Genomic DNA, 115,193 nt, shown 5'->3' with positions numbered 1-115,193 from the left:
CATCCATCCATCATATATCTGCAAGCAGTGCTCTTACCTGGTGTGTGTGTGTAAATGTGCCACATTGCCCCAGGGTATGCCATATGCTGCATACTCTGTACTCAAGAACAATGAATTGCCTAAAGCGTGATGTAAAAACCTCCCACAGGTCTCGTTTCTTCTTCCAGCCAATTCGGGCACTGCTAAACCAGATTTATGTTTTTAGTTACACTTTTAAAATGCCTCATTAGTGTCGACACATAAATGTATAGTAATAATGTCATCGAATGGGCAGAAGCGTGTCTGGGAGTGCAGTTTTTCCTTCACTGTCCTTGAACAGACTATTGGCACAGAGGAACCTGTAAATCGTGACTTTTTCCTTCTGTACTTTGGCACCGACCCGAGCCGAATGGACTGCATGAATGTCTGCTGAGACTGTGCTGAATGCCGTTGCAATACTGAGTACATAGACGTGAGAAACGATGGTGATTCAACAGATAAAAATGCAAGAAGTGCGTGATGATTGTCATAGCGACGACAACATTTTAGACTCAGAATAGAGATATTGGTTTCATTTAGGGGTGTCACAATATGTGTTGGTTTTGACAATAACTGTGATATAAAAAAACATGATTATTACATAACATTTTGTTATTTTTGTTAAAGGGATAGTTTACCCAAACATGAACATTCTTTCATCATTTCCTCACACTCATGTCATTCCAAAGCTCTTTGCCGTTCTATCTTTTTTGCAGAACATAACATTTTCAAACATTTTGAAAAAACGTAGATCCCCTTTGACTTCTATTGTATGGACACAAAATCATTTGGCAGAAATATCTTCTTTTGTGTTCCAGAACTAAGAGTCATATACAGGTTTTGAACTACATGAGCGTGAATAAATGATGACAAAATTGCTATTTTCATTTGAACTATCCTTTTACTAATAACGTTACAGCTATACAATCTTTTCATTTTTGGGTGAACTACTTTTTAATGCTGTGGTCTAAGCACAAAGGCAGTGGTTATTATGTTGATGAGAATGCTGATAGAGGATGAGGGGTGTATGATTTAAATCTGGTCATGGACTGGGGCCCACGTTTGGCACTAATCCTCTTGCGAGCAGAATTATAAGGTGCGGGATTAGAGAGATTTTTCCTTTCATATGTGAGACATCCACTCTTTAAAATGACGGCCCAGCAGCAGGTCAAACCAACTGGCCGTGATGGCAGGGTGAGGGGGATGTGTTGGACCACAGGGCGGGGCAACAAGAATAGCAGCATTAGAGGAAACATGAGTATTAGGTCAGAGGGAATCTCACTCGCCCTGCATCAAATAAATACTACATGACTGCACTCATCATAGCAAGTTCAGAATGTTTAATGCAATCGAACAACGGCGGTACCCATTGACTTGCATTGGTTTTGTGTCCATACAATAGAAGTAAATGGTTACTGCCGTTGTTCAGTTACCAACATTCTTCAAAATATCTTCTTTTGTAAGCTGCAGAAGAAAGAAAGTCATACTGAATTGAAATGACAAGAGGGTCAGTAAATGATGACAGAATATACATTTTTTGGGTGAACTATCCCTTTAAGAATTATCACCTGGTGTAAATGTTTCATTTCCCAGACAGTCACTCCGAGGTCCTGCATTGTGCAGTTTCATCGTGGTTATAGTTTTTATAGTCTTTAAGTAACCTCTTGGCTCAGAAACAACACTGCTTGTCAAACCCAAAGGAATGATGAACCAGGATTGGCCAAATGCAGTATATTCTACGATGCATTGGCCTCCAGCATTTGAATTTCACTTCTTTGGAAGTGCAAATCACTCTTAGTTTCTCTGCTGAGTCAATAAAGTGCCAAACCTCAGAAGCTGATTACAATTTCCATCTGCGTGACAATGAAAAACAGCGACTTGCGGTTCTTGACTCGTGATTGGCTGCCGCCAGCATTACTCAAACCACCCTTCCTCCCCTCTCTGTGGACTGATGGGATACGTAGTTTGGCTTGGGTGACTCGAGCATGGATGGCAGTTTGGTAAAAGCGTTGCTTTTAACAAAACCTCATCAACAAACTAGTGGACCGGCCACCTGTCAGCAAACTCATGATCATCATTAAACATTGAGGGAGAGACAGTGACAGCCCACTCGCCCCCCTCAGACATAAATCAGGGTGGGAAATGTGGTAAGCTCTTTTCTGAAGCTCTCTTCTTCTCTGGAGAATCCAGCAATTAAACCACCAATAAACACTGGTTATTTACTGCCTGTTTGAGAGCATGGTGGTAAGTTTCCCTGTAATGTGGGGGCATTCATTTTCATTCGTACAGTTTGTAAAGGAAACAAAAGTCACAGTTTTTTTGAAGACCCCATAATAAAAATTGGATATAGTGTATATATATATATATATTTACATACAAGTATGTATGTACTACATAGTATGTATACTATGTGTGTGTGTGTGTGTATATAGTATACAAGCCATATATATATATATATATACTGTATATAGTTTTACAAGCCAAATTTGTAGGAAACATAAACAGTACCTGGCAACCCACAGAGAGGCCAGGTGCACCCAGGCCCCGTGTGGGGGTGGATTATCTTTTCAAACAACTGAATAGAGGCAGGACTGCTGAATAAACAAACCGCAGACATGATATTTCGTTCGCCTTTGCTCTCTTCCGAGGCAGGCAGCAGATAAGGACTGGATATTCACTTTTAGGGCACTTCACTGTGCAAACAGCATACTGAGATGAAACACTTGTCAGGGACTTGTTGAGAGGTGCACATCTCTATGTCAGCTTGCAGAATGCATTTTATGCTCAACATTCACTACCCGGCCCCACCTTCCTTGTTTCTCTAATATTGCCATTTTATTACAATACAGTCATTATGTTGCCCATATGTAGGTCCAGATGGAACAGCACACGCGCTGATTTTGGAGGTAAAATGCTGTAATTAAACATGTTCGGATTGTACTGAGAGCACTAAATGGTAGCTAAAAGTCATTAATAAATAAGCCAAGGTATGAAATATTCGTAAATAATGGAATCAGTGCAATGGTAAGAGCCGGTACAGTCCCAAAAATGTTTTGGGACCCATATGTCCTATATTATGCTGGAAAAGGGTATTTAAAGGGATAGTGCACATAAAAATGAAAATTCTTCCATCATTTACTCACTCTCATGTCATTCCAAACCTGTATGACTTTTTTTCTCCAGAACACAAAAGATATTTTGAAGAACGCCTGTAACCAAACAACATTGACCCCCGTTGTCTTCAATTGTATGCATACAAAACCCCGAGACATTTCTCAAAATATCTTCTTTTGTGTTCCACAGGTTTTGAATGACACGAGGGTGAATAAATGATGACAGAATTTCTATTTTTGGGTGAAATATCCCTTTAACATGTTTTCCAAATGTCACCATTAAACCATAACATTGCTATTTGTTCACCATTCGCCAAGCATGTGCAGAATGAAAAGAAGAGCTGTTCAGATCATCCATCTTGATTATTATAAACATCACCTAAAGTCTGGTAACTTAAACTAATGAGATATCAGGATTCAGGCATTTAGGGAAGTCTGAAGTCTTGTTTCATTTACACCTTTGGTGTCTTGGTCGGACCACCTAACAGAAAGGGCAGGTTGGTCTCTTTGAGTGATTGCGTGACAGGGCGACCGTGACTCAGATTGGAGAGGAGTTGATGTATGGAGCTGGTCTGGGCTTACCTGGAGGACGTCTGGACTAAATGGAAGGGGTCACACACATCACATTAGCTCATCAATCAGACGTCTGTAGTCATGACACCTTTGACACAGAAGCAAGAAATAATGTCAGTACAATAAATCTTTCCACAACATTATACCTTTTAAAATCATATAGGCATCTTAAATGAATGTCTCTATAAAATGTTTTTTTTAATATTATTATTCTAATTAAAATTGCATTTTAACTCATTCTTTTCCAAACTTACCTACATCTTTGATTTTCAAATTTAAAGAGAAAGTGTATAATACACAATACATTATAAAATAAAACTTGGTGTCCAAACAGTTCCGGCTAATGCAATTTGTTCAGTCGTGCCACAGGTGAGTCCACCCTCACTAAAATGATTCTAGTAGTATGTTTTGGGACAAAAGCACAAACTAAGATGCCAAAGAAAATATTAATTCAAACAATACTCCAAGAACCACCAAACATCATATTCGGTTTTGCTCCTGTACATCTTAATTCATGCACATCTTTCGTCTTTTGTTGGCATCTCTATACATTTACATGAAAAAATGTTAACAAGTCAAACCTAAATGAAAAATATAGAACAAAACTTACCTGTTGCCAATATTTTTATAACCGAAGATATTCCTCTTTGTATTGAGGGGTTCTGGTTCAACTGTATGATGCAGAAAGAGGTGGGGTGTGGAGATAGAGAGAAAGTGAGGGTGTTGGGGGGATGGCCGTGGAGTTCCTTGATGCAGTCTGTGCAAGGACTGAATGCTAATCAGACGGAGGCCTTTCCCCACACTTACAGCAGTGCCCATATGTCATGTCAGCCCCTGCAATGATGCACACACACACATACACGCTGCAAATCTCTGCCTCGCTCACCATCCACAGCCCCTCCTGTTGCATGGCATTAATAACACAAACGTTTACTTTCTTCATGGAGTAAATAACACAGACAGATAAATAGTATATGTATATTTTTATATGCAAACTATATCTTGTATATTGATTATGTTTATAGGTTTTATTCGGAGAAACAGAAACCCCCTGAGGAACATATTGATTACTGGTCATTAACAATGCAGTAGATCTGTGGGGAGATGTTATAAATGATCATTTGAGGTGTAAATCATACTCGCATGACTAAAACCTTTTCTGAATGGTGAAAGCGCAGGTTGCAGCTAAGAGCTTATTAATTCAACAAAATTGGTGTGGCAGAACATAAGCTTAAACTGGCGAATGTCAAAAAGGATGCAAAACTAAAGATTGTGATTTGCAGCAAGCAAACAAACAAAAGACATGAGAAATATGTTGTTGTTGATGTTATTATATTTTGCAGTCTTCAGAGGAAAACCTTGTGTGGTTTTACAGAGCTGTGTTTTGCTTTGATACCAATGTTATGCCATTTAAATAACCTGGTACATGAATAGGTTATGGGGATGTAAACGCTAAGAAAACCTTGGATAACATGTCGACCCTTTCCGTCATTTTCTCAATATTAATCAATAGCTCCCCCTACCGGTCAGTTCACTCACGTAAACTTTACAATGCAAACGTGGACACAGTCTTGGTATGAGGCAAGTAAATATTCAGAGGATGGTTTGATGATTGGTGTTCACTCTTACTGGTTGCAGGAGCACACCTGGAGTTTATCTTGCCACAATAGCCCATGGCTTATAGAAATAATTTGCCCAGAAATATCTTAAAATAAATCAGTGCCATTGTTTTGTCTCAAGATGCACACCAGTAATGTATTATTCTAAGGCATTTTTATAAAAGCGACATAAATATCTTAATTTAACTACTAAACCGCATGTTTCTGAAACCGGGCCAATAGGCCTATGTGTGACCCAGTCTGTGAAAACCAAGCCAAAATCTCAAAATCTAATTATGGGATTACTATTAATTTCACTATGATTTTTAAAATATAATATAATATTGGTTCTTTAGTTCATTGCTGGGGCAACATTTCTCATTTTTAGATTTTTTTAAACAGTGTTTAAACTGACATTTTATTTCTTTCAACTGACAGAAAAGTTTAAATACTTTTATTAATAATTGAAATTATGTGGAGGATTGATAGTTTTGAGCATTTATAGTTCCCAGCAATATCCCATATTCATTTTCTTAATTAAGTGTTATTTTAATGTTTTTTTTTTAAATCATCAAGATTAAGAAAAGTATTTACAGGGTCGTAGTGGTCACGTAAGTGGTTTCATGTTGCGTTATGTTTCACAGCCACGTGCTTCGAACATTCTTATAAAAAAATACATCATTAAAAAACCCTCAACTTTGATGTTAAAAAACCTGCCACGAGCGGAGCCGTTGTAATAGTTTGACTGTCCACAAGGGGTCAACCGAATTCACTTTATAATCGTTTAAAACATTAACAAAAGTTGTCGTTCAGAAAAAGTAATTTCATAGACAAAAATCACTTGTCATTCTTTAATAACTAGTCATTAAACCATATATATATATTAAAAAAACGACAAGTATATTTGTCAAACTATCTGTCTTAAATTGTATTACACCAAATTAAATCTAAACACGGTAACTCCTACTTATGTAAAGAGAAAACAACGCGAACAAAAAATGATTCAAGCGTGTTAAATAAATACACAATAATGTGACAGACGGCGTGTTAAAACACCTCATACTTTCAACTACTGCTCCCGAGGGACTGCTGGTCCCGCCCTATGAAGCATGCTCACTGTGAACGGGGACACATAGAAGAATAGAAGCTGCTACAGCGTAACAAGTGGTTGGTCTCGTTACATTCAGAGAGATTTACTAAAATCGCTAAAATTACCACAGGATAGAAGTTGAAACATCGTCACAATCGGCTGTTTTGTGACATTTTACAGCACTTTACATCCGCTGTAGTTTGAATTAAGAAGTTGCAACAAGCGGTTTGTTTCGTGGCGTCCGTGTACTTAACAGCGCGTGGAAGAAGTGCACATCCATACAAGTAGTGGAAAAGAAGGGGCAACTCGGAGTGTTTGCGGTTTGCAGCCAAAGAGTCACACGGAGAGGATCCTGGATGTGTTTTCTGGTCGTTTAAAGGGAATGAGAGAGAGAGAGCAGAGCACGCTTTGAGCACGGCAGCGTTTAAGGTAAAAAATCTTGTTTTAAATTATGTAACTGTAATTCGACGTGACGTCGAGTTTTGGGTCTAAATATGTCTTGTAGTGTTTTACCTCAGTATTTGCAAAATGTAGAGGACAAAACCGGTTTCAGTTTACTTGAATACCTTTTTAGGTATTTACAGGGTCGTACAGGTCACGTAATTGGTTTTGTGTTGTGTTCTGTTTTGATTTGTTGTGTCTCTTTGGTCAGTTGCAACATTTTGGTTCATTTTTAATCTGGCAAATGTCAGTTTGTTTAATTACTAGACAAATAGATAAAACTACACCCGTAAAGTTAAGCAAACCGTTTTATCCTGTACAATTTTAGGTGACAGGTGTCTTTAGTATAATCAAGCTTTGATGTTGTTCAGGATTCGCCCCACCCAATTTACTGTATGCCCCCAACCCTTCAAAACCTCAAAGTCTGACCATACAAGTGATCTTATATACATTTCTGTAATATAGTATTCCCATTTAACCTCCTGGTGTATTTCCTCTTCAAATCATTTGTTTCCAAAGCATGCAACATAACTGTTTACAAATTTGCATGCTGGGCATGGTACCTTGTTGCCAGATGTTTCTTTATCAAATTGTACTTAGGACCTGCATGTATATGTACAAAAATGCAATGTATTAAGAGGAATAACTCTTTAGTTGTTAATGTGCTAGTGATCCCTTCTGATCAGTTTGAAGCCAAAACTGTGAAAGCGTCAGTATCACATGGGTAGTCGATGGGTCGTAAACATGCATTTTGTTATTATAAATATGTTTTCATGTTTTGGCGTTCCCCAGACTACACAGCTTCGAGTTTGTTGTTCTTGCATCTGGAAGCTTTGGAATTCCAAGGGTGTGTTTTTGCATTGGTTTACTCCCATTCCTGCCTCTGTTGGTCATTTAAAAGCTCTTTTGCTCTTTTGGAATCGCCTTTGACACTCATGATTTTTGCTGGCACACAGTCTCCCAGATCTAAAGCGTAAATGACACTTGTTCAAAAAAAAACAACGCTCCTAAGATATTAGCCATCTTAGTGAATGACACGTGAAAATGCAGAATTTAGCAAAAATCATAGTTTCTATTGTTAATCCAATTTTTGGGGTTGGTGTAGTTGTGAAACAGTCAGCTGAGGTTTCTGATGAAGCTACTGCCAAACGAAATCCAAGAGTGTTCGTCTGCAACCCATTATGGGCGAATACACTTTTAGCTTCTTTTTGGTTGGTGTTTCCTTTAAAGCACAGTCTTGAGTAGACAAGAATTAGGTCTATTATCGTTGTGCTTGCCATTGACCATATGATCAAAAGGATACATTTGCATAATGATTATAAGAGAGCTCTTTTTTCCCCTAAAATATTATTGAGGATATTGAGTTAACACTTTGATTCTGCATGCTTTAAGCTCATGGAATGACATGCAATGTATGTTGTTGCAGCTGCTTATGTTGGGTGTCTAACCGAAATCTACTAAGGAAACAGAAATGGCGATTGCATTCAAAGACAGATAAAAGTCAGATGCCTGTCCTATCATTCTGGAATCCTGCAAATCAAATGTTTTACGAATTGTATTTGGACAAAACATGTCAGGATAATCCCATTCATTAGCTCAAGTACTTAAAAAGCTTTTATAGATGCTCCGAGAACCCAGAAAGCCCTTGCTATAGATGCTGTTAGGCGTTGATGTTTTGCAGAAGCGTTTGGTATCGTGTTTATGAGCAATATGTTGATAGATGTGTAACATAAACTTGCAACAGCTGTTTGTTGACTTCTCCATATACTCCGCTCCGCTGTCCCCAGTCAATCTTCGGTGTATTCTTTGTTTTCGAGCGCTTGCTGACTCCCAAAATGCTTTCCTGGTTTAATCGTGTGTCTCTCTTAGCAATGAATATCACATGACTCTCTTTTTTTAAACACAGACAGGCAGACCTAAACCTACAGTCCAGTTCTCTGATTCAGCGCATACTTGAGGATCATCCAGCCTGCAAAACTGTGCTGGTTTGAGGAACTTTCATACAACAGCAACATTCTCACGAACAGTTTTGGTTTTCTAGAAGCGGAGCGTTACGTTGTTTCTTTGTCCCACGTATAATACACTGTTGCACTTTGAGCATTGCAGAACATCACATGAAGTTTTCACAGTCAGCAGAATGTTCTGGTAGTTTGTTTGTGCAGAGAAGCCCTCGGTGGGATCGCATCACATTTCTCTTGCCGTGCCGTGTAAGACCACATGAATGTTTTTAAGTGTTTTGTCTGTTAGCGGCCCCGTTCCCTCAAAGTTGACCGTGCAGTGGTACGTTTCATGTTTCGAGAACAAAATATACTTGCTTTTACTCCATTTTCTGTTATTGAACTAGTTACGTAACTAGCTTTTTAAAGATGCTTGCGAACCTTTCCAGGGAAGTTCTTGCCACAGTTCTCTACTTGAGGAAGTTTAAACAAGAGAGTTGTTATGCTTCACGGAAGGCATTATGTAATTTTTACAGTGCAGAAAAACTAGTAAGTTGTCTGTTGTATCCAAAGATCGAAAGCGTCGCTTTAATAGCGTAAATTTGTCTGTGCATGAAAGACAGAGTTTCTTTGAGACAGCACGTGTGTGTGTGTCTTTGTTGTTGTACACCTGCCAAGAGGCCTGGCTCTCCCCTTTCTCCCGTGACATCATACCTTTTATCTTTGATCAACCCTGGGTTTGTCAGTGATCTGTGACTTCAACCGAGCACCTGACACACACACACGCTTACACTATAACTACTGTTTTAAAGATCCAATCAGTTCCCACTAGATAAACGTTTTTTTTTTTCCATGTCAAATAGACGTTAAATCTGAAATGCCTATTAATCAACTGGTGCTTTAGGAACTATCTTAGCCCCGCCTTACACTCCACACCTTTGTCTTTCAGGTGTTGCCAGCTATTCTTTGGAACAGTAGTCCTTAGGTGTCTGAAGTGAAACTGGGTCATCAGCTGTGTTTGGATATGACCGTCTGTAACCTCTTAGAACAGGTCGGACTCAGTGTTCCTCATGCACACATATAGCTCTTTGTAGGAGTGCACGTGTGCCGCTTTAATGGCGATCTGCGTCTGGACAGTTTCCTGTGTGCGCTCGGCGGCCCGTTCGCTGTTGCTCCTGCTACTTTCTGGCTCATTTGGAAAGTCAGTTCTGATGACTGGAGAGATATTTATTGCATATGAAAGGCAGGGACGGTTAATGTTACCGTCGTGGCGATATGCAAATCAACACTGTTGGTTTGCTTTTTATCATTTTATCAGTAGAACAAGTAGCATTTTCAATAGTCAGTTTAGCTGTTTTTTATCCTTTTCGCTGGTGATTAATGCGGTGCGCAGCTTTGTTAAGAACGTTCAGATTGTCGGGCTGTTTATCTATTTTCTTTGTTTAATGTCATCAGACCCAGGCCCCAGACTTTTTGACTGAAAGATTTTAACGAGGAAAAGATGAAAAAAAATCCATCCACTGATTTAACATTGTCCTCAGCTTAGTGGAATGTTCACTAAGCATTTGGGAATTCTTACTATTAACATGAAATAACTGTATTTGGTTTATGGGTGTGGGGTTTGGATCTGGGAAGATTTTATCTTTCTTATCTTGCAGAATATGTGTTGAAAATTGCTTTAATGAGGCCTATTTTATGGTCCCCTTGACTCACAAGGCAACAGGCCACTTCCTTCTGGGAAGACAAAATATGCATTTATGGCCTTTGGTCATTCTTGCTCGCAAAGACTATGTACATGCATTAATCTTTTAGTTTTCATTTTATTTTATTTTATTCTTCTGCAGAACACAAAAGAAGATATTTTGAAGAATTTTGGTAACCAAACAACATTGTCCCGCATTGATTTCCATTGTATGGACACAAAACCATTTTCTTAAAACATCTTCTTTTGCCTTCCACTGAAGAAAGTGTCATATACAGGTTTTAAATAACATGAGGATCAATGAATGATGACAGATTTTTTCTTTAATTTTTTGAACGTTTTTCCTTTTAATACAAGTTTCCCATGCCCTCCTAATGTCCCTTCTAATTACCATCCAAAATTGTGATGTCTCTGTTGGGGTTTCTTTCGCTTTTACCGGTGAATATCATGCATTGTCTCTTGTTGTGTAAAGCTGTCCAGTCAAATATAAAATTAGTTCACTCACTGGGACATCACACAATGCAGTTCAGGTTTAGAAACCTGCCTCCATATAACTGATGGACGAATATTGTCATGGGTGGACTTTGCTTAGCTTCATATTACAGCTTTAATATTACCCTCATGTCACTAAGATTAACATGACCCTGCTCAGATTCTTAAAATTCTGCTGCCCGAGTCATTTCAAGAATGACTGACTCACTTTTGCAGAATCTCTAGCGTGTCTGGGACAATGGGTGTGTGAATCCATAGAATGTCAGGTCAAAAAACATCTTTTTAAATTAATAAATATATTTATTTAAGAAATACCTAAACTGTTCATAGCATGAGAATATTGATATGCAACGCATTCCTTAAAATAATATTTTTGTTGTTCGCCCACCCTTAGTCAATGCAGTTGAGTGATAAAGCAGACATTTGCATTGGTTACTTCATGGAACATGGCTTTTAAAGGAACATTTCACCCAAAAATGAAAATTCTGTCTTCATTTATTCACCCTCGAGTTATTCCAAATCTATATACATTTCTTTGTCAAACACAAAAGAAGATATTTTGAAGAATGTAGGAAAGCAAACAGTTCTGGGGCACTTTTGACTACCATTGTCATTTTTCCTACTATGGTAGTCAATCAAGAACTGTTTGGTTACAAGCATTCTTCCAAATATCTTTCTCTGTGTTCATCAGAACAAATACATTTTATACAGATTTGGAACAACTCGAGGGTGAGTAATTGATAACAGAATTTTTATTTTTGGGTGAACTGTCCCCTTAACATCCCTCTCGTGGACCCATCCTGTCAGGAGTTTGTCGAATAAAGCTCTTTTGGCCTTGAACTAATTCGATCTGGTCGAGCTCTGGAGTTAAAGCACAACAAATCAGTGTCTGTTCCTAATAAATTGTAAGTAATCCTTCAACCCATCATTAAGCTAAAATGTTCCACCAGCACGCAGTCCAGTAAACACAAGACAACTTCAAGACGGTTTCCCAAGTTTTATATTACTTCTGTTCATAATATATCATTTTGTCTTGTTACATTTTTGTCATATTGAGATGATCATGGCATAGTTATAAACAGACTTGTTTTCTTTTAGTCTTTTAGTAGTTTTCTTTTAAAGGAACAGTACACCTAGAATTCTATCATGGTTTATTCGCCATCATGATGTATTACACCTGGATATTGTTATTTTTTCTTGTCATGTTTGATTCTTGATGGATGTGAAAAATAACTGCATGATGATTCTTAAATTCTCATTTTATGTTCCACAGACACAAATAACAGCATAGGGACCTAGAGGACGTTTTCATGTTAATGTGGACACCCGGGAGAAAAGCACTGGAATGCTTCTTTAAAAGCCACGAGCACCAGACAAGAATGCTGCGGTAGTTCGATATAATTGTTTGCAGCTCTGTCCTAAAAGTTGCCAGATTGTGAGCAAACATGCTCCGGCATAAAGCACTGCACCCTTTATTTCTATTGGGCAAGATTTGTGGCACCTTACAAAGTCACCCATGACAGTTTTTCAGCAATTGTATTGACTGCCACTTTGGTTTCTATACAAATACAAATAATAACACCGCAGTGTGATTTAAAATCTTTCATGTCTTGTGTGTTACTGTAGTTCACTGACCCCGCTAGTTTTGCTAGGTATTGCTGGTGTGGTGTTATTGTGTGGCTTGTTTAGCGACAATGACACGCTAAGCCCCATCTCTCCATACGCTCACCTTGTGAACTCATCGCATTGTTGCACCTTCGCGGTTTGTAATTGGCTGACAGTTGTTGCTACACAATGGCTCTTTCTCCATTGCAGAGTAGCTCCATTTGCCTAGCTCACTGCGGCTTGCACTTATCTTTCTTTTCTGTTTATTTCTCGTCTCTCGCAGCCGTAGACATTTCCAAGAGTCGAATGTCTACCTTCTGCATGGTTATTTGGTAAATCAGCGTGTAATAGAAGTATGCTTGACATTTCCTCTCATGGTAGCCTGAACCCATGGTAACGCATTCCTTTAAAGGTTTACCTGTTTGTCAGAGTTTGTGGCTGCTACGCGAAGTCCCGTGTTGGAATGGAGAACGTCTAAAAGACAGTTGTCAAGGGAGACCGTTGAATGCATTCAGACTGAAAGAGTTTGTCAGACTCACTATATATCAAGCTAATGAGAGCTGGACTTGGAGAGGTGGAAGCACGGCCTTAGTCTGAGCTCTGTGCTCTGGCTTTCTCTGTTTAAAGATAGATGATGGATAAACAGTCACTCAGTCTCACTTCTACAGGGATGGGAAAAGTTAACATGTTCGGTCTCTCATTTGGCATCAGTTACAGTTTTGATTATGCTGTATTTTCATTTTACTTTTTAAATACAAATGTGTTTTTAAATCTAGATTTTTCAGGATACCTATTGCATGCTAACTAGTGTCAATCATACTTTTAAAGTTTCATGTTTTGACACGAGGGCGTTTGATGTGTGAGTTTATATGGTAAAGTGGCATATTTGAATGTGTTTCACTGGAAAAGATAGAAATGATCAAAATATTGCAAATAACAATATGCATACTGCAATAGTTTGCAATAACAAAGTGATTTTAGTACTTCGAAAAGTTATGTGTAGTCAAAGGTTCAGGTTTTAGGTTCATGCAGATAGATGATATTTAAAGGGATAGTTCACCCCAAAATAAAAATAATCATTTATTCACCCTGCTGTTATTACAAAACTATTTGGCTTTCTTTCTTCTGCAGAACACAAAATAAGATATTTTGACAAATGTCTCCTGTGGGTTTGTGTCCATATAATGGAAGTCAAAGGGGGCAAAAGTTGTTAGCTTACCAACGTTCTTCGAAATATCTTCTTTTGTGTACTGCAGAAGAAAGAATGACATGGGGTTTAATTATGTATTAATATAATTTAAATTATTTGAACAAACATTAAGCATTAACGCATTATCATTCTGTATATCAAATAATATGCATTATTTAGCAAGTTATCGCATAACGCATTTTTCTTCAGTTTCGTGAAGCGCTAATCGGAATGTAGTGTGATATCTTACAGCAGTGGCTGTGTTTCTATAAACACGAAGAGAAATATGCATACATTTTTATAAGCGCTGACAGCTATTTGCCGCTTTTTGGGGCTGGGATGAAAGACAGGGGCCGAAGACCTGCTAAATAAAATGTTAGACGTACTGTAAATATGAGTTGCAGTTTTGTTAAATGAGGTTAACCATCTACATACAACCACAGCCCTCCAGTCGTCTGTTCTCCATTTCGACTCGCTGATCTCCATCTCCTCTCTCTGGAGGGGGTTTGTGTTCGGTGGGAGGCCTGTCGCTCTTGCGCTGACCCATGCAGAGGGAGCCGTAAAACAATCTACCGGTTAAACTTCAAACTTTGTCAGATGACCCTTCCCCCAGCACATACACGCTCACACATGCCATAACTTATGACCCTTTAACCCGAGAAATCCAGTCATTTACTTCTTTGTGTTTATCTCTTCCTTTGCCTTTGCCAGAAAGTAGAAACCATCATATTTTCCAGCTGGACTGGCCAGTGTTCTGCTAATTCTTGGGAACGTCTCGTCGTCCTCTTGTTACACAGAAGTGTGGTGTTGGCTTACGGGCTGTCTCGCTCTTGCCGATGTGCCCGATCTGGTTTTGTTTGTACGTTGGCATGGAGACTGCACGACAGCTGACTGTGGGGAGTCCAGGATGTGCAATTTTATGTATATTATAGGAATGTTACGTAATACTTGCTGTTATGTAAAATTTGGTGATGTAACATTGTTATTCAGGCAAAATCAGAAAAGGTCATCCTTTGCGATGTGTGTCTTTTAGAAATTATTCACAATTTGTTGTCGGTTTATGTTGTAGCGATATGTGCATGTACTGTCTGCATGTTTAGTTCCAGTCTTTCTTGTTTTCAAATCCCATCTGTCTTATTCCTAATAGTCTTCCAGTCTTCCACATATGTTCTGTCAATAGAAGTAGTAAAAAAACTACAGGGTATTTCTATATTTTTAGAAGTCGACGGTTTGTTGCTAGAACATCTAGTGTTTAGCTATTGTAAAAAATCTGGCTATGTTAATCCCTCTTTCTATTAAATTTACCTGAAAGTGCAGCAGGGCGTTTCTGCATTATTAGAGGTCACACCTGGTTTCTGGAACCGTAAATTCATCAGTTCAAAGGAGTGTTGTGTCATGTTCATCTTGGAAATCGGCGACATTAAACTTTGTAGCTGTTTATTCTTTGGCATCAGATCCAGTAACTTGTGTTCCTGCAAATACCTTCTTTAAAGGGGACAGCTCACCCAAAAATAAAAATTCTTTCATTATTTACTCACCCTTGAGTTCCAAATCTGTATAAATGTCTTTGTTCTGATTAACAGAGAAAGATATTTGGAAGAATGCTTGTAACCAAACAGTTCTTGATTGACTACCATAGTAGGAAAATTTCAATGGTTTCAAAAGTGCACCATAACTATTTGCTTTCCTACATTCTTCAAAATATCTTCTTTTGTGTTCAATGGTAACCTCATTTAAATGGTGGTTAAGGTTACTCTTGCCTCACCGCTACAAGTATCTGTGATGTTAATGGCTTCACTATGGTCCCTTTTTGTGTCTGCAAAGTAAAGACCTTTGTGGAAAAGGTGAAGGTTAAAAGTTACGTAAACAGTTGCATTTGACTGCCATGTGTGTGCCTTTCGATGCATGACACGGATTGTTATTCCACCATGTTCCGTTTTGTTTTCTGTATTATGTTCTGTGTGTGTGTGAATGGAGAAAAGCTTGACTTGTTTGCACTACAAAGCTTGTCCAAATTTCCCAAGGGGACGTTCCACTGGGAGAGCAACACATGCTACATCCTGTTCGTGTCACAGGGGCAAGAGAGCCCTTTCGAACGCCCAACCCCCTACAAGCATGCCATTTCGCCAGGGTACCGCAAATGAACGCAAGGTCCTGTTGCATTTTATTGTTCATGCATTCCTGCAGCATGACTCTGGCATGCACATTTAAACCGCATGCCATCGAGCTGCTCGTTTCTGTCTCTAGAGCCAGTGTTGCGTGCTGTGGCTATTTGATTCAAAATCCTATGTCCAGATTGTAATAATAACATATTTCTCAGTAATTTAAAACAAACATAATGCTTCCTTTTTTATTTAAAATAGTCCGTACGCAACCAATAGGATCGCAATACTTTATTTTCCTTCTTAAAACGGAAAGAAAACAAATATTTGTTTCACACGTTAGGTGTTGACCTAACCTGACATGACGAATGAGACGCTGACTAATTCACCTTATCCTGTAATCCTATTGAAAGCTGTGGCTCATTCATGCTACTGGTCTCACATACAGAAAACGTCCACGCTTATCACGGCACAAAAAGAACAGGAAGAACCCTTTGTATTTGTCTGTTTACACACAGTTTCCACACAGTTTTGTCCTCCACTGCCAAATCGTACGTGAAGGCATTCAAGCTTTATTGAGTTTCAGAGAGTCCACAGTTCTAAAAAGATGGGGATGCTGGATTTTGAGTGCCCGGCCGTGTTGACTTAGACTAAACAAATAGGTGTCTGGGCCTGGCTGCTGGGTGAGGCCTACTTGCTGGGGGCTGACTGAAGAATTGTCTTCATATGAGAGATGAACAAGGGCTTATGACATGCACGTTTTTGTTTGTTGACAGGAAATTATGAGTGCTTATGGGTATGCCAAACCAAGTACTTTTGAGTTATACACCTGCTGTGAATATTTTAAGCATCTTGTTGAGGTTTGATCATGTGACTGGAGTGTATTTGTTTAGCGAGAGCTGAAACTGGTGTACAAATTAAATTGAACTAGAAGAACTTGATCATTGATTTTTTAAATTCAATTGATTTTTTGACTTCAAAACCTTCATTTTAATAGTTAATATTTGTAGTGCCTCGACTTAGTTTCATTTGTTGCTAGTGCAACATGTTTATTTTCGTTTACTTGAAGTTTTTGAAATAATATTTAGACCTATCATTTATTTGATTTCAATGAACAAATAATATACATGTATTACTGTCCCTGTCTTGCATTATAATGAAGGTTGGTTGCACTATGAGGTGTCTCAAATACTGATTCCAAATATATTTGAGCAGTGTTTAGTCTTGTCTATTGTTCTGGATATAGTGTGTGGGCTTAGCTCTGGGGGATGAAATCAATGGTTATAATTAGAACCAGCTGATTATCCCTGAACCCCATCCTGTTGAGCTTCAACAGTAGCCCTTTTATTTAGCTAACCGAACTAGAGATCCCGTCTGAGGAGGCCGTGACCCGTCTTATAATGTCCAGCCCCGTCCCCACCCTGCCACCGACCCTCACTCACACTCGCTGTCAATCTGCCATGTTTCAGATTCCCACTTCCTGTCTACCCCCACACCACCCCTGTATAGGATAGTGGGGATTTTTGTAGAAGTTTATGGCTTCTCAAAAAGCCCAAATGTGCTGCTTAAATTTCAGCGGTGCCAGAACGCAGGCCAAGGCACACAAACAACTGCCTTTTCTCAAGCCTCCAGACATGAATCTTTGAGGGTAACCACTGGCTTGCTGACTCTGCTGTGTGCTGGTGCAGCGGGCCCATCCGTGAGGCCTCATATCAAAGCAGTTTCTTAAGCTCAGAGCTTTACGCTGCCTAAAAACCTCAATGTTCTGTCTGGCGGTCCACAGTGCCCCCCCGTCTGGGTGAGTTGTTTCCCCCCTCCCTCTCTCTCCGTCTTTGTAGCTTATTAGTTGGGGTGGGATTTTGGGCAGGGGGTTCTTGGTGAATCAGCATGCATCCCTGAGTGGAAAAAGCAGCAGGTGGGATGTCTGATCTCAGTCAGAGGACAAGGGGAGGTCGGGGGGTTTCGGCACGGTCGGGGGGTTTCGGCACGGTCTGGGAACGCCGCCTGCACGGGAGCAGTAGAGGGGTTCAAGTTAAGTCGCCTGGCAGCGTTTTGCAGAATTGGGGATTAGTTAATTGTCCGGTCTATATCTTCTTATCTCTCTTTCAGAACCCAGTGAACTGCATGTTTGATTTTACTTACAACTTTTAAAGAATTAATTCAAGAATAGCCAACGTGTGCTAGCACAACTATCCAGGATGTCATATTTCCTAAAGCTTCCTCAAAAAAACCAGTAGCGTTATTCTCAGCCAGCATCAAGTTTCTGCTTTTTAAGGAGAACTGAAATTTAGTAACTGTACCTTTACACAAGGTACAGTTTGCTTGCTTGTTAAAGCCTACGATTGTGTGTGCGTGCGTGCGTGCGTGCGTGTGTGTGTTTGCGGTTCCGAGTTATGAGCAGGACCACAGATACCACAAGGACCTTCTAAAGGCTAATACCTCACCAGGGGCAGATAACGGAACAATAGCTGGGGGCGGTTTATCGTCTTCGGTGAACAGAATGGGTGGGGGCGGTGTTGACACGCCAATGTCACTTGTTTCCTAGCCATCACATTAAACTGATTTTGTGTTGGTTGAATTTTCGTCAAACAACTGAGATTTGGGTGGTGTCTAAAGGTTTGAGTGTTGTGGGTGAACGGCTGTGGTTTTGTCTCATGCCTGGGTAACACGTTACACCCTCTTGCAGCTTACAGGTGGGCAGCAAGCTTTGTGGCCAGCCGCAAGATTCCAAAGTGTGGCATGTTCACTGCAGGAAGCAAAAACCGTCTGTTTCTTTACTATTATACACGCTTGTATGCTAAATAGTAATTCGAGAAAAGGATAAAGCTAGAGTTTTATCATTGCAGTTTTGTTCTAACTTGCATGTTCAAAATCAAAGAAATGCTGTAATGGATTTCCTGTTATGCAATAGCAGAAGTAAACATCTTTACAGAAAGAACAGGAGGGGTGAGGGCGAGCATTATGAAAGTAACAAAGCTAATGTTCTGCTAATGGTTTCAGGTTTGTCTGCTATTTCTTTCACAGATGGACAACATTGAGCTATAAATGCATACCAACTTTCTGTAACTTCTCGTTGCTAACATGTTTTTTCTTTTCCACAGTGGCCAGTGCCATGAAACTGAATCCACAGCAAGCTCCGTTGTATGTAAGTATACGTTATAATTCAGATCTCATTTCTCTTTAGAGCTGTTCACCCATTAATCGCATCCAGAATAAATGTTTGCGTTTATAATATGTAACTGTGCATGTTAATGTTGTATGTATAAACACATGCACATACTGTACATGCATATATTTAAGAAACATATATTAAATATAAAAATGATTTAAATTATATATATATAAATATAAATATATACATGTAATTATTTCCTAAATATATACATGTATGTGTACATGTATATGTTTATAAATACAAAATAAATGGGCACAGTGCACATACATATATTATGTAAACGCACTTTTTTATTCTGGATGTGATTAATCCTTGAACTGCCCTATTTCTTTTCTTTTATTTCGTGTCTTGTTAAGTCTACGAGATCTTTTGACAAGACATTGAAGTTGTTTCAGCCCTGTTCGCATACTTGTTGGCCTGTGTCAGCTTGTTCTTGTCTTTGGTCAGGGGGGGTGGATGCTGGGTAATTATGTTTCTCTTTTGTGTATGTACCGAGCTCTCTTTAATTAGATTTGCTTAAACACGAGAAGCCCATGTTTGTCACCAAAATGTATGATTGTGCCACCACAACATTTTCAGAACATGAGTTTACCATAACAAGCCGCACCGTGCGACTTATTCAGGTTGTCGGTTATCCACGGTAACATAAGCATCCTGTCACGAATGTGACGTCATTGACAGTGGCGATCAAAATCGATATAAATGCGTGTGTCACAGAGAAAACTTTTTTTTTAGTTATTTTTAAAAATGTTATAATAAACAGTAAAGGCATATATTCTGTCCAATTAATCCGCATAATGAACTTTAAAGACACAGAGCAGCACATATGCAGCAATGGTTAGCCATATTTGAAGCGCACAGCTGTTCTTCATTTTTGACCTTGGTGCATTTGGCGTGTGTTCCTGTGTGCATAAGCCTGTGTGTGGTTACAGCTTTAGTCCTCCGCTGCTGCACGTGTGGTTTTTTCCATGTTTAGCAGTTGCACCCTGCAGGTGTCTGGCTTGATCAAGCCTTGTGCTGTTTCTTCTCAGTTGAAAGTCATGCGTGAGTATTGACAAGTTTGGATGTGCTATTTCTATCAGGGCTGCACAATGTTGAAGAAAAACGTGATGCACGATGACTTGCAAAATAATGCGATGTGCAAGATGCATTAATTTAGAATATATGAATTATTATTATTATATAATCATCAACATACATGGTTCATATTCTTTTTGGGAAAGGCAGCATCGCTTTCTCAATCTCGCCGATATCTGCATCAATCTTGAACTTGTGCATAACTTCTTAAAATGTAAATGATTCAGACCATTGCGATATGCATGTTTGCGATATTTTAATCATTTCGATATATTTTGCAGCCCTAATTTTATTTATTTACTTATGTTAATGTACATGTAAAGCTTGGAAACAAGGTCAAAAGAAGTAGATCACTTTTTTCACTTTTATTTTAGGGAAGCAATTGAGTTTTATGAAGTAGCTTTATAATATGTCATTTCTTTGTTGTGTCATTCTTTGTTGCATTTATTTTTATTGCACCCAAAATCATATTACATCCTTTTCCCTTCTTTTGGTAATACTGGCATGTTTAAATTTTATACCTAGAAACTTTATTTGCAGCCCTCTTCCTAGTACCTGGCATGCACAAGGTCTGATTACAATGACTAAAGCTGATATAAATTTTTTTGTTGTAGCTATATTTTTAAAAGCTGCAGCTTGAAAGAGATTCATGAACTAGCAGGTGCAGGTACAGCGTGGTTGCTTTAAGAACTGAGAAAATTGAATAAGGGTTAGTTAGGCCTGTTCACCAGATGACACAGGCTAATTTGCTCTTCCTGATTATAAACAGAGGAAAAGGTTATGGGTTTCGAATGCAGCACGGCTTGAAGTTTGTCTGCACAAAGCAATGGTCTAAAATTGTTCTGCTGAATTTGAGCTAAATGTAAAAGAAGCACGGTGGTCTGCACACCGAGGCAGCTTGTTGAGTGTTTGTTGAAAGCACAGGGTGACAAGGCCAGGCACTCCTTCTTTGGCACGCCGACTTGCAAGATCCTGATATGGAACAACAGACAACCGAAGTATCAACAATACTTCTTGAACCGTCATGAGACCCCTTTAGGTTCCAAAAATGCTTACTTAAAAATGAGACCAAAACTTAACTACACGAAAAGTACACAAATTAGATTCTGTTTATTTTAAAATTCACCTAAAAATGAGAATTCAGTCATCATTTATTAGCCCTCATGTCATTTCAAACCTGTATGACTTCTGCAGAACACACAAGTAGATATTTTTAAGAATATTAATAACCAGACCACATAGGTCCTCATTGACTTCCATTGTATGGACACAAAACAATGAGACATTTCTCAAAATATCTTCTTTTGTGTTCCACAGAAGAAAGAGTCATATACGGGTTGTAAACCACATGAGGGAGAACTATGATAAACTCACATTTTTGGTTACAATTTGTTTGATTGAAGGTTGGATAATCTAAACACTTGCAGCAAGTTCACATTCTTCTGATTCAAATCATTCTGGCAAACTATCATTCGTAAACACAGAGGATTTGGTACCTTTGTGCAGACTGCGTGCAAAAGTTACCGGGTTTACAGGCTTTACCGGTGTTACATTTTTATGACAACTCCGTTGAAAAAAATCTATTTAATCTCACACAGACATGGACAGTGGTTCTATCATGTTAGTCTTATCTTATGTGAGTCAAGTCAACTTTATTTATATTGCGCTTTTTACAATTTTCATTGTTACAAAGTAGCTGTACATGAAACATATTGACTATAAGCAAAACATAAAGTTATACAAGTAAAAACAACAAAAGTGAACACACACAGAAAACAGACACGCACACAGGTTCATACACACGTCAGGCCAACAGTGCAAAACAGTATGTAAACGGTGATGAGGAACCCAAAACTCCAATGGAGAAAAGAAACCTCTGAAGAACCCAGGCCCAACCAGGGGATTCCAGTTCCCCTCTGGCAAAACTGCAGCATCTCTACAAGCTCGACAGTGCTTGCACAACTAGGCTAAATAAAAAAGAAAATAAACATAGTAAAAAAGGTAGATAAAAGATTTAATATTATCATTAATAATCTAATAGCAGTTGACATTTTTGTAGCGAGGACTTGACGGGTCGCCGCTTCCCTCTTTCAGCTCTACCACCAAGTCTGGGCATGGACTACATCCTGCTCGTTGTGGAAGCCTTGGAACAATGAGAAAAGACAGCTGAGAGTAGAGTACTGTTCTACACTCTTTGATGCAGCGAGTACATCAGTTGTTATGGGAAGGGTTCCTGGTTCCGGTTGATGTAACTAATGCAGCCTAAACCCTCAGAGGATTTATATTATGGAAGTGTAGTGTATGCAAGGTTAAAAAGATGCGTCTGCACAGTGCAGGGAAGACTATTCCAAAGTATAGGCGCTAGATAGGAAAAGTATCTACCAATGGCACTTGATTTTGAAATTTTAGGTATTACCAACTGACCGGAGCCCTGAGAACGTAGTGAACGTGAAGGACTGTAGTACAAGAGAAGCTCACTCAGGTATTGAGGAGCTAAACCGTGTAGGGCTTTATAGGTAATCAGTAAGATTTTAAAGTTAATGCGTTGCTTAATAGGTAACCAGTGCAATGTCGATAGAAACGGGCTAATATGCTCATACTTTTTAGTTTGTGTACAACTCGAGCTAATGCGTTTTGAACTAGCTGGAGTTTTTGTAATGGGCCCAAAGGACAGCCACCTAATAGTAAGTTACAATAATCTAGTCTTGACATCATGAACGCATGAAAGAGCTTCTCTGCATCTGCTAGTGACAGCATATGATGTAGTTTAGTTATATTCTTAAAATGGAAAAACGCGGTTTTACAGGTGTTGGTGACATGGCTTTCAAATGACAGATTACTATCGAATAAAACGGCAAGTCCTGTGAATTAAACTATACTCACTGGATATAACCAGGGTGATGAATGATCATGCTGCATATGAATGTCACAGGGAGTCTACGGGGTGGTCTTTGTTCACTTTGTTTATGCTTTTGCCTTTGGCACTTTTCCTGCTCTGGCACCTGCTCTCCATATTGGGCTTCCGCGGTCTAAAAGCGTCCCACCACAGGCTTGCGTGTTAGCTATTTAACTGAAAGATATTTACAAGGAGATGTTTCTGAAGCGCTCACATGGCTTTTAATACATAGGAAGGGCTCAAGCTGTGTTTACTGATAGTCTCATTCATAGCCTCTGACAAAGTGTTGGAAAGTCATGGCTTGGGTGCCATTATTGCGACGTAGCGGTCAGATTCCTACGCTTTTTGCACGTCGCTCAGATCAAAGGGGTCACCGTAAATGCTTCTCATGCAATTTGTCAGTCATACGACCTGCCTATAAAAAGCTTCACCCGTACCCTGGGAATCAACCGATAGGAAAACAGGCCTGGTTGTGGCGAAGCGGAATAAAGATTTCTAAAAGATGCATCTTCACATGCTTTTCTGTTTGTCATGGTGAAGTCAGAAATGTGTTTTATGAATTTTAATTTTAAAACAAATTAAAGGTCCAGTGTATGACAATTAGTGGCATCTAGTGGCGAGGTTGTGAATTGCAACCACTGGCTTACTCCACCCCTTTTCGAAGCCCTACGGTGGCTGACACAGAACTAAGATGTCGTCACGTTTTAGCTTTTTAGCCGAAGGAGATAGCGTATTTACGAAACGAGCAGTTTGTCCGCTGTAGAAACAACATGGCGAATTCCATGTCAGGGGACCCACGGTGTATGTAGATAGAAATAGCTCATTCTAAGTTAATGAAAACATAACTCTTCATTATGTAAGATCTTTATTATGTGTATTATTTTGCATTTCTGTCAATAGATCCTCTAAATAATTACACACTGGACCTTAGTTAAAATTAGTATTAGCCCTAGAAATATAAGATGAAACTTATCTTCGGTCTAAAGTTGTCTAGAGCCACCAGGCGTTACTCTCACGATGAGCATTCGGCTCTGACCACTGCGGCAATGGCCGCCATCAGCCAAAAAAAGCAGCTGACTGGCATTTGGCAAGGGTGGCGTGCAGCTCCAGCGGCCCGGCCAATGAAAACAGCCTCCGCTGTGATGTCACGCTCCGCAGGCACTGCATGTCAGGCGAAACTTTGCGGGCTAGCATAGTAGCTAGGTAAATACAGTGTGGGAAGGCCTAGTTTATTACTTTTGGTTTTAGATAGTGTAAACAGTTGTTCTACATAGATGGCCCTGTCACACTCTCAGTATATCAGATTTTAGGGTTTCTGAAAGCTACTTTGCCATTCTTTCTTTGTACTTCCTGTCTCTCTCCATCTGTCTCTGGCTCTCTCGTTCACACACATCCTATAAATAAGTGAGGTAATATAAGACGGAAGGGAGACTGTCTTGTTGTCATGCCTGGCAATTGCTGCTGGTATTAAATGTCGGGTGACAGTGTATTACGAACTATTACAACAGCTATATCTGAACAGCTTGTGCAGACAGCCTGATAGTGTTAAAGGGATAGTTCCCCCACGAAATGGAAATTCTGTCGTCATTTATTCACCCTCAAGTCGTTTCAGACATGTATGGCTTTCTTTCTTTTGCAGAACACAGAAGATATTTTGAAGAATGTTGATAACAGAAAACAGTTGGTGCCCATTTACTTACATTGGATTTATGCCCATACAATAGAGGTGAATGGGGAACAATGGTTTATGTTTACCAACATTATTCAATGGACTTAAAGTCATACAGGTTTATTTTCATCTTGGTGTGAACTATCCGCTTAACTTTGTACTTTTGTGTTTTGTATCTTTGCAGTATCTGCATTTATTTTATATCTATATTATATAACACACACGCACACACACACACGCACACACACGCTTTGGTTGACTATCCCCGTGGGGACAGTCCATAGGCGTAATGTTTTTATACTGTACAAACTGTATATTCTATCCCCTATCCCTAACCCTATCCCTAAACCTAAAGATCATAGAACACTTTTTGCATTTTTAGATTTGTAAAAAATATTGTTCTGTACAATTTATTAGCTTTTTTGCCCCTGGGGACCTCAATTTTGGTCCCCACGGTGACACGAGTCCCCATGTGTTGGTGTGTATTCAGGTTTAGGTCCCCACCGGGATATACAAACATGAACACACACACACACACACTTTGTGAGCTTTTACAGTCATACAGTTATAATTATAAGGGTGGGGAAAGACTAATGACTGTTTATTCCAGCATTTTGTCATATATATAAGCTACTGTCCTGTCCCACTTGCTTTGTAGTGGAACACAAGCGTTTTTTTAATGGACAGGTGCTGATACTTTACGTTTGTGTTCACGGCACACAATGATCCTCTAATGATGATGTATAGGAGTTGATGACCCGTGTTGTGTAATTTTCTGCACCCATGAGGATTAAATGCTATTTTAGGACTGCTTTTAGTCTTTCAAGTGGGAAAATGCTACATTTCTGTCCTTTGCTTTCCTACTAGTTTGAAGTGGATTTTTCTCCTGCAAAACAAAAGGATGCCTTTTTAATCTAATAGTTATAACATAATAAGAGTTCAATGTTGAGAGCAAGATTTCTGATTTCCTTCAAGACGTTTATGGAACATTTATGGGGCAGACATCATCTTCGATATAATGAGGTTTTACTCATTAAAAGAGCAATGTGGAGATTTTAGCAACATCTAGCAGTGAGGTTGTGAATTGCAACCAACGGCTCACTCCACCCAGAGCCATTAAGAGTTCTGCCAACTCCGTTGACTTCAATGGAACAGTTTTTTCACAGCAATGGAGGCTCTCGATAGTTCCCGGAAGTTACTAGTTACGCATGGAGCTGCGACTAAACAGACCAACAGAGGTAAACTTCTAACCCATTTAAAGACGAAACCCATTTAATGAATAAAAAATGAAATAAAGCATTTAAAGAGAAAACATAACTTCCTGGAACTATCTGAAGGCTCCATGAATCACGTGACGCTCCAGCGTTTTGGACTTCCATTGGCAGAACTCTCTCTCTCAATGGCTCTGACTCCACCGCTCACCCCTCCAATTCGAAGCACTACGGTGGCTGTCACAGGACAAAGAGGTTGTCACATTTTCTTTGCTAAAGGAGATACGTATTTACGAAATGCGCTCTGTAGAGAAGTTTGTCCATTTAGGGCTACTGAAGAAACAACATGGTGAATTCCAAAAGGGGATCCGCGGTGTATGTAGATAGAAATAGCTCATTCTAAGGTAATAAAAACATAACGCTTCATTATGTAAGGTCTTTATACACCTCTGAAGACATAGTTATGTATATTATGTTGCATTTCTGTCAATAGATTCTCCTAAATATTATACACAGCACCTTTAAAAAAGGAAGTTTTATGTAGTAATACGTCAAAACATGAAGTGAAACTGTGCCCCTGTATATTACAATTTTCGACAAACTTTTTTAAAAATGTTGTACCTAATCTCTCTCTCACTTGTTTAGGGCGAGTGTCTGCTGACGGTCCAGCTCTGTGAGGAAGAGTGTGTCGAGAACGAAGAGGATGTAGAGTTTTATCTTTTGTTTGCTGGCACCACCCAACGGCACGTTTCCAGCACTTTGAAAATCAGCCATGTCACGCTGCAGGCCGTGTGTCCAGGTCAGCGGTCTCAACGCAAACGTGCACACACACAAACGCACACACTGCAGAATCTTTTCGAGCATAAACTTGCTGGTTTTACAAATCCTGTATATTTCATCGGTTCCTGTTAATTGTTAGCTGCTTCACGGTAACAGATGCTTATTACCTGCAAAGATCGACTCATTTACATTCCAGTCATGCCAGGCCTAGTCCACATATTGCTTGGCACGTCGTTCTTGCCCAATTATTCATCCACGAAATTGTTCCGGTTACCACAGGTCAGCCTCTGTTTGGCTGGACTCTGGGGTTTGTGCTCTTCTAAAAGTCCCAGTGCTGCTTTTAAAGGTTTATATGCTCACACTTCTGTCACAAAACTGCATGCGTCGTAGCTCCTAATGAACACATTCTGGCTTAATGTGTTAATAGGTGAGGGAAAATTTGGCATGGATATAAAATATTTGCTAAAGCAAACATCCCTGTTACTATAGCTTATTCTTGGGTGTTAAACTTTGGTGATCCCACATACGTCTGTGCTGTAGACATAAATAATGAAATGTGGGACTTATTTTATTTTCAAGATTTATTTTCAAGGCATGGACTTTTTTGTATACTTTAGCTATAAAACCCTAAAACACAATAGCCCTCTCATCTGCTATTTATTCGGGATATGAAAAAGCGAATACATTTTACTCGTGGCCCCCGTAAGGTCCCACACAAGGCCGCTGTGGATGTAACGTTATGGAATCCTTCACAGACGTTTGGCACCGGTTTTGTAATCACTACTTCAGCTGTGCACTTAAAGGCTTTTCGGCATTGCATTAAGAGCATATGAAGAATGGTCTGCTATCATCTGCCTCAGGTGCACCGCTGTTGGCCTGCCAGGGCACACATTTAGCCCCCTCTCTCTCTGCTGGAGGTCCACTCTGCTTTGGTTTATTTCAAAACATTCGGTTGTTAAGACGTACTTATCTGCAAAAATGGTGCAATCCCTTTGAACCCAAATGGATGTCTTGCTGAGATGTTTTGGTCATACAAAGGGGGCATGGATGTGATTCCACATCTTGTTTTTTTGCAGAAATCGCACAAACACACATACACACTTGCCCTTGCAATGCGTTGTAGCATTGACGTCTCATGACTGTAGTGAAACAAGACAGACCTCCCTCTTAGTCATTGAAATAAATGTTGTTAATTCAAGAACGTTTCTGGGTAGTTATATTTGTATACTTGACAGATAGTTTCTTTTTAGATTGTGGATGTGCGGCTGCCAAAGTCTTTTATAAAGCAAGATCTATTGTTTTAAATGTGAAGCTGTTTCAAAGACCCTCCCTGTTTGATATCAGAAAACTGACCATTAAAAAGACAGTTGATGTTTATGTTGTAATTGATTTATTGTTAATAAAGGCTTGCTTGTTTTTGTTTGATGAATGCTCCAAAATAAGATTTTGGTGGGTGGTAAAAAAGATAAATTAGTTGACTGCACCAATAGCGGCTACATTTTAGGAAGAGCTTAAAGCTGCAATTCGTAAAAAAATTTTTGTTAACGACAAACAAAATATGTTAATGTATAAGTGTAAGTGTTTTCTCAGTTATTCCAATTGAACAGTAAGCTGTTTCATAATGATTAATATTTTTATATAAAATCATACGGTACAGTTTCACTTGACGAAAAATAGGTATGTAACATATAAGTAACTCGCAATTTTATGTTTCAAACAGGGAGTGGCGATAGAGAGACAAAAGTTACCCATCGCAGCTTTTAAGATTTCTAAAGCGTTTCACAAAAATGTGGATATATGGTACTAAAAGTTATCACGCACACTAAATACTACATACCCCTATCCTACAGCTCATGATTGCAGCGAAACCGTGCGGGTTACGCTGTGCCAGGCTCGGCCGGGGGGCTCAGTTGATCCCGTGGCTGAGGAACGCTTCCAGTTCGTGCAGGACCTCGCCCTGGATATGGCCCAGTTTCTGGTAAACACGGCTGGGAAGAGCGAGGGGGCGTTACTTCTGGACGAGTGTCAGACACCCCTGAAGGAGTGCGAGAGGTTGGATGATACTCTAGCCCTTGCTCTTAAGCATCTGCCCCTACCGCCAGGCTGGAGCGTCCTGGGCACAGACTTTCCCATAGAAACTAGTTTGGGAATGGGTGAGTTGGCATTCATTCATTTTTGCAATATGAATTCTGTTTTTGAAGTTCACTTTAAATTGTAAATGTCTGTTTTGGATGTTACTTCTCTGTTACAAAAGTCTCTGTTGTTGTGATCAACATGGGTAGTTTGGAAACGCTGTTCAGGTGCCACACAGAAAGACTTGCAAATTCTTTATGTAAAGTTTTTTTGCCTTTTTTCATTTTTCATTGTTTGCACGGTTAAGAAAGGTGAGGTGTACCCCAAGGTCTTTGGGTCACTTTGTTTCTGTACTCGTACAGTAAAGTTAAATCTCACACCGTGGGCTTTGTGTCTTCAGCACAAGGCCTTTAGCATGGTTATGTGGGTTGGTTCAGACTGTTAGTCCATTCTAACCTTGTTTTCCTCCTCCTTGTTGTCCTATCGGGCCGGGAACGCTATTTCAGATAATCTTAAAGCAAACATTCCCACCCTAATAAAGTGCTCTTTTTGGCACAGAGCATTTTTACTCAGACTGTTAAATTGGCCCTTGGAGTCGTTTCAAAGTTGACAGCAGATGCCTATGATAAATGCCATGAACACTGGTTGTCACTGACTCGTGATTTGTGTTTCATTGGGATTTTGCAGCAAGGTTCTTGTTAAGAGTTCGTTTTTTTATTTTTGCTATGTCACACTATAGGTGTGTACAGTATATGTATGTATGTGTATATACTGTACATGTGTACAGTATATACATAGACATCTTATTGGATGGAGCAAAACTTAGAGGATGTGCATAACAATACAGTCATTGTGGCCATTTAGTTGCCTGGTAAGCAGACAGGAAGTGAAACTAGTGTTCTGTCAAGTGAAATGATCATAATTAACCTAAGCAAATAATTGAAAATACATCAGCTGATTGTGGCAGTATACAATCATATAGTGCCGTGGGGAGAATTCTGGTCCCTTAAGACCGTGGCGGAAGTCTTTGCATGGCCACATCCTCCCCAGCTGCCATCCGCTGGACAGATATACAAGCTTGTGTATGTTAAGTGTGCTTGAGAGTGTGTGTTGATCCGGCCGATCTGCCACTTTGATGAGAACCACAGCACAGCAAGGAATCATTCATCAGAGCAGCTGATGCGACAGAAGAATGGACCACGTGTCCTATTTCCTATTGTCTTTTAAGCTAAATGTGCCATCCGGGTCCACGTAGGAGGACGGTTAGTTGCGCAGGCGTGGCAAGAACCGGACCATGAGCGGTGAGAGATAAGAGCTAACAAAGGCTCAACAGGCATTGACATCATAATAAGCACAGACTTATCTCTTATAAACAGCCTTGATTTTAAATAACTCGTTCAGTAAAGCATCTAAAAGCTTTGTTCTCTTTTCATGCCGAGTTCAGCACACCGAAATAGCTCCGAGATCACAATAGAGAGTTTTATCTGGTACCTGAGCACATGTTGGTAGCGTTTTGTTTTTCCTGCAGATTAAGATCAAGTTAAAGTAGACCTTTTAGTTTTACATTCCAATCCAAAGTTGTTCTGTATATTTTCATGGTTTGAAAGTGATTGTGGCTCTTTAAAAGAGTGACCAGATCTTGTGTTTCAGTAAAACTGAATTCCTAGCTGACATTTTTGTCTTTCGGGAAGGCCTCGATGTGTAATGAGTCCGGCATTTGTTGCAGCTGGCGCTGAGCTCCCGGACCAACCCTGAAACCGGAGCAGCCCGCGGGCATCTCGCCCAGTGCATCAGTTGGCATTTGCTGGCAACAGTCTTGGCTAAGTGAAATTAAACAGGGCATTAAGTAAAAAAACTTAACTTATAAAGACGCTTTCCACTGCATGAATCTCCAAGACACCACGGAAGATTCCAGCTGGGAATATGCTGGTATTCAGACACGTGGCATGCATTGCAAAACGGTGGAAAAGGTGATGTACCAGGGTATCTTCTTTATAGTAACTATTTAAACTACCTTTATATAACTAATCTATAAATGAACAAGTTTTGGTTAATGTCTGATATTGTGACACTCCTAATGTGTTATACATCTTTGGTGTATAGATATAAATGAATGTATCAAAGGTCAAATTTGGTTACTTGTCACACCACCCTTTTCAATGCAGTGTCTTGTCCGTGTCTGAAATCCTGCCTGTTGTGTCTCGAAGCGTCTGACTGTTTAGTGATCCCGATCTGCTGTCCCATGCTGTGCCAGGTTACACCCCACCAAAGTTCTCCTTTTTTCTTCTCGCTCCGGGCTTCAAATTGGTTGTCAGGTCCTCAGTGGGCCGATAAAACGAGGGCAGTCTCATTCTCAGCCTCTCATTAACCAGCAAGAACAATCCTGCCTCTGTCTCTGTTGCTTTCACGGGGCGCCTCAGTCAAGCTTCCAGAACTTTCTAAAACGGCACGCCGTAATCGCTGTATTTGTGATAAATGCGTTCGAATATGTTTGCGTCTTTCACTCAGTAGCTTTTCGGTCGTCATTGTAAATTATCTACTGAAATGATATTTGCACAAGTTGGTCTTGAGATTCTTTTAACAGGGGTCAAGAGAATTTGGGGGCGGGTATAGTTGGAATGGCTCTCTGTTATTGGTCCATGAGTTGCAGGGGGTGGGAATTTATCTCTGAAGTCCCTATGGAGCAGTGAGTGTGGCACTTTTTAGCAGCGTTTTATCATCATTGCTTATGGAGATTGTTGTTTTTAAAAACACTTCTGTATTAGGGAAGGAGGTTTGTAAGAGCATTACAAATGATGAATTTGTCTTCAGAGGCTTAACTAAACTCCGTTTTCTTCGATAGAACCTGGACCACAAGACACACTTTTGCACTTTGCTGCGAAACGCGGGCTGCGCAAGGTAGCGATCTTTCTTCTCCAGCAACCAGGGGGAAGAGAGGCTCTCCGACTCGCCAACAAACAGGGTCGTACGCCGGCCAGGGTCGCCCAGAAGAGAGGCCACAAACAACTCCAAAAACTGCTCACAGAGTAAGTGCCAAATATCCACAACGCGAACAAACGCACGTTTACAATGACATTCTTAAATGTAGCATCATAAACATTTATCGTCTTCATAATGCAAATGGTCACGGTTTAAAATATTGAAATTTTTACTTCTTAAAAGATTAATGCCATCAAGTGGACGGTTGTTAAAAACAGACTATACCAAACATAACACTGTGACGGGCGTTCTGACCTTTGAAATCTCTTAGACAAATAGAGCTTGGTGAATTTATTGCTGTCTAACTAGATCACAAATGATATTGCTGATTTATTTGCATATTCATCTTTACGAACATTAATGAATTAGATTATTTGAATGTCATCTTTATCGTGAGAATGGGGTGATATTTTGTGGGATGTTGAAATGTGTGTGTGTGTGTGTGTGTGCGTGTGTGTGTGTGTGTCGGGGGGGTTGGTAGGGGTAGATAAGAGTACAGCACAAGGACGAGCCATATGGCTGTGAGCTCTTTGTAAACAGTTAAAGCCCCAATAGCTTTTCCAATCTTACTTTCAAAGCGAGCATTCGTGATCTGAAAAACCAGTTTCAAAGCAAAATCCTGTCTTAAGATTTGCTCTGAAAAATGGCTTTACCTGTGTGTGCACGTGTGTTGTTTACCTTCATCAGCTTCTTCCGGCTCTCATAGTCTGTGCCTGGGATCCCTGCATGGGACAGGTTGCAAAGATTTTTGACACCACAAAGGCACTGTGACAACATTTATAATGTATTATGTATACATGCTTTATAGAAAATCACAGTTTTATTACATTTCGCTATGTTGTATACATTTGGCACTCTTGCAATTGCAAGGTAGACATGATGAAGAGCGTTTGAAAAAGAATAACTCAATCAGCTCTCCATTGTTTAAGAGTCCGTCTTTTTATTGCATCTACCAACTTGCTAATGCTGAGAATTTCACCCAGGGTCGTGAGGCCTGCAAGCTTCTCCTTTTTACTCTGCACTCTTTAGTTTCCTCTTAGTGATGTCACAGGGTTGCTATGGATACCTTAGATACAGAGCAGGTGAAAACAGTCCTCGCTCACCCGTGTGTCGAGCCACCCACCTATATACACACACACACACACACACACACACACACACACACACACACACACACACACACATTTTCCTTTACGAAAGCTTTGTGGGTATTTATTTTTGACATGAGCTGACATGACTTGTATAAAAGGAAGCGCTAAGGTAAGCATAACTAGAGTGTTTTTGACACTTGGAATGCCACAATAAAACCAAGGTACATATATCAAAATACTATGGTATTAGTATCAATTATGTTCACTGTACAAATGTAGTACTTTTGCCTTTAAATGAAATCATGCTTCATTTATCTTCCCCGTGTGAGGAAGAGAAAGCAGAACACATTTTACACTATTGAAAGTGAGTATATTTATTTAATTGTTCTGTCTGAAGGAACAATGAAATTCCTGTTCTCTGAGCTCATCGCAATGTCACGGATGTAAACCTGTTTTAAGATCAGCCGTTGTTTATTGAATGAACAAGTGTTTTTTTCACGCTCTGAATTATCTTTGTACGATGGGTCAACACGGATCAGGATTTGGTATTAATTCACGTCCTCTGTAGGTGTGCTGGGTGTGGCCATGCTGATACAGTGCCTCAAGACTGGGCGTTCTCTCAAGTTTGCTATGTTTGTGTTTGGCAGGGTTGAGAACTTGCCAGAGCTGGAGACGAAAGCGTCCAAGTGGCGTTACCCGGGAGGGAGAGTGCTGCTACACCACCCGAAGGTAAACACCTACACCCTGACACTGGAGGACGTGCCAGGTAGTCCTCCGCCTAACCTTCGGCATGATGTGGAGGAGCTCCAACATCTTATTCGGTCACATCAGAAGGTGAGTCACTGCTGAGTGTTTGGGTGTCTGTGGCAGTTGGTTTGTCTATGGCTGCTGTTTTGATTCTCCAAATTCACCCAAAAAAATCATTTTTTTGAATTTATGCACTCATGTTAATCCAAGCTTTTATTGACCGAGTTACTTCTGTTGAACTCAAAGAGATAAGAAAGATGTTATTTGCATACAATAAAATTGATGACCATAACTGTCAGTGGTTTCTGTTTTTATTGTATGAAAAAGCACAACTTTTATGCTAATTGTCTCCATTAGTATTTCAGAAAGTTGTTATTTGGTTTGGAACTACTTGAGGATGAGTAAATGAGGACAGTGTTTTCATTATTGGATAAACCCCAATGACACTTCCAGTTTTGTGTGATCAGCGGGTATGTTTGCTTTTGAGCTAAGACTCTGCAGGAGGTCGCTATCTGTGACTACAGGAAGTGACTAAAAGCAGATCACAGACTGTTTCTTCTCTCTCTCGCTCCCTCTGTACACACACCCTTGTTCGCTCGATCTGGGTGAATGTTTAATGTCAGTTTTAATGAGGGCTATATGAGGCACGCTGCTTTATTTAATAGCCATGTTTGATCTTTGTTTATTCAGGAAGATTCTCTGGTACAGCCTAAGCCTGCGCTGCTGATTCTTGACAGAGGTTCAAGTCGTAGGACAGAGACTGTTGACTGCTTCAACTCGCTAGACTCTGAACATCAAGAACCTAGTGCAGAACAAGAAACTTGCAAAGCGCTTCTGAACAATCTGGCGGATGGACTGTGCCCTTTTCAGAATGGCACCGGAGATCATGGCCAATCACGAGACAAGGAGGTGGAACCTGACACACCAGCTGTAGGGGATACCGGGAAGGTGTCAGATAAGTGTGCAGAGTGGCGGGCAGAAGCTGATTCTGTGGGTTTCAGTGCCCCTTCCTGTGGAAACCAGGGAGAGGAAGCTGATACAGAGCTCGGCGTAATCAGTGCCAAGCAGGGCGTTGATAAAGGGAACCAAGAGCCCGAAGCTTACCAGAGGAGTTCAGAGACCGACTCTAGCACACAATCTGGCAACCTTGAGTCCTTAGACATGGGCCACGCACAGTCTCAGGATCACAGTTCCCTACCTACGGAAGCTAGTCAGTCCTTACAAAGAGAGGATGGGAGTTTAGATGTTTGTTGGAGAGGGGACTTACCAGAGGAAAAGGAAGGGGAGACAAAGAGCAGCAGCCAGGAAACAGTCTCAAACTCTTTAGCACTTTCTTCCCATGATCCAGAGGAAAATGGTCAGCGTAACGACAAGATCGAGCCTAAACCGGCTGCCAAGGGTTCTTCAGAAAACGGTGAACCTACCTTAATCTCAATTCAGATAAATTCTGACTTTAACTCATTGGTTCAAAACAATAAAAGTGGTGTTGCCGATCCAGTCGATTGCCCAGAGACAGGAAATTGGAACGAACACACCAAAGGCAACTCTGACTCAGTTTCTGGTTTGGTCGCGGATGACGTTAGCATAAAGCAGAACTCTGGATTTAGCATTTCAGAAGTTGATTCTTCGGAGCCAATCAGTCTGCGGCCAAACATGGCACCAGGACCTACTCACAAGGGTGGGCGAGGACTTACGCCTGTTCCTGAGACTTTATCTCTTGAAGGACCATCTGAGGAGCCTTCGGACCACTCTCACGCATCATCTTCAGAAACCACATCAGAATGTCTGGAGACGTTATTGGACAACTTGGAATGTGAAATCAAAACAAAAGCAGGGGGATATGATGGCATCGCTAAGGAAGCATTCCTGTCTGAAGAAATTAAAAAAGTAACTCCTAAAGAAAGACCACAATCTGAACCCTCTGATGAAGCTAGCCGTCTACCCGTTGACTCTGAAACCTTTATCACAACTGATATTCAACAGGGTGCGTCCACAGTATTGTCCACAGAACCTTCTGACGTAATAATAGGAACGACATTAAGAGATAAAGAGGAATTGAAAACAAATGTTGAGCTGAACTCTTTGTCAAAAGAGGTTGAACAGATTCTAGAGGAGCCATCTGGAGATGACACAAATTTAAATGAGATTCATGAGCTGTCAGTTACAGGTCCTGAACTTTCTGCGTTGAATATTGAACAAGAAGAAATGAAGAAACATCAGGAGGAACTTCTAGAGGAAAAGGAAATGGTCTCCACTTCACAGGAAACAATCGGCGATCTTCCTGATCGCTTGGAAACAGCACACGTCAGTGACACCGAATGCAAGGCACACGTCCAGCTTCCAGATCCTTCCTTGGAGGGCGTGAATACAATATCAGATCTTACTGTTGGTGTGAATGACCTAGTTCAAGGTTTAATGGAAAGCGCACACAACCAACCTTCCCAAACCGACGGGGTAGAAATCTCTTATGTGACTTCTGATGGATGCATCGACTTGGCCACCATTTCAAACGAGACGGCTTTCACTGAAGACAGTGCGGATTCTTCTACGGATGCTGTAAGTGATGTAGTTGTGGGGTTGGAGAACGGCTCCACATCTGACCTACACAATCCCTCTTCCTTAACAGCTGAGCTGACTTCCCCTTTGGATATTATTAGTGAATTACATCAGGATTTAGAACACACTTCCTCAGTGGATACAGATATTAGTTTGTCTACAGAACCGCGACCTTCCGATACGACCGAGAGCGTGAGTGGATTACATCAAGATAATATTAAGTGTTTGATGGAGCAGAACGAAACCGCGGAGCAGCATGCGGAGGAACCACATGCAATTGCAGGTAAGGCATATTTGGTTGCATTTCATCTTGGATCATTTTCTGATGTTAGTTATGATTTTTTAGTACTCAGGATTATGTAAATCATTTTAATTCATCTGGTGCTTTGAAGTATTCAAAATCGTAATATTTGAATTAAAAATGTTTATTAAGCACTCTTTATCTTGCTGAAAGCTTTTTGGATCTTTCTGTTACTGTTAATCTGATTCACTTTTTACGTTGTTTTTAACTTATCTTTTCATACACATGGGTGATTCTATAATTGGAGATACATTTTGCATTTCATAAAGTGAAACACTGTCAGACACTACCCTGTCTCTCTCCCTCTTTCCTACATGCGTATCTGTCAATTCTTTTGCACGTCTACCTTGGTAACAGTGTTGAATGTAACAGAACTGACAATTTCAAGCTTTTTAGCCAAAAACTCCACTTGCTAGCATAAATGCTTTGAACACATGGTGTTACTCAAATCATGGTTAAAATAAACGAAATGACCCACAGTGCGGTCAGTGATCAATTCTGTTTTACCTTTGCAAATAAGGTAACAGTGTTGATGTATTAGGCAACAATAAAATCACGATTTTCACCTACATAAGACACTTTATAAAAGAAATATATTAATGTCATGGCCTGAAACATCTTCTGATTATGTGAAGTAACAAATAAAAAATCACCACCCAGACAAAACAAAAACCTGACAAAAAACGACTTCGGACACAAAATGTACCTGCAATTATAGAATCACCCATATACTCTTGTGCATATGTACGAAAAATGTTTGCTATGCGAATTATGTTCTGCGAACAATGTAGAGTCATTAGGTGAATGTTCAGTTTTTGTCTAATGTTATTTTTAGCTAAGGTCACACAAAGCTCTGTGTGCTTTGAGACTTAACACAAAACTGGTATTGACCTCTTAAAAGAAGGAAAAGTCGCTTTCGTCACTTAGGTAAAAGTGTTAATAGGCAGTGTTTGCAAATGGGAATCTTTATTTGTGGTGCACTGTATCCTGGCAACCCAGTGATCTCACCTCTACCTTACATCACAGTATGAAAACAGCTGATAGACTATACATTTGTTTTCCCTAAGTGGTAGACGCCCAGCTCTTTTCCACATGGATGAGAATTTTGCATTGTTCTACTAATAGCGGCTTACCGTATGTGTTATTTATATCACAGTAATGGAGCTGCTGACCTCAGTCGAAAAGAAGAAATATGTCATTTCCTGTTCTCAATATCAATTGCTATTGGGTTGAAAACTTAACAGAGTGATGGAGGTTAACTGTCGTATGATTTGTTTAATCGTCTGTGAATACTTGAGTCAGCAGTTAAGTTAATGAGTTACTGCAACGGCAAATAGATTTTTGGAAGTTTTGATAAAAGTAATGTGATTGAATTTCCATTTGGTTGCTTCTACAGAGATAAAAATCTAGCCACAGTGTTTACACCTTTGTATTACAAAGGTATAGGGAAAAAAGCATAAATAAATGCTTCAGCAATATTTTAGTTACAAATTGCATTTTTACAAATGATGAAAAAACAAAAAGTTAGTTACAATTTTAAAATGTCTTCTGCATTAACAACAGATGGCACTTTAGCAAAAGACGCAGTGGACGGACACCAAGACTCCTCAGCAGATGTCGAAAATTCTGAAGTGGTGAGTAGTTTTTGGCTGTTATCCTCAAACTGCCCCTCTAGTACGTAAATAAATCATAAACATTTCAGACCTCTCTGGATGATTCACTCAGCGTCTGCCTCCAGCCACCCAGATTTCTCAGTAGCTAGGAAGGTAGTGGTTTCCCGAAAGGCTCAGCTGAGTAGAAATTGAAAGATGGTTTCTACCTGACCTTCTGTCGTAAATCTGATTTCTCAGCCTGGCCGGTGCAAACGCTTTAGCTCTCTGACGCAGGTTTGAGTTGGAACTGCTGAACTGTGTCTTGCGGGGTCGAACTGTTAGCTATGGGAATACTGCCATCCTGCAGCTCACATTCGGTTTGTGTGTCTGTGTGTGTGTGTGCTGTCCTTTTCTCATGAAGGAAAGAATAGGTGACATCATCTCCCTAACCGTTTTCCCAGTTGTGTGTCAGTGGGATGATACCAGTGGTGGGAAAACTGTGAGTGCGGAAGGAAAGGAATGGAATGATAGCACTGGAGTTTATATGGGACACCAGGAGTGCTAAAGTAAGATATCAATCTTAGCTGATAAATAAGTTCTCCTGAATTTTCTAAACGTTAGTTCGTCTGTTCTTAATCTTTCGTATTGTTTTCTTTCTGTAGTCGTCAGGTTGGTTTTGAAGCCCCTGAAATGATCGTATTATTGTTCAGGGCGTTAGGGATGGGCAGATTGGATTCTGTTGAATCGGCATCAAACGCAAGGGAAACATGTACACGTCATTGCTAGCATGTCACGGCTGGCATCATCTTTGTTTTGGATATGGCATAGTGGAGCTATGATTGTAAATGATACTGTAGTTTAGCCCAAAATTATGTTTGTCATCATTTACTCATCCTCATGTCATTTTAAACCTGTATGAGTTTCTTTCTTCTGCAGAACACAAAAGAAGATATTTTGAAGAATGTTGGTAGCCAAACAACACTGGCCACCACCGACTTCCATTATATGGACACAAAACACTAAGACATTTCTCATTCAGGTCATACAAGTTATGAATGACATGAGGGTTAATAAATGATGACACAATTTTTATTTCTGGGTAAACTATCCCTTTAAGTGAGAACTTGAGTGTTTTTTTGTAGATATTTCTTTGACTCGTGACTCGGCTATATAAAAAAAAAAACATAAATAAAAAATGTTCCTTTTCACCAACTATTTCATCATTTATACGTCCTGCTAACCTCTCTTATCAACTTAGATTCTTCTGTCTAGATTGCCTTTGAAAACAGGCTACTTTTACACTTATCTGCCGTCTGGCATGCAGACTTGGATCGCATCACGAGGCCGTGTATCTACATTGTCAGCATTTGAAAGAAATTACACTCGGGAACGTTCTATCTGAAGAGCCTCTTGAGATAAGAGCAGGGGCCGCATTCACAGAGCATCCGGGCTTTGACTAACACTGCTGAATTTACTCTGGACAAACATTGGTCAAGATCATCGCAAAACCTAACTGACCCCTCAAAAAAGCCTCGATTGAGCCTCCTGATGTCACTGCCATGAATGACTTGAGACTCAAAAAGCTTTTTGATCACAAGCTTGCTAAGACTGTATATCTTGTGATGTTCAACAGCTAAAATCAACCAATTTGTGCTATGACATTTACAGTATAAGCAGTCATTTACATATGCACATACACATTGGCAGACAATTTTATCCAAATTAACTTTGCTTTCACTAAAGTAGGAGTGCTAGTCTAGGGATAAGAATATCACAGAGACGGGCTCTTTTGAGCCAGGAAGTAACCACCCAGAACACCCTAGCCTAGCAACCACCCAGAACACCCTAGCCTAGCAACCACCTATAACGCCCTAGCTACGGCATAACAATCTTTTGCTACCACCCATAATACCCACCCATTAAAACAGCAATGGGCAAACGTTACGTTTTAGATACAATATATGAATCTATATTTTTGTTTTGCTTTTAATTGTCTTACAAACGTGGCATGATTGTTTTAAATGATTTTCGCAGTTCACAGTTTACATTCTAAATGCTTCTTCTGTAATTCATTAATGTCTTCCTTCAACTCCAGTTTGTTCTGTGGATTGAATACGTGATTGATTTGTGTTGCTCTTTGATTCACAGGGGCTCATTCCTCACATGTTTGTTACCTCTGGAGTTGCTTAAGTTATTTGTCTGAGGGGAAATATTAGCACCTTGAACAGCGACAGTAAAACAGAATTATAGCGGTGTAAAATCTGTCAGCCTTGTCATGCCATTAAGTTCACTGAAAATACGTTTCTCAGCATTTAGTTAGAATATCGCTCATTCAAACATGAACAACATTATATTACGTTTTGACCATAGCTGTGAATTTTAAGGCACGAGATGGGAATCGAACTTGGGTCACCGCATACTTGCTATATGTCAGCGCACCAACCACCAGGCTATTGGCACCGACAAATGTAAACATTTTATGTTAAAGGACTCATTAAATGAGCAAGTTGATATGATTTATTAGGGTCTTCATGAAATGTCTGGAGCATATTTTGCTTAAAAACACTTAATGGCTGTGTAAACAAAACCCGTTACACACACAACGTGAGAGCATAACTAGGTTGCTGTGACAGATTTTTCAGCCTATAAGGACGAATGATTTGAGACGTTTAAAACGAAACTAACCGCAGTGTTCGCCACTGTTGACTAGCAAAACAAACAGCTTGCCACAGCTAAACATGTTAACGCACATAATGTATTAACATACTTTACATACAGCTAAACTCCAAGTGCCCATTTGCCAAATAACATATAAATACAGAGTAAGTTTAACACTGACTTTTAATGTTCTATTTAGCCCGTGACTGACTTAGCTCCCTTCGCTATCATATGCTAGCGTTATCCTCCTATATATAAGGTACATGTACGTCAATTCAGACTGTTGATAAATATGACTTACATCGGCAGCTTTGTCTCGTTCAGTCGGTCTCGATCCCTCTTGAGGAACAACTTTGAAGCTAATCCTGCTTGTACTGTCCCAGGTTGATAAAGCACTCCGGGTTGAAGTGACTCGCGCAAACAAGCAGGTTTTTACTTATGGTTTCTGATGGATTTCCACTAAAAATAAAATAAATCCACTCCTGTCCCTTCCGAGGTTAGGACTCTGTGCAGCGACTACATTGCATGTTGTCCACGAACTTTAGCCATGGCGTCACGTACACCGCTTGTGGAAACAACAATGGTGGCAGTGCCGTGGTTGGAATTGTGTAGATTAAGGGTAATATTATAATAAGAGCCTGCGTCTACATCACATCAGGAACGAAATCTGAACGGTTCAATTTTTCACATGCTTGCAGAGAATGGCTTACCAAAACAAAGTTACCGGGACCTTGTTTTTCACGTTTTCTGGATTGCAAGATTCACCGGGGACCCGATTATAGCACTTAAACACAGAAAAAATGTGACTTTCATCCAATGGGTGCTTTAAGGCTTCTGTACGTTTTCTTGGGTGGTGTATGGAAATGAAAAATAAGGCAACACGATTATTTAGACTTATAATTTTTGCTTAAACAAATGTTTTGTTATATTTGTATTTAAAATGTAATTTTTTTTGTTACATACTCAGCAAGGATTTAACCTACCAGTTCGACATGACACAGCTTACCCCCAACATGGGGTAGATATTTTCTGCGATAGAGATGCTTTGTTCATTTCTGTTCATTTCTGCTTAGTTTCTTGCTGCTTGTTTGTGTTGCGTCTCGAGCTCTCTGGCTCCCTCTTGTGCGAGGATGTAACATAACTTCTTCCAGATGTGCACAGAGCTGTCCATTATGTGTTCGAGAGAGAAACAAGGACGAAAAGCAGAGACTGTGGTCTCCACACAGAAAACTGACATGAAAACTGTAGTCATTCAATGCTGGTGCACTGTGGGAACCTCATTAAAATGTTCACTAAATTCTAACTCTTGAAACTATTAAACCACACAAGTTTCTCTATGCATACTGACCAACATGCAAACATGAATCTGTGGTTTGTCAGAATAAAGGGATGATTTACCTCTTAAGGGCTGGTATGTAAAGCATAATGGAATAGTGTGATATTGACAAAAAGCCAAAGGGCCTGTATTGTTGTGGGAGAATTGAGGACACTAGTGAGGCTGGTCTACATCCCCTCACGCACACTCCTTCCATTCACGGATCTGTTTGATAGCTCCACCCGCTGATGGAAATATATTTTGTTTTGTTCTAGTTGATTCACGCCCTCCGAGTCACACTCTCCCTGTTTTTCTTCTGCGGTCTTTGAGTCTCTGTTCATGATTTCCTTTATTACCGCTTTGGTCAAAAGGTTAAAACCTCACCCAAAAATAAAAAGTTTTGTCTTCACTTTGTCTTGAGAGTAGATGCTGGTCACTGTTTTCATTATCGCATTAGAAAAGAACTACTTTTGATGTCATTGATGCCATATGGAAAAACACAAGTGAGCAGAATTTCGGATCTCTTTAAATGAACAGATTCTTGTATGAAACTCAAGAGTAATGTGCGTCAAGATCCCTTGTTTCTGCTTTCCTCTCCTTTACTGGATAATGATGCGTACACATGCAAACACAAAACACTCCGCTTTTATTGCGGCTGAACAAAGAAAGAGCTGCAGGTTTATATGTATTTCTGTTCCTCCTATTGTGCAAGGAAAGTCCTAATGCCAAAAATGAGTAATGTATTTACAGACTTTAACTGGAGGGTTTTTGTATGGGCATGTGTGTTTATTTGTGTTTTTGTGCAAAATTATATACATACCCACACAGTGCATCCCTTTCATTTTATGGCGAGTAGAAAACTCCCCAAGAAACTCCCAGAAAAACAATACAATTCTGCATGCATGCGTTGGGTCGATACATTTAACCTCATGTCAGTCTTGCATGACTTTGTTTCTTCTGCAGAACACAAAAGAAGATATTTTGGACCCCACTGACTTCCATTGTATGGACACAAACTTACTCAACATTTCTCAAAAAACCTCTTTCGTGTTCAACAGAAGAAAGAGTCATCATGAGAATAAATAAATTATGACAGCATTTTTATTTTGGGGTGAACTCTCGCTTTAACGTAGCAATGATTCCTGGTGTTTAGTAGCAACGTTAAAACTTAAACAAGTTTCCATTTGTTTTATGATGATGTGCTATTGTCACCTCTTCCCCATGAAACGCAGTCGTTTTTTCTACTCAAAGCGAGCCCATGCGAATTTGGCAGGGTTTGCTTTCTTTTCCAGAGGTTTGAGCCCAGTTCCTTGCATCGGCTCAATTGCGTTAAACCCCAGTGAATCCCTGCAGCCTTGCGTCATTCTCGTTGTTTGAAACGGTTGCCATGGCTCCAGTTGTTGACGGTTCTGTGCATATGCAATCCCTTGTGTCCAGTGTTACACGGCGCATTAGTTAAAAGCCATTTACCGCCCCTTCAGTGTAGATCAAGTGTGTGTTATCCTGTTAGCTTGACTAAATCGTTTTGATAGCTCTTGCTTTGATGAAAAGCCTTATCTCACCGGTGTGACAGCAGAAACAAAGCTGGGCGGAGTCTGGAAACCTCTTCCTATTGTTCTCCAAACAGTTTAGACGGCGAGATCAGAACAGAAGCCTGTCAGAAAATCTATGTTTTATCAGTAAATGTGTGTGAAGACCTTTTCCTGACTTGTGTTTTAAATCTGTTGGGTTATCTGAAGAGCAGACTGCCAACACTGTCATTTCGCAGGTGATGAGATCAGATCCGTTTGTTCAGGAAGAACAGTCAATACCTTGTCTACGATCTACATTGCTTGCCTAAGTATTAGTTTTAGCATCATAGAAGCTGTAATCTGATTGGTCGGCTCACAATTTATAGAATAGTTCACCTTTGTCATTTCAAACCTGTATGAATTTCTTCTGCAGAACACAGAAGATATTTTGAAGAATGTTGGTAACAGAACATCAGGGGTACCCTTTGACTTGCATTGGTCTTGTGTCCATACAATACAAGTCAATGGGTACATTGTCATACAGGTTTGGAATAACAAGGACAGAATTTTATTTTTGCGTGAACTGTCCCTTTAAGTCATGTTATGTTTATTGACTTTTTTTATGACAGACATACGATGTTACAATAATGATACAGGTTACAGATTTTCACTGCCATATTTTGACTATAAAAGGAAAATACAGGACTGTGCTTAGCATGTGACGACTCTGGAAAAACATGCATCCAATCTGACACCTTTTCGCAATCTTATTTCTAAAAATCACACTAGAATTGTATTTCACACAAAATATGTCATTTAGATTGCATTAGTAAAAATTACCTGTTTGTCATATAAGATTTTTGTCGCCTGTCTGAAAAAATCCGAACAATTTGGAAAAATGGGATTTGCGTGAAAAGCATTCTGTAAATTTGAGAAGGACGGAAACGTCGGGACGACCGAAAGAGGACGGAGAAAGGAAAAGATCGATCGTGATTGGATGAGACCTTTCATGAAAGAAGAAAACGGGGAAAGCCTGTAACAAAAAGAGGCAGGGAGTCGAGACGAAGTAAGGGAGAGTGGGAAGGAAACGGAGGAAAAGAGAGAGAGAGCGATAGAGGGGGGAGGAAAGCAGTGTGTGAAAGAGAGGGAGGGGGAATGTGAATGGGCTGGTTCACGGTGCAGATGTGCAGAGAGTTGCTCATTTTTCCCTATACGCTTGACGGAGAACGCGGAGTCTCGGCTTCATGTTGGAATACAGCGGCGGTTTCTTCTTCTCGTTCACGTTTCACCTCCGGGCAAGATGTACGAGCGTCACCGGCGAAGGTATAGCCTTTGTGCGAAGGGAGAGAGAGCCGTGGACGTGGTTTTGATAAAGGTGGGTTTAAGAAAAGTACCACATTGTATTTAACTCCTAATTTTGGTTTGAAAGTCAATGTTTAATTGTCTTTAAGGCGTTTAAGAGCTGTCGCTCTTTATTGTGTCACGGCACGCTGGTATATTTTGTTGATTGTCTAGTTGACAGTTGCGTGCGCCGTCACATTGCATCGATTAGGGTTGGCTGCGAGTGTTGTCGGGATGCCAAAGGTGTCTTGCGTTAAGTGGAAGGGGCGTGTATGAGAGCGCGTGTTCTCAGGCCGGATCCAGAGCTTTGCCTGGGTGGAGTTCGGTTTTGGATGTGGAACAATGAGGCCTGCTTTCCAAGTTTTTGGCCACTGCTTTGGTTCTTAGGTTTGGCGTTTGGCTGCAGACACGCTGGAGATTAAAGTTGCAGATGGTTGTGCATTTTACTGATGTTGTGTTTTGTGTCTGTTAAGTTAGCACACACCATTTGATACATCGGTTGGATTTGGGGATTGTCAGTTCACAGTGCCTAAAATTGAGATTTATTCTGCGCTTTGGTGTAAAACAGGTGGTCATATGTGCTTGCGTGCTGGGATTTACATTGTTGGGACAAAACCAACATTTCGATTTAAAGTAATGATTTATAAATGTGGTAAACAGTAAACGTATCGCTGCTGTCCTTCTGAAACCTCGTATCTTTATATTTCAGGATTTCTATGTTTTGCCATAAATCACTATTATTAGTCACCCTATATGTTTGTCACTGGGCTGTGCAGACATCTAACCAGTAAAAAACTGTAAAAAAGTACAGTGTTTTTTCCATTTCTTGAAAAACACACAATTTGGACATACAAGGTTTCAGAAGGACAGCAATAAATGATTTATAGGGTTGTTCTACAGTCTGTAGCTTCATAATAATAATAACAGCAACCAATAGCATGGCCTTATTTAGAGATCTATGTAAACACGTGTGTTTGGCTGTGAGCGTATGGGAACAGTATGGACGCGAGCTGGAATGTCATCAGTAGGCTGAAGGATGTATATTTAGTGGCTGGTCTGGTACTGTATCAGTGAAGGTCACAGCCAGACACATAAAGGCCCTTCCACATTCTGACCCCTCGATTAAAGACTCTTGATAAGTAGACCTGCCTCAGCGGCTGTTTTTATCCACACACACTTTTTCTACCTCTCTCTGCTCTATATCATCTGACATGAGCTGGCATCAGGTCCAAGAATCATGAGCGAAGACGAAGACATTTAAAACTGGTTATATGATGTATGTTTAGTTTTGAATCTTCATACACTGTCAGAAAAAAAAATGGTCGGAAGCTGTCACATGGGGCGGTAGTACTCTTTCAAAAAGTACACCTTTGCACCTAAAAGTGGTACCTTTAAGGTATGTATTTGTACTTAAATGGTACATACCGTCCCATTGAGAGCTTGGATAAATTATTTGACCAATATCGTTATTTTTGTATTTTCAGTACTTGTTGCATGTTTTACATTTATTTGTGCACAACATTTATAAACACAAAAACATACACAATCATGTTTATATATAATTAGGAAATATTTAGATTATTATGATTAGTATTTATTTATATTTACCAGTAATTGACTGTATATATATATATATGCTCCAAAGTTGCACGATAATTTATCGCGATACCACAAAATCCTATTGAAATCAAGCTGGCTGCGATATGCAATGTGTCGATTTTTTTTTTAATGCGTAGCTTGTCTGTGAAGCACGGCTCTGGGATCAGTAGGAAATGCTGCTCGATCTAAAAGCAGTGCGAGTTTGAGTCGCTTATAATGTGCATTTGAAAAAGCAACACCAGTCAAACATGATAATTATAAATATACTTTATTATCATAAAAATACCTGATGAGGCTTGATGAACAGTGATAAAAAACATCATTTCCTAGATTCTAGAACGTGTTATGGTCTTCTTCTGCAGTGCGTATTTGGAGTTTCCGCACGAGAGCGCCCTCTGGCTTTCGGATGCAGCAGCATTTTCCCGTACTTCACTCAAAAGCTGTGCGTAAATCACGTGATATTTATTGTCGGTTTATCGCGACAGCCCTAATATGTTCAAATATATGCATGTACGTGTTTATAAATTCAAAATTAACATGCACAGTACACAGACAAATATTATGTAAACACAAACTTTTATTCTGGATGCGATTAATCATGTGATGGCCCTACAAATTTTTTTGTTATTGCAACTGAGCTAGTCACGCTACTATTAAACATCACTTATTTTAGTTCTTTTAGTCTGTTAGTTCTCAGACATCATAAAGAACTTTTCTGCTCCGACTTGTAAGTCTCTGTGTTTTCTTTACCTTAAATCAACAGCATGCGTGTTCATATTCTGCAAGGTGATGTAATGACACAGTCCGTGTTAACCTGCTGTGGCATGAAATGAAGAGGGACTGTTAAAACGCTCTGAAGGTGAAAAACGGAGACGCAGGTGCTAGTTCAGGCCTGAGTGCAGATTGAGAAAGACAGGTCGTACACGCCCGTCTGGAGAAGCACCCAGGGGAGCACTTTTAAACCGACGCGTGGAAAACACGCGCCTTTGTTGTAGCATATTCCTTTCAACCAGGACCCGCTTATATTGATTGAGAAGCCAAATGGCTACTTAACACCCCGTTAAATCACTGCACAGATGTTCTTACCCCAAACCACCTGCATGAAATCAGAAAGGTTGTTTCTATTACGTTGAGGTACTGTGTGTGTGAATAGGTTTTGAGGGTATTTTGTGTGCGTGCGTGCGTGCGTGTTTGTCTCCTGGTACCCAAATCCATGTCCAGCTTTTCCTTTCTCAACAACTCATAAGTTATATCTATGGAATGCGTCCAGAATGTCCAGCTTCAACCGCCGTCTGTGGACAGTCTCACTCCACACTCAGTGGATTACTGCTGTGTTTCATAAGCCGTTCGGAAGTTCTGTCATCCCTAAATATAGCCCATCTCACCAGCCGCCCTTTCCATGATTAGACCACGGATTTGTTTGGATTTCAGCTGCGTCAGAGCCGGGGCACTCGAAAGGCAACGTTTCACTCCCTTTCCCTAAAAACACACCTTCCATAGACTCTTAAACTGGTAAGCCTTAGCAACCACATACTGCCATGGCAACCGCCCGCAACATCCAAGCCACTCGTCATTTTTTGAGAATATGCAAAAATGATGTTTCTTCCCACTGTTGTCCCATTCTGGACTTCTGGACTCTTTTCCCAAGGAAGTGTTTGTTTGGAAATGGCCAGTTCCTGTATGACATGGGTTCCCATAGGAAGTCAATACTGACTGAACCAGAGGTCGCATGTCAGCATAGGTCACATGTAGGACGGGATATATTTTAATGTGTGCATATTTCCTTCGCTGTCTTTTTTTATCTCGCTCTCTTTTAGGCAGTGGATGTGCTGGACAAAAAGTGCTGTGGTGGTCCTGTTATGGCCTCATTTGCTCACCAGCAGTGTTGTAAAGACGATTAAAGCACACGCCTGTGGGAAATGTATGGCGGATTTTTACAGCCTACGTTAACACACACAGAATGATTTCATTGTGGTCATTTCTTTCCTTTTCTTCGCTGAGACAGAACACATACACTGTATCACACACTAGGTCTCATTCAGAAACAATGCATACGCATGCAGTTGTGCGTAAAACCAGCGTGCAAGCCGTTTCATGCTAAAATCATTATACATCAGTACGTACACAAGAGGTCCTGGTTTATAAATGCCTCATAAACAAAAAAAATACCAACATTTCTGTAAAACGCCATTTTTATTTTTAATAACTGTATTCATTTTGATGTCACATTAGCAAGAAAGCCATAAGCATTGTAAGCAAATCCAGTGTTAAACACGCCTGTCTTTGCACGTTTGATAAGGCCACTCGATGACATCATCTCATATCTACATTGTTGGGCCATAAATCATCTCTGGCAATGAGCTCTTTGTCCCAGCGGCTGCTGAAAGCCCCATTGTGTCCCGCTGCACACAAACACACCCCGAAAGATCTGTTTCATCTAAAACCGTTTTCTTGACCTCATGGGTTTTACTGTATATACTGTAAATATTAGATGAGGTTTTTAGCCAATTTAAACTTTTTTATGTACATCTCATTTGACTTTAACGGCCTTAAATACCAAAACTATCCATTCATTATTAAAAGTAACATATTGGTCAGCTGCTAGTCGGAAACTTTGCTTGTTTGTTTGATGCGGATTTACTGTATTGTTAAAACAGATGCTAATCCAGTGAGACGCATATTAAGAAAAAAATCAAGGTGGGCTGTTGTCCATCTGTAGCATGTTTCCGAATGTTATTGCTCTCTGTGGAGTCGGTGTGATGTGTTACGGCTTTCCATTACTGCAGATCGGGACTCATTCACTAATTGGCTGAAGTAGTGTCTGGTTAGAATTGTGTGTGTGTGTGTGTGTGTCTGCAATCTCCATTACTGCTATTTCCAAGCAGTAAAATGGCACAAAATATGTAAAGAGCCTTATAGCCTTGAACTGTAGAATTGGTCTTAAATGCATTTTAAGTGTTTGGAAAATGTGCTTTTTTAAACCAATGTAGGACTCGGTTATGTTTTATATTATTGCAGATTTGTTACTCTGCCTGTAAAAACCCAGCTCTTTTTTTTGCTGTTTTCTACATAAAATCGTTCAAATTAATGTAATGAACATTCTGTGAAGATATCATATTAATATCTTTGATATTGACTATTTATAATAAAATAATGTTTAGTAAGCCAACCTCCTATTTTCTGTGCAGTATAGTAAAACATAGTTATATAATTAATTAAATTTTATATAATTAATATAATATTAATTTTATTATTCAAAATCAATCATTTCAATATGATAAATATTTGAGTACTGTATCTAGAAATCTATATCTATAATTTATATAAAAGCACACATTTTTTTGGCTATTACTACTTTGATGCTCAAAATCTCGTAATTAGATCATCAAAATGTAGCATGGATTTCACAGACAGGGTCACATTTTGTAAATTTTGTCATGGATTAGTCACAAATGAGACAAGTATTGTCATACGGTGTGAATATAGTTGTTGAATATAGTATGTGACACGTAATTCGTGTGAATAGCACGGCTCGCGTAAATTCTCTGGGTTTCTGTATTTTCACTCTCACTCTGTGTGGGCAAATCTTAACAAAGTTTGAGTCATTATTGATTTAAAAATAGAAGAAATGATGAGAATGTATATTAAATCTTCGTTTACTCTTGTGGAAGTGACTTATTACAACAATTTACTCCAGACTTTGTCTTTGAATGAGCGGGAGAGCAAATTAAAAGTCGATCATTCACAATATAGGTTGAAGGATTGAGGACAGTATGCATGTGTATGATTTTGTTTGAGCTTCTTTGCCATATTGGGGTTGATGTGTTGGTCTGGGATCAGAAAGCATTGCACGACCCAGCTGGTGTGAGTCTCACGGCAGTGCCTGGATTCTGTCAAAACCCATAACTGCATAACCGTCATGAACAACAAGCACACGACATTGAAACGCTGCAGGCCTTAATCTCACCTTTTGATGCCTCGTCTGCATTAAAGAGTAACATTATTAGCGAGATCATTGAATTATTACTGAAAGGAAGTCCGGAATGTCAAAACCAATCACAACCAAATATCATCAAACATATCAGACACCAATCCTTTATTTATTTGATCCCTTGAATTTTGAATTTGAACTGAATTTCTTGTGCCTGTCTCGGAGTTAAAAGGCCACAGCTGTTGATGGCTCTATTGAAAGAGCCCACGCCTCTCTCGCCTGCCACACTAGACCAGTGTCCATCCACCAGTGTCCGAACAAAGGACGCCTGTGATGAGGAGTCTCACACACGTGCATGCAAGCAACAGCTTCACACCGAGCGTGGGAGTTTAGCGTGTGTCACATGCTCTTGACGGGCGGCGGGTGGGCGTAATCGTAGATCAGAGGAGTTGATGATGGTTGTGCAGATGAGCTGCACAGGAAGCAATATGAGGTTCTGCTTCCGCCATTTTTTATCGTTCTGTCCTCTTTATCTTTTTTACTTTTCACAGATGCACAAACGCAAGAAGAACCCATTTTCAAATCAACAAAATCCTGTACTGTGGTTCATAGAAATGGGTTGCAGTGTATATGGTGTGAACAGACTATAAGGACGATAAAATATTAAAAGACTTTGTCTGCCTGGTTCTCTCTGGTCTGGTCACAGCTGCTCTGAGTTGAACGTTAGTGGGCCGTGATGTTTAAAAGTGGGTCACATTCCTCGCCTGGCCCCACACATGCACCCAGAAAACCTTCCTGCCCCAAATCAAAGCATTGAAATTTTCCGAACACGCTCTTGTCCTTGCTAAAGTTTCCATTCGGAAGCTTAAGAAAGGGGCATTTTTCATCGACAAAATAAAGCTTGTGGTCAAAGGAAAATGCTTTTTACCTCCAACCATAGACATGCATTTCCTGGGTTCGAGGTAGGAGAGGAAATCATCTTTCACCCGATGTGTCCGAGCGTCCTGCTGCCATAGGCTTTAAACGGATTAAGAAATCAGAAATATAAATGAGCAGAAAATCTCTTGAATTAGTTCAGTGGTTCCCAAACTCGCCCATTATCCAACAAGGAGCTTTTTCAGGTCTTGAGCACGCTAGTACTTAGCTGAGGATCTGAATCAGGTGTGTTTGGTTAAAGAGTCATCCAGAATGTGGGAAACACTGATCTGGGGCATGCTAATATGTCAAATCATTTTAAGATTTGTGATCTAGACACCTGAATGTGAAAATGCACACAAACTGGTTTTGGGCTAATGCTTTGTCATGTTCTTCAAGTGTTTTCTTGTTTGTTTGTTTATTTGTTTAAGTTAAGATTTTTCTCAACTTAAACTTTGTGTCGTTTTATTTTCTTATTGCAGATTCACAGAGAGACGGAGACATTTTTTTCAGTTGATTCGAGTCGAGTCGCTGGAGTGCAGGAGACCAAAACCAGTTCAGGTAAATACTTAATTCTTAAACGTAAGTTATTGCAGGGCAAAAAATAAATAAACGTTTAGATTGAAATTGTAATAATTGACCGCATAAAAACAGCAAAAAGTAATGTTTTTAACAGCAAAATGTAATGTTTTTAACAGCAAAAATGTAATGTTTTTTTTGCAGATAAAGCTGCAATGTGTAACTTTTGGTAAACAAAAATCAGTTATTGAACAAGTACATAAAAACGGATCTTTGCCGATTTGCAGTAGTAAACGTATGATTGTTTAAACGTACAAGATTAATAGGTTAGTTTTGCGAATGCTACAAATCTACTGAAGATTACAAAAGTGCAGAAGTGTCAGCTAAATTGTTTTGAATAAAAATGTACACATTTGTATTAACCATTCATACATTTCAGTTCAGATCAGTCGCTGTACTGTATGCTGCTCCGTACGTTTCCTTTCTTTAAAAAGAAAGGATGCTGTCTTATTTTTGTGTCTGCACACCAGTCTAAATAGTGCCCGCGTTGTGTCACATGGGAAACTACTCAAAAGACTAAATGGATGTCTTCCTGTCAATACAAAAGCTTGCTCTGGTCAATAAGATCATCTCGATGACATCAGCATCCTGTCTGAAGGGATTACAGGCCGAGATGCAACACTGAGCTCATATGAGTCACTTCAGACTCACTCACTGTATATTGATTCACTTCAAATGACTGCACTTCAGTCATGTCAGTTTTATTTACAGTTTATGATGCTTTCACGGTGCACATTTAACGTAAAATATTGAATTATGGTCTGTTAAACCTTCTGCCTTACAAACAAAACAATAATAAACATATAATTTGTTTAGAATTATTATAACTTCAGTAAACAAAAAGAAAGTCGTCATCTGTATATTTCAAAGACCTCATTTCTGATTTGACCTTTTCCTCTCTTTCCCAGAATTCCCCCCTTCGACTCCCTCACCGGAGAGGGTGCGACACACAGAATCAGCGAGCACCATGCGAGGGTCTGCCAGCGATGGCGACTCTCTCCTCAGCCAAGATTTGGGCGAGGACAGCGTTTTTAACAACAAGGTGGGTCTAGAAAGCTCGTGTTCGGGCGTGCTGTTTTTGCCGATGTCATCCAATTCTCTGTTTGCTTTTGACAGGGTGTTGCTATTTTGTTTCTACGAGGCATCCCTTGACTGTGCCTCATTGTGTCCGTCTGCCAGATATAGCGGTTATGCTATGCGTCTCAGTTTCAGTGGTAATTTTCTGTACGTTTATCTCAGCTTCGCTTCACTGACATCACATCATGTGACGCAAGCAGAGCGGTGGGCTAGGGCTGCAATTATGACCTCGTCGTCTCATGCGAGCTCCCCTGCCTATTTTCCCGCCTCTTCTCGAGTCAGGGTGGCGTTGACTCACGAGGCAGAGTTTCCTTGTGGTTTTCTCCCGCCTTGCAAACTAATACTGGGAATACTGAAGGGATTCCTTGTGTCAATTAAGACGTTAAGCGATCACAGGCTCTGATACTCTAGTGTGCCCAAAAATGTTCATTATTTATTTACCCACCCTCATGTCATTCCAAACCTGTATGAGTTTCTTTCTTCTGCAGGACACAGAAGAAGATATTTTGAGGTATGTTGGTACCAAACAACATTATCCCCCATTGACTTTCATTGTATGAACACAAAACCACAGAGACATTTCTCAAAATATCTTCTTTTGTGTTCTGCAGAAAAAAGAAAGCCATACAGCTTATGAACGACATGAGTGAAAATTATTTCTTAAATTGTTGCAACGTGCTTCATTCCATTTGTGGTGGTAATGTTAATTTTTTAGCTACAAAACATTATTTAATACCGAATGACCTCACCATATTTTATTTACCGAAACACATGACTGTCGTTCGTACACTTCTGAATTTTTTTTGGATTAAAGAACTCTTAACCTGAGCTTGAGCATTTTTTGTCCCATAGCTGAGCCTCATAAAGTCAAGTATTACGGTCATCGTAACGTAGCTGTTAGCTCACCACACCCCTCGCCTGGCTGCGGTCTCCGCATGTGAGAAAAATAATGAGCTGCTGTGAATGGAAATGATTTTGTGTGTTATGTAAGGTTTACAAGGATGGAAAGAACTTTGATTCCATGGGGCTTGTCTGTCCTGCTGGCTCAAAGAATATGAGTGTGCTTGTGTCTGTTACAGACGTAAAAGTGGTACAGTATGTCATCAGCGCTCGTTTCATTTGCTTCGTACGGCTTAGAAAATTCACATTCACCTGTCCAAACTACACGTGACAACGGAAGTGGCAATAATTCGCAATGTTATTCAGTATTTGTATGTTAGAAGTAGTTTAGTGTTACGTAAGGCTGGGTGGCTCTTTTTATGTTTGAATCTCATTGGTCCAAACTCTTGCATCAAGATTGTTCTGATTGGCTGGTTTTTGTCACTTGTTCATAATGTGTCACAGCATTTGCCTCAAAACAACAATGCACTGGGTTGCCAGAAAAATAAAGCAAAATAACTGTTTTTACACGTAAAATTATTCATGTTTTTACTGTATTTCAAAAATATGTGGAAAAAAGGGTAAAAAAACCTGTAAAGTAATAACTATACAGTGAAAATCTGAATAACATAAAATCTGTAAAATTACGTTTTTACATTATAGTCGTGAATTTTTATTATAATACGTCAATTTGTATAAAGCATTTTACATTATATCTGAAAATGTTTAAAAACGTCAAATAGTCAAATTACTTTTAACGGTTATTGAAAAGGTTTAAAAATGTAATTTGTCAATTACGCTTTTACTTATACGTGAAAATCTTAAAACAGTTCATAATTGTCATTACGCTTTACCTTATGAATTTTAAAACGCAAATATTGTAAAGTAACGCTTTTACACTTATCGTGAAAAAGTTAAATAAGTCAATGTCAATTACGCTTTTTCATTATACGTGGAGAAAAGTAGAATTAACACGTCCAATTTGTCAATTACGCTTTTAATTTAGCTTCGAAAAAGTTAAAAAGCAGTCAAATCTATGTAAAATTACGCTTTTTACATTAACGTGAAAATGTTTAAAAACATCAAATTGTCAAATTACGCTTTTAAATTATCGTGAAATGGTTTAATAAAACAAATTATGTCAAATATTACGTTTTTAACATTATACGTGAAAATGTTAAAAACAGTCAAATTGTAATTCGCTTTTTCTTTACGTGAAAATTTTAAACAGTCATATATGTCAAATTAAGCTTTTACATTATACGATGAAAAGATGTTTAAAAACAGTCAATTGTAAATAGTTTTTAATTAATCGAAAAGTTTAAAAACAGTCAAAATATGTCAATTACGCTTTTTAATCTATAGCGTGAAAGTGTTTAAAACTATATATAATTAGCGTTTTTACTTATATCGTGAAAATTTTAAAAACATCAAATATATATAGTTTTACTTTATACGATGAAAAATTGTTTAGAAAACGCAATATTTGTGCAAATTACGTTTTTACTTTATAGTAATATATTTATAAAACAGTCAAATTGTCAAATTACTTTTTACTTGATACTAAAATGTAAAAACAGTCAAATATGTAACTTACGGCTTTTCATTATATCTGAAAATTAAAACGAAATTATGTATTTTTTAATTAGAACTGAAAAATCTGTAAAAAAATTACAGTAACATTTGGCTAAATGACTTTTTTACAGTGTTGTTAAATGTAATTTTACAGCATTTGGCATGTTTACCATTTGTATTTCAGCAGGAGAGCAAGCCTGTCAAGGTTTATTCAAAACATACTTTTTGTAAAACCAAAGCATACCGTGTCTAATACTTTCTCAAGGTTTTCTCTCTCTCTCTCGCTCTCTCTCTCTCTCTCTCTCGCTCTCTCTCTCTCTCTCCGCACCGAAGAGCGAGGACAGCATCACCATCACAAGTGGCGTATCCATGTCCTACTCCTCCTCCACCGACGACACCTCCAGCTTAGGCACCCCCAGCACGATCCCTCAATCCAGCACGGAGACGCCTGGATCCAACCCCTTGCTGCCCGAATCCCCCAGAGCTTCACCCGTCTCGGGGGAAACTGAGGAGGAGGAGAGAAAGGACCGCCTGACCGAAGTCCCAGAGCGTTCGGCTATTTTACGCACCTCCATGCGCTCCCTCTCTCCCTTCCGCAGGCACAGTTGGGGCCCGGGGAAAAACTCAGTGGGAGAGATGGAGATGAGTCAACGCAGGTATGGATCTCCAACAAAGAAAAATTAATTTGGTCTTATTTAGGGGTGAATTGACCATTCAAAAATTTAGAAATTCTTCATGGAATTCATCAAGCCGTCTGTCATCACAAAAGGGTTTAAGGGATTGAGTTTGGTGTTAGCAGGATCGTTCACTGTGTGTGTTTTAGTTTGTGTGTGTTTTTAAAGGGGAATCCCAGTGCTTCTTCCTTTGAGGGTTTTGTAAGCAGCTGCTCTGTCTTTTCTGTGAGAAAGAGCTGAATTTAGGTCACACAAAACAGAGATAAACTCACACAGCTGACCTCTAATACTCTTTCCTCAAGACCGAATATGCCAAAAACTTTTCACATAGTCCCGCCTCGATGCATTGATGACACACCCACATCTGTCAATCATCCTATCAGCTCTTCATTTTTATGTAGTGTCATTGCGTCTTTCCATTCATCCTCTCCTCTCATCATCTCCATCCATCCTTTTTTTCCAGTACGGCACGAAGTGAGGTGGAGCGCAGATCCGCGGGCCATAGGAGAAGGTACCATCATCCATCTTCGTTCTTTCCATTCAGGGACCCCTAAAACTGGAGGGCAGACTGTTGTCAAAGCGCTCGTGGAAAAAGTTTTAAATGTTACGATGTGACCTGAGCACCATATGCTGTGGAAAAGCCCTCTGTAAAAACGTCAGAATGCCAGGCAGTAAAAGATTACGTTGAAACATTTCCCGTAAATCGGTCCCAGCCCGAATATAGTTTTAATGGGGTGACGCACAGTGCAGATACAGTATATGTATTATTTATATTCTGTAGGACTTAAAGGAATAGTTCGCTTTAGAATGAAAATGTTATGCTTCTTTACTCACCCTCAAGTCATCCAAGAAGTCCATGTCTTTGTCTTCTGTAGAAACTAATCCAAGGTTGTTGAGGAAAACATTTCCAGATCTTCCTCCATATAACCTTGGATTAGTTTCTACAGAAGACATAAAGACATGGACGTCTTGGATGACATGAGGGTGAGTAAAAAAGCATAACATTTTAATTCTAAAGCTATTCCTTTTAATACAATACAGATTGATTTAAAGGAGCTTTACAGTAATAAACAAAAAACAGTCAATATTTCAATAATTTTCAAGTGAAATGTGATGTGATTCCAGCTGCATGAACAACTCAACAAGACTTTCAAGCAGCCCACTAACTAATCCAGTCTGAAACCACATAGTTTTTGTACATCCCTTATACTAACAACATTATTTCTTTTTTCTATCCATCCATCCATGTTCTTCCACTCACCATGAAGCATGAGCTGGTGTCCGTCAGTCGTCCTGCGTTCAGAGGGTGACGAAATAAACAGCAGAAGGTAAAAAGGACAAAGAGGAACTGTCAGAAAAACACAGAAATGGTTGTGAAATGACGCCGTGTAAATTGCATTGTGTGAACTCAGACGTGTGTTGTGAAAAAACTGTGACTAATGTCTATATGTGCAATGCATGCTGCATTGTGTGTGCGTGCATTACTCTACTTCCTGTCTATGGTTTAGTCCTGTCACTTTGTGAGAGTGTTTGTGGTCTCAGATGTTTGTCCAGCAGTCACTTCCTTTGACTTTATTGTCTCCGAGAGAGCTTCACCGGCCAGTAATGTATGCGCTTAAACGGGACTAAATTAAGTACATTACCAGATGATAACCGCTGTAAACAATGACTAACATTTTTATCTGGATCTCAGAACCTGATGAGAGGTGAGAGCTGATGGTTTTCTTTTCCTGTTAGAGCAGAAATCGCAGAAGAACCTGACGAGAACTCACTCGTCGCAGTCTAGATTCTTGATTGAAATGTCAAATATATTTTCCATTTAGTTGTTCATTTAGCCACTGTTAAAAAGCCACACATTGAATGCGTGTTAACGTTATTAGTTAACAAATAATCAACTAAGAAGCATCTTTAAACAAATTTCTCAAAACTAACTTTGACAAAGTTAACAGGGATATATCAGAGTAACCACACAGATATTACATTATAAACATCCACCGAGTGCAATATAGTATATAATTTAAGGCTAACAAACTTGCTTTTGTTAAAAAGGCAAAAGTTTAAATATTCCCTTATTTTTGATTTGCTTTGGATAAAAGCCTCTGTTTTAATAAATGTAAATGTAAATATACACTTGATATTTTGCTGTGAAATTCATACATTTAAGTGTCTTATCTGCCTTTGCAACCACTGTGAAACATAATTTTTTGCAGTCATTGCGAACCAGTGATTTTAGAAGAATGAGTTTGCTTTTAAGGGTTTCAAGAGATGGCAATATAGCATGAGTTTGATGCATCTGTTAGCTGGCCAAGTTATTTTATCTGAACTCATCATTTGCTAATAGACTTATGCTTGTCTTTTATTTTATTCTTTGTGTTGAGTGTACGTAAGCACTGAAGCCAAAAAATAGATTTTAGTACTATGAAAATATTTATCTTTTATGTTTTTCCATTATGATTTTCTTTTTTGCGCAGTTACAGCCTGGAAGGTCTCTCAGCTGACAAGGAAGGAAGGAAAAGCACAATCCAGCCTGTCCAGGAACCGAGCTGTCCATCAAAACTAGACCGAGAGGAGAGAGGCTCGCTCGTGTCTCTTACTGAAGAAGAGCAGGAGTCTGACATGGGCGACTGCAGCAGTTTGGACGGTCAGGTAAGATCTGATTGGATGAGCCACATATATGCACACCTGTGACATCAACTCAACCTGTTCAGTGTCCGCTGATCATTTAATAAATTGTTTACTGCTTTCAGAAGTCTATCCAGTCTGGACAGAGATTCGTCACACCTCCTCTACATCCGATTCTCACCAAATCCGTCTCCATGTTGGCCATCAGTCAAAAAGACCTGGATGGTGAGTTTATGTTAGTATTGTTTTAGTATCAAACTCTGAGCTCTGCATCATCGCTGTGGGTCGAGTAGCACAACGATTATATAAGCAACCCCCCCGGATGTGATGTTGCAGACTTCAAACTGACTTTTCTCCACTAGTTTCTTTGCTTCTTCCTCGGTTTTGTTTTGAGGTATCACGAGGATTAAAACTTTGGTTTCATGTCGATCACTCACTTCCTGTTACCCATACCACCACATCTAACACACGATTGGCCACACTGGGATCTCAGCTGTGCAAAATATTTCGTAAACCTAAATCGACTGGGATTATTGGTGTTCTTTTTTCAACTCATCTGAAGTGGAACTCCCATGATTCCCTTTTCCACTTCACTCCAGTGACACTTTAAGGGAGTGGGCATTTACTCAGGTGTGCACTTCTTGGCACCCTATTTTATTGTAACGCCTGCTTTGATCTTTTTTTGCCCATGTCATAACGGAACCCGCCAGCGAATGGACGGCCGCGACCTAAGCGACGAATCTCCTTCTCCTTCAGCATCTCGCCTTTGCTCCCCAAATCTAAAACTGTCTTTTCTATTGGCTCTTCATCCAGTGATGATGAGGATACAGTCAGTAAGTAAAAGAAATCCCACAATGCCTGGCGTGGACCCTGCCCGACACCTACTTAATGTGAATTGTGTACCCTCCCTCCCTTGTGTCACTAAGTTATTGATAAACCCAGTCCAAAGAAACTTAATGAAACGTCCCATGTGTTGTGACATTGACAACAATGTTGAAAGACTTGATTGGAAAAACTTGCATAATTTGCAGTGATTTATATAATAGGATATTAAAATGGGAGATACATGGTTAATGATAATTGGTTTGTGAAATGCTCAAAGCAATAACTTAGATGAACTTTGTTTGTGTATTGCATGTTTTCTTGCTTATGCATTTGTTATTCCACAATTACTTGTTTGGTTGCTTTGAACTTCTATATAAAGTCTAAGTCCCAGACATGTTCCACACAAGTACATAAAAGCATTTTACGTGACGATGTGTTTTGAAATTTACCTCGCGCACCATCTGAAGTAAATTGAGATATTAGATCAACGTTTCTTCAGGTCTTTTGGAACTTATTCTGTCAAGACTTTAACACGTCTGTTTAGAAATTCTAATGCGTGTAAGATGACAAAAAGGAATAAAACATGAAACAGCGATTTTATAATCTTTCCATTCTAAAAACTAGAAATGTAATTACATTTTTAAGCCGGCCTATACGTAATCTTTTACTATTTTCCCTGACGTAAAGTTTTTGTGGTTGAATATCAGTGTATATATTTTTATGTCTTTTTTGTATGATTATGTTATAAATGTGCCATTTTGCTTCACATATGTCCTTTCGTTGTTCTCTGCAGGGCAGCACATCAGAATATTGTCACGCGATTAAACTTGTGTCATATGTTCAAGCTCAAAACTCCAGATGCACGCTGTACGATTCTGGCTATGATTTTGCGCATTTAGAGAGTAAAATTTAGTGATGAATCCCGGTGTCCGTGGAAGTCAGGCAGTGTCGGAAATGTTGTGCTCTTGTCGACTGTCAACTCTTGTCAACTGCTTCTATAATAATGTATATTTTGCAGTTTGACAAATGACTGTTGATGTCATAGTCAAACTAGCAACAGGCCTAAATGACCATAAAATCGTACAGAGTGTAACCAGCTTTATGTTTGTTGTTCTTTTGTAGATTGTAACGGTTATAACTCCATTGTAGGCCTACTGTTGGTTAAACCCAAATTTTCTTTTGTCTTTTCAGGATTGAGCTCTTTCACAGGCACATCAGGATCATTAGAATACAGGTACGACCCCTGCATTAGCTATTCAGCTTTAAGGCATGCTAACATGCTAAAACAAATGATCTCTTCAGAAAGCTATTTTAATAGACCATGGGTATTCTTCTGACATGACGTGTGTTCCAAAAATGAGAAATGAAATCAAAAGAAGAGTTAATTGTAAGTATTGGCTATGCAATATTGAACATTATACCATGGTCTGTTTAAATACTCGATTCTGATTGGCTGGAAGGTGTGCATTAAAACAGATTTCCTACATGCATTCTAAAAAAAACAATTTATTAGGGCTGTCAAACGATTAATCGCGATTAATCGCATCCGGAATAAAAGTTTGTGTTTACATAATATATGTCTGTGTAGTGTTCATATTAATTTTGACTTATTAAACACTAAGAAAAATATACAATATTCTTTTTTATAAACGTTTATTAATAATTTCATTTATTGGTAAATATAAATAAATACATCTAAATATATATACATGTATGTTTATGTTTTTGTGTTAATAAGTACAAAATTAATATGCACAAAACACAGACATATATTATGTAAAAAAAAAAAACATTTATTCTGGATGCGATTAATCACGATTAATCGTTTGACATCCCTACAATTTATGATTTTCCATGACAGTTGGGATACTATGATACTGCCTACATAGGAAGCAGACAACAAGATAGCACACTAGGTCTTGGAACAGAGCCTGTGTCTTCAATTCTAATTGTAATTGTTTTAAAAAAATCCTTCTTTGTTGTTTAATTTTCTCTCTTTTAGTATTTCCGAGGAGGATCCGGGTCCGTTACGGAGCGACAATGAAGGCAAAGCTGGAGGAACCAAAGTCAGCAGGACCTTCAGTTACCTTAGGAGCAAAATGAGCAAAAAGAACAAGGTGAGTGTTTCATGATCTCCATCTCACATGCTTATATTAAACACTCGCTCATGCAAAGTAAACAGATTTTAACTGTGCTATTTATAGTAGAACCATGAGGGCCTTCTTGCTTTTGTGGTAAGATGCCTAATACAGACATGTATCAGATGTTTTTAAAACAGTATGCATGTTAAAGTGCAATGATGCTACAGGTTCGTAACACATGACACTTGGTGCAAAGACTGTATCACAGGTTGCATGTAAATATTTATTTTTGACGAATTGATTTTTTGTAAAGTATATTTGGCGAAGGTTTGACGTATAAAATTATTTTGGTAAAAAAAGGCAGGCAATTTTGAAGAGAAAAAAAGAAACAAACACCCCAACGCCAAAGAAACATTTCTGCTTTTTAGCCGCGCCCGCAAAATAACAAACGCTATGCTCCCTATTGCTGATTGGGAGACTGAGATGTTCGCATTCGATCCACTTAGTGTTTTCTCTTTACAGTCAGTACTATGTATATGCAAACACTTATTTTTTTCCAACACACACAGAACAGACGTCTATCAAATATAGCGTTTCTAAGAAATCGCTTATACCTCCTTTAACCCGTGAAGCCTTGCATAACTGCAAATGTGGAAGTTTTTGGTTTTAGCTTGAAGGATGTCATTGTAACTTAATACGAATTTCTAGTTGAAGGTTCCTGGAGATGATGATATTGTTGATCGTGTGAAAACCTCCGTACGCTCTGAGGTCGCTCAAATCATCTGCTCTTCCGCTGCACAACTTGCTCTTGCACATGCAACTTTGTGCCCGGCGGTTCTGTCATGCTCGGGCTCACAGTAGGGAAGTTCAACAGGATGTAGAAACAAGATGCGGTCTCAGTTTCTACCTCTCTGTTTAAATATACTCTTTCATACACAAAGCTGCAGTTCTGTGAAAAGAAACCTGTGTTAAAATCAATGACCTCATAGAGTGGATTCAGAGAACTGACGGCTGATAAATACATGACATACATGTCCACATCGTACCAGCTGGCTAACCATATTTGGGTTAAGATTAAAAAGGTCGCCTTGGGCCTGTAGGTGCCGTGTTGGTTAATAGTTCAGTGACGGCTCACAGGAAGTCTGTGTTAATTGTTTGATGCCTTGGGTCACATGACCACCACATGTATCCGAATCATTTTCAAAAGCCATCGATTGCCGTTTTCGCTCCGGATGAAATCATGTAAACTATGCGATACAATTCACTCTGGTTTGTGTATCAGGGAGGGACTGCGTTAAAAGGAAGTTGCGCTGTGTCTTTAATCTGAGCGAAGACGCCGCAAAAGTAATTTCCTCTGAATGTCTTAGACAGTTGCCATCATCTGAAGTTGCATGTGTCTGTAGAGGGACACGGCCACATCTAGTTTACCTTCAGACCAGTGACCGCAAGCCTGTCTTCCTGCGTCTGGGATGTCTATGTTGTCTCGTAGGTTTTTACCGCAGGGTCGGTCTCTGAAGATAAAAAATGTTGCGGGGCAGCTTGAGGTACGTTTTAGAATTTCAGGGGGAAGATACTGTATGTTACATGTAAAGATGTTACCGTGCTTTTTTTCTTTATTATTTCTTTAATGTGTTTGCGGTTACGTTTTTTAGAATGTGTTCTTAAAGGATTTTAAATGGATTTTTGGACAACACATATGAATACTTTTTCGGTTTCCGTTTTAGTTTATTCAACTTTTTAAGATAATTTTATTGTTCAGTTGCTGTTTATGCATTTTTGGGTATGCTTAACCTATTTGGGCAGAGCACCTTGACCCTTGTCTTCTTCAGTGATGAAAATAGTTCAGTACGTGAGTTCAGTATTTAGCAGGCAATGGATACTAAAAGTTAAAATGTTTAATTCTTTTAAATGAATACTGCTGATATTCATTTGTTGTCTTATGTTTGGATGTCATTATATTGTTGGTATTACAGTATATTGGTTGGTGTCTGAGTAAATCGAACAGGGTTTTGTAATTGGGATGATGTGTTTAATGCACCACAGTCAGTGATTCTCACATGCGTGTAATGGAGAGGGCAGCATCATGTGCCGTTCACACTTCAAAGGAATGTGTCAACAAAACAAAGACAGACAGACAGACAGACAGATTAATAATTTAATAGGATAGATGGGATAGATCAGCAGCAGCTAAGCCAATGAAAACCTTGAGATTTACATATTACAGTATCTGTATTTGTGATGACAAAACAGCACCCAACATGCCATTAAACAACAGTACTACAAGTGATGTAAAATGAAAATAAAATGAGAATAAAATATATATATATATATATATGCAGCCGCAGAAAAAAAATTATTTTCAGTTTTTCTGAATTTTCTATTTATAGGTATGTGTTTGGGTAAAATTATCATTTTTGTTTAATTCTGTCAACTACTAACAATATTTCTCCCACATTTCAAATAAAAAAGAATAATAAGAGATAAAAGATGTTTCTATTTGCACTTATTTGCAGAAATGAAAACTGGAGAAACAGGTTAAAATATAGAAAAGATTTTTTCACACCTCAAATACTGCAAAGAAAACTAGTTTATATTCACTTTTAAGCAATACAACAGTTATATTTGTACATACATTTAGGAAAAGTTCATTAATTATTTTTATATGCGATAACCAAGTTTTTATTGTCTTTTGTCATGCTGTCAGTCTTTCACATTGCTGTTGGAAGACTATGTCCCTCCTGAGGTTTGGTTTTGTTGACATTTACAGACGCTGGACTACAATGACCCCACAATATATCATAAAACGAATATAAAAATGATTAAAGAATACTACATGCATATAAAAGTAAGAAAAAAGAATTGAACGGATAGACGGACGCTTAGAACAGTTTCAACACTACATTTTGGGTGGGTAGAGATGATAGATAACGCTTCAGACGTGAGGGATGTTGAGATATTTTGGCGATGGGAATATGAATGAAGATATTGATTGCGCTGGAGTTGATGAGTTTTCTCGTGATGGATGCAGCTCTGCTCTGCTGACGCCGTTACATTTATGATGGATGTGACCCGCTCTCTTTTAATCTCACATCTGGGCCGAGACCCGACTGTAATCAGGAGTCTAATGCACGGCTCTGGCTGTCTGCCAGCTACTGCATCTCATACTGAAAACACAACACGTCTGTACATGCCAGAGAGAGAGGGTGAGTGATTTATTCACAGCTTTTATCTTCCTTTTTGCAGAAGGAGGAGAAGGAGAAGAGTAAGGAGCGAGAGAGGGATGCCAAAGACAAAGAGAGGAGAGCCTCAAATGGACATCTGTTTACTGCGGTCATGACAGTACCCACAATTACCTGCCACCAGTGCAACAAACCAATCAACACTAAAGATGCTTTCCTCTGCACCAGTAAGACCTACTACACTTTATTTTACATGTCTTTTCTATTTTCTCTGATTTATTCTTTTTTTATTTTCCAACATTGCATGACTTAATGCATAAAATCTCGAATCTTTTGCATTGCTATCACACGCCAGCTAGGGGAACGCATTTATTTCTATACATCACTTTACAATTATATACTTCTACTCTTTATTTGTTCTCTTCTGTTCTGTGCCCTTTTTTCTATTTACAGTAGTGGGAAAAGTGATGTTGGAGGCGGAGCATATTTGAGCATTATTTGCTTTTAAAGTCCCCTCATGTTCAATTAAACCCTCAAATTATGAGATGTATGATACAAAATGCCCAAAACACTAATTTATTGGACTAAGATTATTTGGCAAAAAGGCTATCTAAAGGATGTCAGGGAATATTGGTTTATTCAAATATACAAAAAATGCATAGAAAAACAAAATAAAGCATACATATTATCAGTTGTCAATATTAATATGATGTGCATACACAAATTTGAATGCATCTTTGAAAATATATTTGAATAAAGAACAACGACATCAATTTTACAAAGTTGGACATCACTTTTGGCCATTACTGAAGTATACTCACTCTTCTATTCTATATCTTAGAATATGTTCATTTGCAAAAACAGGTAACTCTCTTGACATTTTTTTCAAAAATCATGTTTTTTATTATTATGTTTTTATTGTGTTAGTTAACTGTATTTTTGAGCGATTATTACTTAATTAAAACAACCAAGCTGCAGTTTGATTGATATTACTTAGAATGCACAATAAAAAATGATTTTTGAACATTAAAAAAAAAATTAGCACTTCACGTATTGACTTATGCTACTAATATATTTAATAGACTCCTTTATTATTCTAAACCCTTTTCTGCTTTATGCTCTCTTCCTTTGTTTTGCCATAGACCGTTCTTTTTTCAGAACTTCCTCCTTTACGCTCACGCACACATGCTCAGGTTAAATTTACTGCTGTGAAAGTGTTTTTTGCAGAAGGTTGCGTTGCGAGAGCTTCACACGGGAAGTGAATTAAATAAGTTTATGACATGGAGAAAATGCCAACAGACTAAAAAAAAGAAGCCCAACTTCATCAGGCTGTTAACAATAAGCTCATGATTTACCCTGTGATTTTTAGTCCCTTGTGCCATTGTTTCTATAGAGACGGTGTTTTTGATGGGTGGAGATTTCTATAAATGTTCATCTTAGTGTGAGTGCTTTTTGAAGGAAATGAAGAAGAAAGTTGGAGTGGTTTAATCATCGTGGCTATCTGCCCAGTCGGGTCTTACACGGAGTTGCATCACTCCACCCGCACGCAGCTGCCGAAGTTCAGCGCTGTACTGAGAAAAGCCAGTGTGCTGGAACATCCTGTTAGCACACAGCAGTCATAACACTCTCTCTCTCTCTCGGTTTATTGCTCGCTCAGAGGATGTGCTGGTAGCCTACCATTTCCTTTCTTTTTCCCCCAAAAGCGACTAATGCTTAAGTCACAGTTTTTTGTCTGATAAGATCTTTGTTTTGTTTTTTTCAGACTAAATAGACTGACTTACCGTACAGCCGAACGCACACACTCACAAAGTATACTGCTTTCAACTCGTACGCAGACACACGGGTATTGAAGCATGCGCGTTGCAACATATTGCAATACCTCTCCGGGCCTACAGGGGTCAGGTTTTCTTCTACTACCTTGAATCGATGCTCCCAGGACACTGTTGCCACCTGGGGGTTAAACTAATTACTGCAATAAATGGAATGCGCGACCTGCGCCTACTTTGTGCGCGAGGTAACAAAATTCCAGTGGTACGCGTACAGTACGTGAGTACTATTCTGATGGCAAAATTTGCGTCACGCGCACTATACGCTTTCCCTCACGGACGCGTTAAAAGGGAACTATACTTCAGCCTTAACTTTAAATCATGGTAACGTTAGGATTTTGGTTGTACCGCCCACTTCTACTCAAGCCCCGCCCTGCATTATTTCCAGGCCGAGTAGTCAGAAATGTGTGTGGTGTTTGCTGGAGAAAAGCTGCGGTATGTGTAGGAGTGTGGAAACTTGGGTACTTGTGGGGAAAGATCTTAATCTCTATGCCTCAAATGATGTAGGGTGCGTGCTGTGGGTGTAGCCGTCACGCCCTTCATACCATCACGCCTTACGGTCCAGGGTGTAAGATGCTGGCTATGTACAAACATAAAACCCATTTGTTATGAAATGAGAGACAGTGACAATTGTTGCATTGTATAGACCCTCCGGTGAGATGGTGTGTTGGTGGTCTATCAGAGGTTTTGTGTGTGTGTTTTTTCCCAAGACTTGAATAAAGCTTTGCAGATACACGCCTGTTATTGTTGCGTATGGTTTAGCTTTTATAAGGTTGTATGCCTCTGTTGGGTGTGTCTGAGTGTGATGTAGTTTAGTGGTCATAAGGTGCAAAGTACATTTCTTGAAAAACGTAAAAGAACATCAGTGCAGTTTTTTTAATGTTCACAGTAACGTTACAGAAACGTGATATTGAATGTGGGAATCGGTCAATTTAAAATAGCTATGTGTATCAGATGAATGGCACATACGGCCTGATTTTACGATAATTCTAGAATGTACTAGGTGGCTATTTTATATTTGTATGAATATTGTATTTGTATGATTTAAATCCACCACTCGCATGAAAGCAGATTGTTCTAAAACATACTAATACAATTGTATGAAGTTATACCAGTTAGCCACTTTGTAATTACTTAAAATTGCCATGAGATTGAGTTGGCAGTGTGTGTGCTTGTTAATCTGGTGTTAAACATCAGCTGTTTGGCTTTGAGCTGAGGTGGAGTCATGCAGGAAAAGACTCATCTCATGCGCTCCTTCCAGAAGAGCAATGCATGAAATAAGCACGTGTTTGTGTAGTTAGCCTTGACGTTGTGTTAAGTTTAATATTGCACTAAACTGACGGATAAAGTTCAATCTTTACTGACTGAAGCCTTCATTTTGTTTGTTTTCAGCTTGCAACGCACAAGTTCACAAGGGTTGCCGAGAGAGTCTTCCTGTTTGTGCCAAGGTGAAAATGAAGGTAATTCTCTAGCTTGTTTATTTGTGCTCCTATGACTGTCATACATTAGGACTTTTATGCCTGTGTTTCATGTTTTTGTTTGTTATATGCCATGTATTATTGTCATGACCAAAACTCCAGTTTTCAAAACAAAGACCAAAAATAGAGTAAACTATTAAATGTGCTATTAAAATGTTTCTTCCAGCAGCAAAAACAACAATCCGTTCCAGATTGTGCCTCAATGCCCAGCGTCACCCTAAGAAGTAAAAGTAAACACAACATCCGACTACCTGTCTTGATCATTTCTCATAATTCATTTGCATATTTGAAAGTTATAGTTTGATATTCATTCTTGACATTCATCTTTGCAGCCATCCCTGCACGGGAACGCCCGTGGTCCACCATATCATTTCTAGACGACCAGCCCGCCCCACTCGCACCGCCTCGAAAAGGCCCAAGCAGTATAATGTCTTTCAACAGCATCCCGCTTTCAAAGAGCATGTCCATAAACAACATCGCAGGGTAACATACACACGACTCTTTTATTACTGCTTGATCTGATCTTATCTTTTTTTGTAACATTTGTGATGATGGATGGATGGATTGATTTTAATAAAGATATCAGAATGATATTTTTTCCCAGAATGTTTTTGTATATGATTTTATGTATAAATCACACTTACAGTAAATCACAAAAAATTACTTACACACATTCACATAAAGGGTCATATAGACCCCAGTTTGATTTGTATTACATGGGTCAGGGTTGTATTACATTTTAACGTTAAATGAAATGATATGTTCTCTACTCTGTTTGTTTTGAATGTTTAGACAAATGGAAGATCCTCCTCTAAAGAGTCTGAAGTTTCTGTCACAGTCTACAGACTCTCTCCATAAGACCAGTAAAGTAACAGAGTCCACAGAATCTCTTACTGATGAGGGTAAGACTCCTCAACTCATCATTACCAAACCAGAAAAGATATCATTCATTGATTCAATCAAATTAGTATTTTTTCTGGCATGTTTATGAAAAGAAACAAGAAGCTGCGTTCTGATTGGTTTATATATGGCACAGGTACAGAGATGATGGATAATCATTTAATGGGGGAATTTGAGGCCGATGTCAAAGATCTGGAGGCCGATTCTTGGAGCTTTATGATGGACAAGAAGTATCTGAAACAACTTAAGAAGGACGTCATCAAGAGACAAGATGTCATCTACGGTAAGCAGAGAGCTTCCTAAATGAACGTCCACAGGATGCATTTCTGCTTTTACTTTTTGTTTCAACACATTTCATTTTTTATTATCCAGAGCTCATCCAGACAGAAATGCACCATGTCAGAACCCTGAAGATCATGGCTGATGTTTACAGTAAAGGCTTACAGAGAGAAGTTCAGCTGGAGGTCCAGACGGTAGAGAAGATGTTCCCCATGCTGGAGGATCTTCTGGACTTGCACACACAGTTCTTCACGCACTTGGTCGAGAAGAAGAAAGAGGCGGCGTCGGAAAGCAAAGAAGAGGGACGCTTTGTTATCAGAAATATTGGTGACATGCTGGTCTCTCAGGTGAGAGAAACCACAGACTTGTGGAAGAACGTCAGCAGAACGCTTGTGGATTTGAAGAGATGCCTACACTTGTAACGTCAGGAATCGAAATAATATACAATTCTTGTTCCTCCCTAGTTCTCGGGTTCCAACGCTGAGAGAATGAAGAGGGTTTACGGAAAGTTTTGCAGTCGACACAATGAAGCCGTGAACTTCTACAAAGAGCTACACACCAAAGACAAGCGCTTTCAAGCTTTCATCAGGGTAGACATCTCGGATTTTCAGTTTCCACCCTTTTAGTGCTTTTCTTGGCTGCGTAGAACATCTAAACGACAAGTTTTAGCATAACCTACAGTGTTAGTTTTTGACTTTGTTGCAGTGCCGTTGATTCAGCATTCCTCCTTGTGAAGAGCAGACTCGGAAATGGAAACGGTCCCGTGTTTCACATCTGTTTCTGTTTTGCAGAAAAAGATGAGCAGCCCTGTTGTCCGAAGGCTAAGCATTCCTGAGTGTATATTGTTAGTCACACAACGAATCACAAAGTACCCGGTGTTACTCCAGAGGATACTGCAACACACGAAAGGTGAGATGCTGTGTGTGAACAAACTCTTAAAAGGGTCGTATGACACGGATAAAACGACGTATTTGAATGTTTTCATTAAAGCTCCACATCGTTTTCTAAAAATGGTATTTTGCTCCAGAAAATGAAGAGGACCACGCAGATGTAACCCAAGGTCTCAAGTTGGTAAAGGAGGTGATCGCCACAGTGGACAACAAGGTGAATGACCATGAGAAGAAAAAGAGGTTAAAGGAAGTGTACAGCAGGACGGACAGTAAATCCATCATGAGGATGAAGAGCGGACAGATGTTTGCCAGAGAGGATCTGTTACGTGGGCAGAAACTGATTCACGACGGGCCGCTGCAGCTGAAGAACACGGCTGGCAGACTGAAGGGTGAGAACCGCCTCTGCGTGTTGATTGGAATTTGAATACTTCATCTTCGGAATAAGAATTATTATGTAAAGTGTAAAATACAGTACACAGATAAACATGACCTTCTGTCGCCACGGCAACACGCACATATTTCATTTATCTGATCTGTGTTCTTCCAGATGTCCAGGCCTTGCTGCTGAGGGACGTGATCGTGTTCCTGCAGGAGAAAGATCAGAAATACATCTTCGCCTCCCTGGTATGTTTATCATTACACCCTGACCCATGACGTCCAGGACAGAGTTTTTCAATAATACATGTTTACTTAACACAGTGTTGTTTAGACATTGGAATCCAGTGTGGTGTAGTGTCTCTGGCAGTCTTCGGTGCTGGTTTTAATAGTTCAATAGTTCACATTGGCAAATTTTAGACCATTGGCATAGGTCGGTCAGTGCCAGTTTTATGCCAAATATTTTAGTGGCCAATCGGATTTGGGTTTTCCTTCTGAGGTCACAGAGTTTTTCTCTTAACCCCACTAGTGACCTCTTTTTTTTTTTGTCGCTTTCCTCTCATTCCCACATCTCCCTCTTGTCTCTCAGGACCAGCGCTCCACTGTCATTTCGCTGCAGAAACTCATATTGAGGGAAGTTGCCAATGAGGAGAAGGGACTGTTTCTGATCACGGCGGGCATTGAGAAACCTGAGATGGTAGAGGTGTACGCAAGCTCAAAGGAAGAGAGGAACACATGGATGCAGCTCATACAGGAGGTCATGCAGTCAATGTGAGTCTTGGAGACCCATCCTTATTTCCTGACAAACAGGAATTTGTTTTCTGTAGTTTGCCACGATCTAATATTAGCTTATATGCTTACCAGTCAAACGATCAGAAACTATTATTAATAATAATAATTAATTATTATTAACAATAGCTTATTAATAATTATTGTTTTATAATGATCAGTTATCAATTATTAATGATGTATTTTATAGATTATTATTATTATCATCAATACTTCATTTATATTATTAATATTATTGGTACTGTTCATATTATTAAATAATAAAATAATAATAAAGTAGTAAATAATACAAATGTGTAATTATATAATAAATGAAATAAAAACATTATATAATAATTAATAATAAAAAGTAATTGTGTTGTTTATATTACTACTACTAGTGCTACTACTACTACTACTACGAATAATAATAATAATGGTATAAAATTAATTGTTAATAATAAATAAATTTGTTAATAATAATAATAATAATAATAATATTGATACTATTTATATTATAAATAATAAAAGTAATTGTGATATGTTTATACTACTACTACTACTACTACTAATAATAATAATAATAATTATTATTATTATGTCTACTTTTGCTTTACTTTACTATCTGATCCAACTCATCCAAATTAAGGTGATAAAAAAAACTATGCTTTTCTCTAAACGACAAATGCTATTGAAAACAGATCATAAATCATAAACAGTCATGGTTTGTGAGAGCTGGTAGTGTCTCTTTACAGACTCTCCATTTCCTCCAGGGAGAGGGATGATGAAGAAGGTGTGCCCAGCGAGAATGAAGAAGACAGAAGACTTCAGGAGATCAGAGTCAAGGAGTTGAAAGGTAAATCAAATGTATACTTTTTCTCAAAATGATCTTTAATCGTTGAAAAACAGGGTGTCTGGGTTCAAATGTAATGCACTTTCTCTACAGATCAGCTGCATAAGAGAGATGAACAGATCTTGTCTTTCCTGGAGGAGAAAGTGAAGTTGTTCAGGGACATGTGCGATTGCGGCGTATCGGATGAGACTGGCTCCAGCCTCCGCAGCAGAATGTTCTTCAGGGCCACGCCCGATGACATCACCAAAGGGGAGCCAATCATGAAGGATGCTTTAAAGGAAGGTGAGGCAGCTAGTGAAGCGTGAATACATGGAAGTTATGAATGTTTGGTTTTAAATCGATGAACTCTAGGAGGTTAGCAACATGTTGCATCAGATTTAAAGCCTGTGCTAAATGAGTTACGCATGCTTTGCTATACAGAAACACATTAAATATGTGAGTCATGTACTTTTGAAGCTCAACTGGTTGACCTTTGGTTTACCAGCGGAAAGGTAGTGGCTTTAATCGCACATACTGATCAATTTATAGCTCGAATGCACTCTGAGTCACTTTTGATAAAAGTGTCTAAAAAGGCTAAAAATGTAGACATTGCAAGATCATTTAATTTTTTTTAAATAACGAAAATTAAGTAAATAGTAAAATACGCTCTTTTTTTAAACGTATGACTAAAAAACATAATGCACTTAACATCTGTGCAGTAATCTTATTTCCAAACTATAAAAATGATGCAATGGTTTTCTGAAATAGCATTGTAGGTTACAGAGAGGAGGAAATGTCTTGAAAGTGCTGAGACGACACATTTGATTTGGATGTTGGGGGATTGATCACCGTTTCTACAGTAACAATAGGATGATGTGAACATGGGTGGGATCAATACGTACAGCTGATCACATTCTGCTAGACAGGAACACATAATGGATTGCCTTAATGTATCAGGTCAAGAAATGGAAAACAATATCGATTCGGATCTATTCATAGCTTTTTATAACCTGCTGGTTGTGTATTGATGGAAACTGGAAGCAAGTTGTTCTTAGGCTAAATCTCAACAAAACATGTCTGGATCACATTTAGTTTAGATATTATAATACTATATATTATAATAATCATTTGCCGTAAGTACACATTTCATGTTTAATGTTTGTATGTGTATGCAGTGGAGACGTTGCAGGGTCTGGTGAACGGCAGTCTTGGAGGGGCCGTGCAGGACGGCATGTGCGCGACAGGGCCCGTATCTCTGCCACGACGGGCAGAAACCTTCGGGGGCTTTGACAGTCACCAGATGAACATCTCAAAGATCAAAGGTGGGTGGGTTTTTCCGTGAGTGGGTGTGTGCACGAGAGAGAGTTTGTGATAGCGCTGGTGCGTAGGTGTTTGTTTCAGGCGAGACTGACTCGTCTGTGTGTTTGATCTCCTGTAGATGGAGACAAAGATGACACTGAAGACTCCACAGAGCTCCGCAGGACTGAGTCAGACAGCGTTCTAAAGAAGGTACAGATGGGTTCAAGGCAGTCACAACACGCTGCGTTTATAGGACAGCTCATGATGGAAAAGCTGTGATCATTGCTTTTAGAACAAAGATGACTTTGAAGTTAAGACTACAAAGTAAAGCTTTAAAAATCGACCCAAAGACGCTTATGTGCTTATGAAAACAGTTAAAATGACATTAAATTATACTAAATAATTAAAATAAGTTCTTTTTTGATCTTGTAAATATTTGTATATATAATATAATATACATAAATATGTATATTTAATGATATACACAATACATTAGATGATGGTTTCACAAAATTTTTAATAAAATAGCAAAATGAAACCGATTTATTTCTGAAAAATCGTTTTTTAAAATTGTTTTGGAATGAAGTCTTTTTCTTTTTAGTTGATTCAAAATACTATAATGTAAAATATAGAATTAAAATCAAAAATATAAATTGTTTAAATTATAAATAAACATTTTAGTAACATTTTTGTTTTCGTTTTACATAACTTGTTATAGAATTTAAGTTTAATAAATAAATGTAAGTTTAATTGAACATTTTGTATGTAAATAAGTATTAGTTGAATAGTTCGAACACTAAAAATTAAACCTGAATTTTACTATAAAAACTAAATTTTCTTAGGGTTAAAAAAGCTCAACCATAAGCAGTAAAAGATAAACATTTAAACTTTATATATGTTGGTGCAGGTCATATGTTTCCAGCTCAGCCAATAGGAATAAATAGACATGAAAACACCATATTCATTTTTCGTATTGCGATATTACCATGATATATCATTAAACATACATAGTTTCATATATATGTCTTCTTTTATATGTACATTTTATACGTGCAATACAAACAAAGTCTTTACAGCTCCTCTTATTCACGTGGATTACCAAAGCTACGACTCATTTCCATTAAATGTCTGATTCATGTTTAGTCATCAGCTCATCACCATCTGCTCTAGGCATTAAGTGCTGAGCATCAGAATACACTTGCACTACAGCACTTACCTGAAGCAAACTGCAGGTTCACACACACCCACACAATCGGGTTATAGACGCTACAGTAAGACGATAACGAGGAATCATTACGCTTGTCCTCTGACCCATAGCAGCACAGTAATGTGACGGTCATCGCAACGTTGTCTCTCGGAGAACATGTGGATTGCTAAATATCGGTCTATGTACCTTCTTACCTATTGCATTGACCTTGAAACGGTTTCTCCTTCCCACAGGCAAGCAACACCAACCCACTGCTTCTCCTAAAGAGGAACAACGAGGTGTGTTTTTGTGGTTCAAGTCGTTTGGAATAGATTTCAAGATTGATGATGTTTCTTTCTCAAGCTGTGGTTTAGTGGTTAGGACATGTATTCAGACACATTGAGCCTTGATGCTCATGTGGACCACCGGAGTTTAAAGGGACAGTTCACACAAAAATAAAAATTCATCATCATTTACTCACGCTCAAGTTGTTCAAAATCTGTATAAATGTCTTTGTTCTGATGAACACAGAGAAAGATATTTGGAAGAATGCTTGTAACCAAACAGTTCTTGGACACCATTGACTACCATAGTAGGAAAAATTGCTTTATAAATTTCTTTCTGTTGAACACAAAAGAAGATATTTTGAAGAATGTAGGAAAGCAAACAGTTCTGTAGTCAATGTAGGCCAAAAACTGTTTGGTTACCAGCATTCTTCCAAATATCTTTCTCTGTGTTTATCAAAACAAAGAAATGTGTACAGATATTGAATAACTAGTGGGTGAATAAATAATGATGAATTTTTATTTTTGGGTGAACTATCCCTTTAAGTCCAGATTACATTTCCTGTTCCCGTTCCTTCTTTGCCATTTACAAGTTTCTTCTTTTCTCACAGCAGGTTCTTCAGAGCGTTGCTCATCTTCATGACCTGCTGAACACATTGCAGGCGAGTCTGCTCTCCTTTTGTGTATTTATATGAGGCCAGCAGAGCTTATCCGTTGGTGCATAAATAGAAATTAGGTTTTAAACTACGGGGGTTTATTTTTATTTGTTTTAATCAAGCCAAATGCATTGTGACTCTGAGCTGTGACGCTAAAGCAGGAGAAAGAGAAAAATATCAATCGGTTTCCCACTTTTAAGAGCCGGGAGGAAAAATGTGTTTAATGGCCAAACATCTATTACACTATATTGAAATATGTGCCATTTTTTGCTGACACTCTAGAAAGGCTAGCCACAAAAACAAACAAAACAATATTTTATTTGAATACTTGGCTACCTTATGATTGAATGTCAGTGAAGAAAGATCTTGCAATTAGAGTGCACATTTACAGCATCAGCACTGGCAAGCACACAAAACCTTTTTGTAAACATGAATCACTTAAAACTTAATGAAGTTGTGTTTTTTCGTACCTCCTGCTTACATCTGAATTAATACTCTCAATTTTTGTCCTCCCCACATAGGCTGTTGTCATCCAACAGGACACTTTCATCGAGGACCAGCGGCACGCCCTAACCGAGCGCCCTCAGCCTTCCTCTCGCCACCCCTCTATATCTTCCTCATCATCCTCCTCCTCGTCATCACGGCCCAGCTCGCTCATCGAGCAGGAGAAACAGCGGAGCCTGGAGAAGCAGCGGCAAGAAGTGGCCAGTCTGCAGAAGCAGCAGGCCGCCCACACCGAGGAGAGGAAGCGCAGAGAGAAGGAGTGGGAGGCTCGCGAGCGGGAACTGACTCGGAGGGAGACGCAGCTGCAGAACCAAGAGGAGGAGGTGCTGAAGAGACACACAGAGCTGGAGGAGGAGAAACAGGAGCTGCAGAATAAAAAGGAGGAGTATCAGAGAGACCTGGCACGACTCCGAGACAGCCAGAAGAAACTGGAGAGAGATCGAGAGCAGATTCAAAGAGATGCAGAGCAGATGAGACAAACGGAGGTGAGGATGAAGGACCAGATTTAAACCAGATTTGCATCTCTGGAAATTATTAACAGTATTTACACAATATGGTGAAACTAAATGCTTTTTATGACGCGTAAAATAAAAAAATCATGATTATTTTTTATTGACCTCCTGCAACTATCGTTTTCCTCGCTTTGCAGGAACAGAGAAAGAACCGGACCCCCTCCACCACATCAGAGGAATCCTCCAAGTTCCAGAGCTCTGGCTCGTTGGACCGCGACCCCTCCGAAGTTGAGCTGTCCTCCTCCCCGTCTGCCAAAGACTTGCTGTCTCGCATGGACTCCAAACGCAAAGGCAAGAACCTCAACCCCTTCTCCTCCAACTCGAGCCAGAAGGCCCAGAACAGTGAGGCGCATAGCCAGATTCCCAGCCGCCTGCTACAGCTGGCCAAACCCAAAGACAAGAAGAAGAAAAAGGGGAAGGGTCACCAGAACCAGACTGCAGGTAGAGCTGCTGTTTATTTTTTTTAAAAAATGTTTCTCTTTTTTTAGCCAATAGATTGTTTTTAATGAGAACTGCTTATTAAATTATTTTCAATCCGTTTTTGTCACTTCACAGAACCCCAGAGCACTGCGGCTCCAGACGCCACTCCGGACGGACAGGTCTTTTTTTGCTGATCCAGGTCCCCTTTTGATCCCCACTATCCCACAATTCCTCCATGCCAGTAGTCTCTGGTTGTGGACCGTAAACTAGAGTTTGCACCCCTCCCTTACACATACCTGTGGTCGTGATGGGCGTCAGGCCTGGACAGGAAGTTTAAACTGAGCATTTCCTGTGGCCTGATTTTCGGCGCTCGGCATACCGCACAGTGCCTTCGTCGCTCGCATGCACGTATGAATAAAATCACTGACCCCTGGGATGCGGCTCAGGATTCTTTTCTGGAGGAACAGAATGTGTCGGATACATTTTTGAATATAAAAGAAAGATTTATGACAGCAGGTGACTTCACGCTGAGACAGCTGGCTTCACAACCGCTGTAAAAGTCAACTTTGCATGCTCTCCGTTTCTCTGAAGGACATTTGACTAATGAAGACTAATAATGCAAGCGGGTGAACTTGGATGGCAGTTTGCAATGCAGGGACGAAGTATCTAGACCTTTTGACAACATGTCCTTCATAACTAATTGTAATACTACACTTTCAGCAGACAAACAGATAGGGTTTTGTTTTTAATCTGGTTTTTAGACAAAACCTCAGATTCTTGCAAGCATACAGCACCAGGTTTATTCCATTTAGAAGGTTGAAATTTGTCAAATGAAAGCGTTTGAGAATTTTAAAGAGCATGACGAAAGCGTAGTGCAGTAAAATAATGTTTTGTTTTTATTTATTAGTTCTGTAAATCACATTTATATCCCCAAATGACTGAAAGAGATTATAAAGTTTTTGTTTCACTGAAACGACACAGAATGATTTTGATGTGACTCGTAGAGCTTCACACAGAGACCCCACAAGTTTATGATTTTTTTTCTTGTAAGCCTCAATGCAATTTTAATCCTTAGCACTTTATAAGCACATTGTCAAGTGGAAAAAAATAGCTGACTTTAAAATGAAACAATCGATCAGCTCCACTTAACTGATAAACAACCTCCGTTGTATGAGGAGAACCAGAGGTTTTATTGATAATCTTTTACTGTACCATATGAATGTTATTGTAAATTTGTTCAACCAAACACAATCGAGCTTTCAAGCAAGCTACCAAAAGAGCGGGTGTTTCAATAGCAGTATTTTCTTTTTTAATTAAACATATGGAATGTTGAAATGAGGGAGTTTGGCATTTGTATGTAGCCATGAGGATGGAGTTTCTGATTTGCATGCTCGAGATCCATGGCGGACATTTGGGCTATTGAACTAATATTGAATATACATTGTGTTTGTGTATTAAAAGCCTGGACTGTACCCTCTAACTCCCAGTCATAAAAACCCTCGCCTGCTGGCCAGGCTACCAGTTCTGTTGAACATGAGGAAATATTTTAAGAATGAGGGAAATCCTGCAGATGAACTGTTAATATAAGCTGTCTGCTTTTTTATTTTCTTGAAATTAAACTTCTACCCAACGTGCCTGTCTAATGCATTAGAGTGATAAATGTCTCAATTCATTTATCAAACCCCACAGCATCTCTCGTAGAAGTTTTATTATCAGTCAGAATTTTCCACAGAGCTGTTGCCAAACTTCTTCATGCTATTATGAATTACACATGGTGCTAAACTGAAGAAAATGCCTTGGCCGTTAGAGGGCGCTGTTACGTAATTCTGTCCCACCTGAACAGTAACGCATTCACACTTGACTAAAAAACGCAGTCTGATATAGTTGTCGGCCATTCCCTGTTTCTTTGGGGTTTTAAAGAACCATTACGCTTTTTTAACCTGGTTTAATATTCCCCAGATTTTGCAGTGTTTGTGGGTTCCTTTACGTCACCAAATCCAAAATTTCAAGATGAACGATTACTAGCTCACGTGATGAGACTTGGAAGGGTTCTCGTTGATTAAAAACATAACGGCATAACCTTAAAAATGCACTAGAGATGAATTCCAGTTATCGACACGTTAAATCAAACTTCTGGAAATTAAACAATGGTTACATTATAGAGGGTACCGTAATTTTGTGTAAAAAAGCGGGGATGCAACACATTGTGTAAATATCTGAAATGTAAAAAATGTAAAAGTATTAATTATGGATTTTCTTTTGTGGTTTGATTAAAGCTTTTTATAACTAGCGTTATTTATCAGCGTTTTGTTTTGAAGACATGTAAATTGACACTTCTCTAAATAAATAACAGTTGTATGTCACCGTGCGACCGTTTTCTGCTTTTCCTCAGGTGCTGAAAGCTTGTTCTCACTGGGAATGCTGACTAGTCGCCTATTTAGGGCTGTATCGCATTTCAAATATGACTTATCGTTTGGTCTTAATTGTTAGACTGAATCCAGCTGCTGAAGATACATGGACCCTAGTTTCTCTCCTCTCTCGGTGTGTCCAGCTCGTGTCCATCACGTTCTGACCAACAGCAGGCACCAAAATGAATCGGTTTGTCTTGCTTTGAGCTTCCGTCTGCCTCGTGAGGTTAGCTGAATGTGTTTTAGAAGTGGGGATATGGCACCTTTCCCATTTGGACCCCATTGACTCTGTCTGTGTTTTGGTTGCCAAGTTTCCCAAAGGTAAGAAGTGCCTAAGAAAGGCCTTATTGTACGTTAAACTGAAAAGTTTACGTGTCAGATTGAAGTCGGGGTGTTCGTTTTTTATGTAAGCACTGGGATTTTATTATGAATATTAATATGATTAATAATAAAGTGTATTTAAGAAGCACTCTTATGAACTCTTAGAAATGTTCTTATTTTAAAGTCACGGTGAAATAAAAAAATCATATTTTTTCATGAAATATTGCAGCGTTTATAGTTAATAGCTTATCAATGTGGGTCATTTTCTTTTTAAAATCCATGTACCCTCATAATCTTCAGTTAAAATCAGAAAATGCACTGTCCATCTCAAAATGACGTAAATTTGACGGCTTGGCCGGAGCATCCGTTGCTGCCAGTTTCATTTCAAATTATTAATATTTACAGTACCATAGACTATATATACCTTTAACTTTATAATATTGTTGGTGTATTTTTATAAAAATTGCACTGTCTTTGGAGCTGACCTGACCTATATTTCACTGCTGGTTGTATATTATAGATAACTGTGTATGTGACAGAAAAAATACCCTAACCGACCCTACACATCCAATCAATTCGCAGTGAAAAAACGCAAGCCACGCCCACCAATTTTCTCCTTTGAAATTATTTTTCACTCTGAAATGTGTCAGAATACGAAAGTAAAAACGATCGCTACTTCCGGTTTACGGGTCTTTAACTCAAGTCTAAGGCAAGAGATGAACGCATTTATTGATTGTTTGTGATAAATCAGTGATATCTTTGTTTTGTGAACAAGAAAAAAATCTAATAATTAAAATGCAATATATGGCTCCTAATATACTTTTTAAAATCGAAGCATCTCATTGGTTGTTTCCCCCCACCACCTCAGTTGACTTTGTCTCGCGCGTTTTTACCTTTCCCGCTATAAATGGTTGACAAACCGATTTTTCTATCTATGGGGACAAAAGGCCGTGATGGTTATGTCGATGATTTGTGAATGATTGCACAGTATCCTTTGTTGTTTCTAAGTAAAGCAGTTTTGTTTATCTGTTAATGTTCTTTTACCTGCATTATCTCTGACTCTCGCTTTGTACAGAGAACAAAGGACTCACATGCAACCTAGAGAAACCCGAGCCTTTGTTGTGCTCTGACAGCCCGTGTATAAATATCAGTTCTGTGTCGGGAGAGCCATAGCTTTGTGCTTCTGGTGTTTTTCAATACGTGCACGAGGGACTGTGGCCTTTCGAATGAAATAAAGAACCGTGGTGAGATTGTTATTTGGTTCATCTGGAATAGCCCGTACGGTTTTCCTCCACGTGACATCTCATTTTGTACGTGTTGTGGCGGGTCCTACTTGTGTGCTTTATTATGTAGTGTTGACAGACGTTAGATATTACAAATAGTGTGAAGATATTTGGGTGTATATACTTAGTAGTTATATATCATATACCGGTTTTAAACCAAATGAGGGTGAATAAATGACAGAATTTTCCATTTTTTTGTTTGAACTCTAAGGCCGTGTTAAGACTTTTTTTCCGAAGCTGCTAGCATCTGTTTTCCATTATAATCCTATGGAGCCGTGTTTTCAAAAAAACGTTCTGAGCGCTTTTTTAAACGCCATCGCCGGCGTCTTTTTGTGCAGCTCAGAGCGTCTTTTGAGGTTGAAAAAAGTTCAACTTTTCTGAAAAAAAACGCCCTACTTCAAGCTCTTTTTTTCACAGCTAACCAATGACAGAGACCTGTCGTTTCCTTAACAAAATGCGAGGAACGTGATTGGTCGAGGAGTCTCTAGCTCGAAAAAATAAAATGGCTGCCGAAACGCCCGTTGGAGCATAGTTTTGTATAAATGTAAGTTTAATTTTCACTTTCAACAACTTCTGTTTGCATTTCTATCGAGAAATTAGTAGTATAGTGTTTAAATATGTGATTAGTTATTGCACTCTCTGTTTATAATTTAAATAGATTTCCGTTACGCTTCCTATCAGTTTCTCTGGGCTGCCTTTGTGCACAGACACTGCATCCGAAGTAATGGCGATCGGCTGCTATTTGTAACCAAACGCTGCGAGCGTTGTTGTTTTTTTACTAAAAAAGCGCCTTTGTCAACTTTTTCTTGTCAAAAAAGAAGTTAAGTGTGAACACTGCCTTTAAGCTTTTTTAGCATTAAAGTAACAGTTCACCCAAAATAAAAATTCTTTCCTCATTTATTCACCCTCATGTTATTCAAAACCTGTATGACTTTCTCCTGCAGAACACAATAGAAGATATTTTGAAGAACGTTGCTAAGAAAACAACACTGGCTGGCCCCTATTGACTTCAACTGTATGAACACCAAACCACCGAAACATTCAAAACCTGCACGATTTAGTTTTTTTAATGATGTACGGCTGAATAAATGACAGATTATTACCATTATGGGGGTGTACCCTTTTATGTAGAATTGTGTAGAATTGAATGTCTCCTGAGCATCAATTAACACTTTTTGTGTTTGTTCAACAAGCGGCATATGTTTTTGGGATGGATGGTTGTCTGATCGCTTTGTTTTACGGCGAGTCGTTTAACTGGCTGGACGGGCCTTGTAAAACCACCAGATGCCGTCAGCTCGTAAATCAACTCTCTCCCGTTTCGTTTATCTAACCCATGCTGGCCTGCGCTCCTACCTACGGTCTATCTCTCCATCTGTAGCTGTGATATTGTGCCGCTCCGTCACTGTCTGCAGTACTGCAGGGTGGAGAGGAGAACATCTCATTCATCTATCTGCAAGGCTTCTCCGCCCCTCCTCTGCGCCAGTGGTCCTGATGACACTGCAGCGCTCGGGCTCAATCATTCATTTCCTGCCGCCCCTCGGCTCTCTTCAGATGTAATCATATTTCACCTGCTGCTGTAAATCTGGAGGCTTCTGCTGGCATTTTTGTTGTTTATCAGACTATTTTCAGCCGTTGCTTTGCATTCTTTCACATTTATGAGTTTTTACCTCTTTGACTTATAGCCTGGAAGAGTTTATTCTTGCCAAACATCATATAAACTTGTAATGTTAAAAACTTGTGCACCCAATGTGCCAAACACTTTGGAATAAAGAGGTGGAGTGACTCAAGAAAAGCCCTCTCTCGCTCTCTTTTCTCTCTCTCTCTCTCTCTCTGTCTCTCCGGACAGGAAAGGGAGGTATTATACAAAAAGAGCTACAATAAGTCCCAGTGGTGGACATGCGGTGGATAGGGCAGCATTGTTCACCTCCCCACTCGATCTATTATGGCTGTCAGTAGCTCTCTTTTAATGTGCCTGTTTCGAGGAAGATTAAAGCGGAGCGAGGGGGATGTGGGGCTTTTTGCCAGCCATCCTGGGATCTTTAAGAAGCTTCTGTGTGGTGATTTGTGTGCGCTGGGCTATTTCATTAGTGTCAGGGTGACGGGGCCCTCGTCGGAATAACCGGAGCTCGTCTAGCCGAGCGAGCAGGAAGTTTCAATTGGCTCTGTCACTAAGGATCAAACGACGTGTCCGCTCGGTTGTTAATGCTGAGAGGAACAGAATGATGCAATAGAGAATGACTTTATGTGCGTGCGAGAGATTATTAGCATGGGAAGATATCTTTGTAGATGGGGCACCTTTCAGTCCTAAACATTTAAATCACATGAAAGATATTCAGTTGGGTTTAGTATTTGGACACATCATGGAAAGAGTATTCACAATGAATGACATCTGGGGTTTGGGTGGCGGCTTCCAGAAAATTCCTCCAGCATTTAGCACAGCACTCTTGAACAAAACCCAACATGCATTTTTATTCTTGCGGCTTTTTTTGGCAACTCACGTCGCACTGAGGTTGCATGCAGACATGTTGATCTGGATTAACATTTTGAAAATTGCTTGATCCCGATGTCTGGAAGCACCAAACTGAAACTCGGGAGCTGTTTGTGCATCTGCCATGTTTAATGCGATGCTCTTGAAATTCATTAGGTTTTTTGTTCTTATTTAGGTCAGTGTTGTTACAAGACTGTTGGCGTTCAGTCGCTGATGTCAGTAAATCTTCTCGCTGACAACTGCTTGGCAAATATCTCTGCAAGGATGACAAGAAAGTCAGTATTGTAACTAGAATCAGTTAACTGCATTCTAAGAATATTAGTATTGTAACTAGAATCAGTTAACTGCATTCTAAGAATATTGACATGGTTGCCAGATCTACGGAATTGCAGCGAAATTACTTTTAAACTGTTTTTATTCCGCTGGTTGAAGTTAAATTAATTTTGTTCATTAATTCTCATTCTTGGGTTTAGATATTTTTGTACATAGTGTTTTTTTTATGATTACTAATAAACACAAGTTTAATGCAAGTAAAATGCATTTTAGTATGAAAGTGAGTTTTTGGGGGGTTTGGTAATTAGGCTCGGGTCATTAGGCTAGTTTTAGGGTAATTTTTGCTTTGGAACTGGTTTTGTTTATACAGATTTGGCAACCCTGAGAATAAATGATGCCATGATTTACCTGCCCCATTGCATTCCAATTCTGTTACAATTTTGGAAGAATTTCCTGCATGGCCACTCTTTCTCATAATGGAAATAAATGGGGATTAAAGCTGTCAGGCAACAAAATGAAAAGAGAAAACAAAAAAATGATATCATATCAAATATATTAAGATCGTATTCATACATTTTAATTTGTTTTGCTTTTTATCCAGTGATGTTAGGTTAAGGGATTGGGCTTTGTTCTTGTTTTTTTTTTGTAAGAATCATATATTTTTGTACAAGTCAGTGTGTAAACTCATAGAAAATTGCCACCTCATAAAATGGATGCAAAGGGGATCATACACCTGACAATTCGTCTGAAGACAAAAATTTTATGTCAGAAAATTTGTGGGTGGCGTGAGCCTTCCCTTAGTTTTTGTGATCGTTTCTTCACTGAAAAGAGCAAATGTCTCCCAACATTTGACGAAAGGTGGAGAAATGTCATAATATGGAGCCTTTAAGAAGAAGAGCCCTAAATCTGAAATGCCTACACATACTCGGCCTGGCCTGACAAAGGACTCTTTTAAGAATCCTACAAAGGTAGCTGAAGGATAATGGTTTGACTGTGAAGGAACCTCTGTGCCTTACTGCCACTCTTTTGTCTCCCCTTCCGCAGTCTAGTTCTTTCAAATGCTAATTTATATAAGCCAAAGGAATCTGGGGGTTGGGGGTTAACACTCAAGCTTAGAAAACTCAATATTCTTGTCTAGAGCTTTTCCCTGACTGGTAATCTTACTCAAGCCTTATTTGGGATGAAGATGGCAGAGCCGGAAGGTTTAAGCATGTCAGTAAACTCTTCCTGGGGTTTGCTGGAGAATCGATCTGCACTGAAATGTCAAATCGGGTAACCTTCAGATAAACAGGAAGGTGAGGAAGATGACTGAGGGTGAGCTCTCACGTTGGCTTTGCTCTGCCTGGCTGCCCACGCAGACCTTAATGCTGCGAGACTTTCCCTATGGGAAAAGAGTCGAGACTGGACTACTAGTGTGCAATGCGATGCTGTGTGGTTTATAAAACAGTGTATATACAGAATACCGTATATTTGCGGCAGAGTTCAATTTTAATAATGTCAAACATTCTGAGGAGATTCACATTAATGGTTTGGCTTTGCAGGATCTAACAGCTCTGAAGCCGCTCAGCTTTGGGACTGTGTTTTGTACAGTGCTGTCTGAAAATAACACTTGCTCTTGTTTTTAATCTCTTCCACTTGACTGGACTTCTTCTGCTTGGATTTAGCTAGAGAAAAGCTTTCAGACAGTTTTAAGTGCATCTGAAGTCAACCGTTTTATAGACTCTTTGCAAAAGACATACTCTTTTCTGAACTTGGACATCGAATAGCCGGTGTTGTTTATAGACTTTCAGATGTTCTGCCACAGGCTTGACGTAGTTCAGGGCTTTTTAACTACTTTGTTTCTGGACCACAACATGTAGACACACAACAGAAATAATTTATACACTTTAGAATCTGACAAGCAGCAAATTAAAGTAAGAATAACATGACATTGTTATTTTACCCTTTAGTCATTTTCTATTTTTATGATTTTTGCTGTTTTTTTATTATTTGTGTGTTGTGCTACAACTCAGGATATCGCTGTCCTTCTGAAACCTTGTCTCTCAATATTTTGTGTTATTTCTTTTCCCCAAATCATTATTATTATTCCCCCTTAATGTTTGGCACTGGGTTTTGCAAATATCTAACAAATACAAGTATTAAAAACACAGTATTTAATCATTTAAAAAGTACAGAGTTTTTTAAATTTATTGAAAAATAGGGAATTTGGACAGAAGGTTTCGGAAGGACAGCGACGTTATGTTCCCGTTACGTTATGTTAGGTTCCCATTATGTTCATGTTATGTTTCTGCTACGTTATATGTTATGTTCCTGTTTTGACTGCATATATTCCTCAATTGAAACCCATATGATGCTCATCAAAATCCATTCACACACATTTGTCTTTTTACTTTAACAGATTTTAAATAATTGACTTTAGCTTTCCTGTAGCTCAGTGGTAATAGCATGGTGTTAGCAACGCAAAGGTCATGGGTTCGTTCCCAGGTATTGTACATACTGTACTTAAAAACAAATGTATAGTATAATGCAATGAAAGTCGCTTTGGATAAAAGCGTCTGCCAAAATGCATAAATGTAAATAGTAATCCGCTAATTTGTTTACTACATTTACGCATTTGGCACACATTTATGTATTTGGCACATGCTTTTAACCAAACTGACCAGTACATTCACATTCTGCATTTCATCATATTGTGCTCCCTGGGATTCAAACCCACAACCTTTGTGCCGCTTGCAACGCTTCACCCATTGAGCTACAGCAACACATTTCCTTGGCAAATCACAATCTTGCAAACGTTTCATTGGCGAACAACAAGCTTAACAAATCGCTGCTGTTGGGTTTTCTCATTAATTGAAAAAATATGATCAAATTTAAAAACCAAGGATGCCTGCTGCGTCTGGCTTGTTGACCTCATGAAAGCGACTCTTCGAGTAAGAGATTGCGCCGGAGAGACTTGTGGCTTCAGGGCTGCGGGTAATTAAGCGTGCTAATAGCGTGTGACTAATGAGGATAATTGTTTATTCTACACTCTTCACAAAGCAAACGAAGGCGCTCTGTTTGCGGCTCGCTTCATCTTTACGTGTCAGTTCTGTTGTTATCTCTAGTACATAACGTCCCATTTTTGTGCACTTGTACAGGCACTCAGCTCAGGTTGTGCTCCGCTGGATTTTCAGAGCTTGTGGACAGGGTAGATGCTATTTGCTATTCAAATTTTCACAGCGGTTTGTGTATTACATCTTGTTGTAAGCTGTCTACACATTATCCCCGCCAAGTGATTGACAGATAATAATGTACCTTCATCATAGCCGTCTGGCTCCAATCTAACCTCGTCCTCCGCCGTCTCGCTCCTCATCGGCTGTTATTGAGCGTGGAGCGGAGATGACAGGGAGGTAATTGAAGCGAGAAGAGTTATTCTGCCAACCGGTCAAGTGTGCCGAAAGACTTCCACAGTCTGCCACATAAGGGCCATTATGCCATGTCATGTTTCCCTGCTGCCAACCGTCATGATGACAGCTTTGGAAAAATTGACCGCAATCTTATTGACCTTTGTATATGTGGTGCACGTTTCTTATGAGATGACTCCAGTCCCCTGGGCACACAAAACATATCCTGTCACAGCACAACAAGCACCATTATCTTTGTATTATTTTCAAAATGATAAAGCAAATGAAGACATCGAATTTTGCCGTGTTTTTATCTCTACAAATGCTATTTTAGAACATTTAATGCCATTTAAAACTCTGCTCTTGTCATTATTTCTCTTCTTAATGGTCGGTCTTGGATCAGATAATGTCTAAAAACCTCCAGAGAGAAAGCGAGAAGTCTTATTTGTGAGATTCAAAACGACGTCCTTCAGCACAGTCGGCCCAGGCAGCGGTTTATCACACGCACATAAATAAGCGTGATTCAGTCTTTATTAGCTGCTGTCACAGGCCGTCTCCAAGTGCCTAATGATCATAGCGGATGCTAATAACCCGGAGCGCTGTGTGGGCACGGGCATCAATGCCTTATTGATCAGCCACACAGAACACACACTGTGCTCTCCTCTCGTCTGCCAATACACAACCGATCTGTTTGTGCCTGGAGCCTTTTAAAACCCATGGAGGTCAATGGAGGATGAGAGAGGCTTTCATACGATGCACTTCATTAGCCCGCTACATCACAGAGAAGCAGATGGGGAACTTGCAGTGCATGCACAGGGGTGGGTGGGTGAGGACATATTACAACGTTTTATAAAGTTTTCAAGTATCAAGCTTCAAGGTCATGGGTTTGAGGTTTAGTGAATGCACGAACTCCTAAAATGCATATTTTTGGTGGATGCTTTGATTCAAGTTCATAAATGCAAATATAGGTGAAATAGAAGTGTATAAGTAGGCCTGACTATTTATTGGAATTTGATTATGTATATCTGTACACTTTTGTACTAATTCAATGTGATTTGGCCTAAAAGAATGAATGGTGTTTTGTTAGCTAAAACTGAACTTTTTCTGACTTTTTTTAAACGTTTGATTTCTGTAATAAGCCTAAATATTGTATATGTACCTTTAATAAATTACATGCACTTCCTTTGACCCCCAAATATAAAAATCAATTCTGTGTTATATTTTGTGTAAATGTGCATGTTATAGGTAAAACAAAGTAGCAAGTTAAAAAAATAGGTCCAGGTTTTGTCATTTTTACCTAAAAATGAATTTGATACCCATGAACTCAAAAGCAAGACTCCAAACGTTACAGCCACATCTCCTGAGAAAATCCTATGCGCTTATTCTGCTGTGACTCATCCCCAAAAAGCTCCAAGATAAAACTGTGTAACTATAAAGCCGAGATTTCTATGAAGGAGTAGATGCACCACGGCAGTCAATTTCAGGTCTCTCAGAGTTTCTTTGTCTTGCTATCTCACATTCCCCTCGAGATCTCTTCTCTCTCGAAATGAGCTTCGATCAATTCACTGCACCACAGATAGCCCTTTCCACTATTCCAAGCGTCTCTACTGCAGACAACAGAAAACCTGCTTCACAAACCTGCTTGAACCAGGAGCTGCTGACATCAGAGATCAGTGGGCGGAGCTTCGTTTGTGGATAGTTTTTTATAAAGACGATGCAATTTGGCATGACCATCACAAAACTACTATCAATTTAATTTAATCGACTTACAAAAATGAAGCAATTTTTACAAATATCATATTGATATAGCTATCGATTATTGTATGGAATTCAGCTTTTGCATAACGCCACGAGTTTGTTCAAATGTTTTCAAAACTCAACCCAGCGATGACGCGTGTTTGATTTTGGGCAGGTTTTATTCTAATGTAGTTGGTCACATCAGCGTTCAAGTCTCTTAAGTTCACCCAAAAATAAACATTCTGTCATTTACTCACCCATTTCAAACCACTATGACTTTCTTTCCGCAGAACACAAAAGAAGATATTTTGAAGAACGTTTGTAACTGCAACCCACTCACTTGCATTGGTTTTGTGTTCATACAAGTAGTGAATGGATGCCGGCGCTGTTCGGTTACCAACATTCTTCAAAATATCTTCTTTTGTGTTCTGCGGAAGAAAGTACAGGTTTGAAATGACAAGAGGGTGAGTAAATGACAGAATGTTTATTTTTATTATGTTTTATTATGTTATCACTTTATGTGGAAATGTGTTATAACATGCTTAGTTCAGATTTTCAGGAAATCTGTGCTGTTGGGGAAAGGATTCCTTTCATTCCTGTGGTGAAGTTGCAGACAGGTACACCTTTATTGTAATGTGTGTGGGTGAGTAAACATGAATTACAAAGCCCAACGTCTTAGTCAGCGGCCTTTCATTATCGTTAATACCGGTCCGATTCTTCTCTCTGTCTCACTTTACTGTCATTAAGTGACGGCAAGGTGACTCTTCAACAGACTGGCGCTGTGAGGTCAGTGTGAACCCCAGCCGTCTGTTCCGGTGTGTTGGACAGGCTGCAACATAAGGCTAAATGAAGTTTAAATAACACTGCACTAGCTGTTTCAGGGTCAGTTTTCCGTACTGTTTCAAAATGGTACAGGCTAGGTGAAAAGCCCCTGCAATGAGATTAATCTGTGATGTGGATCCAAGAACCTGAGGGACCTGAGTGCTGCATGAAGTTGGCTCAGGTTTGGCAATCGAGGCATGGCTCTCGGATCGCTCTTTTCGGCTCATCACTTAAATCTCCTTAGGTGCATTTGAATCGCATTAGGGATTGCTGACTCTGGGATTCGGTTTCATATCTGTCCCACTCCAGCAGTTGTGCAGCCTTAATTTACAAATGAGACAATTATTGGTAGTGGAACACACGTACCCTCTGGATTTCCATCTCCTCCAACAGGACTTCCCTGTGGTGACCACAGTCTGAGCTGAAGATGAAACCAGCTGAACTGCACAGAAATTAATAAAAGGAACAACATACCCTCTTGCTTCTGATTGGACACACACCTTGCACCTCATTTTCTGCTGTCTCCCTGATGACATCATTTTCTATCACAGAGGTTAGAGAGGTGTGAAGGCCACTGTGTCCCCGCAAAGCAGACACTTCACAATTTGACCACCTGCACCATCTGTGAGAGAAACTCTTGTATAACTTTCATGTATAATTATGAAGAAATCTATACAGATACAAATACAGTAGGACCATTTTAAGCTTCCTAGTTGCAATGCAGCAGATTTAGGGTTTACTGTGATGGCCAGAATTTATAAGCTGTAAATTGTAGGAAGGGCAGGGATGAAATGTAAGAAATGGACTGTCCGTGATTTTTCTTCATTCTAATTATTTTGTAAGTTACATGGTTTCTCTATATATCTCTACGTATATTGTTTTATAGCGGTGAGGGTTTGAAATGAACAATGACGGGTAACAATGTCAAATCACTAGCCAATCCCGCGGGTTATTTTCATAAATTATATTGACTCGTTTTGCTCGCATAAATCACTGCGCAAAAATGAATCTCGCGAATCATCATGACGTTAAATACAGCCGAACGGCGCAGCGTGTGCGCATATTTGACTGACTCGAACACACCCGTCACTACGCAGCAAAAACGCATGCAAGCAACGGCGAAGATTAAAAAACATAGTAACGTGGCGATTCATTTTTTGGAGTAACTAAACCCAGTGTGCACAAGAAGAGGAAATCATAAGTTTTAATGGCAAGCTGAGGTTAGTGTTTTACTGTAACTTATCGATTGAATTTTGCTGAAAATAATGAAGGATGATGCTTTCATATAACGTTACTGTGATTGTAACAGAGCTGTTGTAAAAAGCTACACCTATTTGACTGAAGTATGCAAATCAGCTATTATTTAATAATTGTGTAAAAATCTTTTGATGTTCATTTTAATTTTAACCGCAGTAACTCATCCCCATTGCAAAATTCCCCCCAGTCTTTCCTGTAAAACGATTTAGGGTTAAGATCCTCTCTATGACGATTTATTTATTTTAAATACCACTCATTCATGTTTGTTAACCAAAACTTGCACATGGTGCTTATGTTTTCTCTCACTACAGCAGGCCCATCTGCCCCCACCACGTCGTCTTCTCATGCTGAGTGCGCGTGCTTCGCGATCCACCAAAATAGCTTTTCTTCATATGGCGTGAGGGTTAGAAAGCCTCTGCTCGCGACCTGGCTTACATAACTCCCCTCGAGTTCCCAAAACACTGAAAATGACAGCTCAAACAATGCGAGTAAACAAACACCGTGTCCTACTTTAAAACAGAAGCTCAGCGGTGCCGGTGTGGCTTCGCTCTTCCCTCCCACGAGCCACGTGTCTCTGGGTCTGCATCCCAATTTGCATACTTGCTAAATAATGTGCACGATTAGGATTAGTGCGTCCCAAATCAGTTTAAAAACAGTTCGCCTGGATTGTATACTATTTCGGGAGGGGTTTCTCGATTATATTACATTACATTAATCTTACCCGACTGTTGTGTGCTCTGCAGATTTTTTGGCCACGGGTTGTAATGACCCCGGTCTTGTATAACTTGTGCATGTCTTAGCATGGACCTTGATGCTTGAAATTGGGCTGCGGCATTTTTCTCATACCAGTGGGCTCATGGTTGTCGGTAGACAGATGATGTAAGAGGCCTGTAATGCATTAGCACCTGTGCCGGAGGGTCCTGTATTTACCCGCACTCAAGTCTTAAGACTGTGGAATGTTGTGTAAACATTAGAAAAGAAACAGGGGAGTCCCAAAAACCTGAGGGTGTTAAATCTGTCTAAAGACTGCCAACACTTCTTATCCGCGCATGTCTGATCTTGAAAATACTCCAGGCGAAGAATGTCGTTTTTTCGTTATGCAAAAATAAAACTAAACTTTTTTAAATAAAACTTTTCACATTCATAATTTTTTCGATGTATGTGATACATTTGGATGATCTCATTCATGCGTTTTAGTACAATCTGCTTTCACATCTAGACATTAGATTTAGAGGTGGAGCTTCATTTTTGCTTTTTATAATCTTAATAATTCACACAAAATCATCACCTCTTAGATCTCTAAACGGCGCTCGTGCATCATACAGTAAGTTATGTAACACAGTCTTATTGAAATAGTATTGAGCAAAACGTAGTGGTTCCAAAATGTTCCAATAGTCAGAGATTTAGTGTGACCATGTGCAGTAAACAATACCAGTATTTCTCCATAGCTCCATTTTTCCAAGAAGCGCAAGAACACATTTTATGTTGTTTGGTTTTCTCATTTAACTCTGAAGTCCACATTTGTTGACAGAACACTGACCCGCAGCATATCCTGTTTTTCACATTTTTCACTGTCAGTGACGGTTCTGACCTGAAACCAGGGAATATTTTGGCTCTTTCCTCCGCCCCGCTGCACTCGTAAAACTGACTGCGAAAAATCTCAAACATAAATGTCTGTAAGTTTGAAACTGGTGTGCATTTTCTCGACTGTGTTTGAATAAAGTGGGCTTTCTTGCCGTTTCCTGCAAAGGTTTCAAAGCAATTCCCCATCAGTTCTCTATTCCCCAGGCTTGCCTTGTTCAAAACAATGAACTCTGAGGTACAAACACTTCTAAGCGTCTGCCTTTTAAAATCTGTTCCAAGCCTGATCTCTGACCTGTTTCCCCAGAGATGTCTGTGTGTTAAACCCACATACCACAAAAGCGGCATGTTTTGTTCAGGACAGTACAGACTGCTGTCGATGGCATCACCGGGGCCATTAACGGCTGATGTTGTCTGCTCATTTGGTCACGGCTGTATTGGAGCTGGAACGTATTGATCTGGCATGTCCAGTCTAATGAAAGGTAAATGGATGATGAGCTCGTGGTGTCTATGACAATCTGTTCACTAAGAGGGTGAATGCAATGAAGAGTCTATGAATGCCGCTCTGTGCCCGTTTCTGTCTCCGAGCTCCATATTGTGTAAATGAGCTGGGCCGCCGCCAGCAGATCTCAGTTGTGTGGGTGACTGTGATAATTATAATTGATATTATTTCATTAAACTTGTCTTGTGGAGGAAAAAATCTTGCAGAATGTTGTGTCTAACCATGCCGCCCCCATGTTACATTGTCCAAGACGTATTTACGACGAATTCTTTGGCTGAACTTCATTATGCTGATGACTGTGGTTTCACACATTGGAATTGAGTATTCTTAACATTAAGAAATGCTCCGTGTAGGCAAAAGTTAACTTCACTGAAATTAGGTTATAAATGCAAGAAATGAATTGCTTATAGTTGATTACAAAAACCCGTCTATGATTCTTTCTTCTGTGGAACACAATAGAATATATTTTGAGAAATGTTTCTGTCGTTTTGTGTCTATACAATGGAAGTCAATGGGGTCCAGTGTTGTTTAGTTACCAATGTTCTTCAAATATCTTTTGTGTTCTGCAGAGGAAAGAAAGTCATACAGGTTTGAAATGACATGAGGGTGAATACATTTTCATTTCTGGATTCAGCATGACAATGTGTATGAATGGTTGAAAAACATGCAAGGTATTTTCAACCCATGACTTGGTCAGAAAGACACAAACCCAACCGTTGGGTTTTAAATCAACCTAGAAAATGTCCTTATCTGACCCAGCCATGTGTTGCAACAACACAGCATTTTGTGCTCTTTCTTTCTTACTTTATTTATAAAGCACATTCACACAACACTCAGTTGATCCAAAGTGCTGTACAATACAGCTAAAAATAAACACAATTAGTTACACAATACAACACAACAAAAAAATCACAAATACAGATGATCTCAGCTACAGTTAAAATCAACAGACAGTAGGTGTTTGGTAGGGAGTGGAACCTTGATCTAGGAACAGAGAGGAGACCAAGATTACTAGATCTCAGGGGCCTATTTGGTCTGTGAAAAGAGATTGCTTCAGAGAGATATAATGGTGCTTGATTATGCAGAGATTTAAAAACAAAGGTTAAACATTCGAAAACAATTCTAGATGATTTGTTTCTAGAATCATTGTGCTGAAACGACCAGGTTAATTTATAACCCAGCGGTTGGGTTTGTCGCTTGTTGACCCAACCATGCATGGGTTATAAATAACCCTGCGTTTTTTGTGTACTGGGGCTAATGACCAGTAATCCAGTAATCCAGATTGTTAAATGCGAGTCTAAAGAAATCAGACCGAGACATCAGCTGTGAAGCACGATCAAAGAAGTGTGATCTCAGCTATCACTTTTACAAATGTGAAAATGAGACCATGTTCATCACCATTTCCCTAGACAGAGCCTAAAATTAAAAGCAATTATACACTTTACGCTTTATGAATTCTTTTTTGTAAAACATTTCGATGTGAAAGGATCCCAGACAATGAAAATGTTTTAAATCAATAAACCACACTTTAAGGCACTTCACGGGACAAAGCAACACAGAATTATTGCACAAATGAAAAGCGTCCACAGAGGCATCTAACTCCACTAGTTTTTTCCAAAATGTAACCTTTTTAACCAAAAACAAATATTGGAAGTGTTTCTGATCATTATAATAAGTTGCTATTATTTGTAAAGTTTTAGTTTGGCACGATTTTCTGCATTACGCTATTTACAAATTGGCATCGCGTTTTCCTGCTGTTCACAACACCATTAAAACAAATGAAAAGAGATGGAAAAAACATCTCATTCTGTGAAGCTTAACATCTGAGATTTTGTATTCGTTGTAAATTCAAAGCCCGCAGGGTTTAGTAAGGCTCTGTGAAGTTCTTGAGAAGTTGTTAAGGATTTCGTCGAATTGTTTCAGGGAATTTTTAACCAGGCAATGAAGCCCTGTTCAAATATACATGAGCGAGATGCTTTGGAGCCTCGATTACGCTCTGGTTCACAGAAAACGGAGGCCAAACACACTTCTGAATTTCAATTAGCAAACCCTCTCTGCGTGAGGCTGCCGGTGTTGCCGGTCACTAACCACAAAAGTTACACTGTGCGCAACGAGAGGATATGCAAATAAATGTTACATTTATGAAATCACAACTTTGTGAAAAACAGAATAACATATGATAGTAATACAGGTCAAAGGTCACCCCAAAAAACAAAACGCATATTTAAAATAGTAAGATTGAAAGAGCATTATTAAATACGGTAGTATAGTAATGATAATCTAATGGAATTACAATTTTTGGATTGAATTTGGCATGTTTTCTGGTTTAAGCATCATCAACACTGCCATATGTGCACTTCAACGTAGTGAAGGTCTCTTGCTTTGGTGTCTACGAAGGAGCTTAAGGGCTGTTATTTGAGATCTATCCTCAGGGCGAGCAGGTGGCGTGTAAGACAACGTGAGTGGCAGGAGGGACTAGACTCAACATTCTTGCCTGGCAGAGGATTTACCTTCTATTCACCCAGGGTGCTCAATCTCCAAATGCCTGTGCCCTTGTCAGGGCTGGAGGGCTCTTCTCACCCCTTCCCAGAATGCACTAGGCTGTCAGCCCGCGATCAATAGTTTTAAAAGGAAATTGCAAAGAAGTTGACTCTATGCAGACAAAACTGTGCAGATGTTTTGTAGAGGTTTTTGATCATCGGCCATAAAAACTTACACTAATTACTCAATTCAGCGACATGTCAATACTTGTCATGCCAGACGCAACTTCCCGCAGTGGATAAAATTTCTAATTTTGAAGCAATCTAAAAAAAATCCTTCTGGATTTAGTTTGGGCATTATACGATTTACCTAATAATGTAAAGCTCTTCCCTGTTACATAAAAGAAAGAACAACGGGATGTTTCATAGAAGAGCGTTTAAAAATAGAACTCTGTTTTCAAACCTTCAGGGTGCTTATGAAACCAGTCTGCAAGCATCAAAAAATCATTTATTCAAACCCTTCAATCGACTGAGTGCGTAACAAACACGTCTACCAGAAATTCAGTTCACAAAGACGCCAGTGGGATTTTCAGCATAATCCCTAAATGTCCTCTTCAAATGGAAATGTTGAGCAGGGAGGCATTTACATTAAAGACAAAACTCCCTCCGAAAACAAAACTTAAATCGTTGTTCCTTTTCAAGCGTCCGTAAAACTGAGCGAGAATATCAACCCTTCATTTCAGAGTTACTGTTATTCTAAAAACATAATCCAGGGGTGGAAAACATCAATACCCTCATCATCCAAAATTATACATGTAGTATCATGTGCAGTTTTTGCATTCAGTATTCTGATACAAACACAAATTAAATGCATTTTATCAAATGTGTACACCTTCAGTAATCTGAGAAATGTTCCAAAATCTTAAAATGAAAGTTGTGCTGTGGAATCTATACGAGTTCAGGTTAAAATCACAGATTCTTTAAGTACAGGTCAAATCCTGCTCGAGCAAGCTTGCACTTTCCCATGGGGATGTTCTGCTGCTGCATATCTGTAGATATTCAACCGTAGGTTCGTCCATCCCATAGATGCATTGTAGCATTCCATGTACTGGAAGCAATGGAACGCGACCATAGACATGCTGCGCTGGCAGTTTTAGTGAAAGAAATCATGCAAAAATCAAGTCTCGGCAACATTAATGTAGCTCCCAAAATGACAACTGCAGGAATGTTCTTGCCCTCGGGTCGGGTTGCAAAAGTGTTTGTCACACTAGCAAAAACACGAAAGACCCGTGAAACAGAGCAGAAATTGGTGCAAGAGGTTATTGTGTCATCATGCCTCTGATTTGGCAATGAACAAGCATTGGCTTAGCTTTGTGCTGTAGGGAGAAGAACACAAAGGCCTCCCTTCTCAGATAGTTTTTTCCTCTTCAGCAATGGATAGTCGGTTTGTTTTCAGGCTCTCTGCAGAGTGGCCGTGAGCAACCGCCCGCCACGCCACGCCCAGCAGAGGTGCTTCGGGCCAGCCAATGACAATCCAGTCCTACTGTGCTCCATTCAGTGTGGTCAGAGGACCATGGCACCTGCAACGAGAGAAATGTATCGCATAAAACCAGACTTCCTGAATACACAAAGCCACGCACTGTAATCTGAACCCATCCACTGCACTTGATGCAAATGTGGCAAGCTATTTGAATTTATTGACTGAAAAAGGGAGCTAGTACAACTCACGCCATAGGTTGCTTCAAAATAGAAAGGGTATAGAAAGGAAAGCACATTTCACAAGTCATTTTGACCATTACGATCAATGAATCTTTAGCTAAGCTATCGTATCTCTAGTAAACTCTGCATGGTGGAAATATACAATTCGTTGTGTGTGGAAGATGTTTGTAGCCTAATTTGTAGCTAAAAGGTTGTGTCTGTGTCAATAACTAGGTTAAAAAACAAACCAATGGGTAGAAAATGGCAAACAAAAGAGGACAGTACATTCTCAATGTAGTTTTCAACACAGAACTTTTAAAAATGGCATAGAGAAATCAATAAGATTTTCAATATTAAGAATGAACCTTCCGTCACACAAATATTTATGTAGATCCTATTAATTTCACAGATCTGATTCTGTTCTGACAGGTTAACTTGTACATGAACTGGAAAGCACTACTGAAAACTGTTCAAACTTAGACAGCATTCAGTAATAAACAGCAGTAGTTTTAAAGACTCTAAACCTTAAAACTTTCTGAATGTCACTGACGCAACATCTATGTGTGCTATTGCCTTTGAAGAAAGACTCATGGAAAAGCCCTCTGGGCAGGTTAAATAGAGTGCGTAAATCTAATACCTCTGTGCCTGCTTTCCGAAAGTCTTCTAAAAAGTATACAAAGACCTTGATACAAATATTATCTATAGCCGAACAATTTCATGAAATTACAACTCTACACAAAACAACGCAAGGCAACTATATAGTTAATGATTGTCCTATTTTGGCAATATTCAAATTATAATTATACTATTGAAACAAAAACAACAAGAGAAGCATTTCAACATCAAGTTAACTTGGGAACTGGATTCGATATGTAGGAAGTGAACATTTTAAGGAATAAAATATTCCCAAATATACTTTGGGGATTACTACATTAAAAAACAACCAGCAGAAAGATACCTAAAAATGGGTCATTCAATCTCAAGTAGTCCAAAAATGATCAAGTTTGAACAAGAATGTACAAAATATTTACAAATGTACATTGTAATTTACATTAAAGATCAATTTTGGTTTAAGGATTTAGAACCATCCTATGTTGAGGTATCTATAAACATTTGTTTAACCAAAATATGTTGCACGCCATGACACAAAGATGTCTGCTATGGTTCAACCAAGTAAAATAAACTCGGTTTGTCAACAACAAAAAAAGATGGTCAAGAAACATCCATTGGCCCACATGAGGTGGACTGACCCAAATTGATCTATTTTTATGCTGGAAGTCAAAATTTGCCACTAAAGAACTAGAATGAGACTACACATTTGCTTAAATGAATAAAATAACTTTCATCTGAATGTATTAAAAACATCCGTTTCTGAAGTCAAGGGATAGCTCCGGATGGAAATTAAAACCGATTCAAATAAAAATCTTATAGCAAAATTTGATTAAACATATCTACAGTAGGACATGCTTATCAAGAGCAGACACTGAAGTCTAGTCTGTGGGGTTACAGTGGACATGACATTACTGCCTAATGCGTTGATGATACGGGATCAAATTAAGGACTGATTACAGTGAGCCGGTTTCATTCCAGGAAATGGAGAGCCACTGCCACAACTGTACAGCTAAGTGCGTAAATCCACGGTTAGCCGGCATTTAGCAGACCGCAAGCGTCACTGAGGATGAGCCTCATGGGAAATCCAGCCGTTTGCTACCTGTATCAGCCTTTAGCTACCAGTAGGGTGAACTGTGGATTCTGCCAAAACATCATGTTTCCTGCTTCTGTAACATGCATGCCACAAAAAGAGATCAGATTAAAATGGCCCAATCGGATTTACGGCCTCTGTGACAAGAAAACAATTAGCTGGTTTAGGTTTTCTAAAGGCCCCTCCTTTATGGGAGGTTGTGGTGTTTGGCAAAGGGACAGGACTGATTCAACTGGCAAATTACCTGGATTAGTGGAACACAATGCTGTCCAGTGGAACAGCACTGTTGGCAGAAAAGGCAGTAAGTCTTATTGAGGACATATGCCATGTGCTACAACAATGTCAAACGGGTGTCATTACTGGCCAACAATCTGCCACGTCTGCATATTTCCTATTCACTTTACCTGAAGCTTCTGTACACAATTTAAGCCTTGATAAAAAGGTTTTAGCCAACTTGTACCTGCAAAGCATGTTTACACAACAGATTGAAAATCTATGTTCCTGTCTGGGGTGTTGGCTGACTACATTCTACAGACCATATATTCAGTGTTCACCACACAAAAACATGGCTCCAGACAAGAAAATCAATTAAGGAGCCATCGGCGAGGTGCGAGTTGTGCTATGATTGGCCAGTTAACCAGTGCGTAGTGATTGGTCGAATACTGCAAGCGTGTGATGGAATTGTGACGCCTCTTACCATATTTGGAACATCGGGTTCCAAAGCAATTGTACTGACAGGTACGCCCACCTTACTTGCGTTTACATTTGGGCGGTTTTAGTCAAATCATACCACGACACGAACTGATGTAGATTTGTGTGGGTGTGGTTACACGAGGCGTTTCAGGCAGGTCTGCGTGAGTATTCGCTTTTAGATAGAATACATCTTTTGTTCCGACACTTTAATTTTTGCAATTTTACATGTCTAATACATATGCACTGGTGTTTATTTAAAGTGAAAGTGACCTATTAGTCAGATATGGTGACCCATACCCGAAATGTAACCTCTGCATTTAACCCATCCAGAGAGTAGCGAACACAAGTACACCCGGAGCAGTGGGCAGCTATCACTGCAGCGCCCGGGGAGCAAGTAGGGGTAACCTCAAGGGCACCTCAGTCGTTACCCGCCGGCCCTGGGAATCGAACCGGCAACCTTCTGGTCACGAGTCCGACTCTCTAACCATTAGGTCACTACTGCCCACTACATGCATGGGCAACTTATAACACACCAAAGACAGAAAAACACGTGTTCGCGCCATATGACCCCTTATATGAAAAAAGAGCCAGTGTACCGAATCCCAGAAAGAGAGTTGTGCAGGTAAACCTCACTTTCCGACCCCAAGACACGAAAATCAATTAAGGAGCCATCGGCGAGGTGTGCTATGATCAATTGGAGCTAGAGCACCAAGAGGTGCTCTAGCTCTGTTTGCTGTGACAGATTATAGTGAGCCTGAGGACGAACAATGTGATATTTGAGACGTTTAAAACGAAACTAACCACGAAGTTCAGGGAATGTAATTTATCTGTCTATTACTTGAGACACCACTGGATTATTTCAAATCCGTTCAAAGCGAGAACAAACAACAACAATTCTCTTGTTAAAGGCGGGGTGTCCGATTTCTCTTAGCCGTTGTTGATGTTCAAATCACCAAAACAAACACACCCCTACCCCCATCTTATGCTTTCGTCAGCGCTCGGCTCAAGTAATGTCCGTCCTGTGCACTGTGCACCTTACTGCTGATTGGCTACAAGGTTGTTTTGGTACTCGGCCCGACTTAGTCTAAACAAGCATAATTCGGAAATCGGACACCCCACCTTTAAGTTTTATTTGAAGTCATCTTTACATTGTGTTGTGAACATGCAGAAAAATGTAATTATTACAAACTAAAATCAACATAATGTATTAACACAACCCCTTTTTTGCTTTAAACTCTATAAACAATAATACAGTATATATTAATATGGTCTTGACATGCACCTTTTCTGTTGGTTCAAATGAATTCAGAGTACAAATTTGGTTCAGTGTATTCAGAGTTTAAATAGTCGTCTTGGCATCAATCAATAACAAAGCTTCTCTGCCTCTTTTTAAATAAGCAGAACCAAATCTGCTATCAACTGCATTCAAATAAACAGTATAGACAGGCAGCATTATAAGACTATTTGAACACATTTACACACATTTATATTTGTGGACAAATGGAAACCCAAATTTTAGTGCAGAATTAACATGAAAAGTCTTATGAGGAAAAACAACTATGTAAACAAAACATATGAGAGGGAATATGGATGTAACGATTCACCGTGAGCCGGTTGAAAATCGGTTATAATGAGTGACGATTCAAATCGGTTGAGGTGTGAACTGAATCGCAATACATTTTTTGAACAGCAGGGGCCGCTATTTTCACTGCAAATCTAAGCGTGGACATGCTGATATTTCTTAAATGCAAAAAAATCCAAGAAAAGCTCAGACAGTATTAGTTTGTTTATATTAAAGAAACTTTTTCTATTATTAATTTGTTATAAAATTGCAGTTTAGTTTTGTTATTTGAAATAAAACATTATTTTATTATACAAAGAAACGTGAAGCATTTAAGAAATAATGCAAGGGAAGTTGTTCATTTCTAATTAGTTTCAACTCGTTTTGTAAAAATAAATCGTGAATAAATCGCATCGTGAGATCAGAATCGTGACTCGCATCGCATCGTGAGCTGAGTGAATCGTTACATCCCTAGTACACACAACAGGATAACGAAAAGTACGTCATTTAAATATGTAAGTTCGTGTTATGTGGCTCTTAAAAAATAATTTGCCGCCTGTGTTTTGAACTTTGTAAAAAATCTGCGCGTTTCAGAGAGGCGGGGCAAAGAGGAGATACAAACAGCATGGTATGTTGAAAATACAGGGCTTTTGAACCTTAAATCCTGTATACACATTGCACTACATCTAAAACAAACCATAATATTCATTATAGCAGTGTCATACGACCCTTTTAAGTGCGGCGCTTCTGTTGGAAACGAGTAAATTTGCATGGTCCCCAGTCTCTGCAAAAATATCACTCGCAAATTAATATTTTTGGTCGCAAATGTGACCGCTTTAGTCGCAGTCTGGAGCCCTGAAAAAGCACTTTTTTTCTGAAATTACAGATGCAAATGCTATCAGACTCCATTCTGAGGGAGATTCCAAAACACAAGTAGCTTCAGAAGTCCAATACCAGGTAGAAAGCACAAAAGATGCCAAGGTGGGCATGTGTGTATACTGTTTGTATAATTCACTCAAAAATTTTAATTGTTTAATGTCATTCGAAACCTGCATGATTTTCTTTCTTCTGCATAACACAGAAGTATTAAATTATGTATTACATGAAGTCATGAACGCGCATCGCAGAACAGAGCAAGGCGAGCATTTGTGTTTATAAAGCATATACATTTTTATTTATTTTAGAAAATGACCGATCGTTTCGCTAGATAAGACCCTTATTCATCGTCTGGTATCGTTTAAAGCCCTTTGGAGCTGCACTGAAACTGTATTTTTGACCTTTAACCGTTTGGAGTCCATTGAAGTCCACTATATGGAGAAAAAACCTGAAATCCTTAATTTCTTTTCGACTAAAGAAAAAAAAACATCTTGGATGACATGGGGGTGAGAAATTATCATGAAGATTTATTTTGAAAGTGAACTACTCCTTTAACACTACAATGATTCTTTAGCATTGACTAAGCAGCAACATAAACCACCACAGACTGCAGTGCAGGGACAACTGAGGTAACGTACGACTAATGTTACAAATACAGAAGCTGAAGGTCATCTGTTGTCAGATCAGAGGAGGAATATAATGCAGGATATAAAATGAACGACTTAGATGCATATTAAAATATATATTTAAAAAAAATAGTCATTAACATTAGGTATCAAACACTAAAATCTGTTCCTTATGCTTATTTTCTAGAAGGCATAAAAATCTTCTAAAGTCTATGAAATCTATGGAAAAACTGGTAACACTATATTAAGGTACACAAATTCACTATTAACTAGTTGCTTATTAACATTCATATTGGTTGTATATATGTACGTATGAATGCCTTATACTACATTCCTTAATCATACCCAGTACCTAAACCTAAAAACGACCTTATAAGCAGTATTTATGAGTTTATTAAGGCAAAAGTCGTAGTTAATAGTTAATATTAAGAAATGGACCCCAATCTAAAGTGTGACCAAAAAACTATAATGTCAAATCCAACTGATGTACCCATGCATGATTTTCGGCAAGTCATCTGATAATGACGCTAATATCCGATTTAGACGGAGGGATTCAATTAACACACAGTCCATTTCTGCTTTCTAAAATGAATTACATGTAGGTACTCTCCTCCCTGGCTGCTGCAGATTGTAAAATATTTATGGACTGAAAGTGGAATCCCATCCCTGTACCAGCCATTACATCATTTGAGGGGCTTATTCTTCTCTGTTTTGCTTTTCTATAAAGACACACAGAGCTGTTCCAGTGGAGTCCAACAGGTATTTTAAGCAAAAAAGAGCACAGAGCTCTCCGAATACACTGCTCGCCTCCATAAATTCTTCATAGCGAGAGATTCAAGACCCATTAGCCTTTGGTTTTATTTTACTGCTTCAGAAATGGGAGAATTTAGAGAGGCTAAACAGGGTAAAGAGAGACGATTGGGCGAGCCCAGCTGTTGCAGCACATTCGATTTTGCACTTCCTGTGGGCGTTTCTGGAGCATCACGCCGCTGTCAACATCCATCGACAGGCCCGCCAGGGCGTCCTCCAGTCATTCTGAATTTGTACCCCCCGGGGCTAATTATAAAAACCAGCTTTTGCTAGGCCACCTGCTTTACTGTGAAATGACTTGTGGTGTGAACAGAGTCGCTGGCTGGTGAAAAGTGCTAATGATTACTCACAGAAGTAATCATTTTTCTAATCCTCGGAGTCTGATAGTCCCTCCCCAGGCAGCCTAATGTGGGTGACACAAGTGAGAAATGTTCAGCTGACTGTTAGGATGCATTCATGGGGATGCTTTCGGAATAACTGCACAAGAGTAATGGGTGTGCTTAGACACAAGACTTCTCAGAGAATAGTGGCTCATTCAAATATTGTAAATCTGACATTATAGTGCTGAGAGACGAGCGATCATAATTGCATAAGAAACGATAATGGCTCTAACATGGCTAAATAAGTACGACTATCATAATCAAGCCTAATGCGTACAGACAATAAACATTACATTTTTACAATGCAATACAAAAGTTATTTGCATTATGAACCCACAAGGGGTGGGTCTAAAGACATAATTCATAATGCTATGTTTGCCGTCATGGGAAAATGAACATTGTGTAATTAATTAATAGGAAAAGCGCACATTTGAAAATCATTACGGTGGCTTTATTGTGTATTTGATGGGAAACAAGTGCACTCAAGTATTCTCATCCTCTCTCCTCACTACTGTAGCTGTAATTACAGACACTAAGCCACTTTGTGCTTTCCCACTCAACCTGATAGTCAATTGACAGAAAGGGCTTTGTAATGTGGATCACAAATTAATATTTCAATGGCTTGTGAATGTGGACGCATCACACCAATTGACTGAGAACATGTGAGATGTTGAAGCTTCAACCTTCATCCATTCTCAATACATTCTTAAAGGTCCAGTGTGTAATTTTTGGGAGGATCTATTGACAGAAATGCAATATGATATACATAACTGTCTTTAGAAGTGTATAAAGATCTTACATAATGAAGAGTTATGTTTTTATTACCTTAGTATGAGCTATTTCTGTCTACATACACCGCAGGTCCACTTACATGGAATTCACCATGTTGTTTCTACAGTAGCCCTAAATGGACAAACTACTCTATAGAGCGCATTTCGTAAATACGTTATCTCCTTCGGGAAAGAAACAAAAATGTAACAACATCTTAGTTCTGTGTCAGCCACCGTAGTGCTTCGAAATGGAGGGGCGGCGTGAGCCATTAGTTGCAAAACCTCACAGCTTGATGGCGCTAAATTTCATACAATGAACCTTAACAAAATAGTTCACCCAAAAATAAAACACTCCGTCATCATTTATTCACCCTCATATCATTCAAAACCTATATAAAAGAAGATATGTTGAGAAATTTGTCAGTGGTTTTGTCACCATGCAATGCAAGTCAACGGAACAATGTTGTTTGTATACAAACGTTCTTCAAAAATACTATTTTTCTGTTCTTCAGAAGAAAGAAACTCATACGGGTTTTGAATGACATGAGGGTGAATAAATTATACATGAATTCTCATTTTTGGATGAACTCTCCCTTTAACCGACAGCCACTTCTCTAGAATATTGCTGAATCTATTTGCTAGACATCACCACCCTGATCCACTCTCAAAAGCCTCAAAGGGGATGAGAGCACTCAGCTGCTTTCAAAGAGGGCTGCCAAGTCAAATTTAGCATTTTGGCATGCAGTTATCTCGACAGAAATCACTGTTTATACATCAATGTCAACAGCCTGCTGACTTCAGATCCTCTTAAGCCTTGAATTATGACTGAAGCAGAATTTAAGCACCTACAATACACAGCGATTCTGTTGTGCACTGTACAAAGATAAGAACATACAGATGTTTGACAGAATAATCATTTCAGCAGTGTTCAGCACATAAAAATGAATGAGATGTATAAACTCTTACCCAGATCATCTCCATACGCTTCAACCGGAGTCACCTAGGCAGGAAGATGTTTCCAGGTGCTGACAAACGCTGTTGGAATCAGTGAATAAGGCACGGTCGTAATACTGTTCCAGCTATCAGACGTCGGGTCATAACAATCTAGAGTTTTACACCGCTGCGTCCCAAAGTAACCCCCTACAACATACAGTTTATTCCCAGAGGCCACAGCATGGCAGCTCATTCTTTTGGAGGTCATGTCACCCACACGTGTCCATAGATTGGTCTCGCAGTCGAATCGGTATGCGGATGCTGCAGTAAACTCCGTGTCTCCACCCATTATGAATATCTGACTGCCGAGGACCGCAGCAGCCGTGTATCTCCAAGGTTGCGGGCACTCTGCAGCTATGGTCCAGCGATTCTCAATGGGGTCGTAACACTGGACCTTGGAGGCCTTGTCCCTGTGGATGGTTGTTCCACCAAACACGAAAAGTTTTAGTTTTGCACTGACAACTGCTGCATTGCTGACACCATCCCGAAGTGGTGCCATCATTGTCCATTTGTTGGTTAGTGGGTCGTATCGCTCGACCTGTTTGAGAGACACTGAAGGGGAGGCCGGGAAGACACCTGCTATAGCAGTGTGACCCCCAACAACATAGAGGCAGTTTTCAAGTTCAGCCGAGCCGTGACCAAAACGCGCTATTAACATTGGGGCGCCTTTCGACCATTCTTCGTGAACAGTGTCGTATATCCAAACGTCCTTCGATACTCCATTTTCCGACCCCCTTCCTCCGGTCACGTAAACCTTGCAGCCAATGGCACATGCGCTGAATTCCTTCCTAGGACTGGGAAGATCTGATTTTGGGATGATCTCTTTTGCTTTGTGGTCCACTTGGTAGATTTTATCACACATGAAGGTCTGGCCCCCAAGAATGAGCAGGGTGTGCCCAGCTTTCCGAGGCCTGGCGCAGGGGCTGGTGACGACACAGTCATTCTGAAGAATCTTCTTCTTGCACTGCATTGCCTCATCGACGATCAGTCTGCTTCTTTTATCCGACATCACAAGTTCTTCACATGCAACAGCCTCAATGAGGCATTCCGAAGGCAACAATGCAAGGCGTATTCCTCCTAGCAGATGGGGAAGATAGTCTCTGCGGCTATCCAAGTCATATCGAACCCAGCGCATGACTGCGTTGAAAACGATCTGTTCGTCTTCAATCTCCAGCTCGTCGCTGAGGATGAGATCCATAAGCTTGTCTTTCGAGAGGCTACAGAAGTCTTCCGTGTCTCGAAGAATCTCAAAGTGGATGAGGCACATCCTCCATGACAGCTCATAGAGGCGCTTGCACTGATGGGCATCGGAAAGCAGCATCATCCCCAGGCAGTTCGACGCATACAAGTTCTTCTCCAAAAACTCTGCTGCTGCATCGCGGATATCATGAAATTGCAGCATGTCTCCGGCCTCGAGAAGTGACTCCGCATTCTCCTCGTTGATGATGATGCGTGAGGAGTATGCAAAGTCCAACAGCAGCTCCAGAACCTCCGGGTGAACGCTGTCACGGAAGTTAACTTCGTTGTCCAGGCTCTCGCGGAGGCCGCCGCTAAACATGGCTTCAAAATAGCGGCTGCATGCTGCGAGCACAGCTCGGTGGCAGGGAAAAGAGCGGTCGCCAGCCCATAGCGTTACATCTGTAAACATGCACTGTTTGCGAAGGGTGTTGAGGTGGGTGAGGACACTGTCTGGATGGGAGGGCTTGTGGAAGAGCGAGATGTTCATAGAACCTGTGCTCGTTCTCGACTTGCGGTTTTCGTGGACGCTGACAGACATCTTTTCCGGCACATCCAGGTTTTCACTGGTTCCAATATCTCGAACTAACAAAACACAAAATCACAGTATGAGAGGTTGGCTAGCTCTTTGCAGTTAATTTCAGTATTAATCAAAGCTGTACAGAAGTTATAAAATGGATGTGTATGGTGCTGTATCAACAAAGTTGAGAGCAGACTAGCGTCACATTTGTTAGCTGCAGACAAATGAACTGAGTCTTGGAAGATTAGCTTTAGCAGAGTTATCTTTTTAATCTTTTGTACAGCCTCGGTGTTAATCTTACAAAAAAATTTGTATTGCTCGAATGGTATTTGTATATTTGATTTTAAGGTAGATATGTACACATGATTTGGTAAAATCCAGACAGTTTTGCCTCAAAGGGGTTAAACCGTCTGCCGTTCCAGACTAATCTTTAAGCAGCAAGCGTTCAATGTTACCAGTGGCTCTTTGTGTGATTGAATGTGCTTGCATGCGAACCGGATTCTTTGACACGATTTGAGACTATTGCGACGAGAGAAGGAGGCGAGCATGCACGAACATCAGCGGGGTCTTTATGGTTCACACTCTTGGGGTGACAAGCATCACAATGCCAGAGGTTGACCACAAAGGTCACAGAGCTATCCGTGCAGAAAGCTATGCAGGAGGATAAGGGCAACCGGGAGGCTGGTATGAAGGGAAGAGGGGTTAGATGCAGAGCTGCTGAAGAGAAAGGGGAGCAAGCAGGAGTCTAAACCACTTACAGCGGCAAAAACTTCTGGCCCACGCACAGGCACTGACAGTGAGGATGTGAGGGGGGGTCTGCATTGGTCCAAACAAAGTGTCCCCTCAACAGGCCAGGCTGACAAAGCTGTCCTTTACGGGGCCAAGAAGGAACAAATGAAAAAGATGTCTCATTTTTTCTTATAAAACACTCTCTCTGAAATGACAGACTATACAGTACATCGCAAGATTTTTTTGGCCTAAATGTTGCATAATTCTGTGACCATAGTGTTTTGGTCAGGTTTGTAGCTGAATGAAAGAAAACACGGTTGAAGAAAGAAAGCCACTATTATTTCACAGCTTGACGAAACTTCCGTGGAGTTCCTGCATAGTTCATCCCATCGCCCATGGTGACCATCACTCAACAGCATGAGCCGTGCCAATGTTGCTGAATCATTCAATGTGAACAAACTACCTATCCATGCGGATATTCTCACCAGCGTGAATGACACCTTTTAATTGCAATGCTACTAACAGGCACAAAGGTTTTTCTCTCATTGAATGTTCTTCCTCTGTAAACATCCAGCCTCCTCAGTGAAAAGAACCTGGAAAGGCTATTTAGTCAGAGGATGTTGGTATTCCAGTGCTGTATTTCAGCAGCCTACAGCAAAGTGGGAAGGAAGTAGTTTTTTTATTTGTGTAAAGTCAAAAGCTGACAACCTCACTGGTTTTAGAAAGCTCAATGAATCACCGATCTGCATGAAGCTCATTCGCGAAACAAAGTGCTACTGTCAGGTTGATTCACTATCTGACAAACACAGGAAAGCCTGTAAGAGTTTATCTTCATGCTGTACCTATATCTTCAGCCAATAACTTCAACAAATGATTGCAATACACAGTCCAAAAAGTTAAGACCAAACATAATTTTTGTGATTTTATTTAGAGTGTGAGATACAGCCCAAAATTCACCATGTGTTTAATACTTTTACTATAAATACCATGGTTAAACTATATTTGCGTAGTTGACAAACGTCAGCTGTAAATGTGTCCTATGGCATGACAGCAAAAATTTTGATAAAACGTAACAATGAAGATAAATCTCTCTTATGCCATTTTACATTAAATATTAATAATATAAAATAATATAACTGACGTATTTTTTAAATATTTTTTGCAGTCACATCATTGGACATGTTCGGTCTGTATGTTAAAGGGATAGTTCAACCAAAAATGAAAATTCTGTCATCATTTACTCACCCTCAGATTGTTCCAAACCTTTATACATTTCTTAGTTTTGCTGAACACACAAGAAGAAATTTGGAAGAATGTCAGATCTTACCCACCATTTACTGCCATAGTAGGGAAAATAAATACTATGGGAGTCAATGGGGGGTGAGATTTGTCAATTTTCCAGATATGTTCCTGTGTGTTCAACAGAAAAAAGTCATTAATACATGTATGGAACAATCTGAGGGTGAGTAAATGATGACAGAATTTTCATTTTTGGGTGAAGTATATCCCCTTAAAGGCAAAGTAGATCATTTGGAAAATGCTAACGTTTGCCTGCTAGCAGTGCAGTGCGCAGTGGGATGCAAAATACGCTGACTGAAAATGTACACATGACGTATCATTGCCCTCGGACCGAGGGCAGTAATTGGTCCAACGTTTTTTGACCCTACGCCTTTCACAGACGATATATAATTATAAAAATACCAATGTTTCGCTTTACTTATTGATTGCTATCAGGATGTTAAGAGACTTCCAAACAGCATGACAAAAAACGTTTCTGGACAGGATTGCCTACTCTGCCTTTAACTAACCATATATGTTGTTGTGAGAATTATAAACACACAAAAAAATCAATTTAAAACAAAAAAACTGTGGTTACTATAGTTCACTTCTGTAATAAGCAATAGTAAAGTAATGTAAAGGTCATGCAACCTTGCAGGAGTTAACAACAGCCAGTGAGGTTAAACTAAAGCTTGTTGACCTGTGGCCTGTATCACAAAGCCGGTTTTTACCCAGGTAAGTTAGCGTTTAGTTTGAGCATACTCTGAGTTTTCGGGCTCCCGAAGGTGGATTGGTTTTGAGTGGGTTTCGTCGCCATGGTAACTTAGGCTACACAGCTAACCTGCTCCGGAGCAGGTTTTATTCTGGGTTAGAGATCACAAACCAAAACTGTACCACTCAGTTCTGAGAAAAGTGACATATATCTGATGCAGTGACACCACTCCCCATAGATATCAAAACTAGATACAGCATTCAAGCTCTCCCAGCCCGCCATCTTGGAAAGGTCCACTGACGTCACTCACAGTTTGCTAGAATGCCACAACACTGCGCAGCCATGGCATTTTAATTCCCAAAAAATTGGATACCCTTTCGTCGTAGTCATGTGTTAGTGTAGGAAATATAATGTTAGAGTTTACACAACAACAAATATGTTTCCATAATCATACACAGTCAGCTTGCTCTTGAGTGTTAACGGACCGGCTTGGCAGGGTTGCCAGATCTGTGAAACAAAATCCTTCATAACGAGCCTAACGTCCCTAGTCCAAATAACAGAACTTAACATTCATAAATAAAATAATCTTAAGATTGACAGCTATAACAAAATCCTTCCACTCCTAACCTGTGGATAAAACAAACCGAAGCAACAGTTACAAAGTAACCCAATTCCACTGGAAAGCCGCAGACTTGGCAACACAGACCGGTTCAATATGGCGGACGACCTAAGTATAGTGTCCCATGGAGACAGATGCTAATGCGGCATCTACTTTTGATATCTATGCCACTCCCCATGTATCTCTCACTCCAAATTAAAACAAATTTAAAAGATGTTAGAACTGCTATGCGTTTATTTGTATTGTATATTTAAATATATTAATTATAATTCAAAACACATTCATATAATTATTATGAGTTGATAATTAATATTAAACATGGCATCTGAATTAACAAACTATATTCGTATAAAACCAAACTTTAATATATAAAGCTTTTTAAAGTAATGAAGCATACATATTATCTTTTGATCTTTTTGTAAACCTATATAAATAATTTAAATTCAGTTGATTCTGTATTGATATGGTCAGTAGCTGCCTTCTCAAACTTTCACTGCAGCAGTGTTTATTCCTGCCTTGTAAATGTGTTTCAATTCATGACATTATTTCATAATGATCTCTTCATGTTCAAAAGAAAAGTGAATTGCGCTCATACTCGCGAGAAGTCAATCAAACTGATGATGCTTTCCATGTTCCGTGTGATTGGCTGTTTGCCGCACGTGTCGTACTTTCAGGTGCACGCGCCTCACAAACTCTGGATCAAACCTGAGTTGACGGAGAACGTTTATAATAGCGTTGTGCTACAGCTGAACCAGATCTAAACCAGGTTGGGTTTGTTTGGTTTTGTCAACTCAAAACTTACTCTGCAACTCAGTCATGTTTGTTCACCTCGCTTCGTGATACAGGCTGTTGACTTTTCTGGCACTGAAATGGCAATGAAATTCAATTTAAACTTTTATTATGACGAAGAGTTTTTTTACTGAAAAAGTACAAAAGCAGGCTTAAATAAAGAAACACGAGAAAGTTTAGACAGCAAGGACTATAAAAAGCTCTGTTTAGGTAAACCAGTGTGGCGAGAAAACAACGCAAAAAAGTCACTTTCTTACTGAACATCGGCTGTCCTGCGCGACAACTGTTTCAGAAATGCGCCCGCATACGAGATGAGAACTCAAGCTAGTTAGCCAGCTCGCTAGTCTACACTACAGCAATGTAAACAGACTCGAAGAACCGCATAACTTGCAAAGAGGTAAAACATAATTTTCAGTCATAATATAACTTAATTAGCATTACTGGCGACTGCTCAGTCAACGTAGGCACATGAGGAGAGCTAATGCTGTTAGCGGAGTCGTAACTTAAGTCAGTAACGTTAGTATCGGCATGCAGAAGAAAGACTGACAAACTCAAGCGATTAGAGACACGTAAAGAGCCCGGTATCCTTGTTATCTTCTGATTTACACCATTTCTGGAAGAAGCGAGAGATGGACATCAATCCCTATCTATATCTAATCCCGACTGAGTATATTGGCTTTTCCAGCTTTGACAAAACAGAAGAACAGTGCAGATGTTGGTAACAGGGTTATTCATTTGAGGCTTCTTCCACTAACATAAGAGCATTTTTAGAAAGACGTGACATACTTACAGTGTTACGAGCGCTAGTGACAGATCCCGACGTTGTGCGGTTTCGATACCGGTGAATGAATCATAGTTTGTTACCTCACGGCTGACTGACGGTATTACTTTGTTAACATTCCAACCCTCACTGATAAAAAACTGTGGAGTCTCCTGTGGTAATATCCAAACGCGGGGGGAACGGGCTTTAGAGAATGATTGACGTGGCGTTGGCCAATCACCGACTGGGAATTTATGCAAATTAAAAATGTAGCCAATAGAAGCGTTCCAACCTGACATTCGCCGATGTTTTCTGTATGAAGCGACAAATGGTGGAGTCGTGGGAGGAGCATCGCTGTGGACGATGACAGAACATCAAAACACCCGAAACGCAGTGAAACTGCTCTTTTGTGCGTACATACGTGTTTTATTGTATTTGCGTGCACAAGTGATAAATAAAATAATCATAAGTGGTTATCTGTGATTGCTAGTGAATTAAATAGCCCTTAATTAGCGTTGTTTGTTTTTCACAAATTAATTTGCATGCTGTTGAGTAGTCACAAAACGAATAACGATCAAACAACAATCTGAGAAAATTAATTATGCTATCAAATATTTGAAACTTTTCTGAAATAATTGTTAAATGTATCCAATCTCCATATAATTCAGTAAATATAATTCCATATATTGCCTTGTAACGCCATCTAGCGGAGCTCATATATTTATAGCCATGTTGAAGTTTACTCTCCAAAATAGTTGCACACGCTTAGCATATCCGCTACCTGTACATATCGGATATGTTCAAGATCTTGGGTAGACTGTTTCTGTCACAGCTTTACTAAAAAACCCGCCATTCTAACTTAAGCCAGAGCATTGTGACTACAGTAGAACTATATGACTAAAGCTACGTGCAACACTTCTGCCCCCTAGTGGGAAATTGCTGTTATAGCATGAAAAGCACTATTAATTAACTTTTTTTACACTATAGTTTTTAACTTTTTACGTAAACAGCATTCTATTTAAATACAAATGCATCTGCAGACCATGCTTCGTCTTAGTCATGCTTTAGTTAGTATGCCAGCTAGACTATGTCTAGACAAATATGCAGTAATCTTTTAGTTGAATGAAAACCGTTCATTTACTACAATTAAATAAACTGTAAACAGTCAGTTTGTAAATAACAAAACCTTTTTGAACTCAATACTATTATTAACATAAAAAATAGGCATTTACTTATTTATGTTTTTTTAGGGGCCATGTTTAGATTTTTTAGTTCATTTAAAATAATGACATTAAAATGGAAAAATACAAATATTCCACGTGGTCTTTATTTATTTGATGTACTGTCAAAATAATGAAACAAAAAAGGATTTTTAAATGTTTTGGTTCACTAAAACTTAATACTATCACAAGTAGTCTGTCTTTGGTGACATGTAATCATGTCTTGGTGTTCTGGGTTTATAAGTTCAGCCTGTAAATTTTTAAGTCTGTCCTGCTTAACCAAGTGAAATACGATGAAGTGAGGGCAAGTTCACGTTGATTTAAATCTGAATGCCTTTTCTGCACCCGGGTTGCTTTGAGACCACTGCTTTGTCCCTGGCTTAGCTAAACTGATGGTTGAATTTCATTGGTGGCCATAATTAACTACGTTCCATCTATGAAACTAATAGATATTACTCCCTTGGTGATTGTGTCTAAACCTAATTCTACCCTATAAAGGCTCTGTAAGTGGAGAAATATGTTGATCTTTACTGCGTTAATACTGTACATGGCAGAGCTGGAGCACATATGCTGGGTTCATTAGGAGTGTGATCATGAAATTGTAGTACTATAGTAAATCGACAGACTTGTTGCTTACTGCAGCTTTTGCTGGGGTGAAAAAGGGTTTGGTCGTGCAAGGCACATGTCATGTGAGGTATATGCATTTTTATGTAGAGTTAGGGCCACGTTATACCAGCTTGTGACTGCCATTAATGTGTTATAATATATCAAAATTACAAGTAGTTAAAGTCACAGATTCAGAAAGCAGTTTTGAGCACTATTTTGAGCAGATAGAATATAATCATATGAATTGTATTAAATATGATTTTACTGTATTAATTGATTAATAATCATGAATGAAGTGCAATGGATTCCAATGGTGAGTAATATAGACATATAACAATATAATATATACAAATCAAGCACACGTAAACGAAACATTGATGCAATGTCTAATGAAGTATTGATATTCAATACGTTTGTTCGTACAGTGTCTTTTTGGATAGATGACTCATCATGGTGAGCATTACATTTCGTGCAGTTACCTCTTGATGTACGAAGCTAATGAGACCATATAGTAATATCCCTTAATCTGTTCGAATGCTTACATACCTTTGGGGGTCACAGGAGAACCCTTGTGTTATCCCACCATGAGAAATGCCCCTGAAATAGCAAGACAGTAAGCCTGGGGATATTAGATCACTATAAACATTCAAAGCCAGCAGTGACCTATTTTTATATAAATTACACTGGCCATTTAAAGTAGTGCAACTCCAAACAGTAAAATCGGACCCCGTCGTAGTACATACAACTGCAGCTCTGAATTTCCTGTGATATGTTGTGTGTGTAGAGCAGAGACGAAGCTAGTTCTTTCCTAGTCTAAAGCATAACTGTTTACTTAACCTTGCAAAAATTCTCGTGGAAGATGGAACCCACACCTGAAGTCACTTCTGTACCTGATGCCCAGGTTGCTGACACATTGAAATTTTGCAAATCATCTTTGTTCAGAAAGCTGAGGCAGCATCTTACCAGCGGCAAGTATTTATTCATATAAAAAATATATTATATTTTTAATATTTTAAGTAAATAATGCAATATGTGTGTCTCCATCTAGTTATTTATGATTGTACAGTATATATATATATATATATATATCTATATATATTNNN

The 115,193-nt window shown here is 39.4% G+C and overlaps 2 protein-coding genes across 14 annotated transcripts; one reads left to right on the top strand and one right to left on the bottom strand.

Annotated features, from left to right (window-relative positions):
* Positions 1 to 6,434: 6,434 nt before the first annotated feature.
* Positions 6,435 to 79,267, top strand: akap13 (A-kinase anchoring protein 13). 12 transcript variants are annotated; one of them, XM_057329274.1, is made up of 39 exons: positions 6,435 to 6,821; positions 18,962 to 19,005; positions 26,534 to 26,687; positions 28,519 to 28,821; positions 31,584 to 31,767; positions 33,459 to 33,645; positions 34,249 to 36,397; positions 37,979 to 38,049; positions 51,760 to 51,838; positions 52,765 to 52,898; positions 55,721 to 56,043; positions 56,525 to 56,572; positions 57,330 to 57,389; positions 58,533 to 58,707; positions 58,809 to 58,908; positions 59,394 to 59,516; positions 60,700 to 60,742; positions 61,511 to 61,625; positions 64,833 to 64,995; positions 67,987 to 68,054; positions 68,239 to 68,302; positions 68,405 to 68,555; positions 68,865 to 68,974; positions 69,109 to 69,255; positions 69,345 to 69,598; positions 69,716 to 69,841; positions 70,043 to 70,160; positions 70,279 to 70,530; positions 70,689 to 70,765; positions 71,106 to 71,287; positions 72,040 to 72,140; positions 72,231 to 72,419; positions 73,292 to 73,438; positions 73,555 to 73,625; positions 74,856 to 74,900; positions 75,497 to 75,547; positions 76,063 to 76,530; positions 76,695 to 76,998; positions 77,113 to 79,267. In XM_057329274.1, exons 2-39 carry the CDS (start codon positions 18,973 to 18,975, stop codon positions 77,169 to 77,171), a joined length of 7,428 nt encoding a protein of 2,475 aa, XP_057185257.1. In that variant the 5' UTR covers positions 6,435 to 6,821; positions 18,962 to 18,972; the 3' UTR covers positions 77,172 to 79,267. The 12 variants fall into 12 exon arrangements, with proteins under 12 accessions (XP_057185257.1, XP_057185247.1, XP_057185252.1 ...); XM_057329264.1 differs by lacking the exon at positions 6,435 to 6,821 and adding an exon at positions 18,794 to 18,860 and having other exon boundaries at positions 58,812 to 58,908; XM_057329269.1 differs by lacking the exon at positions 6,435 to 6,821 and adding an exon at positions 18,794 to 18,860 and having other exon boundaries at positions 68,242 to 68,296.
* Positions 79,268 to 93,827: 14,560 nt separating this feature from the next.
* Positions 93,828 to 112,410, bottom strand: LOC130552095 (kelch-like protein 25). 2 transcript variants are annotated; one of them, XM_057330193.1, is made up of 4 exons: positions 112,295 to 112,403; positions 108,136 to 108,247; positions 105,595 to 107,442; positions 93,828 to 97,092 (listed from the first exon to the last, which is right to left on the bottom strand). In XM_057330193.1, exons 2-3 carry the CDS (start codon positions 108,197 to 108,199, stop codon positions 105,629 to 105,631), a joined length of 1,878 nt encoding a protein of 625 aa, XP_057186176.1. In that variant the 5' UTR covers positions 108,200 to 108,247; positions 112,295 to 112,403; the 3' UTR covers positions 93,828 to 97,092; positions 105,595 to 105,628. The 2 variants fall into 2 exon arrangements, with proteins under 2 accessions (XP_057186176.1, XP_057186177.1); XM_057330194.1 differs by lacking the exon at positions 108,136 to 108,247 and having other exon boundaries at positions 112,295 to 112,410.
* Between the last annotated feature and the right edge of the window lie 2,783 nt (positions 112,411 to 115,193).

Source organism: Triplophysa rosa, linkage group LG3 (assembly GCF_024868665.1).
Source record: "Triplophysa rosa linkage group LG3, Trosa_1v2, whole genome shotgun sequence".
In the NCBI taxonomy this organism is placed as follows: domain Eukaryota; kingdom Metazoa; phylum Chordata; class Actinopteri; order Cypriniformes; family Nemacheilidae; genus Triplophysa; species Triplophysa rosa.
This window is presented reverse-complemented; position numbering and strand designations above follow the sequence as displayed.

What these genes read in the sequence shown, in the direction of transcription:
- akap13 (XM_057329263.1), top strand. An exon ending in GAGACAAGATGTCATCTACG is followed by an intron (nt 69,256 to 69,344) that starts GTAAGCAGAGAG and finishes TTTATTATCCAG; the next exon opens with AGCTCATCCAGACAGAAATG. An exon ending in CAGACAGCGTTCTAAAGAAG is followed by an intron (nt 73,626 to 74,855) that starts GTACAGATGGGT and finishes TCCTTCCCACAG; the next exon opens with GCAAGCAACACCAACCCACT.
- LOC130552095 (XM_057330193.1), bottom strand. Translation starts at nt 108,199, where the DNA reads ATGCAGACCCCCCCTCACATCCTCACTGTCAGTGCCTGTGCGTGGGCC. An exon ending in GGCCAGAAGTTTTTGCCGCT is followed by an intron (nt 107,443 to 108,135) that starts GTAAGTGGTTTA and finishes GTGTTTTGTTAG; the next exon opens with TTCGAGATATTGGAACCAGT.